At 44.0% G+C, this 130,415-nt stretch overlaps 2 protein-coding genes across 4 annotated transcripts; one reads left to right on the top strand and one right to left on the bottom strand.

The window, feature by feature from the left end:
- The first annotated feature begins 14,318 nt into the window (after positions 1-14,318).
- mov10 (Mov10 RISC complex RNA helicase) lies at positions 14,319-90,077 on the top strand. 3 transcript variants are annotated; one of them, XM_033042314.1, is made up of 22 exons: positions 14,319-14,657; positions 31,924-32,023; positions 41,545-41,690; positions 44,631-44,869; positions 47,737-47,977; positions 50,028-50,168; positions 52,840-52,993; positions 55,234-55,385; positions 57,227-57,403; positions 58,984-59,131; positions 63,558-63,719; positions 66,353-66,456; positions 70,364-70,461; positions 73,282-73,401; positions 76,540-76,651; positions 77,709-77,826; positions 80,358-80,549; positions 82,277-82,351; positions 82,826-82,951; positions 84,249-84,337; positions 87,128-87,246; positions 89,102-90,077. In XM_033042314.1, exons 2-22 carry the CDS (start codon positions 31,970-31,972, stop codon positions 89,164-89,166), a joined length of 2,832 nt encoding a protein of 943 aa, XP_032898205.1. In that variant the 5' UTR covers positions 14,319-14,657; positions 31,924-31,969; the 3' UTR covers positions 89,167-90,077. The 3 variants fall into 3 exon arrangements, with proteins under 3 accessions (XP_032898205.1, XP_032898203.1, XP_032898204.1); XM_033042312.1 differs by lacking the exon at positions 14,319-14,657 and adding an exon at positions 15,057-15,650 and having other exon boundaries at positions 89,105-90,077; XM_033042313.1 differs by lacking the exon at positions 14,319-14,657 and adding an exon at positions 15,059-15,650.
- A 14,627-nt stretch (positions 90,078-104,704) lies between these two features.
- LOC116986715 (rho-related GTP-binding protein RhoC) lies at positions 104,705-128,928 on the bottom strand. The gene is made up of 5 exons (XM_033042311.1): positions 128,718-128,928; positions 113,460-113,617; positions 111,406-111,526; positions 111,164-111,294; positions 104,705-105,925 (listed from the first exon to the last, which is right to left on the bottom strand). The coding sequence occupies exons 2-5, from the start codon at positions 113,613-113,615 to the stop codon at positions 105,755-105,757; spliced, it is 579 nt and encodes a 192-aa protein (XP_032898202.1). The 5' UTR covers positions 113,616-113,617; positions 128,718-128,928; the 3' UTR covers positions 104,705-105,754.
- Between the last annotated feature and the right edge of the window lie 1,487 nt (positions 128,929-130,415).

Here is a 130,415-nt window from a genome sequence, read left to right as displayed (position 1 = left end):
CCACAATAGTGGTACAGATGTAACATGATGCCCCAGTTCCTGTATTCAATATCCAGCCCAATGCAGTGCCTTCTTCATCCACTTGTGTCACCAATTATATGGGACAATGTACCTGTACGTCCAGGTCTCTGGTTTGTCAAATCCAAATGTAATACTTCTCCATATATCTAAATTAAACTCCATCTGCCATTCCTTTGCCCATTGACCAAGATCATGTTGTAATCTTAGGTAACCTCCTTTACCACCAATTTTAGTGTCATCTACAAACTTACTATCCATCATACCTGATTAATATACAAATGGTTAAGATAAATATTGAATTGTGGAACGACCTAATACTGTCCCTGTGGCACAGCACATGTTACATGCAGACTTCTATCCTTGGTTTCCTACCTTCAAGTCAAGCTTTGCATCCAGTTGGCTGGTTTATCCCGGATCCATGGGATCTAATCTTCCAGACCAGGCTACCATATGGTACTTTGTCCAAGGCCTTGCTAAAGGCCATGTGGCCAATGTCTTCTGCACTGTCATCAACCTTTTTGGACACCTTTGTGAGAAATGCTTCCCAAGCAGAAACTCATGCTGACTCCCCCCCCCCCCCCCTCCTCCCCCCCACCCCCCCCCCCCCCCCCCCCCACCCTCATCAGTCCTTGCCTTTCAAAGTGCATGTAGATCCTGTTCCTCAGACTCCCCTGCAAAAACTTACCCACTGCTGATGTTTGGTTTACCAGTCTGCAGTTCCCAACCTTTTCCTTGCAGATTTTCTCAAAGAGAGGCACCACATTCACCCTCCTGCAGTATTCCAGCACATCACATGGCGATCAGTGATCCAAATATCACTGCCAAGGGCTCCACAATTTCTTTCCCAGCTCCCACAATATCCTACAGTGCAGGATCAGGGCCCAATAATTTATCCTTTATGTGTTATAAGATCTCCAGCACCTCCTCTTCTGTAAAGTGGACTCTTCAAACATCACTATTGAATTATCTGGGTTCACTATTGCCCATGTCTTTCTCCATGAAAAAATAGATGCGAAATATTCATTTGACAATTCACCCACCTCCTATGGATCCACACATAGATAACCGTGTTGCTTTAGAGGCCCTATCCTCTCCCTTGGTCTTAATATACTTGGTTGGCTTGTAACCCATTGGTATGAACGTTGAATTCTCCAATCTCTGGTAATTAACCAACAAAATCCTTTCCCATTCCCCCCTCCCCTTTCACTTGTATCCCTTCCTCTGTCTTCACATTTTGAGCCTTGCCTCTCCTTATCTCACGGTATTTTGTCTTCTTCCAGTCTCTGGGTTTTGTCCACCCAACTGCTGATCAAAACCTTCCTCAATTGTATCAATCTATCATTCATCAGGCTCTGTCCTGCTCTCCACTCTCCTCCAGCGTTCTACCCCACCCTCCATCACTACGATCAGTCTGAATAAGGGCCCCGATTCAAAACGTCACGTATCCATGTCCTCCAGAGATGCTCCAGCACTTTGACTTTTTTTGTATAAAATATCCCAGGAGATTTTATAAGTACATTAAGGGGAAAAGGGTGACCGGTGAGAGAATAGGACCCCTCCGGTATCAAAGCAGTCAACTCTGTGGAGCCACAGGAGATGGGCAAGGTGCTCAATGAGTAGTTCTCCTCTGTTTTTATCGTGGAGAAAGACATGAGGATTGGAGTAGTCTTGGGGTAGTCACTGGATGTGCCTAGAGGACAGTCAGTATTACGGTCAAGGAGGTGCTGAAGGTACTGACGTGTATGAAGGTAGACAAATCTCCCGGACCTTATCAGATATATCTGAGGACACTGGGGAGCTAGAGAGCAAATTGTAGATGCCCTGACTGAGATAGGAGTGATCATCAAATACACGTGAGGTGCTGGAAGACTGGAGGGTGGCAAATGTCATGCCATGATTTAGGAAGGGCTGCACGGAAAAGCATAGGAACTATAGGTCAGTGAATCCGACAACTGTGGTTGGAAAGTTACTGGAAAGTATTCTGAGGGACATGCATTTACATGGATAACGGCTGATCAGGGATCATCAGCATGGTTTTTGGGGGGGGAGATTGTAACCTTCATGTGGAACCTGTTTCGACAAATGCAACCAACCCGGCGTGCACATTCAAATAAGATCAAATAGAACAAGTTGTCCTACAACTTTAGGCTGTGCACGCCATACCCAAGAAGAAGAAGCATGGTTTTGTACGTGGGAGATCGTGTCTCATAGATTAGTACGTTTTTTGCAGATAACACTAAAGTAGGTGGTATTGTAGAGAGCAAAGATGATTGTTAAAAATTGTAGCAGGATCTTTATTAGCTGGGCAAATGAGCTGAGGAATACATAGAAGCAACGGTGGCGCAGCGGTAGAGTTGCTGCCCTACAGCGAATGCAGCGCCGGAGGCCCGGGTGATAATTCAATACTTTTTCTATTATCTGCCCCCACTAAGAAACTGCATTTTCAGATTAAGTGTTTCAGTTAAATTAGAATGGGTGGGGAGAAAATTAAATAAGTAGTACCAGTAGTTTTTTCCAGCCTAAATCGTGAGTGGTGAATATTTTATTGTGGCTGGTGTTATTTAGCAAAGCACTAGTGCAAGTGGAAATATTTTATTATATATCACTATCAAATATCTACACATTTCAGATTTGTGTACCCCTGTGAAAATGAGCATACTGAGATACTTTAAAAGACAGCGTCTTCAGATCGATGAAGAAATAAATGATAATGAAAACACTCAGCCAGTAAAGAAAGCTAAATTACTTGAAAATGATAATGTAACTGATGCAGCTGTTTCGCCTGATGCTGCAAGTGAAGACATTTCAAAATATATTGAAAAATGTGATCTTCCAGACTGTTGGACACAAGAAATGTACTTAAACAAAAAGAAAGAATATCCCTGGCTAATTGTTAAAAACAGAAAACTAGGATGTAGTGTATGCAGCAAGTGTGGTCATCTTGGACTTGAACGAACACAAGGAATTAATTTGTCTCATGAGTGGTGCAGTGTTAATGTAGTAGGAGTGAGTGATGACAAAGCAAAACAGTTAACGAGTTTAAGAAAAAAGATTTTTAAGCACAAAAATCGTGAAGCTCATATCAGGTGCCAAAAAAATCAATGATACAGCTGAAAAAAAAAAGCAATCAAAAATGCAGTGTATATGTCACTGAAAAAGGACAAAGCAAAAACAGGTCGAGTTTTTAGAACTGTATATAATATTGTACAAAGGTAGGCCATACACAGATATGTCTTCTGATTTAGGGTACGTTCTACACTCGTAAGTCATGTGCAGATGTTACTCACCACATAAAGAACCAGATGCGAAAGACTGTGGTGAAAAATACAATTTCAAAACAATCTAAAATGTCTATTATGATTGATGAATCTACTACTATTAATTGCAAAACTGTTCTAGTAGTCTGCTTGAGAGCAGCAGTTGGTGAATCTTCCCAACCTATATCATTCTATTTTGACTTAGACATGTGAAACTTTGTGCAAATGCAAAATCTATATATGGGCTTCTAAGTTGCTTACAAAGAGGTGTTTTTTCAAAACAGTACCTAAAAGGAAATGTGATATCACTTGTAACTGATGGTGCATCAGTAATGCTAGGACAAAATGAAACTGTTTCTTGATGATTTCCCCAATGCAACTGTTTGGCATTGTGCCAGTCACAGGCTTGAACTCAGTGTAGGTGATGCTATAAATGAAGTTGCAGGTTTGAATCAATTTCGGATATTTTGTGATAAATTATATTCTTTATAGAAACATAGAAACATAGAAATTAGGTGCAGGAGTAGGCCATTCGGCCCTTCGAGCCTGCACCGCCATTCAATATGATCATGGCTGATCATCCAACTCAGTATCCCGTACCTGCCTTCTCTCCATACCCTCTGATCCCCTTAGCCACAAACTCCCTCTTAAATATAGCCAATGAACTGGCCTCGACTACCCTCTGTGGCAGAGAGTTCCGGAGATTCACCACTCTCTGTGTGAAAAAAGTTCTTCTCATCTCGGTTTTAAAGGATTTACCCCTTATCCTTAAGCTGTGACCCCTTGTCCTGGACTTCCCCAACATCGGGAGCAATCTTCCTGCATCTAGCCTGTCCAACCCCTTAAGAATTTTGTACGTTTCTATAAGATCCCCTCTCAATCTCCTAAATTCTAGAGAGTATAAACCAAGTCTATCCAGTCTTTCTTCATAAGACAGTCCTGACATCCCAGGAATCAGTCTGGTGAACCTTCTCTGCACTCCCTCTATGGCAATAATGTCCTTCCTCAGATGTGGAGACCAAAACTGTACGCAATACTCCAGGTGTGGTCTCACCAAGACCCTGTACAACTGCAGTAGAACCTCCCTGCTCCTATACTCAAATCCTTTTGCTATGAAAGCTAACATACCATTCGTTTTCTTCACTGCCTGCTGCACCTGCATGCCCACTTTCAATGACTGGTGTACCATGACACCCAGGTCTCGCTGCATCTCCCCTTTTCCTAGTCGGCCACCATTTAGATAATAGTCTGCTTTCCTGTTTTTGCCACCAAAATGGATAACCTCACATTTATCCACATTATACTGCATCTGCCAAACATTTGCCCACTCACCCAGCCTATCCAAGTCACCTTGCAGTCTCCTAGCATCCTCCTCACAGCTAACACTGCCCCCCAGCTTAGTGTCATCCGCAAACGTGGAGATATTGCCTTCAATTCCCTCATCCAGATCATTAATATATATTGTAAATAGCTGGGGTCCCAGCACTGAGCCTTGCGGTACCCCACTAGTCACTGCCTGCCATTGTGAAAAGGACCCGTTTACTCCTACTCTTTGCTTCCTGTTTGCCAGCCAGTTCTATATCCACATCAATACTGAACCCCCAATGCCGTGTGCTTTAAGTTTGTATACTAATCTCTTATGTGGGACCTTGTCGAAAGCCTTCTGGAAGTCCAGATACACCACATCCACTGGTTCTCCCCTATCCACGCTACTAGTTACATCCTCGAAGAATTCTATAAGATTCGTCAGACATGATTTACCTTTTGTAAATCCATGCTGACTTTGTCCAATGATTTCACCACTTTCCAAATGTGCTGCTATCCCATCTTTAATAACTGACTCTAGCAGTTTCCCCACTACCGATGTTAGACTAACTGGTCTGTAATTCCCCGTTTTCTCTCTCCCTCCCTTCTTAAAAAGTGGGGTTACGTTTGCTACCCGCCAATCCTCAGGAACTACTCCAGAATCTAAAGAGTTTTGAAAGATTATTACTAATGCATCCACTATTTCTGGAGCTACTTCCTTAAGTACTCTGGGATGCAGCCTATCTGGCCCTGGGGATTTATCGGCCTTTAATCCATTCAATTTACCCAACACCACTTCCTGGCTAACCTGGATTTCACTCAATTCCTCCAACTCCTTTGACCCGCGGTCCCCTGCTATTTCCGGCAGATTATTTATGTCTTCCTTAGTGAAGACGGAACCAAAGTAGTTATTCAATTGGTCCGCCATATCCTTGTTCCCCATGATCAACTCACCTGTTTCTGACTGCAAGGGACCTACATTTGTTTTAACTAATCTCTTTCTTTTCACATATCTATAAAACCTTTTGCAGTCAGTTTTTATGTTCCCTGCCAGTTTTCTTTCATAATCTATTTTTCCTTTCCTAATTAAGCCCTTTGTCCTCCTCTGCTGGTCTCTGAATTTCTCCCAGTCCTCCGGTATGCTGCTTTTTCTGGCTAATTTGTACGCATCATCCTTCGCTTTGATACTATCCCTGATTTCCCTTGTTATCCACGGATGCACTACCTTCCCTGATTTATTCTTTTGCCAAACTGGGAAGAACAATTTTTGTAGTTCATCCATGCAGTCTTTAAATGTCTTCCATTGCATATCCACCGTCAACCCTTTTAGAATTAATTGCCAGTCAATCTTGGCCAATTCACGTCTCATACCCTCAAAGTTACCTTTCTTTAAGTTCAGAACCATTGTTTCTGAATTAACAATGTCACTCTCCATCCTAATGAAGAACTCAACCATATTATGGTCACTCTTGCCCAACGGGGCACATACAACAAGACTGCTAACTAACCCTTCCTCATTACTCAATACCCAGTCTAAAATAGCCTGCTCTCTCGTTGGTTCCTCTACATGTTGATTTAGATAACTATCCCGCATACATTCCAAAAAATCCTCTTCCTCAGCACCCCTGCCAATTTGATTCACCCAATCTATATGTAGATTGAAGTCACCCATTATAACGGTTTTGCCTTTGTCGCACGCATTTCTAATTTCCTGTTTGATACCATCTCCAACTTCACTACTACTGTTAGGTGGCCTGTACACAACACCCACCAGCGTTTTCTGCCGCTTAGTGTTTCGCAGCTCTACCCATACCGATTCCACATCCTCCAAACTAATGTCCTTCCTTTCCATTGCGTTAATCTCCTCTCTAATCAGCAACGCTACCCCACCTCCTTTTCCTTTCTCTCTATCCCTCCTGAATATTGAATATCCCTGGATGTTCAGCTCCCAGCCTTGGTCACCCTGGAGCCATGTCTCCGTGATCCCAACTATATCATAGTCATTAATAGCTATCTGCACATTCAACTCATCCACCTTATTACGAATGCTCCTTGCATTGAGACACAAAGCCTTCAGGCTTGTTTTTACAACACTCTTACCCCTTATACAATTATGTTGAAAAGTGGCCCTTTTTGATTTTTGCCCTGGATTTTCCGGCCTGCCACTTTTACTTTTCACCTTGCTACCTATTGCTTCTACCCTCATTTTACACCCCTCTGTCTCTACGCTCACACATTTAAGAAACCCTTTCCCTTTAACTCCATCCCCAACTATCCCATTCGACACCCCACCCCCCTTATTCAGTTTAAAACCACCCGTGTAGCAGTGGCAAACCTGCCTGCCAGAATGCTGGTCCCACACCTGTTAAAATGCAATCCGTCCCTTTTGTACAGTTCCCCCTTACCCCAAAACAGATCCCAGTGATCTAAAAATTTAAATCCCTGCCCCGTGCACCAGTTCCTCAGCCACACGTTCAGGTCCCGTATCTCCCTGTTCCTGCTCTCGCCAGCACGAGGAACTGGAAGCAAACCGGAGATAACAACCCTGGAGGTCCTGCTTTTCAGCATTTTCCCGAGCTCTCTAAAGTCACGCTGCAGAATATTCATCCCCTTCTTTCCGACATCGTTTGTGCCGACATGCATTACCACTTCCGGATGTTCACCTTCGCCCTTGAGGATTTTCTGCACTCTGTCCGTGACATCCTGGATCCTGGCACCAGGAAGGCAGCACACCATCCTCGCATCCCGTCTGTTGCCGCAGAAACCCCTGTCCGTACCTCTCACAATGGAGTCTCCCACTACAATGGCGTTGCCTGCCTTAGGCCTTTTTGGTTTTGGCTCAACAGCCCTATTCGCATCACAAGCCAGTCCGCTGCCCAGTGTAAACACCTCTTCTGTCCCGACAGCTTCTAAGTGGGTGAACCTGTTCACAAGAGGTACAACACCCGGGGAAGTTGGCATTCCATGCTTCCCTCCCGTTCTCACTGTCTCCCACCTTCTCTCTTCCAGTACCTTAGGTGTAACAATCGTACTGTAGGACTTGTCGAGGAACGACTCCGTTTCTCGGACGAACCGGAGGTCATCCACTTGCTTCTCCAGTTCCCCAACACGGCCCTTCAGGAGCTCTACCTGGATGCACTTCTCGCATTTGTAGCAGCCAGAGGCACTATATCATAGGTCTCTTAAGAATCAGGATGAGTTAACTGCAAGCGCTGAGGCTCTTCACTGTCAACTGTTGAAAATTGGTCGTGTTTTCAGTGTGAGATGGGTTAGTTCGTCTCACCAAACTGTAAAGGCAATGTGGCCGTCTTATAAAGTTATTTGGGAGCATTTTGGAAAAACAAGCTGTGATGCTTCAAGATTTAGTGCAGAGAGAGCAAAGTACGAGGGGCTGAAAATGTATTAGAATCATCAGCCTTTCGTAAATAATTTGAGCTTGTTGATGGGCAGTTTGCTAGAGTTGTCTGAACTGTCACTTGAACTGCAGAACCAAAATTGTACACTTAGTAAAACACATGAGGAAATTAAACAAACTAGCAAGGTTCTTGAATGTCAAATAAAGCCAGGAAAATGTTATACTCAAGTGGAGAAATCAACAAGCCAGGTGATATTTAATGGAATACATTTGAGAGATGGTAAAGTACCTACTATACATAGACAACTGTTTTTTGAAGAGTTTGGTCAATAATATGAAATCCTGGCTGCTTGAATCTACAACAGCTTCCAATGATAAATGTAAAAAGTTAATTAACCAGTCAAAATATTTAGATATTAACAATATTCCAGAAGATTCATTTTTTACCTTTGGGGATAATGATGTAGAAGAAATGGCAGAACAATTTGGGTAAATGGTTGGCTTTGTATCAGAGCCTTCAGAGAATTCAAGGAATCTAAAGGGAGGTAGTTTCTGCAGATTTTCAGCAGCTGCTAACGGCTGTAAATACAATTCCGGTATCAACAGCAGATTGTGAAAGAAGTGGCATGAATTTCTGCATGTCACTGCAACATGCAGGACTTCAAACTGATCATCTCTTCTATTTGTTAAGTTGGTGGGACCTCCTCTGTCAAAATTCAACTGCGAAGAATATGAGGACATGTCTTCTTAGCGGCAGAAGGTGTGCTGAAGAAACGGCATGCAGAAAGAAAGAGGAAGTGACAGAAAAAAAAATGGAGATTATATACCATTATGGAACATTTTGTAATGTAAACTGGAGTGTAATTCACTTAATTGTTGCGTTTGTTCATTAATAAATAAGTAGAAATTTCAGAAATGTAGATTGTATTTACATTTATATATTGGCTGATCATCGAACGTATAATAATAATAATAATAATACATTTTATTTATGGGCGCCTTTCAAGAGTTTCAAGGACACCTTACAAAAATTTAGCAAGTAGAGGAAAAACATGTAAGCGGAATGAAATAAATAGTAGAGACATGACTAGTACACAAATTAAAGACAGAATTCAATTCAAAACACAATATGAGGCAATTCAAGCACAGATGAAAAGGGAGGGGGACGTGGGGCTAAGGATAGGCAGAGGTGAAGAGATGGGTCTTGAGGCGGGACTGGAAGATGGTGAGGGACACGGAATTGTGGATCAGTTGGGGGAGGGAGTTCCAGAGCCTGGGAGCTGCCCTGGAGAAGGCTCTGTCCCCAAAACTGCGGAGGTTGGATTTGTGGATGGAGAGGAGACCGGCTGATGTGGATCTGAGGGACCGTGAGAGTTGGTAGGGGGAGAGGAGGTCAGTGAGATATGGGGGGGCCAGATGGTATATGCCACCTATAGCTAGATTTGTGAAGTTGTAAACTGTACACTATTATTATTGGCTGATCATTGTATTTATATAGTACATATAGCAAGATATGCAAAGTTGTAAACTGTAGACTATTATTATTATCAATACATTTATGAATCTGATTTTTTTTTTAAGCAAAATATATATTTTTTATACCTATCTTTATTTGACTGAGTTACTGATACAATGTGTATGTAATCATCATACCCAGTGCATATAGGCTCAAAATGGCCCTGAAATTTACCATATTTACCATATACCCTAAAAATTCTCACGGGGAGGCTTATTGCGTCTACCCCCCCCCCCCCCCCCCTCCTTCCCTTCCCAATCTCACGGACCTTTGCGTACCCCTAGTTCCACGCACACTCAAACCCACTCTCACACACACCTACGCCCACTGACACTCACACCTACACCCACTGACACACACTACACCTACACCCACTGACACACACACAACCTACACCCACTGACACACACACACACACACACACCTACACCCACTGACACACACACAACCTACACCCACTGACACACACACACACACCTACACCCACTGACACACACACACACACCTACATCCACTGACACACACACACAACCTACACCCACTGACACATACACACACCTACACCCACTGACACACACACCTACACCCACTGACACACACACACAACCTACACCCACTGACACACACACACACACAACCTACACCCACTGACACACACCTACACCCACTGACACACACACACACACAACCTACACCCACTGACACACACACCTACACCCACTGACACACACACACACAACCTACACCCACTGACACACACACAACCTACACCCACTGACACACACACACACCTACACCCACTGACACACACACACAACCTACACCCACTGACACACACACACAACCTACACCCACTGACACACAACCTACACCCACTGACACACACACACACACACAACCTACACCCACTGACACACACACACACAACCTACACCCACTGACACACACACAACCTACACCCACTGACACACACACAACCTACACCCACTGACACACACACACCTACACCCACTGACACACACACACACAACCTACACCCACTGACACACCTACACCCACTGACACACACAACCTACACCCACTGACACACACACACAACCTAAACCCACTGACACACACACACACACAACCTACACCCACTGACACCCGGGCCACTGAAACCAAAGATCCTATAGGATCTTTGACTGAAACAGCCGCGGCTGCCGACCTTCACTGTCTTCAGAAAGCCACCGATGCTGCTGCCAGTATCTCTACTCCAGCTCCCCACGGGCCTCCATCACCAGCGACTCCGCCGACCCTCGCCTCTCCACCGGCCACCAGCGGGCCAGGGCCGTCACCTCACCAGAGATCCCGGCTCAACACCAGGCCCACAGCCTCCAGCATGCAGACAGCACGTGGTCTGGCTCTGCTGGGTCCTAGTGCCGACACCCCACCCCCACCCCCACTACAGGGAAGACCCATCAGTAGTGATGACTCTGCTGGGTCCTAGTGCCGACCCCCCCACCCCCACTACAGGGAAGACCCATCAGTAGTGATGACTCTGCTGGGCCCTAGTGCTGACCCCCCCACCCCCACCCCCACTACAGGGAAGACCCATCAGTAGTGATGACTCTGCTGGGTCCTAGTGCCGACCCCCCCACCCCCACTACAGGGAAGAACCATCTGTAATGATGGGTCTTCACCTTCCTCCTCTTTTAATCAGATCCTATAGGATCTTTGCTTGTAATCAGTTTACCCCGACCACACACCCGCCAGTTAAAATTCCCCGCTTTATTATGGATCACAATGTCTACGAATGACGATATATAAAACTATGTAGGCTCACACAAAATGTGAATGCTAGTCTTCACAAAATATATGCCAACATTTTCTGAGATTTCAAGAAATTCCCAGTCCTCCTCCTTCGGTTCCCGGGCCCCAATTTGAACTCCGGGCCCGGGTACGATGTACCCCCTGCACCCCCCACTCATAGGCCCTGTGTATAGGGGGGTTGCACGGAAGGTCACTGGGTCATAGGGCTCGACGCACGGAGCCGCTAAATCCATCTGGAAGACATCCGTCACTTCCGGTATAGGGTGATTTCACCAAAGGTCAAATGAGCGTAGATCCCCACTCACGTGACCGCAAAATTTAACTGGAGGACATATGTCACTTCCGGTACATGTTAGTGAATGGGAAAACACGCACTTTCACACCCGTTAAAAACATGGAAAACGGCCGATTATTGAGCTGAAACTTTCTGTGCCAGTCGGGGTGACCGTGAGGCACAGCGACCTGAATTTGCAGTCCAAAAAAAAAGATAGAAAGTAAGGTAAATTCAAGAGGGAGTTGAAGGTGCAAAAAGAGCGGAAGTGCTTAGCAGACATTTGCCGTGGAGATTTAAAGATCCAAAATATCGGGAATTATCGCGTTTGCTCGCTGCATTTCATCAAAAGTGGCATTATTGACTTTTTATCTTTATTCATTTGTTATATGAGAAGTTTTAAAAGTGAAAAATCTGTCATTAAAATTGCTAAATCGAGGAGAATTCCCTGCTATTGATTTGCACTAATTATGCTGATATCTCGGTTGGGTGGCGTGTCTGATTGAAAGTCCAGGAACCTGAGGGATGGTGAAGAATGTCAGTTGTCGCTCTGTATGTGAGGCTGCCGGGCGGGTGATACCAGAGCACTGGACAAAAACGCCCAGAGTGAGTTGGTTGTTGCAGCGAGGGCGGTGGAAGCGAGCCAAAGGGCTGGCGAGATCTTTCAGCGTGAGTTGAGTGAGAGCCGCGGCGGTGGCCGGACTCAGACTACAGGGCTGTATGTACTCTGCAGTGGGACTGTCTGTCTGGCATCTTCCCCCCGTCCCCAATGCCAATGTAAACAACCCCTCACTGACACAGTCTAGGGTTTATTCCACACACGCAGAATTCCCAGCGGGGGAGTCGGGCGAGCAAGGCTGGTCACACACACATTAGAGGTGTAGAGATGAGAGGGAGATGACACCGCCCCAGGGCTCGGTAACAGGCGGCCAGGCAACTCCAAACTCAGGTTCCTTGACTTTCAATCAGACACGCCACCCAACCGAGATATCAGCATAATTAGTGCAAATCAATAGCAGGGAATTCTCCTCGATTTTGCAATTTTAATGACAGATTTTTCACTTTTACAACTTTTCATATAACAAATGAATAAAGATAAAAAGTCAATAATGCCTTACTTTTGATGAAATGCAGCGAGCAAACGCGATAATTCCCGATATTTTGGATCTTTAAATCTCCACGGCAAATGTCTGCTAAGCACTTCCGCTCTTTTTGCACCTTCAACTCCCTCTTGAATTTACCTTACTTTCTATCTTTTATTTGGACTGAAAATTTAGGTCGCTGTGCTTCACGGTCACCCCGACTGGCACAGAAAGTTTCAGCTCAATAATCGGCCGTTTTCCATGTTTTTAACGGGTGTGAAAGTGCGTGTTTTCCCATTCACTAACATGTACCGGCAATTACATATGTCCTCCAGTTAAATTTTGCGGTCACGTGAGTGGGGGATCTACGCTCCAGTGACCTTTCGTGAAATCACCCTATATGTTATTAATGCTAGAAACGCCTACTTTCCTACCTGTTAAAAACCGCCAAAATGTTGAATTTTTGCGCTGACAAAAATTGTGGGAGTCGGGGTAAGTGTGAGAGACATGTACCCAAGTTCAGAATTCCAAACGTGAAGAGAAATGAAGGTATAGAGAAGCGAGAACTGAAGGGACAACAGCAGCTAAAGTGCTTGGTAAACATTGAAAATATTGGGAATTATCGCGTTTGCTCACTGCATTTCATCAAGTAAGGCATTATTTGTGTTTTTTCTTGATTCTTTTGGTATCTAAAAATTCTCAGAAGTGATAAATCTGGCTGTAAATTTTTCTTCAGATGCGTTTTCATTTTGTATGTAAAAACCCACTTGAGAACCATGAGCGATTTAAAAAAATTACAGCCAGATTTATCACTTCTGAAACTTTTTAGATGCCAAAGGAATCAAGAAAAAACACAAATAATGCCTTACCGTTGATGAAATGCAGTGAGCAAACGGCCAATGTTCGCCAAGCACTCTGTCTGTTGTTGTCCCTTCAGTTCTCGTTTTTATCTACCGTAATTTCTCCTCACTTTTGGAATTCTGAAGTAGGTTAAATGTCTCACACGCTTATCCCGATTTCCATAATTATTTACAGCGCAAAAATTGACAATTTCAGCGGGTTTTAACGGGCCCGCTACGCTGGAAACAATGGTAAGTGCCTACCTGCAGCTCATCGCGTGTACTCCATTTGGAGTAGCGTAGCAACAGTACGGATCATGGGTCGTGACCCGACTGCCGTGAAACCTCCCTATATGTACACGCAGACACGAGCAAAATACTGTGTGTGGTATGTATCTATGTGTGGTTCCTAAAAATGGGCTCAACAAGTTGATGTTATTTACGACCCCTTCATGACCCCCGGAAAAAAACCCAAACGACCCCCGGTTAAGAACCACTGCTTTAAATGATTAAAAAATATTCTTTATATCCCTTCTAAATATTGTACAATAATAGGATGGCAGAGCAGACTCAATGGGCTGAATGGCCTAATTCTGGCCTATGCCTTTTGATCAACACTCCCCAGAGCCTGGCCATTCATGGTGTATGTCCTATCCTTATTTGATATCCCAAACTATATTACCTTGCGTTTACCAGGATCTATATAGCAGCAGCCATTACCCTATTCATAATACCACCATCTGCAAAACTCACACCTGACCAACACTATCCACATTGTTAATCTGTGTAACAACCAGTAGAGGTCCTGGCGTACACATCCTGGTCACAAACTTCCAATCGCAAAGGCACCCTGCATCATCGCCCTCTCTCTAATTTTAATTTAAAGCATTTAATTAAGTATTTAATTACTTGTAATCAGCCGATAGAAGCTAAATTAGACTTTAAAAGATGCTAATTCCATGTGTACAATTATTATAACACTAACCCGGGAGGAATTGCAGTCGCACCCCTTACAATTGCGGCGCCGCAGTTGTGTACTGATCATCGTTGACACGAACCCAGGTAGTCCAAGAGCAATTGGACCAGTCTCACCTCCCTGAATAACAAACTTGGGTAGAGGTATCTACCGACTCATTTCCGATTGAATAAGTTGGACGTGGATGAGCTGAATCTCCTGGTGTTTTTCTGATCTTTCTCCGGTAGTATTGTTTGCACTACTATGGGTGGTTAAATGTATTCCTGGCTGTGTAGTGTCCGTTGTCCCATCGCGATAGTTTTGATGTCCTGTGTTTAGGGCGGGGATATTAAGAAGAGGAGGGTGATTTAGCTGCTCTTTTCCGTGTTTGGGCAAAATTCACTTCAATACATTTAACAAAGGGCAGTGGCGAAGACACATGGATTGGGTTGTTTTCTAAAACAACAGAACCACCAAATAAATGAACATAGGCCATTTTTTTTGGCCGTGTTTAAAAGCGAACTAATGAGAGATAAGACTGAAGCAGGGCCCAGACCCGAAAAGTCACCTATCCATGTCCTCCAGAGAGGCTGCCTGATCCGCTGAGTTACTCCAGCACTTTGTCTTTTGTTAAATAAACTAGTTTCCCCAAACACTCATTGTGTACAGACAGCCCTATCGAGTTACGTACACCAGCTAGTCACAAACGCACCCCACGTTGTATGCCCGCTTTCTTTGCATCACCGTGGATAACGGGGTTGGGTCCACCCCTGATTTGCCTCTTATTTTATCTTTAGTTTGTACCACTGTGTTTATTTTTTACTCTTCATAAAGACACATATCGTGGCGGCAATTTGCCAGAACAGCTGCTCCCCGACCGAGTTTCACTTTCGTTTCCCGAATGTAGTTTAAAATAATCATGATTCGAAAAACAAAAGGCAAGTTGCTGTGACTCGCGTCTACTCGGCTGCGGTTTCGGTGACGCCTTGTACCTCTCTCTCGCTCTCACCCCCCCCACCCTCCCCTTATTTCATTTTACCTTCGCCTTGAGAGCGACACTCTAGGCTCGAGTTGAATTTGAGACAGTACCAGCAGTCAAAATGTCCAAAAAACTAAGCATGAAGCAGAGACGTGAAGTCGGGCTGCAGTTTATAAGTTTTCTCCAGGAAATAGGCCAGCAAGATGTGACCGACAAAGCGCAACTTAAATTCATTTACAATTCTCAGTTCAAGTGCAGGTAACCTTTCATTCATTTCATTCCCGATCTGTTGATTTGTAGTAGTTGCGGCAACAAATTGCTGGTCCGTATGTTTTTTTTTGTATTGTGTTTAGAATTTGTATTTACTTTACATGTTAAAAGACTCCAATGTCGTGCGTTAAGTTTGTTGGCAACTGATGACATTTAGGAAATGGACCCATTCGTTGTTGCTTCCTATAAATGACTTCGTATAACTGTTATCATCTGTTTATGCTTCTTGACTCCCCGCTCTGGGGTGTACAGAAATAAGGAGCCTGAATTGTAAAAGGCAGTAAAAGTAACAATGAAAATTGCTCCCTTTTAATGCAAGGAACATTCAACAGTAAAACATGATCTGTCGGCACTTCCTCCTTTCCCCTAACGTAGCTCCTTTAAATGTTGGCACACAGCCTGTGTTTTTGGTCACTGCCCACTGTAATGTTTTTTTTTGCATTTTATCTCTAGCTAAACACGGCGTCTTACACCCAGAATCAAAGGCATGTTTTTTTTTGCACAGAGAATATATTAGTTCCGATACTGTCGATACGGAGTTTGTATGTTCTACTTGTGACCGCGTGGGTATTCTTTGGGTGCTCAGGTTTCCTCCCACATTCTAAAGACATGAGGGTTTGTAGGTTAGTTGGCTTCTATAAATTGTTCCTATTGTGTAGGATAGAACTAGTGTATGGCGATTGTGGGCTGAAGGGCCTGTGATCATGCTACATCACTAAACTAAACAAGCTTATCTGAATTAAGATAGACATAGAAAGCTAACTCAGCACTGTGTGTAAGAAGGAACTGCAGATGCGGGAAAATCGAAGGTATACATAAAATGCTGGAGAAACTCAGCGGGTGCAGCAGCATCTATGGAGCGAAGGAAATGGGCAACGTTTCGGTCCGAAACCCTTCTTCAGACTTCAGCGTAACTCAGCGTGTCAGACAGCATCTCTGGAGAGAAGAACAGAGTTTTGGGTCGAGACCCTTCTTCAGATTACCATCTCGTTATAATTCTTGATAACTATCTTCACTGTGAATCATACCACCCTATTTAGTGTCATCTGCGAATTTACTAATTATGCGTTGTACTTTCTCTTTTAAATCGTTGGTATAGATAATCAACAGCAATGGGCCCAGCACCAATCTCTACAACAGAGATCTGGAAGAGTCTCAGGGCGATAAGAAACACCACAAGTCAGCAGGCCAGCAGACTAAAAATAATCTGCTACCACCTTCTGTTAGCTACCATGAAGCCAATTCGGTATTCAGTTAGCTAGCTCTCCCTGGATCCCATGAAATCTAATCTCCTAGAGCTGTTTACAAGGAACCTTCTCAAAGGCCTTACTGAAATCCATATAACCTATCTCTATGGCCCTGCTCTCATCAACCTGCTTGGATTTGTGAGTTACAATAATGCTATAACATGGCAATGGGCCCAAACATGCAGTGTTGTGATGTCCATCATCCACGTAAGCAGTAGTCCAAATTCCATGTGTACACCCTGTATCCATAATCTCTCTCAACTATTAATCATTGCAATTGCTTTAGTCACAAGCATGACGCTTGTTTCTGCAGCATATTATAACTTCCTAGAGATGCTAAAGTTAGAAATACTGGATGACATCATTGTAAGGTTAAAGGGGGAACGTTTAAAGGAGATGTGCGGGGCAAGTTTTACTTTACACAGTGGTGGATGAGTCGGTGGGTGATACGCAGATACAATTGAAGCATTTAAGAGGCTCTTAGATGGGTAATGAATAAGGAGGGATATGATCACATGCCGGCAGAGGGGGTTAGTTTGATTTGGCATGTTCGGCACAGACATTACATGCAGAAGAGCCTTATTTTGTGCTATACTGTTATATGTAAGGTTTTTATAAAAGATTTTTGGAATCTGAGGTTTTTTGGTAATGCCACCATTTATTGAGTCATTGAGCTGTATAGTACAGCCCACCATGTTCATACTGACCATTGTACTTATCAGCTTGTGGACCAGTAGTTATTGCTCATCCTAAAATGCATTTGAGGCAGCGGTGGTGAACTACTGTCAGTCTAAAGAAGGGTCTCGACCGGAAACGTCACCCATTCCTTCTCTCTAGAGATGCCGCATGTCCCGCTGAGTTACTCCAGCATTTTGTGTCTACCTTCCAACAGTTGTGTCCTTTTGTAAGGACTATAATGTTGATACGCTGGGAATTCTAAGTTCATACTTGGTGTTGAAGATATGGCTGTTATGTTTCCAAGTCCAGTGGAGTACAACTTGGCGGGGCGACCTGTGGTCATGGTCTTCCCAGGCTCCTGCCACTGTAGTCACAGTTGATGTGCAGTAAACAAAGTGACTTGCCCTTGAAAACAAGGCCAACAGGCAGCAAAGTAATCTGTTTCATTAAAGTATGGAAGTGCATTCCATTCCTTGTATTCTAAAAAAATGCATGTTGGAGACTTAGAATAACACTAGTGTCATGCCTTCTGCATCTCAGTAGCAAAGGTACACTCAGCATGTGAAACATGAAACTGTATGTAGTTGTGTTGTTGGATTTGTACCTTTATTGTCACCAGAATCCAGCATCTGCATTCTCGTCTCTTCTATTCTTTTTTCCTTCTGCTTCTTATTTGCTAAATTACCCTTCCTAAGTATGAGGAAAAGCTTGATAGACTGAGACAGCTGGGGCAGAATGGGTTAGGAGAAATTCATTCATGATTTAAAGAATGAGAGTTTTGAGGGAAGAAAAAAAGGTGAGGTCTAATGAGAATCTGCCCACCGATAATCTTATAGAAGTGTCTAAACTCATGAGAGTAGATGGGGTGAATGCACAGTCTCTTACCCAGAGTAAAGGAAGCAATAACCAGAGGACATTGGGTTCAAAGTGAGGGGCAAGATTTAATGGAGACCTGAGGGGCAACCTTTCTGCTCAGTGTGGTAGGTATATGGAGCTGCCAGAGGAGATAGTTGAAGCAGGTATTATAACAGCATTTAAAAGATACTGGGATATGTGCATGGGTAGGAAAATGTTAGAGGGATATGGGCCAAACTTGGGCAAATGCGATTAGCTTAGATGGAGCATCTTGGTTGGCATAGACAAGTTGGGCCGAAGTGCCTGTTTCCATACTGTATTACTCTAGCTTCAAATGTTGAACAAAGGGGACTATGAAGGCATGAGGGAGGAGCTGGCCAAGGTAGGCTGGAAAGGGGTCCTAGCAGGAATGACGGTGGAACAGCAATGGCAGGAATTTCTGGGCATAATCCGGAAGACGCAGGATCATTTCATTCCAAAAAGGAAGAAAGATTCTAAGGGGAGTAGGAGGCAACTCTGGCTGACGAGAAGTTAGGGATAGAATAAAACTAAAAGAAAAGATGTATAACACAGCCGGAGCCAGAGGATTGGGAAACTTTCATAGGACAACAGAAGGAAACAAAACGGGCAATACAGACTGAAAAGATGAAGTATAAGGGGAAGCTGGCCAGGAATATGAAGAAGGACAATAAAAGCATCTTTAGATATGTTAAGGGAAAAAGAATAGCAAAGTCAAATGTGGGTCCCTTGAAGGCAGACACGGGTGAAATTATTATGGGGAACAAGGAAATGGTAGAAGAGTTGAACAGGTACTTCGGATCTGTCTTCACTAAGGAAGACACAAACAATCTCCCAGAAATACTGGAGGACAGAGGATCTAAGGGGGTAGAGGAACTGAAAGACATTTTCATTAGGTGAGAAATAGTATTGGGTAGGCTAATGGGACTGAAGGGTGATAAATCCCCTGGGCCTGATGGTCTGCATCCCAGAGTCCTCAGGGAAGTGGCTCTAGAAATAGTGGACGCATTGGTGATCTTTTTCCAATGTTCAATAGATTCAGGATCAGTTCATGTGGACTGGAGGATAGCTAATGTTATCCCACTTTTCAAGAAAGGAGTGAGAGAGAAAACGGGGAATTACAGACGAGTTAGCCTGACTTCGGTGGTGGGAAAGATGCTGGAGTCAATTATTAAAGAGCTAATAATGGGACATTTGGATAGCAGTAAAAGGATTAGTCCAAGTCAACATGGATTTATGAAAGGAAAATCATGCTCGACTAATCTTCTGGAATTTTTTGAGGATATGACAAGTAAAATGGATGAAGGGGCGCCAGTGGATGTAGTGTATCTAGACTTTCAGAAAGTCTTTGATAAGGTCCTGCATGGGAGACTGGTGACTAAAATTAGAGCACATGGTATTGGGGGTAGGGTTTTGACGTGGATAGAAAATTGGTTGGCAGACAGGAAGCAAAGAGTAGGAGTGAACGGGTCCTTTTCAGAATGGCAGGCAGTGGCGAGTGGAGTGGCGAGTGGAGTGCCGCAAGGCTCGGTGTTGGGGCCGCAACTGTTTACCATATATATTAATGATTTGGTCGAGGGAATTAGGAGCAACACTAGCAAGTTTGCGGATGACACAAAGCTGGGTGGCAGTGTGAACTGTGAAGAGGATGTTAGAAGGTTGCAGGGTGACCTGGACAGGTTGAGCGAGTGGGTAGATGCGTGGCAGATGCAGTATAATATAGATAAATGTGAGGTTATCCACTTTGGCGGCAAAAACAAGGGGGCAGATTATTATCTCAATGGGTTACGTTGGGTATGGGGGAGGTACAGCGAGACCTGGGTGTCCTTGTACACCAGTCACTGAAAGTTGGTGTGCAGGTACAGCAGGCAGTGAAGAAAGCTAATGGAATGTTGCCTTCATAACAAGAGGATTTCAGTATAGGAGTAAAGAGGTTCTTCTACAGTTGTATAGGGCTCTGGTAAGACCACATCTGGAGTATTGTGTACAGTTTTGGTCTCGTAATTTGAGGAAGGACATCCTTGTGATTGAGACAGTGCAGCGTAGGTTCACGAGATTGATCCCTGGGATGGCGGGACCGTCATATGAGGAAAGATTGAAAAGGCTGGGCTTGTATTCACTGTAGTTTAGATGGATGAGGGGGAATCTTATAGAAACGTATAAAATTATAAAAGGACTGGACAAGCTAGATGCAGGAAAAATGTTCCCAATGTTGGGCGAGTCCAGAACCAGGGGCTACAGTCTTAAGGGCCTGTCCCGCCAGCATGCGATTGCATGCGTCTCGCGCGACCAAACGTGGTCATTTGAGGCGTATGGCCGCGTGGGGCCGGTCCCACTTCGAACCGCGGAGGCGTATGGAGTTGTGCGGGGCCAGTCCCGACACGCGCGGGTCTCCGAAAATCCCGCTCTGTCCGAAAATTCAGCGCGCCAACGGCCTGTCGGCCCGCAGGCGCATTGACGTCTGTACACAACGTCTTGACGGCATATGCCTAGCGCGTGGGGTTGCGCGATGACGTCACCACCCGGCGTGCTGTTGCGTGATGACGTCACCGCCCGACGGTATTAATGAACCAATTAAAAGGGGCAAAATACTAGCTCAGTTGAAATCATACAACACGGACATTACTTTTCTACAAGAAACACATCTTAAACATCAAGATCAGATGAGATTGAGGGCGAATTGGATAGGCCAAACATTTCACCTCACATACTTCGAAATCCAGAGGCACCGCAATTATTATTCGCAAAGGAATACCATTCAAATCAAAAAACATTATATCAGATAAGGAAGGGAGATATCTTATAGTTACAGGAGAGATCCATGCTACGCCAATCACTTTGGTAAATATATATGCACCCAATTTTGATAATCCTCAATTTTTCAATAAAATCCTGAATACAATCGCAGAATTTAACTACCAAAATGTTATAATTGGAGGAGACTTCAACTGTGTTTTAGATCCGTACTTTGATAAATCGATGCAAAAACAACGAGGTAATATGAAATCTAAAACTAGTGAACTCTTAAATACATATATAAAAAATACAAATATAGCAGACGTTTGGAGGATCGTGAATCCGACTGGAAGGGAATACTCGTTTTATTCAATGGTACACAAAACATACTCACGTATAGACTATTTCCTAGTGGATACAAAACTAATCCCTTATACTATGAACCCTAAATATCACACCAATACGATTTCAGATCACTCCCCGCTAACTTTCGTTTTAAAATTAGAAGGAATGTCTACGAACAAATCGTTCTGGAGGTTTATCTCGCAAATTCTGAAAGACCCACAAGGGAGTATGTATCTAAAAAAACAGATGGACCTATTTTTTGAGACAAACGATACACCAGATATATCGCCCACTTTACTATGGGAATCCTTCAAAGCATTTATTAGAGGAGTTATTATCTCGTATCAAGCTTTTCAAAACAAAAAGAATAAGCATGAACAAAGACAATTAGAAGAACAAATCAGACAACTAGATATAGATAATGCTAAAGATCCAACTATGGATAAACATAATAAAATTTTAATACTGAAATTTAAGCTAAATAAATTATTGTCAGAGAAAGTTATAAGACTATTCCAAATTACAAAACAAGAACATTTCGAATTTGGGGATAAACCCCATAAACTTTTGGCACGCCAACTGAAAATCCGGGAAAAAGATCATGCAATTTTAAAGATTAAATCAGATAGAGAGGAATTACTAACACTACCTAATGATATCAATAAAAGGTTTGCTCAATTTTACAAGAATTTATACACATCGAAAATGCTAATAGACAATAATAAAGTTTCAGAATTTCTGGACAATTGTAACCTTCCAAAACTAGAACTGAAGGAACAAGAGGAACTGGGAGCACAAATTACATCTAAGGAAATAGAAGACACAATAAACACACTTAAGAATGGAAAAACACCAGGACCAGATGGATTCAGTAATGAATTTTATAAATGTTTTTACGACATAGATACACCACGTCTACAGAAAATGTATACATACGCTTTTAAAGAACAAATCTTACCTGAAACACTAGCAGAATCAACGATCACATTAATACTTAAAAAAGATATAGAAGAACCAGGCTCATATAGAGCTATTGCTTTGTTAAATACGGATCAAAAAATATTAGCGAAAACACTAGCTAGAAAACTAAGTAAATATGTTAGTAAATTAATAAATGAGGATCAAACGGGATTTATACCTAAGAGACATTCATTTAATAACCTGAGACGTCTGCTTAACATAATGCACTCTCACAAACCTCAAGAACAAGAGTTATCTATCATTTCATTGGACGCAGAAAAAGCGTTTGATCAAGTAGAATGGGATTATATGATTAAAGTATTACAAAAAATTCAAATGGGAGAGAACTTCATCGCATGGATAAAATTATTATATAACAAACCCACGGCTAGAATATTAACTAATAATATACTATCTACGAAATTCTAATTATCAAGGATGTTCATTATCACCGCTGTTATTTGCTCTGGTAATTGAACCGTTAGCTGAAAAAATCAGAACACACCCGGATATTTACGGTTATAATACAAAATATTCAAATAACATAATATCTTTATATGCAGACGATGTACTACTGTATATCACAAAACCCCAAATCAGTATACCAAACATATTAAATCTAATTGAGGACTTTGGATCTTTCTCAGGATACAGAATAAACTGGAACAAAAGTGAAATTATGTCGATAAAACCGAAAGACTCAACACATCTCTTGAAATTCCCCTTTAAAATAGCCACAGAAAAATTCAAATATTTGGGAATTGAAATTACTAGAAACTATCACGCTATGTTTAATGCCAATTATAGTCCCTTACTTAAGAAACTAAATAATCTAATCAAATTCTGGAAAACGCTCCCGATGTCTTTAATAGGTCGAATAAATGCTATAAAAATGATCTTTTTACCACAAATCCCATATTTATTTCAATCAATACCTATATATCTTCCAAAAAAGTTTTTCAAGAAACTAGACTCAGACATTACAAATTTTATATGGGATTATAAATCCCACAGAATACAAAGAGCACACCTTAGTAAACCAAAAGAGATGGGTGGTCTAGCGCTCCCTAATTTTATGTACTATAATTGGGCAGTAAATATTAAAAATATGATTCACCTGCTGGACAACTCTGCCCAGCAGGTGGACTGGATTGTAATGGAGAGAGAGGACTGCTCTCCGTGTAATACAGGAGCGACTCTCCTCTCACCAATGAATCTGAATAACAAAAATTACAATAAAAATCCAATAATACATAGCACAATTAGAACTTGGAAACAAATAAAACAGAATCTAAAATTAAGAAATCTATCTCTTTTAATGCCAATAGAATAGAATAGAATAGAATAGTTTCTTTATTGTCATTGTAACATGAACCATGTACAATCCGTCGTTTAAACCTTCAATTATAGATAAATCATTTACACAATGGGAAAGAATGGGAATCAAAACGCTCGGAGACTTGTATTAATTGGGAAAATTATTATCATTTCAACAATTACAACTGAAATATAATTTGAAAAATAATCAATATTTTAAATATCTTCAAATCCGTGACTATCTGAAAAAATACACAAAAGACTATCATAACATGCCCCCAGACTTATTGGATGAAGCCATGACGACAAAGGCTGAATCAGCAAATCTAATATCATACTTATACAACATTATTTTAAATATAGAAATACCTACAACCGATGGTATTAGAAGAGACTGGGAACAAGAACTAGCTATAAAAATTTCAAAAGAGAGCTGGGATAAACACTTACTATATGTGCATAAATGCTCGATCAACGTACGACATACTCTAATTCAATATAAAACATTACATAGACTATATTATTCAAAAGCTAAAATAAATAAACTTTTCCCCAATGTCTCACCCACTTGTGATAAATGTCAGTCACAAGAAGCTACCATAGCGCACTCTTTTGTTTTTTGTATAAAAATTCTGGAACGAAATATTTGAAATCCTCACAAATTTAATTAAAATAAAACTTGTACCAAAAGCAGAATGGATCATTTTTGGAATATCGGAAGGTAAACCCGAACTAAACGTGTTTCAAAAGAACTTACTTAATTACGGGCTAATAATGGGAAAAAAGCTTATACTCAAATTCTGGAAAAACGCTCCAATACCAACAATAAAAATGTGGATTTCAAACATGTTCGAAACATTACACCTGGAAGAGATGAGACTCCTAGCAGGCAAAGCAGACCACATCCAAACGACGTGGTCTGCATTTATGGAACTATTACAAGCATAAGGTGCAATAGTAATTTAAAAAATAAATGGTACCAGGATCTGTTAACGGGGGGTAAAAAAAAATAGGGTTGGTATATCCTTTTTTGCGGAGTTTTGTGTTATAATAGAGCGATTGTTTCTCTTTTTTTTTCTTTCCTTCTAGGGTCTATTTCCTTTCTTTACTTCCTTCTCTAACTTCTTCCCTAAGGGGCTTTCTTTTCCCAACACTTTCCTGCACCTTCACGACTCTTGCTCACTTTCCTTACTTCTTTTATTTCTACCTTTTTTATATAAAAAAAAACAACAAAAAAAAACATTTTCACCCAGTTGTGAATTTATGGAATTCCCTGCCACAGAGGGCAGTGGAGGCCAAGTCACTGGATTGATTTAAGAGAGAGTTAGATAGAGATCCAGGGGCTGGTGGAATCAAGGGATATGGGGAGAAGGCAGGCACGGGTTATTGATTGGGAATGATCAGCCATGATCACAATGAATGGCGGTGCTGGCTCGAAGGGCCGAATGGCTGCCTCCTGCATCTATTTTCTATGTTAGATTATATTTGAGTTTATACCGACAGCAACAAACACAATAATTAATGGTCAATCAGAAACTACCATCAATAGTTAATTATTTAAAGACATGACTTGGTTACATTAATGTCTTTATAGTGCAAGATTTTCTCATTTTAACATGTTTTGTAAGTTTGCTACAAAGCCTTTCCAACTATTCACATCCTACTAGTACTTACAACCTATCCCCTACTAGTACTTACAACCAAAGATCTTATAGCGGAGCTATAAGATCTTTGCTTACAACCTATCCACCTATTATCTCTTCCTTGTTGAATACAAATTTGCATTATGTTAACTGGCATGTTTAATTATATGGGCTGTTGAGATTTTTTTTTGTTCAAGTAACGGTTAGTCATTAAGTTGAGTTAATTTGAAAACTGCCTAATTTAAAATTTAAATTCTTAGTTGGTGTTTAAATGCAAATCATAATGATAACATACAAGTTTAGAGGCTAGTGTTTTATGTTGCTACTACCTCCTTCCAATGAACTATATCTGCAAACTACGCCTAACATAAAAACTTTGGACGTAGTACTTTTCACTCGGTCATAAATCGGAACTGGTCACTGCACAAGGAAGCAAGCCATAACATTCATTTCTGATAGTTATTGCTGGAGTTAACTGAGAATCTCACTTGATTTCCAGATTTATGGTGATGAAAAGGTGTGAATAATACCAGTTGTGGATAAATGTGAGGTTATACACTTTGTTATCAAAAACAGGAAGGCATATGACTATCTAAATGGCGTCAAGTTGGGAAAAGGGGAAGTACAACGGGATCTGGGGGTCCTTGTTCATCTATTCATCTATGAAAGTAAGCATGCAGGTACAGCAGGCAGTGAAGAAAGCAAATGGCATGTTGGCCTTTATAACAAGAGGAGTCAAGTATAGGAGCAGAGAGGTCCTTCTGCAGTTGCACAGGGCCCTAGTGAGACCACACCTGGAGTATAGTGTGCAGTTTTGGTCCCCTAATTTGAGGAAGGACGTTCTTGCTATTGAGGGAGTGCAGCGTATGTTTACAAGGTTAATTCCCAGGATGGCGGGACTGTCAAATGCTGAGAGAATGGAGCGGCTGGGCTTGTACACTCTGGAGTTTAGAAGGATGAGAGGTCTTATTGAAACATATAAGATTGTTAAGGGTTTGGACACGCTAGAGGCAGGAAACGTGTTCCCGATGTTGGGGGAGTCCAGAACCAGGGGCCACAGTTTAAGAATAAGGGGTAAGCCATTTAGAACGGAGATGAGGAAACACTTTTTCTCACAGAGAGTTGTGAGTCTGTGGAATTCTCTGCCTCAGAGGGCGGTGGAGGCTGGTTCTCTGGATACTTTCAAAAGAGAGCTAGATAGGGCTCTTAAAGTTGGCGGAGTCAGGGGATATGGGGAGAAGGCAGGAACAGGGTACTGATTGGAGATGATCAGCCATGATCACATTGAATGGCGGTGCTGGCTCGAAGGGCCGAATGGCCTACTCATGCACCTATTGTCTATTGTCTATCCAATGTGTGGAACAAATGGTCTGCTCTGGAAGTGTCTCAATGGAAATGTCATGATAGAAACATAGAAAAATAGGTGCGGGCCATTTGGCCCTTCGAGCCAGCATCGCCATTCAATATGATCATGGCTGATCATCTAAAATCAGTACCCCGTTCTGGCCTTTTCCCCATATCCTATGATTCCTTTAGCCCTAAGAGCTATATTTAACTCTCTTGAAAACATCAAGTGAATTGGCCTACACTGCCTTCTGTGGAAGAGAATTCCACAGATTCACAACACTCTGGGTGAAAAAGTTTTTCCTCATCTCAGTCCTAAATGGTCTACCCCTTATTCTTAAACTGACACCTGGTTCTGGACTCCCCCAAAATCGGGATTTTTTTTTCTTTTTTCTATTCTGTCCAATTTTAAAATGTTTCTATATGATTCCCTCTCATCCTTTTAAATTCCAGTGAATACAAGCCGAGTCGATTCATTCTGTCACCATATGTCAGTCCCGCCATCCTGGGAATTAATCTGGTTAACCTACACTACACTGTGTTTTTGATTTTCTGTTTTTGGAATGAATTCTGTTTTTAATTTGTGTCTCTGTGATGTCTTTATTACTTATTTTATTCTGATTATATGTTTTACTATGTAAGGTGTCCTTGAGATTTTGTATGAAAGGCGCCCATTAAATATAAAATTTATTATTATTATTACACTCCCTCAATAGCAATGATGTTCTTCCTCAAATTAGTAGAACAAAATTGCACATAATACTCCAGGTGCAGTTTCACCAGGGCTATTTTCTTGTACAAGTAGGACCTCCTTGCTTCTAAACTCAAATCCTCTTGCAATGAAGGCCAACATGCCCTTAGCTTTTGTCACTGCCTGCTGTACCTGCATGCCTATTTTCAGTGACTGATGTACAAGCACACCCAGGTCTCGTTGCACCTCCCCTTTTCCTAATCTGACACTATTCAGATAATAATCTGCCTTCCTGTTCTTGCCACCAAAGTGGATAACCTCACATTTATCCACATTATACTGCATCTGCCATGCACCTGCCCACTCACCCAACTTATCCAAGTCACCCTGCAGCCTCATAGCACCCTCCTCGCAGTTCACACTGCCACCCAGCTTTGTGTCATCTGCAAACTTGGAGATGATCAACTGTGCTTAATCCTCTGCTCTACACTTTCTATTCCCTTGACTGTGCAGCTGGACACTGCTCCAATGCCACCTTTACATTTGCAGAGGATGCCACTGCAGTTGGATAAGAATGGGTGATGATGAGTTGCAGGAGGGGGGGGGGGGGGGGGGGGGGGAATAGTCTGATGCTGGAACAGCAATCCTGCTCTCAATGTTAGCAAGACTAAGGAGCTGATTGACTTGGGGAGCGGAATGCAGGATATCCATGAATTTGTCTCCCATCAATGCCTTTGGTGGAGAGAGTCAACAGCTTCATATCTCTGAAGATCTGGCCTGGGCCCAGCACATTGATGGAATCAGAACGAAAGCTCTTCAATGCTTCCACTTTCTTAGAGAATTGAGGAGAGTTCGTATGTTGCCGAATCCTCTAAGCCTCTACACTAGGAAGGCTACTGACTGGTTGCATCACAGCATGGTTTGGTAACTCGAATGCCCAGGAATGTGGGAAGCTGCAGAAAGTAGACTCTCTGCTCCATCGTGTGTGCTGACCTTCCCACCACTGAAGAGATCCACAGGAGGTGCTGCTGGAAAATGGTAGCAAACATCAAAAACCCACACCATCTCTGCACGTTCTCATCTCACTTCTAGCATTGGAAAGAAGGTACACCAGCCTGAAAGGTGTGGTTCAAGAATAGCTTCTTCCCAGCAAACATCAGGTTCTTGAACATTGCACAATATTAACCACAAATGTTACATCATGGACTTTGCGTTAGTTGCAGTACAAACTTCTGTTTTGTATGTTATGTCCAGTTACCTGGTATTACTGATGATTAATTTGTACTATATTGTGTTCCTGCGATAATGTGCCTGTAAAGCAGCAGCAAGTAAGAATTTCATTGCTCTGTTGTCTATACATGACAATGAAACACTCGTGACTTTCTTGACCCTTGATCCTGATCATATGGCGGGAATTTTAAGGCAAGCTGGTTGGTGATTGGATGCAACCCCCTTAGAGACAGCGTTTGATTGGCCGCCAAATAAATTTGTCAAATCTGTAACAAAAATCGCTGGTCGGTGCGAACTCAGTGTACTATCTGGTTGTATCTCCAAACTAATCTGGTTGTATCTCCAAACTAATCTGGTTGTATCTCCAAACTAATCTGGTTGTATCTACAAACTAATCTGGTTGTATCTCCAAACTGATCTGGTTGTATCAACCAGACTATCTGGTGGTATCTCCAAACTAAACAGTATTACATGCAGGTACATTCATTTAAAATTAAATTCAGTGATTATTTCACATGATTTCTCACTGTGTAAAGCTCAATATCTGACCAATTTCTGTTTAACACGTTTGGTCTGCCGTGAGCATTTTTCGTTGCATCTCCCCTTTTCCTAATCGGCCACAATTCAGATAATAGTCTACTTTCCTGTTTTTGCCACCAAAGTGGATAACCTCACATTTATCCACATTATACTGCATCTCCCATGCATTTGCCCACTCACCCAGCCTATCCAAGTCACCTTGCAGCCTCCTAGTTTAGAGGGGTTTAAACGGTTTAGATGGCTTCAGGTGTGTTTACAATTGTTTAGAGGGAAATAGGGGGGCTAGAGGGGGTTTAGACGTGTTCAGAGGGTCCCAGAGGGGTTTAGAGACATTATAAGCCCCCCCGTGAGAAATTGTAATTCTCTGAAATTGAAGATAGACATAAAGCTGGAGTAACTCAGCAGGACAGGCAGCGCAGCGACTCTGGAGAGAAGACCCTTCTTCAGACCGAACTGAACTCGCGTCGATGAGAGTACTTGTGATTGTCTGAAGAAGGGTCTCGACCAGAAACACAACCCTCTCCCCAGAGCCGCTGCCCGTCCCGCTGAGCCACCTTCAATTTCAGAGCCAAACAAAAAACACAGAGTGCTGGAGGAACTCAGCGGGCCAGGCGGCTGCCTCACCCGCTGGGTTTCTCCAGCATTTTTGTCTACTGCAAAACGTCAATGATTCCGGGAATGCTGAGGGGACAGGGTGATAGAGAGGGAGTGGGAGAGCTAGAGAGAGACAATATGGGGAGCGGGAGAGAGAGCGCGAGAGAAAGACGGAGGGAGTGAGCAAAGACAGAGAGACACAACCAAGATCCGCTATAAGATCTTTGGACACAACGTGGGTCGGTAGGTGAATGACAAACCTGCACACCAGGAAGAAGCCCCTTCTCGCGGTCCGGGGCCCTCACTCATGATGGTGAGTTAAATGAAATTCTCAACGTGTCATCGATCTACATTCCTCAGTAATGTAATTGTGTTTTAAACAAGTATTAATGACGCCTCGTGAATTTTATTCAAAGGAACACGGCGTCATTAATACTTGTTCAAAACACTATAACATTTACTGAGGAATGCGGATAGATGCAGATTTATGACATCGCATAACAAGGTGTTAAGTACTTACCGTTAAGAAGTGCTAACAGCACTATCTGGTGTTATTGATAACGAAGCATAGTTTTAACTGGTTCCATGCCAACAATATTGACAGTATCATAACTGTCATATGAGCAAAGAGAAACTTCCAGTGTACTGCTGTTGGATTGGAGGGAGATTAGTACACAATGTTTTCCAACCTGCCTGATTGAAAACAGTGGTTACCTGTGTGAGGTTGGAATTCATCATCAGAAATGTTTTGCCAATAAAAATGCCATGCTCTGGTTAATGATTCCCTGAAGCAGTAGATAAAGGGATCATACCTCAATCCCTCTACTTCCTGATGCACCTTCCCAGAGATGCAGGATTTCAGTGACAATCTAGGGACAAGGAGCAAGTGGAAACGTGGTGCTGGTTTACACAGAAGGACGCAAAGTGCTGGAATGGCTCAACTGGTCAGGCAGTACCTCCGGAGAACAACGAAAGGTGACGTTTAGGGTCGATATCCTTCCTCAGACTTCCAGGAAGTTCTCGTTTGTAAAGATAAAGGGAATTCTGTTATTTACAATGGATAGGGTCTGACAGCTAAAGAGAGACAGCAGTGTTTAAGAAGTAACTGCAGATGCTGGAAAATCGAAGGTACACAAAAATGCTGGAGAAACTCAGCGGGTGCAGCAGCATGTATGGAGCGAAGGAGATAGGCAACGTTTCGGGCCGAAACCCTTCTTCAGACAAACAGACAGCAGTTTGTTTTCAACAGGAAGCACAAAACAATACCGTTATTGACTGGCATATTCTTTTTTTTTTTTTAAATGTATCAAAAAGTTAGTTAGTTTCTCAGGAACAGATCTCTGTTCTGTCTTGCAAGTTGCAGCAGTGAATTGAACGACAATACTACCTTTCAGCAATGTTGCCTGGCTGCAACACAGCCACAATTATTGAAGTGCGTAGTGCCATTTAGATGGGAGCTTAAGGATGAGTAGACAGTAGATGTCAGGTGAGGCATTTCATCCAGATGCTGTCTGCCCATGCAGGAAAAAGGTTTAAAAAAAAAATGCCACTTGATTCTTTCAGAGTATTTGTGGGACAAGCATGGAGCTGGCATGATCTAGGTCTTGATTAGAGGGAGAGAAATAGCCGTTGCTCTGTCCCTAGTCATTGTGGCTGTTAGCGAGGATTCAATCATGCTGTACTTGGTTGCATAAGTGAACGGCATGCAGATTCTTGCTACTTTGGCTTGCACTTGAAACAGTAGTTACTGAGTTGGGATGACAAGTTTATTATCAGTCTTGTGGCAACTGAGTGGAATGGGTGGAAATTCAATGGAGAGCAGGTTTGATTTGAAGATACACAAAGCTGGAGTAACTCGGCGGGACAAGCAGCATCTCTGGAGAGAAGGAATGGGTGACGCTTTGGGTCGAGGCCCTTCTGAGGTTGTTAATACTGTGTACACTGGATCTTCTGGATTCCCTGCCACCAGTGCCCTGCCTCGCTCTTACCCATGAGTTTAGATTTCAATCAAATGCTTCTCCAACTCAACAACTAATTTGATATTGTATTTGTCTTTTTTTCAGAGATGGTGTTTTGAGTGTGAATTTCTCCGGTGTGATTTATGCTCTGATGAAATCGAACAGAGCCCGAGTGAGCAGCGGTGAGATTTTCATTAACTCTCAGGTACCGTACTATTTTTATCACTTACTCCAATGCTTCCCCACCCACCTGTCAAAACCATAGTGCCAGCTCTCTGGAGATTGTCCTGGCAATAATTGCTCCCATTCCAATTGCCTGGAGGACAGAGGGACATTGACAATGGCTGATAGACACAAAGCTGGAGTAACTCAGCGGGTCAGACAGCATCTCTGGAGAAAATAAATAGAAGTTTCAGGTCGAGACACTTCTTCAAACTCTACCCAAAATATCACCTATTTATTATCTCCAGAGACCCTCTGAGTTACTCCAGCTTTTTGTATCTATCTTCGGTTTAAACCAACATCTGCAGTTCCTTCCTTAACAATGGATGTAATGGGTGACCACTACTGGGGTAGGTATAGGCATGGCTTGAAAGTGACTTGGTCTCCAGGAATATACCCAATGACACAATGTCGAAGGACTGTGGAACAAACAATTACCAGTAATGCCAGCTATCTTTCACCTTCCACGCTCTGTGTGCCCGGCTGTGCTTTCTCTTCCAACGGATTTGCTGCTTTGCATGGAAAATATTTTAGACTGATTGGATATCAAAGCCATGGCAGAAATACAATCTGACTGTTGATCACCTGTCTTGCCACACTGAAGTTTTTCCCGAGTCCTATCTTAATGGGCTTGCTCCTTTATTTGACAAGCACTTCTCAGAGTGAGGTCCTTGCTCACAAGACCAGAATCTAGAAGATTGTTTCCAACTGTCGAAGGCTGATGACGAACTGTCTTGAAATTGGCCAACTTTTTAATTCAATGGCCATATCCAGTCTGCCTTTATGATATAAACTTGTACCCTGACTGCCTTGAAGTGGATTCACAACCCGATAAGTGATGAGAGCAGAATTAGGCCATTCGCCCATCCAGTCTACTCTGCCATTCAATCATGGCTGATCTATCTCTCCCTCCTAACCCAATTCTCCTGCTGTCTCCCCATAACACATAACACCCGTACTAATCAAGAATCTATCTATCTCCATCTTAAAAATATCAATTGGCCTCCACAGCCTTCTGTTGCAAAGAATTCCACAGATGCACCACCCTCTGAATAAAGAAATTCCTCCTCATCTCCTTCCTAAAGGAATGTCCTTTAATTCTGAGGCTATGACCTCTAGTCCTAGACTCTCCCACGAGTGGAAACATAAACTCCATCCAAGCCTTTCACTATTCATTAAGTTTCAATGAGATCCCCCCCCCCCCCACCCCCCCCATCCTTCTAAACTCCAGCGAGTACAGGCCCTGTGCCGTTAAACACTTGTATGTTAACCCACTCATTCCTGGGATCATTCTTGTAAACTTCCTCTGGGCCCTCTCCAGAGCCAGAACATGGATGGAACTAAATAATTTGAAGGCATTTTTGGAGTCGACTGTAAAGGTGGACCTGTAAAGGCTATTGGCGAAGCTGGTGCACAGTGGGGAATGGTGTAGACTGAGCATGAGTGATAGGTGACTCGATAGTTTGAAGGATAGACATGAGCAAGAGGATTTGGCAGATGAACTTGGGATAGATACAAAATGCTGGAGTAATTCAGTGTGTCAGACAGCATCTCAGGAGAAAAGGAATTGGGTCGAGACCCTTCTTCAGACAGAGTTTGAGGAAGGGTCTCGACATTCTACAGCAGAGATACTGTCTGACCCATTGATTTGTTCCAGCTTTTTGTCTATATTCGATTTAAACCAGCATCTGCAGTTCCTTCCTGCAGATGAACATGGGGGCCATGGATAGGTACATGGGACTGGGGATATCATAACTATTGCACACACATGGCTGATGGAAGGATAGGGCTGGGGCTCAATGTTCCAGGATACAACTGCTGCAGGAGAGACGGAGGAATGAGAGTTGTTTTTTGAGAGAGAATATCTCAGTGGTACTTGGGATATTCCTGGGGATTCCTCCGAGCCCCATGTGTGGATCTGAGAAGCAAGGGTGACTGCTTTGGGGTTGTACTATCGGTATCAGTAGGATTCAGAAGTGAAATTATGAAGGGAAATCACAGCTGCAAGAATAATGCGGTTGTAACCATGGGGGATTTTAACTTTCCAAATATTGAATGGGACAGCAACAGTGCTAAGGGCTTGGATGGGGTGGGATTTGTGTGTGTTCAGGGAACATGTTCTCGATCATTATGTCGTTGGCCCTAGCAGCGAGTACACTACACACGACTATCTTTAGGGGGAATAAAGCAGAGCCGGTGGCAGAAGTGTTAGCGGGGGAGCTTTTTGGAGCCAGTGACCAGAATTCTTAGTTTTAAAATAGGTATGGAAAAGGATATCATTCTCTAGGCCCTCACCCCCTCATCTTCACCATGGATGTCCAGTCACTCTACACCTCCATCCCCCACCAGGATGGCCTCAAAGCCCTCCGGTTCTTCCTCGACCAGAGGAGTAACCTATACCCAGCCACTGACACTCTCCTCCACCTAGCGGAGCTGGTCCTCACCCTCTAACTTCACGTTTGACTCCTCCCATTTCCTTCAAGTACAAGGTGTAGCTATGGGCACACACATGGGCCCCAGCTACGCCTGCCTCTTTGTCGGTTACGTCGAACAATCCTTGTTCAATACATACCAGGACCCCATCCCCGACCTCTACCTCCGTTACATCGACGACTGCTTTGGGGCCACCTCCTGCACCCACACACAACTGACTGACTTCATCCACTTCACCACCAACTTCCATCCAGCACTCAAATACACCTGGACTTCCCTACCATTCCTTGACCTCACTATCTCCATCGCAGGTGATAGACTTCTGACCGACATCCACTATAAACCCACTGACTCCCATGGCTATCTGGACTACACGTCTTCCCACCCTGCTTCCTGTAAGGACTCCATCCCCTACTCCCAATTCCTACTCCGCATCTGCTCCCAGGATGAGGCGTTCCACACCAGGGCATCTGAAATGTCCTCATCCTTCAGGGAACGGGGGTTCCCCTCTTCCACCATAGTTGAGGCTCGCACCAGGGTCTCTTCCATACCCCGCAACACTGCTCTCTCTCCCCATCCCCGCACTCGCAACAAGGGCAGAGTCCCCCTAGTCCTCATCTTTCACCCCACCAGCCGTCACATACAACAAGTAATCCTCCGTCAGTTTCGCCACCTCCAACGTGACCCCACCACTCGCCACATCTTCCCATCTCCCCCCATGTCTGCCTTCCGCAAAGACCGCTCCCTCCGCAACTCCCTTGTCAATTCTTCCCTTCCCTCCCGTACCACCCCCTCCCCAGGCACATTCCATTGCAACCGCAAGAAATGCAACACCTGTCCCTTTACCTCCCCCCTCGACTCCATCCAAGGACCCAAGCAGTCGTTCCAGGTGCGACAGAGGTTCACCTGCATCTCCTCCAACCTTGTCTACTGCATCCGCTGCTCTAGATGTCAGCTGATCTACATCGGTGAGACCAAGCGGAGGTTTGGCGATCGTTTCGCCGAACACCTCCGCTCGGTCCGCAAGAACCTACCTGACCTCCCGGTGGCTCAGCACTTCAACTCCCCCTCCCACTCCGAATCCGACCTCTCTGTCCTGGGTCTCCTCCATGGCCAGAGCGAGCAACACTGGAAATTGGAGGAACAGCACCTTTTATTCCGCTTGGGGATTCTGCAGCCTGCGGGCTTGAACATCGAATTCTCCCAATTTTGTTAGCCCCTGCTGTCTCCTCCCCTTAGCCCTCGGGCTGTCTCCTCCCCTTAGCCCTCGGGCTGTCTCCTCCCATCCCCCAGCCCTGGGGCTCCTCCTCCTCCTTTTTCCTTCCTTCTCCCCGCCACTCCCTATCAGTCTGAAGAAGGGTTTCGGCCCGAAACGTTGCCTATTTCCTTCGCTCCATAGATGCTGCTGCACCCGCTGAGTTTCTCCAGCTTTTTTGTGTACCTATGGAAAAAGATAGGACTGGTCCAAAAGTTGAAGTCTGAATTTGGTGCAAGGCCAATTTTGATGGTATTTGAGTTACAGCAGGAAGTGGTAGAGATGGGCGTGATTGCAACATTTGAAGGACTCTTGGACAGGTGCATGGAAGGGAAGATTTAGAAGGATATGGGTCAGGTGGAAGGTAATGGGACTTGGTCAGCATGGATGAGTTGGGCTAAAAGCCCCTTTTCTGTGCTGTATCACTATGGCTTTATGGAGTTGGCTTAAGGAATGCTAGGATAGTTTTAAGAGTGTGGAATGTTTTTATTCCTTTGCCAGGGGAAGATAATGAACCAGTTGTCCTTTTGATATCGGGCTCCAAGGCCAGTTTTACTGATATGAGGTTCTGTTTAAAATTCTGAAGCTGTGTAGTCTAGGCTTTCTCACTGTTGATTGAGCTGGCTGGTCCTGATGGTGGGAGTCAATTTTAAATCAGGCCATTGAGTCTGACTTGAAGAACAAGGCCCCCCCCCCCCCGAAATCTGGTTTAATAAGATGTAATCTTCTTGAGAAATGAAAGGGACTGTAGATGCTATACTCACAAACAACAAACAAACTGCTGGAGAAATTCCAGCTGGCAAAAGTATATCATTGCTTTGGTATGCCTCAGATTGTCAAATGCACTAAAGTAAGACACGATATTGTAATCGAGGAATGGGCAACAGCCTGTTTGCCAATGCAATGTGTATCAGTGTTTCAGGCAGCAACTCCCACTGCTGCCTGGCAATAGACAATAGACGCAGCAGTAGGCCATTCGGCCCTTCAAGCCAGCATCGCCATTCAATGTGATCATGGCTGATCAGAATCCTGTTCCTATCTTCTCCCTGATGGCCTGCTGAGTTGCTCAAGCAGTTTGGTTTTTAATCTTCATTTGTGTGTGCCATCGCTTTTGGGATGAAGGCGTGACGGAGGATGTGTATTCGTGTTTGGAATATTTGCTGCTCATTGCTATGTCATTGTCTAGGTTTAGGAATCTAAGCAAATATTAATGATGAACAAAAAACAGTGCTCGAGGAACTCGGTTGGTCATGCAGCATCAGATGGAACTCGGATGAAAATGGGCAGGCAGTATTTTGGGTGAGACCCTTGAGACTTGCCCTCTGCAGATGCTGCCTGACCCACTGAGTTCTTCCAGGATTATTTTCTGTCAAGATTCCAGCTTCTGCAGGGTCTGTGTCTCCAAAAAATGACAGTGAGGTGTACTCTGAATCTGTCCTTGTGTACCAGGCAAATGTATCCTTGTTGCTGTACCCTGTATTCCTGCAAAGCGCTCCAACCATTGAGAACATCTTTAAAAGAAATGAACATACAGGTGCACAACCTTTTATCCGAAAGCCTTGGAACCAAACACTTCTCGGATTTCGGAATTTTTCGGATTTCCGAATGGAAGATTTTTAGCGTAGATTAGGTAGGTAGCGCGGGCGGCTTGAAAAGTCTGGAGCGGCTGCCTCCTCCCCGGAGACCGGGAAATCATTGCTTAAATGTTAGTCAGTTAGTTTGGAGGGATTTTATGTGGTGGGGGGGTGGGGGAGTGTGAAGGGGGAAACTTTAATTCTTAGTCCCCTACCTGGTCGGAGAGGCGGGGAGCGGGCAATGCCGTACCGGGTCGCCGTGCGGTAAGCTCCGGAGCACTGTGGCCGCCGACACACAACATCGCGGAGCTGGGGCTGCGGGCGTCCGGCCGCGGGCGGCGCTGGATTTGGAGCGCCGCGCAGCCAGGGGTAGATTTGCCGGGGTCGAAGCTACAACCAGCGCTGCCCGTGGCCGGACGCCCGGAGCCCCAGCTCCGCGATGTTGGGAGTCGGCGGCCACAGCGCTCCGGAGCTTACTGCACGGCGACCCGGTAAGGCATTGACCGCTCCCCGCCTCTCCGACCAGGTAGGGGACTAAGAATTAAAGTTTCCCACTTCACCCCCCCCCCCCCCCTTCACATAAAAGCCCTCCAAACTAACTGACTAACATTTAAGCAATGATTTACAGATGTTTAAGTGTCTCCCGGGTCTCCGGGGAGGAGGCAGCCGCTACAGTAGTACAGACCTGGGTTGACCGTGGGTCGTTTCGGGTCAAGTTTGGCGCGAAACGCGAGCTTTGGTGTGCAGACAACATCCTGGAAAAATGTCCGGTTTTCTGAGCTTTTCGGTTTCCGGAACTCCGGATAAAAGGTTGTGCACCTGTAATCTCTTTTGTCTCTGCTCTTTAAAAAGTTGGACTTCTACCATCAATATAAAATGATGCAAGGGCCAGGCCAGGTCTGCTTACCAACAACAAACTTGTCACTGAGGCATAGGAGATATTGGGCGTTAATGAGGGGCTTGGACCATTTTAAGTGTTTTGGAAGAGATGGAATGATTAAGGAGGGAATATGATTGCTTTGAGGTGAGATAGCAAGAGGAGGTCAGTCATTTGTGGGAGGTGTGGAGTTGGGAACACACAAGAAGATAGAATTGGGGAAATGAGGGAATAGATGAGGAACGGTGAATGATTGAACAGATTGAAAATGAGGATTTAAATAAAAATGGAGGCCCAGCTGGGTCAGAAGGCAATGTGGAGCTGTGAGCATTGAGTAACCTGGAGGCAGACGGGACGGACACTATGCTCACGTAGAATGCTTCCGCCCAAAAGGAACCTGCACGGTAAGGTATTCCCTTGCTACTGTTGATTTTATCCCAGAGGGAGGTTGGTGTTTAAGGAAGTTGTGTGGGAGTAGGTTGTTGAGTGCATCATGAGTGGTCGTGAACTGGTGGAGGGAGTTAATGTTGACATGGAAGATGGATAGCAGCCAAGCTCCTGGAAGATGCTGGATTTTGAGAATTCTTAAGTGATAGGAGCAGAATTAGGCCATTCGGCCCATCAAGTCTACTCCGCCATTCAATCATGGCTAATCTATCTTCCCCTCTCAACCTCGTTCTCCTGCCTTCTCCGCATAACCCGTGAAACTGGCACTAATCAAGAAGCTATGTATCACTGCCATAAAAATATCCGTTGACTTTGCCTCCACAATCTCCTGTGGCAAAGAATTTCACAGATTCACCACCCTCTGACTAAAGAAATTCCTCCATCTCCTTCCTAAAGGAAGTCCTTTAATTCGGACACTGGAGTTGTACTCGTCAGGCAAGTGGAATGTATGCTGTCATTCTTCTGACGTCAAAAAATGAAGGCAAAATGAGCCGCTATCTGCAGCGTACCAAGACATTTGTAGTTAAGACGTGTATCTGGCTAGCTTGTCTATTTGAACAATGGTTAACGTACCCCATCCCTCCGAATATGATGAACAGAGAATCTGCTGAGAGAGATATCTGCATCAGCTAAGTGTCCTCCAGAAATGATCAACAGGAACATGGCTCCTGAGTAGCCTAGACAGCTGGATGTTGTTCTTCATTGTATTGCCCTATTTGTTTCCATGTAACACAAATAACTCACTCCTACTTTACTTGTCTGTTTTCCATTTACCTTTTAGGGAGGCCAGTAACTTGTAGCACAAATTAGTTTAGAGATACAGTAATAGGCCCTTTGGCCCATCGAGTCCACGATCCCCGCACACCAGCGATCCCCGCACATTAACATAATCCTACACACTAGGGAGAATTTACATTTACACCAAGTCAATTAATCTTCAAACCTGTACTCCTTTGGAGTGTGGGAGGAAACCCAAGATCTCTGCGAAAACGCACGTGGTCAGGGGGCGAGCATTCAAACTCCGTACAGACAGCACCAATAGTTGATCGAACCCACGTCTCTGGTGCTGCAAACACTAAGGGAGCAACTCTACCGCTGGGCCATCATATCTTGATAGTTGCCCTTTCTTTGTAAAGATATCATACTGTGTTTGTGTTGACTAAATATTGTAAATTCTGATTCCATCTGGATTTTTTCAACTTTGGAATTCTACAATTTAATCTCTTTTTTTGAGGTCATTTAATCATTCGTCTGCCATGTCCTGTTGTCTCAATCATCCGCCTTTGCTTTTAGTCTTGTTACCCGAGTTCAGATCAACCAAGATCTGTGTTCAACTGATTTAATCAGCTAAACATTTATGGCATGCCAATCTCTGCAAATGTTGAATCAATGAAGCATTTTGAAAACTAGCATGAAGATTTAAAAATGAAGAATGTGTTGTGCAAAGGTGATGAGTAATCTGGAGGCAATGATGTCCAAATTGTATGGAGCATTTCAAAAGGCATCCTTGGAGGTAATGGGATTACAAGGCACCACATTTAATTATTCTTGTGATTCATCGTTGTTATCTCATACTTTGGGTGTGCCGATTCCGGTTGTTTTACCCCCCACCCCCCCCAGTCTAGGTCAGTAAAACACTGATTTGAATACTGTAGTCCAAACACATTCTTCAAAGCGGGGCCGATTTCTGATCCACTCACTCGAGCCCTCAGCAGCCTCATGTAGACAACCAAAAAGAAAGACATTCGCTAACGAATCGATCACCTATTTCCACAGATATACAGTGGTGGGAAACCAATGGCAGGAAAATACAGTGGGAGGCAACCCTTTAGCCCAATCATAACAGATACATAACAGTTGTCAGTACAGAGAAACAAAACAAACTTCTTCAGGGGTCCAGACTTAGTGGTGACACGTGATTTCCTGGAATTGGGCCTCCACCCTGTGATGTCACCAGCAGTGAAGCTAAGTCTCAACATAGAAAATAGGTGCAGGAGGAGGCCATTCGGCCCTTCGAGCCAGCACCACAACAGTTACCTTCCATTCCCAAAGCACCTCCATCTGTGCATATTCACACCTGGACTCGATCTCTTCAGTCTGCCACACCTTGCCCATGTACTTTCTCTGTAGGTATGTTGACACAGGTGCTTTAACAGATATTCAGTGACTTTGTGTACCTCCGAGCTTGGTGTTGCTGTTCAACTGTGGACTGTGGATTTCACTCTTGATCCTGTCCCGCCATTTTCCAGCAGGATGGCAATTGGGAATTCTAAGGCTGCCTCTTCCATTCCTCTTCCCTCTGTGCCTCTGATCCAACGGCTGTCGGGTTTGTTGAGATAGTCCACTTCTAACAAGCTTGCAGGAACTGGGAATGGAGCTTTGCCTGCTCACTGGGTTGTGCCTGATAAAGGAGAGAATACAGCAGGATTATATTATGTGGCGTGCTTGATCGGTGGCATGAACTCAGTTGGCCAAGGGCATGTTTCCTTGCTCAACTCTGATTAAGTATATAATGAAGTCCCAGGGATTTGAAACCTACAATGTCCTTCATGCCACTGTTAGGAAGGAAAGAGAAAATATTCATTAACAACTCCACTGCGACTTCCACTTCCCCAGCCTTTCTGCCTCTTGAGTTACTAAGCAAGGGAGGAATCCCATTTGTCAAAGTTGTAATGAATATTCCCATACTCCTGAAGTGGAGATTAGCACGTGGCAATACATGGGCCATGTATTATCTGGTGAGAATCTTGTCTAAGATAGACACAAAATACTAGAGGAACTCAGCGTCTGCAGTTCTTTCCTACACGGGACTTTTGTCTATTCAGGTCAGTCCAATGTCGCACCTGCAATGTCTATTTGTCATGCTTGCTGCTGCCCTCAACAGCACTGCTTAACATCAAATGTTCCTTCCTTCCTAGAGGAGAAAGGTGGTGTATGCCAACCAGTATTGGCATAATTCCAACTCCACCGGCAACCTGGGATCAGCACAGTCTCCGGCCGTTGTCCCTGAGCCTGGGAGGAGGGGCCGTGCCAAACACATCATCCGCCAGCTGAAACGCAACAGGTAAAGTTTGGCCCTTACCAAGCAGTGGAATCTCATCAATTGTTTTATTTGATGATATTGTTCCCCCTGGACATTCAAGGTGCTGTGACCCTTGGGTGCAGCCTAGATTACCCTGGCCCAAGGCAAACTGAATATCATGGGCAATCTAAAGCAAAAGTGAAAAATGCTGGGGAGCCTCAAACAAGTCAAGCTGCATCTGTGGGAAAAGAAACAAGTCAATGTTTTGGGTTGGAGATGCTTTGTCAGCAGTTCTTTAGCAATTGTACACCGATTTCCTGCACCTCTGAGCATAGTGTTGCTGATGAACCATGAAGTCTTGATCCTTGTCTCAACATTCTACAGCAGGACAGGGCTCTTGCTTAACTTTTTTTCCCTGTTGCCAGCCGGGCAACCGTGAGAGGGGGGTGGGTGGGGTGGGTGGGTGGGGGGCGGTCGGTGTCGGATGGGGGGGGAAGGTCGCGGGGGGGGGGGGGGGGGGGGGGTTAGATGGCAGTCGGTGCAGAATGGATGGATTGAGGAAGGTGAATTAGTACGTGTTGGTTGGAGTAGGTAAAATTGTGAGGGAAGAGCACGGGGATGTCAGTGGTGTTGAATGGGGGGTTCAGGACGGGATGGATGGGGGTAGACAAAAGTGCTGGAGAAACTCAGCGGGTGAGGCAGCATCTATGGAGCGAAGGAAATAGGCAACGTTTCGGGTCGAGACCCTTCTTCAGACTGTTCCCCCCATTCTTCTTGAATGGGAGGATCAGTACAGAATGGATGGGGCGGGGGAGATCAGCGCAGGAAGAATTTGGGGGGGGGGGGGGGTCAGTACAGGGTGGATCGGAGGGTCTGTGCAGGATGAATGGGAAATCACTACAGGATGAATGGGGGATGGTGCAGGGTAAATGGAGGGTGGGTAAGTACGGGATGAATGCATGGATTAGTACAGGATGGATGGGGGATCAGTACAGGATGGATGGAGGAGAAGTGCAGGATGGATGGAGGAGAAGTGCAGGATGGATGGGAAAGAGGTAAGTACAGGGTGAATTGGGGAACCAGTGTAGGATGGATTGGGGGGGGGGGGGGTATGGCGGCAGGATAATTAATTCGAGGTGGATAGGGTGATCAGCGCAGGATGAATAGATTGGGGGGGAAGATGGGAAGGGGAGCGCAGGGGATGTCAGTGAGGACTGAATAGAGGCGGGAATGGGGATCAGTGCGGGATGTAGAGGAGGGGTCCCAGGATAAAGGGGGGGTGGAGGGGACGTGAGAGAGAGAGAAAGAGAGAGAGAGAGAGAGAGAGAGAGAGAGAGAGAAGGGGGGCGAGGTGGGGAGGAAGGAAGGTCAGCGCTCCTCGGACAACATCGCCCCGCTGCCTTGGCCGTTGGGATTTCCACGCCACCGCCTCCCTCCTCCGCCAGCCAACAGCAAGGTGCAAGGCCGAGCGGTGCAGCTCAAAGATCCTATAGCTAAAGGGTCTATGGTGCAGCTGCTTCAGAAGTGTCGGAGCGAATGACGGGTCTCGCACAGCAGTGGCAGTGACAGCAATCCCGCTAACGCCGAAAATCGCTTTCAAACCAAACCCTCCCGCACGCCGAGGCCTCCCCCTCCCTCCCTCCCCCCCCCCGGCCTCGGCGTGCGGGAGGGTTTTTTTTAAAAGCGCCGTTAGCGGCAAAGATCCTATAGCGGAGCTCTGCTATAGGATCTTTGGAGAGCGGGTTTGCAAGCAGCGGCCCTTATCAGGGCGGGCCGGGGGCGTGAGGAGGAGGAGATGGAGCCGCTGTTCGGGGGCCGTCATTCGCTGCGACCCTTCGTCACCTCGCATCTAGTATCTTTCCCACGCAATACAGCCGTCACCGCCGACACAAAACGTCGCGTTCCTTTTCTCCAGAGATGCTGCCTGACCCGCGGAGTTACTCCAGTTTTTTGTGTCTATCTTCGGTATAAACCAGTATCTGGTTGCCAAGCCGGGCAAAATGACTCTGTGTTTAGGTTGCCCGGCGGCGCTTTGAGTGGTCAATGGCACCTGGGCAACCGTTAATTTCAAGCCCTGCAGGATGATGTTTGTAGAGGCTCGCAGGCTGACTCTTCCAAATATGTCCAGCTGTTTCTGTTTTTCTTCTAGATTTCAAGTACCTCCAGGCTTTTTTCACATGTCACGGGCAACCCCAAACCTAGCCTCTCCTCCACTCTCATCCACTTGCATCCATGTTGGAGGCACTTGGCCATCACGGGGGAGGGACGGGAGTAAGTGCCCAAATGAACAAAAACTCTGAGGCTTGAGGAGTTAAAATGATTTGGACCAGAGACGCAACCTGGGAGAACAATGGCAGTGGTGGGATGAATCCATGTGTAGCTTGTCATTTGCCACTCCAACCAGCTCCTGGTCATCTCATTGTAGAGTTGTGATTGATTGGACTAACTGTTCTCTCTCAGTTATTCTACAATTGATCAAGAGGTGAGGTGTAACGAGACTGATGGAGAGGTTTGGTGAACATGGGCCCAGTCACCTCTTCTTCATGCATCATGGTGCAGTTGGTATATCTGGTTTGAAACTAAATACACTTCCCAAATCACAAATGATTATCAGAAAGAAATCAATCTCGTTGATTAACTCTGCTTCCTTCATCTTGTGGAGCCTGTTCCATAGACTGAATAATCACTGGATGACAACATTTCCATACATAGTTTTGATTTCATTAACTTTTATTTGAATTATTACAATCTCAGTTAGGTGTAAGGAGCTTCTCCAGAGCTGTGGACTGAAGCGAATGATGCACAACATGCTGCATTCTGATGGAAGCCAGGAGCCCATCCTGCAGCAATGTGGAACTTGAACACTGCTGTTAAACAGGAGCTTTTGTGGGGGGGGGGGGTGCATTGAGGTCCTAGATGCCCGAGTTGCTAGCGTGGGTAATAATCAGTTGCGTGTATGTTAACTGTGGTTGTATCTTTTAGGGAAATCTTGATCAAAGACAAAGATGGCATAACGGTAAAGTCAGACTTTGACACCGATTGGGGGAAGATCCAAGTACCGGTCAGCTGCAATAAGAGGGAAACTGTCGAGATCAAGGTGACGAACGAGGGGACCAATGCGGTGAAGTTTGTACGATGTGAGATGCTTCGCCGCTTCCACGTCTTCACCTTGAACGATGAGAAGAAGGTGACTAATTCCCAACCCTTGCAGCTGCATGCAGGTGAGATGCACTTGTCCTTTCCCTCAGCCCATTTCCACACAGTTTTCTATTCATTCTTGGGATATTCTGCCTGGTTCTCATCAATTGATCCTTCCTTGAATAAGTGTTGTGGGCAGCTCTCGTGGGAAGAGTTTGCTGTCTAAACACCATGTATATAAGATGTTCCCATGTTATTCAAGTGGACCTTCTAGACTGAGGATGTGGTGAGAACAGGGAACACAATGTTTGGGATGAACTGAATCTAGATAAATAAATAGCGTGGAAAAGGGATAGATAGATAAAGGAGAATACATTTATTTTCATACCCTGCACTTCAGATAGAGGCTTCTGATCTTCAAATGCACAACATACCTTCCCCTAATTTGCATTACAGATTGTCCCCATGCTGTGTTTGTATTCCTGGGTAAAACCCACACCCCATTGGATATGTCGATGTAATTCTTACTTTAAATCATTAATGGCAAGGCCCTCAATATTACCAATCTTTACCTGCAGGCTAGGCATGTTCTAATAATTGTCACACAACAGGGTCTATGTAACTCTAATTCTAAAGCCCAATTATAAATGCATTGTGGCTGTCTTCAGCTGCTTTAATTTCCCTTCCTCTCCCCCCCCTCCCCCCCCCCCCATCCTTTTCTCGTTAGTCATTATTTACAGTAATTGCGCTGCCTAATTATTCCCCTCTTAACCACTCTTCCTGATCTTTCAACAATCCACCTTTCACAGTCATGCAGCAGCCCCATTAGTTTACATCCTGCCTTCCTATATATTCCAAAAAACCATTAATAGTAATTCTAATGACTCCCTCTTACCTGCTGGCATTCCATAATTTGGGAGCTAATTGTTTTATTTGGCTGGTGATGCAAATGGTCACAGTTCTTACCATGTGGATTTTAAGTGAATCGGCCATCCTTTCCATCTTTCCTCTTGGAATGGCCAGTTGGTTCTGGGCAAACATCCCGGCATCAATGATCCTATTACACGAATTCCATTGATAACATTGCTCTCCTTACTATACCTTCATTACTCGGCTTGCCTTGTTGATTAGAGGCAAGTTATGTATTGGTCTATACCCCTTCCCCTCTGGCACTTTCTGCCCTCGAGCTCTGCACAGAATAACTTCCCATCTTTAGTATTTCAGTTTTCGCTTTAATTGTGTTTTCCATTTGTGAGCATATTTGCACTCCTACCCTGCACAGATCGTGTCCATATAAACCCCAACCCACAAGCAAGTTTCATTTTGGCATTTCATGGGGACAAACAAGTTGAAGCTGGATGATTACATAGAAAATAGGTGCAGGAGGAGGCCATTTGGCCCTTTGAGCCAGCACCGCCATTCATTATGATCAGGGCTGATCGTCCCGAATCAATAACCCGTACCTGCCTTCTCCCCATATCCCTTGATTCCACTAGCCCCTAGAGCTCTATCTACAGGCAAGTCAAAGTGATCAATTTGCTGTATTGTACCACATACCACTTCAATCCTACTGCTTTGGGTCTGTGGAGAAACGTATGGAAGGGCATTCTCACCCGACTCGCTTTTAAAACCCCAACAATTTATCCTTTAAGCAGATTTGTGGATATTGAATCTTGGCCTCCCCTGAATTTGGCTTTCATCCTCATTAAATCTACTCTTGGAACGTGAACATGACTCATTGCTGCTCCTTTGAATCCAAAGGGCACAAACAAATGGATAATAGGGATAGCCTGTGAAGCCATTTGACTAGTTGGCCCATGTAGAGCACAGTCCTCTTCATTTAGTCCAGGCTTACCTTGGCATTTCAAAGGTAATTCGTTAAAGGTAAAGCATGACTATATTACAATCGCCCTTCTCAAATATCTCTTCCTCCCCCCCACCCCCCCACCCCCCATGTGTCCCACAAGAAATGTGTAATAGTTTGCACGCAGTGTAAGAAGCTACTTGACTGGGGGCTGCAGTAGAGCTGCTGCTTCATAGCATCTGAGATCTGCGATCAAACGTAACTGCTGTATATATGGAGTTTGTGCATTCTCCTGTGACCGTGTGCAATTTCGCTGTGTGTGTTCTGCTCTTCTCCCACATTCCAAAGATGTACAGGTTTGTAGGTTAATTGGCTTCTGTAAATTGTCCTCTGTGTACAGGATGTAAAAGTGGGGGAACGTGGAACTAGTGTGCGGGTGACCAATGGCGAGGTGGACGTGGTGGGAAACGGGCCTGTTTCCACGCTGTATATCTAAACTAAACTAATTATTTGTCATCCAAGTAGAGTATCTGAGTTGCCTTTCACCCCTCACTTCCCTTCGGCCCGTTTTTCATCAGCGGCAATTTAGCTGAGGGGAACTAAGACAATTTCCAAGTTTGCTGCTCAGAGTAGACACGGTGGGACAGTATGGGTCTGAATGAGCCATGAAAGGTGAGATTATGGTAGATGGAAAATAACATGAAAGATTGTGAAGTTATTTGTTTTAGAGCATGTAATAGAAGTGGAATAATTGGAACATGGTGAGAGGTTGACAAGTGGTGATGTGCAAAGGACCTTGGTGTACCTGAACATTGCTGATGAAGAACGTGCAGATGCAATAAGAAATGAAAAGGAAAAATATTATTTGCAGTTTGGTTCTCTTTTTGAAGAAGGCATGGAGGGAGTTTGATTAGACCAGTTCTAGGTTGAAGCAAGGACTGAAGACTGAATTTCACAAGGGTTTATAAGATAAGGTGTTCTCATGGAAACATAAATTCTCCAGGGGGCTAGTGGATTGGTTGCAGGAAGACGTTTCCTCTGGTTGAGGAGTCGTGTGTTGGGCTATTCGGTGCAGTTTGTGACATCCAGTTACTGTAAGTATTAAACAAGGCAATGGCTACAACAGTAACTTCTTTCCTCATGCAGGAGAAACCTATAAAATTGAAGTCATTTGCTCGATGATGACTCGTGGCTATTTCCCAGTAACACTGGTCTTTCAGTTCCAAGATGAGAACTTAAAAACTTTTTACATCATTCGCTTCTTCTCGGCAAGGACAACTAGCGAGCTGTTTGAAGAATTGAAGCCCACCGCTCCCTACAAGCCAACCCAGCATTGCACCCTGCGAGCGACAGAAGAGATTATTGAAGAAGGAGAGAAGCCGGACTGGTGGGGCCCACTTTTCTTCTGTGATGTTGCAGTCTTTACCCTCTAGCATTCTTCTATATCTAGCCTCTCATGGCCCCTGTCTTCTGCTAGTCACAATGGTTGCTCTGTGCTCCCCTCCTTTGAAGATGCCTCTTTAAGTGGTACAGCTTTGATTGCTTCAACCATCTATCCCGCTATCTTTTTTTCTGGTTTGTTAGGCTTGAGATTCTACATTAGAACTGTAATATCAATTGAACAATTTAAATCGATGAAATTATATTCTTGTATTCATTTCCCCAAAACATTTTGCAGCTGTGAAAGGCGGGATAGTGAAAGGAATTTGTGTATGGTACTATTCGTGCTCTTGAAACAGCATGGGAATTGTTGTAGTCATGCGATTTATTTTGTCATGAACAGCGTTATGCTTGAGGGGGGAGACCAGGTAAACGGATGTATGACAGTGTTAAATTGGTATGGAGAAGATGAAATGAGGGGTGGTGGATTTGGATGTTTGTTTCGATATCAAGACTTGGGGGAAGAAGTTCTTTTCATTCAAGAAAAACAAAATGAATGAGTCCATCAGTGGAGGCAAATCGCTTACAATATTTTATTCAGAGCTCGCCTCCAGTAATTCCAGGTCATTGCCCAAAGTGGTGCATACTTGGGCATGAAGCTTGCCAAGCCTCCTGGAATTGTGGACCAATTTCCTGGATGCTCCCACAAGAAGTCTGGACCATAACCAGCGGTCTTAATCTGGTGATACAAGGGACTGCAGATGCTGGTTTACCAAAACAATTACACACCGTTCTGGAGTAAGTCAACAGGCCAGCCAGCATCGCTGGAGAACATGGATATGTGACGTTTCAGATTGGGACCCTTCTTCAAGATTGCAGCAGGATCTGGATCGATTGGCCAGGTGGGCTTAGGAATGGTTGATGGAATTTAATACAGAAAAGTGTGAGGTGTTGTATTTTGGGACGTCAAACACGGGCAGGACCTACACAGTAAATGGTAGAACTCTGGGTAGTGTTGTAGAGTAGAGGGAACTAGGAGTGCAGGTGCATGGTTCCTTGAAGGTCGAGTCGCAGGTCGATAAGGTGGTCAAAAGGGCTTTTTGCACTTTGGCCTTCATCAGTAAGAATATTGAGTATAGAAGTTGGGAGGTCATGTTGTAGTTGTATAAGAAGTTGGTGAGATCACATTTGGAATATTGTGTTCAGTTCTGGGCACCATGTTATAGGAAAGATATTGTCAAGCTTGAAAGGGTTCAGAAAAGATTTACGTGGATGTTGCCAGAACTAGAGTGCGAGCTATAGGGAGAGGTTGAGTAGGTTGGGTCTCTATTCCATGGAGCGCAGGAGGATGAGGGGGCATCTTATAGAGGTATACAAAATCACGAGAGGAATAGATCGGGTAGATGCACAGGGTCTTTTGCCCAGAGTAGGGGAATTGAGGACAGTTCAAGATGAAGGGGAAAAGATTTAATAGGAATCCGAGGGGTAACTTTTTCACACAAAGGGTGGTGGGTGTATGGAACAAGCTGCCAGAAGAGGTAGTTGGGGCTGGGACTATCCCATTGTTTAAGAAACAATTGGACAGGTTTGGAGGGTTATGAACCAAGCAGAGGCAAGTGGGACTAGTGTAGCTGGGACATTGTTGGCCAGTGTGGGTGAGCTGGGCCGAAGGGCCTGTTTCCACACTGTATGACTCTATCCACCTATCACTTGTCAGGCTTTGTCCTGGCCCCAACTCTCTTCCAACTTTCTCTCTTCCCCCCCCCCCCCCCCCCCCCACATCTATCGGTCTGAAGATGGGTCCTAACCCAAAAAATCACCTGTCCATGTTCTCACAATGCTCTAGAGAGTTTTCTACAAGAATAAGGCCCCATAGAACAGTTTCAGGAGCCCAGGATTAGAGAAAGTGCAGCCCTCGTTATTTTTTTCAACTGTTCCCTCTTGCTGATCTATTCTGTCTGTCCTTTTACCAGGATGCCTTGTTCAAGATATTTTTGCAAGTTCTGATCGTCTTATTGTCCATCTATTGAGTTTGTTCCTACTTTAAATCTTTGCAGTTTTGTCAACAACCAGTTGGAAAAAGAAATCCCTCTTGGCATATACAAATACTCTAAAATCTTTCACAAAGCTGTGAAGAGCGGACTGGAGGATAACCCTAATCTCAATCCTGATGTGAAATCTGAGATTCAAAGGATTAAGTAAGTACCACTGTTGAATTCCAAATTGAACAAAGATCGCAGGATTGTGATTATATATTAAAAATATTTTGTATCCTTGTCTGGGAAATAATTATTAATGGCTAATTATATGTTAGAAATAGATGTTAAAAGTTGAGGGGGGAAAAAAACTTGACTTGCCAGGCAGCATCAGCACAAAGAATTAAGATTATGGATGCCAGGCGATTTGATAGAACTGGAAACAGTACACGCATTAAATATTTTAAGCAAGTAAAGATTTTGGTCCCTTAATTTGAGGAAGGACATCCTTGCTATTGAGGGAGTGCAGCGTAGGTTTACAAGGTTAATTCCCAAGATGGCGGGACTTTCATATGCTGAGAGAATGGAGCAGCTGGGCTTGTACACTCTGGAGTTTAGAAGGATGAGAGGGTATCTCATTGAAACATATAAGATTGTTAAGGGTTTGGACAAGCTAGAGGTGTGAAACGTGTTCCGGATGTTGGGGGAGTCCAGAACCAGGGGCCACAGTTTAAGAATAAGTAGTAAGCCATTTAGAACGGAGACGAGGAAACCCTTTTTCTCACAGAGTGGTGAGTCTGTGGAATTCTCTGCCTCAGAGGGCAGTGGAGGCAGGTTCTCTGGATGCTTTCAAGAGAGCTAGTTAGGGCTCTTAAAAAAAAAAAAAAAAAATAAAATAAAAATAATAATAATAATAATAATAATAATAATAATAGCAGAGTCGGGGGATATGGGGAGAAGGCAGGAACTGGGTACTGACTGGGGATGATCAGCCATGATCACATTGAATGGTGGTGCTGGCTTGAACAGCTTAATGGCCTACTCCTGGTCCTATTGTCTATTGTCTATTTTGGGGCTGATTGAGGCTGATGGGGAACGAGGTAGGATGAATTCAATTACAGGTCCACCACCGATTTATCCGGCACCCTTGGTTCCAGAGCCTTTCTTTTGCCAGACCAACGGAGGTGAAGGCCTCGGAAAGGAGTCCAATGGTACAGATGATTCGAGATATCAGCCCGCAAAGTCAGCTATGGGAACGGATCTGCCAGTTCCGGCTGGGCTGGAGTTCCAGAGCTCCGGCTGCAGGGGGCAAATTCGAACTGATGATCAACGCGGATGTCCCGATTGAGGTCGCGATGGGCTGCACGCCCACCCTAGGCACCGCATTGTGGGGGGGTTTCACGTGCGCTCCTGTAATTTAGTCTGGAGTAAAGGAGGTGCTGGACAACCTGTTGCTGGAAAATCGATGGTGGACCTGAACTTAATCAATAGCGGAACCAGGTACAGGGAGATGACGAAAGGAAAATATTTAAAAAACAAAAAACAAAGGTGGGTCAAGAGAAGTAGGAAGGACCCCAACTGCTGGTGTAACTCAGCAGGTCAGGCAGCAACTCTGGAGAACATGGATAGGTGATGTTTTAGGTTGGGACCCTTCTTCAGAATGTGAATAGGAAAGACATTACAAGCAGCTGCTGTCTGGTGAGAAAGGGAGCCTAGACGGTCACCTGAAGTTACTGAAGAAGCTCGAATCCAAGGTAATGTGGGACTGCATCAAAAGATAAGGCACTGTTACTTGGGGTTGTGAATTTTATTAGAATAGTCAAGGAGCCAGAGATGGTTGGGGCATTAAAATATCAAAGCTCAAGCAGTGCCTACACGGGAGCCTCCAATGCTGGGATTGAATGCGGTTGCTTATTTGAGGCAAGCTGCCAATGAGCCCAATCTCACACCTGTATTTAGGTGGTTCCCCACAATTTTTAATCAGATTAATGAGTGGATATCTTGGACATGTAACTCCTCGCATGCAGCGTAGAACATGTTCTCCATTCCTCCTCTCAAATCCTACTGTCAATCTAAAGACTCTTCCTAGCCTAAATTCTCCCCCTCATTCCAGAGAAGAGGCCCAATGATATCTTTTGGTCTTTCCTGAGAACTCTGGAATAAAGACACATTGCCTTTTTGTGGGGGGTGGGATTAAAACTCTTACTCCACACATGGTGAGGAAACCCTTTCAGGAATGACTGAGGATGCAGAGTGTGAGTATGTCCGGTTGTCATGCTGCTGACGACTGTTCCAGGAGGTGACCATAGACGACAGATGGCACAATGGGCTAAGTGTTCGGCTGGCAACCAGAAGGTAGCTGGTTCGAATCCCGCTTGGAGTGCATACTGTCGTTGTGTCTTTGGGCAAGACACTTCACCCACCTTTGCCTGTGTGTGTCGATGTAATTATGTGAAGCACTTTGGGGTCAATGCAAGTTGACTAAAAATGTGCTATATAAATAAAGACATTATTATTATTATTACCATTGTTAATATCAAGTCTAAAGGTGACGCAGGGGTAGAGTTCCTGCCTGACAGCATCGGAGACCCGAGTTTGATCCTAACAATGGATGCTGTCTGGACGGAGTTTGTATGTTCTCCTCGTGACCGCGTGGGGTCTCCCCGGGTGCTGCGTTTTCCTCCCACACTCCAAAGACATACAAGTTTGAAGGTTGAATTGGCTTTGGTAATTGTAAATTGTCCCTAGACTGTAGTACAGAGCTAATGTACGGGGATCGCTGGTTGGCATGGGCTTGGTGGGCCGAAGGGCCTGTTTCTGCGCTGTAAACTATAACCCTATATCTCGACTTTTAGCATACTCTGCTCACTAAAGCTCTTTTTTTGTTGTGCAGTTCTTTACTGGCATCTAATGTGGAATTTGAGAACTATGCAGAGAGATTCTCATTGTTGCTCCATCTGGAGGAGATTCAGATGGAAGTTGACATTACAAAATACAACATGGAGAACGCCACAATGACTCGGGATGGAAGGTTTCTTGTTCTCAAGGTTAGTGCAAGTGTTTCAGAGACTTAAATTGGATGGAGATTTGGGAAGAATTGGAACCCAATGTCGATCTTTGTTTCTCAAGGCTCCTCTGCCATCAGGTACTGAGTACGTGAGGCACAAAATTGATGGGTATTAGCTGTAATGCATCATGCAAGCCCAGCTGACTTTTTGCTTAACTCTCTCCTTTTTCCCCTACAGCAGTTTTTCAATCTCCCTCGTACGACTCGGTTATGCCGAATTTGTATTTTGACTTCATTGATCCACTTTTGTCCCATATCCACTGGATAACTAAATCCCATCTATTTTAGTCTTCGAAATTTCAATTGATTCCTAGCTTTGATCATTTTTGCTTTGCGTAAGAGTTCCACACGTCCACTGCTCTGACCAGTGGATTCTTGACATGATTTCAGACTAGCCTGGCGCTTAATTTGAAATTGTTCCAATCAAAAGATGGACTGTTTCCCCACAGATGCAGTGGAATAGGTGGAGGGGTTCTTAATGAGGTGGTAATCCTCCAAAGTATGATCAACAGCCGGGTCTATGTAGCTAATCCTAATTAAACCTAATTTGCCATTGTGTGGGATGGCATCCCGTCTACACATGTCCAGATGTTCAAAACCACTGGGAGCGGCATGGTGGCGCAGCGGTAAAGTTACTGCCTTGCAGCGCCAGAGACCCGGGTATCATCCTGACTACGGGTGCCGTCTGTTCTGAGTTTGTACGTTTTTTCCATGACCATGCGGGTTTTCTCCTGGTGCTCCGGTTTTCTCCCACAAAGACCTACAGGTTTGGAGGTTAATTGGGTTGGTAAAATTGTAAATTGTCCCTAGGGTGTGTGGGATAGGGTTAGTGTGCGGGGATCGCTGGTCGGTGCAGGCTCGGTGGGCCGAAGGGCCTGTTTTTGTGCTGTATCTCTAAACCAAAACTAATCTAAACACTAATCATGAAATGTAGAACAAGCAGTACAGCAAAGGGTCAGGCACTTTGGCCCAAGAAGTCTGTGCCAAACATGATGCCAAGTTAAACTCATCCCTTCGGCCCACACAAGATCCATAATCATCCTCCCCAATATATCTATCGCCTACTTAAAAGCCTCTTAAACACCACTAATTGCTTGTGCCAGGCACCTACCACCCTGTTTAAAAAAACAAAACAAAAAAACCCCCCCGATGAATATGCCACGCATCTCTTTTAAACTTTCTTCCTCTAACCTTAGTTGAGCCCTCTAGTATCTGACACTTCCACCTGGGGGGGGGGGGGGTACATATTCATGTACCTATGTATAGTCTCTTAAATGGCCCAATTGTTGTTGACATCCAACACCCACTCCTGGGCCGTTCCTTCCTACCTAGCACTGCATATTCTCAAGCCTGCAAGCCATGGCTGTAATACAATGACCAGAACTGCATGATATGGTCATAGTGGCCTAATCCAAGTCTTGGATGGTGAGGCAAGCTTCCCATTGTCATGCTGTGTCAATGCACCAAATCTTCATGCTGAATATCACTGACCTCAAAGCTTTTAAAGATTAACATTTCAATGAAGTCTCTTGCTAAGTAATGCCCCTGTCCCACCTAGGAAACCTGAACGGAAACCTCTAGAGAATTATGTGCCCCCCCCCAAGGTTTCCGTGCGGTTCCCGGAGGTTTTTGTCAGTCTCCCTACCTGCTTCCACTACCTGTAACCTCCGGCAACCACCTGCAACCCCCGGTAATCGCACGGAAACCTTGGGTGGGCGCAAAGTCTCCAGAGGTTTCCGTTCAGGTTTCCTAAGTGGGACGGGGGCATAAGTGGGACGGGGGCATAAGTGGGACGGGGGCATAAGTGGGACGGGGGCATAACGATGTGCAAAAGTGGACTACAGTCAACAGGTGAAATGTATTCACTGCTGTAAGTAAAAGCAAGAAAGCCAACTGCTGTACAGGGATCTTGCCCAAACGACTGTGATAGTGACCAGATTCTTTTAATACTGATGTTGATTAGATATTTAGGCAAAACTCTTCTACTCAAAAGTTATTTCCCTTTGGAAGTTTGGGCTGTTAGTTTAAGAACATGGTTTCAGCATGGTAGCTCCTAAAGTGCAGCACTTGCTTTGCACGAGATGGTGTCACCCTAGATATTCAACCAGGTTGTAGGAGCCAAAGTGAAACCCCCATCCTCTTGACTTGGAAGGCCACAGTTTGATGAGATAACACTTCTGGAAATTTTCCACTTCTGTTTCTCCCATCCCACCTTGGCAGGTCCCTGGTGTTGCTGAAAATAGACCCTCCGTGCTTCGAGGAGACCACCTGCTGGTGTCGAAGAGTGATGACCACAGGCAACCAAGAACTTGCTACAAGGGCTACGTACATCAAGTGGAGCTGGAAAGGGTCAAATTGGGATTTTCACAAAAGTAAGTATTGGAAGATTTCCACACTGGTATGGGTTTTGAGCTTTCTCGAGGGACATGGGCCATACGTACCATTCTGTTCAGGATGTCCATGCCGAACATGGTGCCAAGTTAGACTAATCTCTGTCTGCATGTGATCTGTAACCTTACATTCCCTGTATATCCATGTACCTATGTATATGTCTCTTAAATGGCCCAATTGTTTGTGCCTCCAACACTACTCCTGGCAGTTCTTCCATGCACCTATCACTGCAGTAAAAAAAAAAACGTACTTCACATCTTTAAACTTTGGCCCTCTCCCCTCAAAGCTTTGCCCTCTAGCCCATGATATTTCTACTCTGGGATTAAGGTTCTGACTGTCTATCCTATCTATGGTTTTCATCATTTTATATACCTTATTTACTCTCCCCTCAACCTCCAACCATCCATGGAAAACAATCCAGATTTATCCAACATCTCCTTATAGCTAATGCTCTCTAATCCAGGCAACATTCTTGTAAATCTCTTCTGCACCCTCTAAGGCCACCACATCCCTCCTGTAATGAGGTGGTTTGAACTGGTACGCAATACTCCATGTGTACTAACCAAAGTCCTGTAAAACTGCAGTGGGACTTCCTGACTCTTTATTCAATGCCCTTAACTGTACACTTCCTCTTGCATTCAAGCTTCCAAAGTGCAACATCTTGCACTTGCCCCAATTAAACTCTACTATTTCTCTGCCCATTTCTGCAGCTGGTCTATATAACCATAGTACACCTTGACAGCTTTCCTCTCTGTCCGCAATTCCACCTAGTTTACTGTCATCTACTAACCAACCCATCTATATTTGCATGCAAAGATACACAAGGTTCTGAAGTAACTCAGCGGGTCAGACAGCATCTCTGGAGAAAAAGAATAGGTGACGTTTCGTATCGAGACCCTTTTTCAGACTAACCTCCAATTCTTTATCCTTGGTAAACACAGATGCAAAGTATTAATATAGCGCCTCGCCGACATCCTTGGACTCCACATATAAATTCCCTCTATCTTCGAGTGCTTCTTCCTGGTCACCCTGTTGATTTTAATGCATATATAAAAAGCCTTGGTATTTTCCTTAATCTGACTCGCAAATGATATGTCATGACCCCATTTGACCCTTTAATTACCAGTTTGAGTTCTTTCCTACTTGGTTAATATTCCTTAAAGGCTTTGTCTGATTTATCGTAACCTTTTACAATATACTTTTTCTTTATGACCAAATTAGCTTCCTCTTGTGTCGCCCAGCCTTGCTGTCCTTATCCCTCCTGCTTACTGTAATACGCCGGTCCTGCACTCTGATCATCTAACCTTTAACCCACTCGCATATGTGGACTTCCCCCATTAGCAACTTCTGCCAGTTTCTTCCCCCCCCCCTCCCCCAGCTCCTGCCTAATAATGCTGTAATCTGTCTTGCCCCAATGTAGTAGCTTGCACCTGCACCCAGTAGCATGGCAACACTCGTATTCTTCGTTACTCCTGTCACTTAACTCCCGAGGGTGGTATATGGGGCCAAGCCAGTTGGTGAGCTCCATTGGAATTTGCACTAAATTATCCTTTTAAGGCCCTCTAGAAGTCATACAGTGCAGAAACAGGTCCTTTAGCCTAGCTTGCCCCTGCCGACCAAGATGCCCCATCACCCACTAGCTTTTCCCACCAGCCTGCATTTAGCCAATATCCCCATTGGCCTTTTCTATGCATGCACTGTGAAAGAAACTTCAGCGAACAGAACGTTGTCATTTAAAGCAGGTGGTGGCGGGGGGGGGGGGGGGGGGTTGTTGATGGGATAATGACTTCCACTGTATTAACTATTGCTTTCTATTTTTCAGGCTCGTGAATGATTTTATACAAAACATGAAGTTCAATGTCTCGTTCACGTTTAACCGATTCCCATTAAAAATGCAACATCGCGCCACACAGTTAGCAAAGGACACTGGTCTAATGAATGTGCTCTTTCCAACGTATTCCAACGACATGTGCATCCATCCTTTGGACAGAGAGTTGAAGTAAGTAAAGCCAGCGGAGACAATTGGGTGGAAATGGCTTAGACCATCGAGTGGGTTGCACGGTGCTGTATGTCCTAGCTAGCACTTTCCTTGGTTGTAAAATCCTTATAAATGTCATGTAACAACCCTAAGAGGGGCTTCACGAGGTTTTGATCGAAATTTGACACTAAATTTCAGAAGCTATTGGGACTGTTGATCAAAGGCTCCACTTTCTTCTATTCATTCTCGGAATCATGGCAATGCTAGTAAGATCGACAGCTGCTGTTCATCCCTGCAGAGAACATAGATAAGAACGACACAGGGACAGATCCTTGGACCCACAATGATTGTGCTGAACATGACACCCTTATTTTGATCTTGGAGTTGCATTTGTCCAGAAGCTGGAGGGTATTCCATCGTACTCCTGACTTTTGCTTTGTAGGTGTTGGCAAAGATGTCTACGGGAGTGTCATCGTGGCACAGCAGTAGATTTGCTGCCTTGCAGTACCAGGGGCCCTGATTCGATCCTGACTATGTGTGCTGTGTGTACAGAGTTCGTATGTTCTCCCTGTGACTGAGTAGTTTTTCTCCGGGTGTTCAGGTTTCCTTCCACATTCCAAAGACGTACAGGTTTGTAGGTTGATTGGCTTGGGTAAGAATTATAAATTGACCCGAGTGTGTAGGAAAGTACTAGTGTACGGGGATCGCTGGTCAGCGTGGACTCGGTGGGCCGTAGGGCTTGTTTCTGCACTGTCTCTGAACTAAACAAGATGTCTACCTTTGACACTCACTTGGAGGTACAGTACGTGCACAAAGTGACCTGCTGGAGGAACTCTGTGAGTCAGCAGCAACGTTTTAGTTTAAAAATACAGAGTGAAAACAGACCCTTTACTCCACCGAATCCATGCCGACCTGTTCACATTAGTTCTTTGTCTCACATTTGCATCCTACGCATTAGGGGCAATATGCAGAAGCATATTAATCTACTACCCTGCATGTCTTTGGAATGTGGGATGAAACCAGAAAACCCGGAGAAAACCCAGGGGGAGAATGCACGAACTCTGCCCGGACAGCACCTGTAGTCAGGATTGATCCTGGGTCTCTGGCACTGAGGCAGTCGTGCCACTGTGGAGGCAAAGGGATGGTTGACACCTTGGGTCGCGCCCCTGCACCAGAACCGAGTGTGAAGGGGAGGTGGCCATTCTACAGTGGTGATGGCCAGTATGCAGGGGAGAGGAATGAGCCTGGAGCTGGCAAGAGAGGGACCCACATGTGGATGGTTTGATGGGAAAATGGAGCCAGGTGGAGGAGTGAGAGGTGGAGATGGTGGCAGAGGCTGGGAAGGGGACAAAAGGCAGCAGATTATAAAATCTGTTAAGAAAAGGTGAGGTGTGGAACCATATAAGAAAAGGATGGTGGGAAACGGGGGAGGGGCAGGGGGAGCCATGTAGGCTGTGCTCTGTCTGCTTCGAAAAAGTGACGTCTGAACATTGAAGACGTGAGGGTGGGGAAAGCTGGTTGTTGAAAGTGGCGATAGAACCTGGTCGTCATTTAATTCCATGTGTTCATATCTTGATCCTTTTGTTTTTCTTTCTTTAAAGCTTTTATGATCGGTCTCTTGCGGAAAATCCTGAACAAGCCAGAGCAGTCAGTTGTATCGTTGCTGGGATCTCCAGACCTGCTCCATACTTGATATTTGGTCCACCAGGAACTGGGAAGACTGTCACTATTGTGGAAGCGATCAAACAGGTACCGAATACTGTTTGTTCTCGTGCACATGGATGGATTTTGATTTCCAAATTTCCTGTTTTTTAGTGATGCCAATTTTGAGTCTCAAGGGCCTGTTTCCACACTCTATCACTCTATGACTTGATGGACCCATTTTAGTTTGACCATTCACTAATCTCAACTCTAGTGAATCTTAATTCACTAATCTACACTCTGCAACCATGCCGCAACTTGCTGCTTTTCACCCCAGCACCATTTTAGTGAATCTGCTACAAGGCTAACACTGTTCAGAGGCTTAGGATCTTTCCTGTAGATTATGGTACAGTGCTGGGTGTAATACAACCCATAACAGCAAGTTTAACTTGTTCAGAATGTAAATCATTAGGATACGTTGCTTGTTTGAATTTGGTGATTATATCCGGTGTGATAAATGGCTCGTAGATTGAAAGACTGCCAAACATTTCTCAGAATCTGAGATTGGATTTGACTTCAGAAAGGAGTGGTAGGAAGAATGCACATTTTCCTGTTGTCATTCACCAACTTACGGGTACTTTTTAAACTGTAGTTGCTGCCATTGTAATGTAAGAAAGGCTGCAACTACACTACGCAGAAAGATGTGATGGTCATCTTGACGCCACTCTATGGGCCTGGGAACACTGTGTCTTTGTGCTCAGAATCTTTCATGTTCACTTGAAGGGTATTTAACTGCTCATCCAATCGATAACCATTGTGATTTCAATCAAGAGTCCTGGATTGTGGAAAGACATTGGCCATGTTACCTTGTTTGGCTGTATAAACGTCAATGAGATTTTCCTTTAGTCTTATACAGATATGCTTAGCTTAAAAACACTCTATTTATGTTCTGAGGTGTAACTACATCATAAGATGGCTTTGTTTAAAATTTTCCCTTTGGGAACAAAAGCTTGAGTAGATGTGGTGCCTCATCTAGGGCTGCATGAGCAGATCGTGACCCAGTTTTTCCCAGCCATGCATCTCTGTAGATGTCTGGGTTCAGCTTTCAGGTGAGCACATGCTGTTCACTCTGAGCTGCTTTGTCAGTGCTACTGAGCAAACTTGATCAAACGTACTCCCTACATCCACAATGGTCTCTGATCATCATTGCAATTTGTATTTACACATTTGGCAATTTTTTTTTTTTGATAGTAATTGACCCAAATGAAGCACGATGTTTGAAGAGACTTTGCTGTTATCATTTGCTCTCGGGCATGAAGGTGCTAAAATAGTACTGAAACTGGGAGATCACTGTAAACAGGAAAGACTGAACTGGAACTTTTTTAAATAGTAAGGTAATCTAATGGTTCTAAAAACGGTGAATGGATTTGATAGAGTAGTTAGGAGTCCGCAAGAAATTGCAGAGAAATGTGGACACAGCCCAGACCATCACACAAACTAATCTCCATTCCATTGACTTCATTTATACCTCGCGCTGCCTCGGCAAGGCCACCAACATAATCAAGGAGGGGACAAGCCTGGCCACTCCCTCTTGTCCCTCTCCCATCGGGCAAAAGGTACTGAAGTGTGAAAACGCACACCTCTAGATTCAGGGACAGGCTGTTATCGGGCAACTAATCAATCCTTCCACAACTATTGTAATCGTAGCTGTTACAATAGCTTCTTCTGGCAGCTCATTGAAGACATGGATTGCCCTCTCAGTGAGAAAGGTTTGCCTGAGCACTTCTTAAATCTCACCCTTTCATTTTTAAGATTCTGCCCTTTAGTTTGTATCCTCTACCCTGGAGAAAAAAACTGTTCACCGTACCTCCTTCTTATCCCACTTCGGTCGTGGCTGACCATGGGTGTCTCCAGGGTTGGAGGACGCAAGTGCGTGACTTTGTTTAACGTGGGGAGACAGGTGCACAGACAGTCACCACACGATCCTTGACGGATCTGGGTCGGGATCCAGTGGCATGGAGTCCAAGATGACCGGAGACCCTTTTCTGCTGCAGCCTTCCTCCGCCTTCCCAGCCGTTGTGACGCTCCACTAAGGTCAGCCATCGTCCTCCGCCTGTTCCACCGTTGAGGTCTTGGTTGGATTGCTCTTTGTCAGAGTCCTCCCCCTCGACCTTACCGCAATGGGTGGCCCTACCAGGAGCGTAGCTCCAGACGGCATCGCTCTCAGGATCTCAGGTCCACACAAGCTTCTCCACTACGACAAGGTGACAATCCATGGAGAACCTATACCCAAGGTGACAATTCACCATACCCCTCATAATCATGTATATTCTAAGGTCCCCCTGGGCCTCCTGCACTTCAAAGAAATATGTTCCATTTTAGCCAACCTCTCTCTCTAACTCAAGCCTGCAAGCCTATGTAACAACCTGGTGAATATCTTTTGCGCCCCATCCTTCTTAATGGCATTCTCCTTATAACTGAGTGACCAGAAATACAGAGTACTATGGTCTGTGGCCTTACATGGGTGATCTAAAAGAGGTGTATAAAATCATGAGAGGAATAGAGGGTGCAGGCTAGGGGAATCAAAAACTAAAGGGCACAGCTGTAAGGTGAGGGGGAATAGATTTAATAGGAACCTGAGGCTTGACTTTTCCAGAGGGTGGTGGGTATGTGGAATGGGCTACAGGCTGAAGTGGTTGAAGCAGGTACAATAACAACTTGTAGAAGACAGTTATATGGGTAGGATGGGCAAGGTGTGGGAGATGGGTCCATCTTGGATGGAGCACGAGTGTCTGCAAAGGAAATGGCTGAAGATCATTATGGTCCTTCCTGCATTTCCTTTATTTTATAACTTTTCAGGGTGGCACAGTAGTGTGGCTGGTAGAGCTGCTACCTCACAGCACAAGACCTGGGTTCGAACCTGACCTCGGGTGCCGTCTGTGTGGAGTTTGCATGTTCTCCCTGTGACCACATGGATTTCCTCTGGGTGATCCAGTTTCCTCTTGCATCCCAATGATGTGAGGGTTTGTAAGCAGTCTGACCTCTGCAAATTGCCTCTATTGTGTAGAGTGTGCGTGCAAAAGTGGGATAACATAGACCAAGTGTGAACGGGTGATTGATGGTCAGCGTGGGCTTGGTGAGCTGAGAAACCTGTTTGCATGCTGGAACTAAAACACCAGCCAGGAAGAAATCCAGTTCTCATTCAAATATGCCAGAGAGTTGATTGTAATGCCCCTCTTTTTATTGAAAAATAGGTTGTGGGATTCTCAACTTCAATTCAGGTGTGGAATATACCATGGAGGTGACAGCAGATTCAATGCAGAGGCTAGAGCTCAAATGGAACATGGTTCCTTATGGAAACACATTTGGAAAGGATAGTCAGGCTTTGGAGAGCGTGAAGAGGATATTTAAAAGAAGGAACATGGGTTGTTGAGCTAAGAGCAGTGAAGTTTATTCAAGGTCTTGAAAATTAGGTAGGATCAGGAACAGCAATGCAGATAATTAGTGAAAAAAGTTTTGGCTAACATTCAGCTTTAATTTGAGACATGTTGTCTGAAAGAGTGAAGTATATTCATTGGTACGTTTTAAAAATACACATGATAAATGTCTGAGAGAAATTTGATGGAGTGAAGAAAAATATTAAATTCTGTAATTATTGTTTCTAAGAAGCATCAATTGCACATCTCTTGGTGCTTTTTTATGTGTTTTTTATGTTTTTTAAAATGTCTTTATGTGGGGGAAGCGGGCACGGTGCGGGGGATACCGTCCTTCAGTCGCTTCCTGGAGAGGACGCGACTATTATTCGAGTCGCGGCCTCGCCCCCCCCAGCGGCCTACCTACTGGATTGGCGCGGCCTTTCCTGCCGGGATCGACCAGAGCTCCAGCAGCGGCGTGACAGCGTTGATACATCGCGGGGCTGGCGATGCCTTACCGGGGGTCGCCGTCTGGAGCCCGGAGTGCTGGACCTGCTGCACCGACATCATGGAGCTGCGGTTTGCGGGCTCCCAACGCGGGTGGCGCTGATCAACAACGCGGGGTCCTGCGACTCTGCCCGGCTCGGCCTGCAGACTCGGGAGCTGCGGACTCCGGCTGCGGGAGGCGGCTGATCTGGAGGTCCGGGCCGCTGAGGAGGATGTTCACCGTCGGGGATCGGCGTCGACGTTCCATCGACCGGCGTGAGGGCCTGGGCATCGGGCCACCTGGGCGGCGACTGCGGGTGCTCGGAAGGCCTCGACCACGAGTGAACAACTGGGAAGAACGGAGGGGAGGCTGGCTGGACTATGGTGCCTTCCTCACCTTGGTGCCACTGTGTTATGTTGTGTCGTGGACTTTCTGTGTTTGTGCTTTTTTTTAAATTCTATTTTATTTTTAATATGTTTTATTATTTATTATTATTTATTTATTTTTATGATACTGCCTGTAAGGGAAATTCATTTTGTTGTCTCTAACTGAGACAATGACAATAAATTGAATACAATACAACAATTAATGTAAATATGTAATTAATGTAAAAAATGTTGGATTTAACTTTCAGGTGCTGCGTTGTATACCGACTGCTCGCATCCTTGCTTGTGCACCATCCAACAGCGCCACTGACCTCCTGTGCCAGAAAATCAGTAGGTCTGTGGAAAAGAGATACATTTATCGCATCAACGCTGTCAGCCGGAGCTGGGACACTGTCCCCCCAGATGTGAAGGTCAGACATCTTTTGTAGCTCTTCATTGGCAAATACAATAATCAGCACTTGCTTTAGTCTAGGAGTTGTGGGGTTGTACTGCAGGGCGTTACGGCTTCTGGGTGCATACAAGCTACAAAAACAACAGAAGGAAGCATAGTTTATGCTGATGTCTTTACATGGATTGGCTGGGCTGAGAGATATTTGAACCCTTTCATAGACTCTGTTTTGTACCATTGTCTGCATATGGTAATCTCAACCCTGGCAATGCTCAGTTTAGCTCAAGGTATTCAATTAAGTTGGGTGTAACTAAATTAAATGCATCATCAAACAAGCAAGTTGCATCATGCTGTACGTGACAATAAACTAATCTAAATCTGAGGTTCCCCTTTACCCTCTCATTCCTGTGCGCCCATCCCTGTCCATCCACTTCCACTTATTTCCCCCCTCTCTGGCTACATTTCATTCCTCTTACTCCTTATCAGAAGCCTTTTGCCTCCTTTCCATTATCTTTAGTCCACTCATCTGACAATCAACCCCCGGCCCCTCCCCCTCCGGCTTTGTCCCACCCTGACTTATTTCCTGCTTTCTCCATCTACTATAATTAGTCTGAAGGGTCCCAATCGTTGCCTGTCCATGTCCTCCAGAGATATTTCCTGACCTGAGTTACACCATCACTTTGGGTTTAGCTGAAGATTCCCCTCTGTTTTACTGTCCTGTGGTCGCCCTGCCTGCCTATAAAATGAATGTTGGTTGTGAAATGTCACCAAGGCTGTAGGAGAGTTTTTCGAAGTGGTGACTGGAGCGGGCTCATAATGTAAACGGGTACTTTGCTCTTTAGCCAGTCTTGTCTATGCAGGGATTGTTTGTTGAAGCAGCATTGGGATCTTTACTCTTCAGCTCGCTGCAGCTGTATTTGCAGGACTGTGGGAACTTCTACTCTATCTAATCTGCACTGTTTCAAGGGAAGTGGTGTGTTAACTTTATTCTCTCGTATGTCATCACCTTCCTTCAGCTCTTGGCAACAACCTTCATGTTGTGTTTCTCCTGTACAACCGGGTTATCAGGAAAACAATTCTGGATCTCTGCAATACTTTCTCTACAGTCTGGCATTGCTTTACTGCTAATGGTCAAATCCAGTCATTTTATAGGAAAAATCGCAGCGATATTTGTACATAGAAATCTCTCGGCTGTAATATAATTACACCTGCGACTTTGATTTCATGAAGTTAGTTGCTAAATGTTGAAGGTCCACTGGGGGAATGACACTCCTTTTATGGTTGCTGTGGATTCTTGTTCCCACTTGGGGGAAGATAGTGTTTTGGCTTAACCTCCTCTGAATTCCCTCGGCTCATACTTGGGAGATTATGGATGCTTTGCACTCAATTCCTAACACGGAGGCTTGAGCACATAATCCACTCGGTGAATGAAGCATTTGCAAACTTCCCAACATTTCCAAATGTCCATCTCCACCCCTTTCCACTTTCCACAGAGACTGTTCCCTCCAACCCCCTGGTTAACTCATCCCTTCCCACCCAAACCACTCCATCCTCTGCAACCGCAGGAGATGCAACACCTGTCCCTACACCACCTCCCTCAACTCTGTCCAAGGACCTCGACAGTCCTTTCAGGGGAGGCAGAGATTCACTTGCACCTCCGCCAACCTCATCTACTGCTGATCCAGGTGTGGACTCCTATATATCAGTACGGGCTTGGCAATCGATTCGCTGAACACCTCTGCTCAGTCCACCTAGGCCAAGGTGATCTCCCGGTTGCTAAACACTAACTTCCCCCTTCCATTCGCACACTGACCTTTCTGTCCTGGGCCACCTGAGGCCCAATGCAAATTGGAGGAACAGCACCTCATATTTTGCTTGGGCAGCTTACGCCCAAGCAGTATGAACATTGGCTTCTCTAACATCAAGTAAGCCTTGCATCACCTCTGTCTCCATCCCTCCCCCATCCTAGGTCCCCGACTAGTTCTACTGTCCTCATTAAGTATTACTGACTGTAGGCCTTGTTGTCACCTTCCCCTCTGCTAACAATGAACCAGTCTACATTTCATTAGCATCTGCTTTGATCTGTCATTTTCACACCTTGCCCTTCTATATCTCCAGACTCTCTCTCCCCTGAATCTGAAGAAGGGTCTCCACCTGAAATGTCACCCATTCCTTCTCTCCTGAGATGCCTGCCCTGCTGAGTTAATCCAGCATTTTGTGCCTATCATCAGTGTAAACCAGCATCTACAGTTCCCTTCCTACATATTTCTAAATGCTTTGCAGCCATTGAAATGCTCATTGATGAAAGGCACAACATTGTTATGGCCTTGTCGGGTAGACGTGAAGCTGATATTTCGCTTGTTTGGGAGTCTAGTACCAGCAGTGACGGGTTAAAATAAGGAGTTAACCATATAAGACTGAATTGAGATGACAGGTTGTGTTGGGGGACCAGGCCTCCCGTGGGGGCTATGGGTGAGTGGTGGAATATTGTGTTGGGGGAACGGGTGAGTGGTGGATTATTGTGTTGGGGGTCGGCGACCCGATGGGTCCCACTTGGTCTAGTATTAAGTAAAATCAAGCATTCACTTTTAAGTGAAGATTAACTACTGAGTCCTGTCTGATGCCCAACTAATACCTATCTCTGCTTTCTGTTAGGATTGCTCAAACTGGAATGAAGAAAGTAGGAGTTTTGAGTTCCCATCCAAAGAGAAACTAATGCAATATCGAGTTATTACGAGCACTTTGATAACTGCTGGAAGGTAAGTATTGGAAATGGTGAGACTTGTGCCAAATGTCATTATCCCAGTTCAAAGTGCCTCAATTGTTAAAATAGCCAGTGCCCTGTGAATTTTATTCATTCAAGCATTTATCTAAATCTCATTTGGAAAGAGATCACAGAATTTGCTGTTTTGATCCTATTTGTGGGTACTTAAAATAAAATGCAGAACAACTCCCTTTTGTCCGCAAAGCGTTCCCCATTAACACAACCCCTCGTGATTTTGAACACTGCCTGTAACTTCCTCTGTCCTTATGAAATGTAATAGTTTAGTTTCTTGAACTGCTATCTCTCCCGCAACAAACAGAGCAGTGCTGTACTGTGGCAGGCTGTCACAATTGTTGTGTTCTGGGTTGCGAGTTATAGACTGCATGGTGAGGCCATCATTGACCTTAAAGAAGCACCTTAAACACTGCTGTTTTTCAGAACACAGCACGGATACAGGCCCTTCGGCCCACAATGTTTGTGCCGAACACAATGGCAAAACCAACTGTTATCTGCCGGTTACCTATCCATATCCCCTCATTCTCTGCATGTTCATGTGCCTGTGCAATTGTCTCTTAAAGCCCTCAATTGGATCTGCCTCCCATCATCCCTGGCAGTGCGTTCCAGATACTCGCCACCCTCTGTGTAACATAAACTTGCTCTGCCCTTTAGAATAGTGGAGATACAGTATGGAAACAGGCTCTTCAGCCCCCCCCCCTCCCCCCCCACCCGAGACCACACTGAACACCCTTTCACACTAGTTCTGTTATCCCAATTTCACATCAACTCCCTACACACCAGGGGCAATTCCCAGAGGCCGATTAACTTACAAACCCTTGCATCTATGGCATGTTGAAGGGAACCAGAGCACCCAGAGGAAATCCATGACGTCACAAGGAGAACATGCAAATATCACACAGATGGCACCTGAGGTCGGGATCTAACCCGGGTCTCCTGTGCTGTGAGGCAGAGGGTCCACCAGCTGCGACACTGCAATGTTTACCATTTCCATCCTGAGGAAAAAATCCTGACTGTCTACCTTGTCTATGCCTCTAATAATTGTATGTACTTCTATCAGATTATATCTAGCAAAAATGGCTATCAAAGGTGATAGCAGGATACTGATCAGTTGGGCAAGTGGGCAAAGAAATGATTAATGGAGTTGAATACAGACAAATGCGAGGTGTGGCATATTCCGGTCTAACCAGGGCAACACCTTCACAGTAATGGCAGGTCTCGGGAGTGTTAGACAATGGAAAATAGGTGCAGGAGTAGGCCATTTGGCTTATCCCTTGACTCTGCTATCTTTGAGAGCTCTATCTAACTCTCTCTTGAAAGCATCCAGAGAATTGGCCTCCACTGTCTTATGAGGCAGAGAATTCCACAGATTCACAAATCTCTGGGTGAAAAAGTTTTTCCTCATCTCCATTCAAAATGGTCTACCCCTTATTCTTAAACTGTGGCCCCTAGTTCTGGACTCCCCCAACATCGGGAACATGTTTCCTGCCTCTAGCGTGTCCAAACCCTTAACAATCTTGTATGTTTCAATAAGAATCCCTCTCATCCTTCTAAACTCCAGAGTATACAAGTCCATCCGCTCCATTCTCTCAGCATATGACGGTCCCACCAACCCAGGAATTAACCTTGTAAACCTATGCTAATAGCAAGAATGTCATTCCTCAAATTAGGGGACCAAAACTGCACGCAATACTCCAGGTGTGGTCTCAAGGGACCCACATTTGGCTTAATTAATTTTTGCCCCTTCACATACCTATAGAAGCTTTTACTATCCTCCTTTATATTCTTGGCTAGCTTACCTTCGTATTTCATCTTTTCTCCCCGTATTGCCTTTTTAGTTATCTTCTGTTTCTCTTTAAAAGTTTCCTGCTCATCTTTGCTATGTTCTACTTTAATTTTTATACCGTCCTTGACTTCCCTTGTCAGCCACAGTTGCCTCTTACTCCCCTTAGAATCTTTCTTCCTCTTTGAAATGAACTGATCCTGCACCTTCTGTATTATTCCCAGAAATACCTGCTCCACTGTCATCCCTGCTAGGGTCTCTTTCCACTCAACTTTGACCAGCTCCTCCTCCTTGACTACATAGTCCCCTTTGTTCAACTGCAATACTGACACATCTGATTTCCCCTTCTCCCTCTCAAATTGTAGATTAAAACTTATCTTATTATTGTCACTACCTCCTAATGGTTCCTTTACCTTGAGTTCCCTTATCAAATCTGGTTCATTACACAACACTAAATCCCGAATTGCCTTCTCCCTGGTAGGCTCCAGTACAAGCTGCTCTAGAGCTGTTGGAGAGCAGAGGGATCTAGGAGTGCAGGTCTATAATTCCTTGAAAGTAGCGTCGTGGGTAGATAAGTTGATCAAGAATTCTTTCAGCACATTAGCCTTCATCAGTCATGGTATTGAGTATAGGCATTTTGACCCTGCTGTCAGAAAGAAAGATGTTAAGTTACAAAGAGTGCAGAGAAGATTGATGAGAATGTTACCAGGACTTGAGGGCATCAGGAATGGGGAGAGATTGGGCAAGCTACGATTGTATTCCGTGGAGCATAGGAGGATGAGAGGTGATCTTATAGAGGTGGATAAGATCCTGAGGGGAATAGTTAGGGTTGATGCAGAGTCTTTTATCCAGTGTGAGGCAATCAAGGACCAGAGGATGTAGGTTTGTTAGAAGAGCAACATTTCCATAGAGGGAGTGGTGGGAATATGGAATGAACTTCCAGAGGAGGTTCAACACCATTTAAAATACATTTGGACAGGTAGGTGGAGAGGAAATGTTTTGAGGAATATTGGCCAGATGCAGGCAGGTGTTCATGTTCATTGGTCATAGGAGCCATTCGGCCCATCTAGTCTACCCAGTCATTCAAATCATGGGTGATCTAACTTTGAATCTCAACCACATTCTCCTGCCTTCTCCCCATAACTCTTGACATCCTTGCCAATCAAGAATCTGTCAATCTCTGCCTTAAAAATACCCATTGACTTGGCCTCCACAGCGGTCTGTGGCAATGAATTCCATAGATTCGCCCCTTGCTGACTAAAGAAATCCCTTCTCATCCCCTTCCTAAAGATACATCCTTTTGTTCTGAGGCTATGTCCTCTAGTTCTAGATGCTCCCATTGATGGAAACATCCTCTCCACATCCACTCTATCCAGGCTTTTCACTCTATGGTAAGTTTCAATGAGTTCCCATCTCATCCAGTGGCATCAAACGCTCATCATATGTTAACCCAATTATCCCTGGGATCGTTCTCGTAAACCTCTGTATCAGTCTGAAGGGTCCCAACCTGAAATGTCACCTGTCCATTCATTCCCCAGATGTTGCCTAACACACTGAATATCCAGCATTTTTTGATTGAGATTGTAACAATTGCAGTCTTCAGTCACCATTGTACATTGAAGCATAGTGGTGCACTATAATCTTGCACCATTCTGCTGTTTTTCATCAATATTGCTGTCATTACTGCAGGTATTCTGGTCCCCGGGAGCTCTATGTGAACAAGGAATTTCCTTGCACCCTGGTATTTATGACCAACTAATCTGAATCTACAAGCTTCATTATCACTTAAATATCATTTTGGTACTCGCCCTTTACAACTAATCTCCCACTTGTTTCACATAGCCTTTTAATTTAGTGCCTCTTCTGATTCCACTCTACACATGGGAGTGGAGACCAAGCAGTAGATCCACCAAGACCCATGAATGTATGGAGAGTAAACTACGCTGTGGCCATTGTCCAGTTGGTGCACAAGCAGTTCAGGAGGATTTGTCGGCTGTTAAGGGATTTCTTAGCCACGAATGCTACCTATGAGTGGGGGAGATGGGAGTTGGGCTGGGTGAAGGGTTGCAATGTATTTTATGTTTTATTATCTATTATTAAACAGGTTGGCCTCTGCAAATTTCCCACCTGGCCATTTCTCTCACGTGTTCATAGATGAGGCTGGACATGCTGTTGAACCTGAAAGTATCATCGCCATTGCAGGTAAAAATGTGTGGATCATGTATAAATCTTTCTTTCTCCTGTTGCCATCCCTCACAGAGAACGATCATTCCAGGAATAGATAGCACATTGATCTTGATAGCTTCCTGTTCAACACTACAAGACCACAAGACATAGGAGCACAATTAGGCCATTCAGCCTATTCATGGCTTTTTTTTCTCCCTCGACCCCATATTCCGGCCTTCTCCTCGGAACCTTTGATGCCCTTTCCGATGAAGAACCTACCACTGTCTGCCTTTATAATACTGAATGTTTAAACCTCCAGGGGGGGGAAGTGACGGACCATCCAATAGGCCACAATATCTTACCATCAAAGGACTTCTTGGCATGTTGTACTTGCACTGCCTCTTTGAAAGATGTCTAGAGCTGGAGATGGTGGAAGGCAAGTAGTTCAGAGACTCCTGAGAACATCCTGCTCTCTGACCAATTTTCATTTCTGAATATTGAGAGGAGAAAGCTGAGTCTCGCCCAAGAACATGAGATTCTGAGCAAAGTTGCAAAATGGAGAAAAAACAAATTGGAAATGGAAGGCCAGAAATTAATGGGAGACGTCGAAAAGCAGAGAAGATGCAGTCTGGGCATCCTAAAATGTGTATACCTAAGTATTCTATTGAACAAGGTGACTTGCTGAAAGATGAAGGGGAAATATGATAGTTTGGCTATTGCCAAAACATGGCTTGAAGAGGGTCAAAACTGGCAGCTTAATGCCACTGGTTAATGTTTTTCGACGATGCGTGGATATGATGAAGGAGGGCAGTGGTGAAAGAATGTTAGAGCTATGCAACATATGTGGGCCCTTTGACTCAACCTGTCCATGCCAACCAAGTTACTTAACCAAGCTAGTCTCACTTGCCTGCATCTGGCCTGTATCACTCCGAACCTTTCCTATCTATGAAACCTGTCCAGTGTTGGAGCTGAAATGACTAATCACACTGAGAAATAATCATAGCTGAGTGTATAGCTATGTGTATTTCAAAAATCTTCTGAGGTTGAACTGAAAAACAAACAATAAAACAAACTCAGTTGGGAGTGTAGTGGTGCTCCAACAATCTGAAGATGGATCAAATTCTCTCTTACACAAATCGGGGCGGTATTTGTGTGGAATTTAAATTACTATAATATTAACTGGAGCCAATGTACTAAGTGATGAAAATCACGAGGTTCGGATGTGAAAATAATTTGTACCGGGCCTATATCTACAATGTGCCAACACCTCCAATGTTATGAGGTTTGCCCGATTAGAGCCAAGGATGAGAGACTGGTTGTGTGGACAGACTGGGAACGCAGTGGCTGTTCTTGGAGCTTTAAAAAAAATTACAAAAAATTTCCCCTCCCACAAATATGTAATATGTGATTCTGTTCCATTCTGTTTTGTAGTTTTTTGCTTAATCCGCGAGCATTGCCACTTTTCATTTCACTGCACATCTCGTATGCATATGTGACAAATAAACTTGACTTGACTTGACTTGGAAGTTTAAAAGAGGTTTTGAATAAAAACATCCCCATTGGAGACTGAGAAATAATTAATAAAGAAACCCTTTAAGTCTCTTTGGAAATCACAATTCTAAATAGCAAAATATTCCTGGGCCAAGGATAGGTTGGAACGTTTTAATGAAGCGAGCTGTAATCTAGAATGCATTGCCGGATGGAGTTGAATCATCCGATAACTTCCAGAAGGCCATGATCTCCTTAATGATTTTACACAGAGGAAGGTCTTGGAGTGGAAATAGTGCAAGTTGTCACCTCATCTGGTACAGTTGTGAATCATGATGAACCTGCACAGTTGGGGGAGGCCAGTCAGCCGCGCACAATTGAAAATGATGTTGTCTCCTTGCGCGTGCCCAGTGGGCCAGGTATCCTCCCGTGCACAGTTGGGGTGGCAGTTGCACACGTGCAGTTGGGGAAGGCTTAAATTTCAGGAAATAACAACAAATTCCAGGAAATTTGACAGTCTATTTCAGGAAAAAATATTTTGGGGTGTGGAAACACTGGATAGAACTCTATCTTGGTTCCACTCCACTGCTCTTTCCCTGTTGGTCTGCTTTTCATGTGTTTATCTAATTTCCTTTTGGGAATAATAGCTCCACTTTCTCCCTATAGTCTTTCCTGAACATAACCTGCTGTGCAAATAACAGAATCATCATCTTGTTCTGCTGAGAGCTTGTCAACCTGAAGCATTAACTCTGTTCTCTCTACAGAATACCCGGCCAGCTAAGCATTTGCCATCTTGTTTATTCACAGATGTTTATTAGCTCTGAAGCCTGGTTACCAACTGATTTGCCACTAGAATCAGTGTTTTTCTTAAATTCTGAAATGTCAGTAGTTTAACCTGAAACCTCTAATCTAAAGGAAAACCATTAATCATGATTCACAACTGTACCAGATGAGGTGACAACTTGCACTATTTCCCCCTCCAAGACCTTCCTTTATGTAAAATCATTAAGGGGATCATTTTCAAGTCCATACGCTGAGAGGAGATTTGAGCTTTAATTGAAGCTGGACAGTGTAGAGCCGTTGACTCGTCAGCTCTCACGTGGACTCCATTTTGGACCAAATACAGGGCTCTGATGTAACACAAGTGTGTTTACTCCACATGTCCCAGCATTGCACAGCACTGCCCTTGTTTTCCTTCCTTGAACTGATAGTATTACCTGGCACACTAAATAAATATCACCTCGTGCGGTAGAGAGCTCGACAGAGTTTGGGGTAAGATGAATTGGCAGTGACGAAAGAGAGCTTGACTCTGTATCCATGCTGTACTGTCCCAGTTGCACAACTGATGTCCATTATTTACTCTTCAAGGGTTGCTTGATCCGATGGATGTGGAAAACAACAAAGATGGTGGCCAGTTGGTCCTGGTTGGCGATCCAAAGCAGCTGGGACCAGTGCTGAGATCCCCCATCGCCATCAACCATGGACTAGGTAAGTGTGGAGGGAACTGCAGATGCTGGTTTACACCGACGATAGACACAAAATGCTGGAGTAACTCAGCAAGACCGGCAGCCTCTCTGGATAGAAGGAATGGGTGACGTTTCGGGTCGAGACCCTTTAGTCTGAAGAAGGGTCTCGACCCGAAAAGTCAGCCATTCCTTTTATCCAGAGATGCTGCCTGTCCCGCTGAGTTACTCCAGCAATTTGTGTCTAAAGTGTGGATTGGACCTGCCTTTCTGCTCTCCTTCCTCCTCCGTATCCCTATTCCTCTCCAATATGTGCAAACCTGTAACTGGACTAACTACTCGTTTGGTGCTGGACTCCATTCTGATATCCCGTGCTGGTGCTGAAGTTTTACCCAGTTGTAAAAATCTGAGCAGTTCATTGTCTTGCCAAACTCTGACTTTTACATCCTATCAGCAACCTCTTGACCATCGATCATTCATTCCCATTTGTTTTTGTGGTGGACGAAATTGACAATTCTATTCAGTTTCTTCTATTCACCCAAGCTCAATAACATAAATTAAGTAGATCATCTCTGATTAGCATTGCAAAACGTTTTGATCTCAAGGGTAGGATTGGGATTTATCCGTGGAACCCTAATTGATAACCTTGGTATTCTAGTACCATAAACCCTAGTTATAATGACCATGGCGGGGTTGGGGGCGAGGAGGGGAATGATGTACGTTTTTGCCGATTGTTCACTGAAACGAGTAAGGGATTGCTGAGTAATAGAGTATCATTGTATAAGTAGTAGAGACCAAGAACTGCAGTTACTGGTTAATGCACCAAAGGACACGGTGTTGGATAAACTCAGCAGGTCAGGCAGCATTTCTGGAGAACGTGGATAGGTGACGTTTTGGATTGAGACCCTCCATCAGATACTTTGTCTGGTACTGGGCCTGGAATCCTGGTGAGTTGAGGTGAGGATTGGTGGAGTTGTTGCTTGCGGCCCGCGTGTAGGTGAGGAGTGGAGGTGGTGGTGCGGGCTGGTGTCGGCAGTCCAGCCTGGCTGTGATGGTTGGTAGGTCAGGCTTTGAAGCAGCTGGGGTGGTGATGTAGTCCCGGGGGGGGGGGGGGGGGGGTCATTTGCAGTATGGCCTGTAAGCAACCAGGGGTGTTGGCCAGGAATTGGCGAAGGTCCACTATAACTGAAATCTTCTACAAAGAGTTCAGTAGTAATAAGAGATTACTGTATTGGCTGAATGAGTGTCGAGCTCTTGCGGATCCATACAGCTGTGTTGTATTTATTTTTTTTAATGGTTAATATCTCGATGCTTCAAGGCAACATGATCAAACATTGGAGCAGTTGTTTAATAAGCTGCTACATTAACTGGGGTTGAAGGGATATCTGTATGAAGAGTGGCTGGGTGACGAGATGCAAGGATGAAATTCTGGAGCTGATCCAAACCGTCGAAGGCAAGGCCAGCAATGGCCGAGTCAAAGATTTGGAGGGGGTGTAAGTGGAGGAGCAGAGGTCATAGAGGGTTGTGGAGCTGGAGCAAGTTAGAGGGCAAGTACCAAGGAGAACTTTTAAAAACAATGAAAATCTTAAAACAGAATTGTGGAACTGGGTGCTAATGTAGATCTGAGTCCAACCACTGATGCTTAAAGGTGAGTGCTGCTTTGAATCCGCTTTGCCGTATCCCCTCTTGCGGCGATTGTAATTTATCGCAAGGTGCAGTTCCTGGGCGGATTGCCACACTGGTGTAGGATAAACACTTCTGTTCCCCATTTTACTTTAGAAGAAAGGTGGAGGTTCAAATAAATATTTAATAAAGACACTGGTGTATTGGGGATGGACGTGTGTGGAATGATGAAATGGGTGGACTCAAGACAACAAGGTGGCACGGTGGTGCAGCGGTAGAGTTGCTGCCTTGCAGCGCCAGAGACCCAGGTTCGATCCCGACTACGGGTGCTGTCTGTAAGGAGCTTGTATGTTCTCCCCGTGACCGTGTGGGTTTTCTCCGAGACCTTCGGTTTCCTCCCACACTCCAGAGACGTAAACGTTTGTAGGTTAATTGGCTTGGTATAAGTTTAAATTGTCCCTAATGCGTGTAAGATAATGTTAATGTGCAGGGATCGCTGGTCAGTGTGGACTAGGTGGGCCAAAGGGCCTGTTTCTGCACTGTATCTCTAATCTAAAGGCAATGGAGATCTTAGTTAACATGTTTCCATTAGTGGGCAGACCAGAACAAAGGGATGTAAACTTAATTCTCATCACTTTTTTACCTTCATAGGTTTGTTGGGCTGTTTGGACGGCTTCTGTACATTGTAACTGCCTAACATTAGTTGTTTGCACACATTATGAAACTGGCTTCTGATGCACAAAGTTCACACCTATCTGTTTCCGTGCCGATCAACATTTTGACTTTCTGAACATTCTGAAGAAGGGTAGCTGCCGGAAACGTCACCTATTCCTTTTCTCCGGGCAAGCAGTCTGACCCACTGAGTGACTCCAGCTTTTTACGTCTATCTTTGGTTTAAACCAGCATCTGCAGTTCCTTCCTATACATTTTGCCTTTAAATCCAGGCTGTTTTTAGTGTTTGGCAGAGAGGATATCAAGTGTCAATGTGCACTATCTGTGAGACTCCAGCAATGTTTTAGCCTAGGATTGTCTTTTGTGTTTTGACCTTCCCAGCTATCTTGGTTTGACCAGGAAGCATTCCTTTGTTCGCTGACACCTTGTGGTCAGACAGGTATTGCCTGGTACTTGTAGTGGGATAAACAGTGTAAAATACTCCAGGATTCTTTATTGTGGAATAATTGGGCATAAACAGATACACAATACACATTAGGACAAGTAACTAAAAGGTATGTTGAAAGGTAAGGATGGGAAATGAATGGGAAGATGGTGAGTTTGTGGTGACAATTCCAGAGTCTGAATCTGCAGGCCAGCCATGAGAGAAAAGGCATGGACTTTGCATTGAATTTTGAATTGTAGGCACATGGAACTGCAGAGGTGTTGGGGACTGAACTCTGGAGCAAATCAAACACATAAATGATTGTTTTGAATAAGTGTTGTATTCCCTGAGAGAAGTAAATCAAGATTAGATTCAGGCCTTGCTTTCCAGCTTAAGGAGTTGTCTGCTAAATTTCCCAAGTGAGTGACGCATTCTGTCTTTCAGACTTGTCCTTGCTGGAGCGGTTAATGAATGGAAGAAACGCACTTTACCGCAAGAATCCAGACGATGGATCCTACGATCAAAAATTTGTAACAAAACTTCTACGCAATTACAGGTGAGACCTGCATAGTTTTTTGTCTACAAAAAATATATGCCTGTGATGTCTATGAGCCATCCTCTGCCTTGCTTAGAGGTCTGAACTATTTCCGGTGAACTTTCCCCAGCCCTTGGAATATGGCTACAGTTGTTGGTGCAGCCTCGAAGGGCCGAAAGGCCTCCTCCTGCACCTATTGTCTATTGTCTTCTGGTGGCTCACCCAAGTTCTCACTATTAGATGAACAAGCCTTGCTGTGGGGTTTTCTTTATGCTAGATACTTAACCACTGCACTGCATAAGTCGTTTCCTTTTCTTCCTGTTGATTCCCTCACTTCGATACTTTTTTTTTAGCTTCCCTTCCTCCTCCATTTGGTTCTATCAAGAACTCTCTACCTTGCCCAACAGCCACACTTTATATGCCATCTTATATTGACATTGTCCGCAGTGCATAGTGGCTATCACATCTTGTCATATACTCGCAGAATCTCTTTAGCCGCCTATTCTGTTTCACAAAGCCCCACGCAAGCTCTAGGAACAGCAAGTCATCTTCTAAATTGGCAAGCTGCAATTCTTGTTACTCTAGTATATTCAGTAATTTCAGATAACCTGCCATTCCTGTTTTGTATCAATTCGGATTTAAGGAAATCCACCGATTTAATAAGTTTTCCTATCTCTTCAGATGCTTCCTGATGTTGAACTCTTCCAGGCCAATTTCTCTAGCAAGGAGTCCTTGACAATCTGCTCTCCTGTCTCCAACATTCCTCCTCCTCTTGGACTTCCTCTGCTGGACTTTCACCCTCTGGGCCTTTTTAATTTCTAGTAGCTGGTACGATATCAACCATCTCGACTTCTCCACTCTCCATTCCCATCACATCCCCTCTGAATATGCAGCCTTCTGCTCACTCAATAACAATCCCAATCATGTAATCAAACCCAAAAGCTAACCTCTACTGTGCTGAGGCCAGGCGCGAGTTCTCAAACGTCTGCTTATACTTATGCCTTGACCATGTCCCAATGAGAAAGTCTTGCAGCATTTTCGACTATTTACAGTCGTGTTTGTGGTTGCTGTTTATTAGATCCCATCCTCAGATCCTCAAGATTCCTAATGAATTGTTCTACGACATGGAGCTTGAAAATCACCAGGATCCATTAATCAGCAACTCTTACTGCCAGTGGGAACATTTGCCAAAGAAGGTACGTTTGTTAGATTGAAGAGTTTTTATTCCAATCTTAGTTATCAGTTAGTTGCACACCATCTTAGCCACGGTTGGGGGCTCTTCTGGATATTTTTGATGCTATTGATATTTGACCTTGCTCCCATATCCTGGGAAACTTGTAGAAGTGCCACTTGCTTTTGGCATCAGGGCACATGAGAGTAATCTCCCTGAACATCATTACCTTGCCCCTCAATGTGTGGGTGTGCTCTTTTGCACTCAACTGATCTTATTCATTTTCAAAAATGTTGAGATTGCTCTCAATACTCATTAATAGCTCCTTGAAACATGGTGGTGAGTAGCGACTGAATTGCTACAGTCCTTGTGGTGAGAACGTTCCAACAGTATTTTGTGGAGGTAGTTCTGGGATTTGACCTGTGGATAATTATTTCCAAGTCATTTTAAGAGGAACCTAGTGGAGTTCCACTGTGCCAGATACTGCTGTGCCATGCTCCTCTCTGAATTGTTCCTGCTTTACATTCACCATCCTGTGCAATGCCATCTTCACACATAGCAAGGGTGCAGAATTTTATGTCCATGATGATGTGTGCTAGCAGCTCAAGGGAACGATGTTGCTTGCTTTGTATCTTATTTTCCTTCTGCAATCAACATGTTTTCAAGATTTAAACCTCCGTCGTGTGTGCCCTGCTTTACTTGTCTAACGTGTGAGTGCAAGAACGGGCTTTGCTGCTGCTGCAAAGCACAGGAACAGGCGTTTTGACCTACAGTGTCTACACCGAACATTATGCCAACTTAAGCTAATAGCCTACTTGTATGTGGTCCACATGCACCCTCCAACCCCCATCCCTGCATATCCATGTCCCCTGACTGACTCTTAATTCTAATATCTGCTTCCACCTCTTCCTCAGGCAGCACATTTGTTAAAACAAATTTTTTAAACCCCTACCCTACACATTGTTCAACTTTTCCCCTCTGACCATAAGACCATGCCCTCTAATATGTGACATCTCCACAAAGGAAATCTCCACAAAGGGATGATTTGGAATACCTACCCTACCTACGCCTTGCTGTTACTGAGGTACTGTTAGCATACAGTACAAGTGAAGGGCGCCGACAATGTTACAGAAGTATTCAATATAGTGGGGTGGCGCAGCGGTAGAGTTGCTGCCTTACAGCGCCAGAGACCCGGGTTCGATCCTGACTATTGGTGCTGTCTGTATGGAGTTTGTACGTTCTCCCCGTGATCGCGTGGGTTATCTCCGAGATCTTCGGATTCCTCCCACACTCCAAAGACGTACAGGTTTGTAAGTTAATTGGCTAGGTGTATGTGTAAATTGTCCCTAGTGTGTGTAAGATAGTGTTAATATGCGGGGATCAATGGTCGGTGTGGACTCTGTGGGCCAAAGGGCCTGTTTCTGCACTATATCTCTAAATAAAACTAGTCTCTTCCCTCTTTCCCCACCACCTCCTCCCACGCTGGATCCCTCCTTGTTATCGGCGTCCTGTCCTCCACCGACAGCTGGGACCGGCACTGGCCCATCCACGGCTGCCCATCGGCACTCACTTGGATGAGGGCTCACGCTGCCGGCCCCTCGCTCGCAGACATGCCCCCTCGCTCTACCATGGGCCGACCCTGGTCCTGGTTATCTCCGTGGCGCAGCGCTCGCCGGGAGCTCCCTTCTGTGCTGGCCCAGCGCTCGGATTATCATGGCCTCTGGTCTCTCGCCTCAGCTTCCAGGAATATTTTTCCATTACATAATTGACCCACCTGGTCCAGTTCGTCAGTGCTAATGACTATGATGTATGTGAATTTCTTTATACATTTATTATAAATACATCATCATCATCAGGACTAACTAACCGGGCCAAGTGGGCCAATTCTGTAATGGAAAAATATTGTTCTTATGCTAATTTTCCTAAATTCATAAGATTGCTACACATGAATCAAATTAATGCTATGTTCCATATTTTCGTTCTCTATCCTTCATCTTCCACCTCCATGCCCTGTCAAACTCAACCCTGAAGTGAAAACATCCATCTACCGTCATAATATGAAAGGTGTCCCTGGGTTACTCTTCATCCATGGGAAATGTACTTTAGTGTGATCTCTTTCCTGTTGGATCATTTTGTTCTAATACTGAGACCACCTCTAGACAATATTAATCTTGCTCTGAGGTGCCCAGGTTTTCCAAATTATGAGACGATGGTCTATGCTGGGTCAGTTAGAGGACAGTTATGAGGCAGCTCGCATTGCTGTGGATTGGACCGGTGCATGAACTAGTTGTGGTGCATCTGATGGCTTGTTCTAGAATTGATTGCCTTGTGTTCATTTTCATCTTCATTCATATTCAGTTTCTGAAGACAATATAAACTATTCCATTTATCAAGGGTGAGATCAACTTGGTGTGTTTGAGCAAGACTGATCGATCACTTTGGGTGGGTGGGGGGGATTTAGTAACTGATCACTGGGCCAAATATTAAGTTGGATTTGTGTGCACTGAGCCTGTTTCAGTGATTGGGATCCTGATGCTGAATGTTTTGGAATTCTAGGATTTCCCGTTAATCTTCCATGGAGTTCTTGGACTAGATCAAAGAGAAGAAAAGAGCCCATCCTTCTTCAATATTGATGAGATTGATGAAGTGCTGCTCTACCTCAAACACCTGCTGCTCAACCAGGGGAAGAAGGGTATCGGCAAGATTTCGCCCAAAGAAATTGGTGTGATTGCTCCGTACAGGAAACAGGTTTGGGAACACCACTATCTTCTAGAGAATATGCAAGGAAAGTTGTGACTGAGCCTCGTTCCCACCATCTTTTTCATGGCATCAGCTTCACTTTAATAACATTAGTTCAACTTCTTGGTCCATCTGCCACCCCAGATTAGATAGCTTTAAATAAAAAAATCATTGTCCTTCCCCGATTATCTGCTTGCCCAGAATATCATGACCATGGAGATATTCTGCCTTTCTATCATCACAACAGCTTAGTGTACACTTGCCTCTGCCCTTTCCCCCAAACTCAACCAAAAACTACTTTTTTCAAGTATTTATCTAATTGGTGTTGTTGAATCTGCTTCCACCATTCTTTAAGACTGAGTGGACACTAGATCATATTTTTTTTTTCTCCCCTCTCCTGTTTATTTTCTCAATTACCTTTGTGAAAGGGCCTTTTCAACAAAAATGCTCACCATGCATCTGAGATGCACGCGCTGGTTTAAAGTCAAAACAAATGGGAGATGCTTTCTGCAGATTAAGGTTCTGGAGGCTTAACCTCAGGTAGAGCTTGGTGGAAGGATGTCCAGTGTATGGGGCCCATTAATCCAAAGTCACGACTGGCAATGATGTGTGATGTACAAGAGGCTGGGATAGAACAAGCAGTAGTTGAGAGATGCGAGTTAAAGTAGATGGTCACATCATTGGAAGTTGGTCAGTTGGAGGAAGCTTGCTTAAAGCTCTCCTTGCTGACTAGATCTCTCCCCATCACTATCTTAAGGGAAGCTGAAGCCAATTATGCAGCCCTTGCACAAGATCATCTGATAACTTAGTGCCATCTTTAAGTTATTTGTATTTATGAGACAAGGATACTAAGGGTGTACAGAATTAAGAAATGGACGATGCAGATTGACATGATCTGCACATCCCTCTGCCATTGGATCCTCAACTTTCTGTTCGAATTGGAGGAACCACTTTATCCTCAGTAACAATTAGTACGGGAGCACCTCAAGGCTGCGTGCTCAGCCCCATGCTTTACTCACTCTCTACCTATGACTGCGTAGCCGGTCATAGTGCGAACTCCATCATGTTCGCCGATGACACCACTGTAGTTGGGTGAATCACAGATGGGGAAGAGTCAGAGTATAGAAGTGAGATCGACCGACTGACCAAATGGTGCCAGCACAACAACCTGGCTCGCAACATCAGTAAGACCAAGGAACTGATTGTGGACTTAAGCAGGGGAAGGATGAGGACCCACAATCCTGTTTATATCAACGGGACGATGGTGGAGAGGGTCAAAAACATCAAATTCCTGGGTGTACATATATCAGAAGATCTTTCCTGGACCCAGCACACCGATGCAATTGTAAAGAAGGCAGATCAACGACTCTACTTCTTGAGAAGATTACGGAAATACGGCATGTCGAAGAGGATTCTCCTAAACTTCTACTATTAAATACAACAAACAAACTATGAGCGCTGAACTGCAAAGACTATTATTATTTGTTATTTGCACTATATTTATTATTTTTTGAATTTTTCCTTTTTTCCCCCCCAATTATATACAATGTTTACATTCACATATTCTGTTGTGCTGCAGCAAGTAAGAATTTCATTGTCCCGTCCGGGACATATGACAATAAAACACTCTTGACTGAATATCAGAATGTGATCAAGGAAATGAACGGTTGCTCTTGTGTTATTCACCACCAGAGGGAACTCTTTCAGCAGTTCTTGATTTAACTTAATTTCTGCAGGTGGAGAAAATCCGAAGAGCGATAAATGTACTGGACAAGGAGCTGAAGGGGATGAATAACATCAAGGAATTGAAGGTATATGTTCTTGAAGTGTCTGCAGATGTTGCATTCTTTCCCTGGTTTCTTTCTTCGCCTTTTCTGACTAACTGTTCACTTTGTGATGGCAAATAGTTATGTTGGTGACCTTGTTGCTGGAGTAAAGTACAATACCGCTCTCCCAGATAAAGTGCTGGATTTTAAAATTCTCATCCTTCATCACAAATCTCTCTGACTGCTTCCCTCCCTGTCTCTGAAACCCTTCAATCTTTATATCTCAAATTTATTGCCTCTTGAGCATATCCAGATTTAATACCTGTATTATTACGACTGGCCTATTCAGCTTTGGAATTGCTGGCCTAACATTTCCTACCTCCTCAAAACCTACCTGTTATTCCTGATACTCAAATCTCTAGCCCCAATAGCAATAATATCTAGCTAGTTTCAGTTGCTGCTTGGGTTAAGTAAGGACATTGCATTGTTCTGAAATTTAATGCACTTGAATTTCACTAGGTGGGGTCGGTGGAGGAGTTCCAGGGCCAGGAGCGGAGGGTAATCATCATTTCCACTGTCCGAAGCAGCATTGACTACCTACAGATGGATGAGGATTTCAACCTGGGATTCCTCAAAAACCCAAAGGTACTTTGACACAACTTTCTCCATTCAGCATCTCATTCTCCACCACACCTTTATATAGTCCTCTTCTGCAAACAGCCACTCCTATACTGTGGTCCACCTGGGCTAGTCTGTGAACTGCCTTACGACAACAAGATGAGAAAAATAACTGGTCTTTAGGAAGTCCTGAACATGTTGCAGTCAATTGAGTACTTTTGCTGTAGATTAGTTGTTCCTTGGAAACGTGTAAATCTTTTGCAAATTGCAATTTGATGTCCATATAATCTGGTTTTAGGTGTTGGTTGGGAGCTCAATATTCATCACTGGGACTCTTGCTTCAGTTTTAGCTGTGCTATGGAATCCCGAGAAGATGGTTTAATACTTCAACTGAAAGAAGGCAATTCTAATTTGACGGCATCCTTGTATGATTGAGCACAGATTGTGTACATTGGGGTTGTAAGGGAAAATACTCAACATTCTGACTTGGCATAACTAGTGTCTGCTGAGCTGAGTCTTGGTCCCTTCTATAGGATATTTATCATCTAGAGTTGAACAAAATGGGTCCTTCAGATCACCATATCCATGCCAACAGTCACAGAGTGAGAGAGTGGAAACAGGCCCTTCGGCCCAACTTGCCCACACCGGCCCACATGTCCCAGCTACACTAGTCCCACCTGCTTGCGTTTGGTCCATATCCCTTCAAAATTGGCCTATCCATGTACCTGTCTAACTGTTTCATAAATGTTGGGATAGTCAACCTTTTTGTCCATCTATATTAATCCCATTAGGGGAGGTTGGACAAACTTGGGATCGTTTCTGCTAAGAGTATCAGGCTGAGACAAGACCCGATAAAAGTATGTAAAATTGAGGCATAGATAGCTTAGATAGTCGGTCTCTTTCCCAGTGTGGCAATATCAAATACAAGAGGCCATAGATTGAAGTGAGAGGATGAAAGTTTTAAGGATATATATAAGACATGCTTTTGGACAGCTGTAGCTCCCCCGAATACGCTACTGGGGAAGGTGGTGGAAGCCACATTTAAGAGACATTTGGAAATGCACATGAACAAGCAAGGAATAGGGGATCATGTGCTGGCAGATGGGATTCATTTGGTTAGTATTGTGATTGGCGCTGACATGGTGGGCTGAAGCTCTTATTCCTCAGCTGTTCTGTATTCTGTTTGTTTTATTCTCTCCCTTTCCCCGTGATATTTTTTCCTTCCACTCTTCACACTGAACCATGGAATACCAAAGAGTGCTTGCTGTAAGCAATATGAAAATATGAATGAATCTTGATTAATCATCTTCCCTCTTTTCAACAGCGGTTTAATGTTGCAATGACCAGAGCCAAGGCCCTGCTGATAGTGGTTGGAAACCCTGTAATCCTCGCCAAGGATCGAAACTGGGACAAGTAGGTGAAGTCTCCCCCCCCCATTAAAAGTAGCTGTGGGTGGTAATGCCTTTTTGACAAGAGGTAACGGTTACTCACTGTCTTATGTACTTGTATCTGCTTTAAAAGATGGCCACAGATAGGGCTGTTGGTGTTGCTGGAGTCTCCAACATTCCAGATAATACTGGAATCTCAAACAATTTAAGATTAATTTCAAGAACACTGTTTGAAACAATTCAGTGGCAGCAATGGGATGGTGTGGTAGTGTATTGTCGCCCTGGTGTCAAAATCAGTGGTGGAGTTGCCCGAGACTTGGGTACGGTCCTGATTATGGATGCTGCCAGTACGGAGTTTGCATGTTCTACCTGTGACACCGTGGGTTTTCTCTGGGGGCTCCAGTTTCCTCCTGCATCCAAAGGCATGCAGCTCTCTAGGTTTATTGGCTTTGGTAAAATTGTCCCTCGTGTCCACACCAAGACCGAGGCGGGTGAGAGGCTGGAAGTCGGCATGGAAGGAGACGAAAGTTTAGGGGACAGAATAGGTACGAGCTAGGCAGGGAGCACGGAAAGACTGTTGGATTGAATTGCACTTATTTTAATATGAGAGATCGGACGGGTAAAGTGGATGTGTCGATAGGTACATGTGACTGAAACCTGGCTGAGACAGGACTGGCAGCTTAATGTTCCAGGGTACAGGCACTACAGAAGAGATAGAGGTGTGAGGTGTCGTTTTATTCCCCTCACACCAAGGGGAATTCTTTGGAGGCAGCTGGGAGCATCCTGGCTGTCCACATGTGACACTGATACACCATCCATTATAATATAATAATAATAATATATCTTTTATTGTCATTGCACGTCAGTGCAACGAGATTTAGTGTGCAGCTCCACTGATGTACAAGAAAGGTAAATAAATACAATACATAAATAAGCAAGCTGAATTGATTGACGTGACCATCTGAGGGAGACTGTCCAAAGGGAGTGGGTGGGGGGGCACTCATTAGGGCCGGTTCAGAGCCGCTATAGCTCTTGGGATAAAACTGTTCCTGAGTCTAGAGGTTCGGGCGTAGAAGGCCTTGTAACGTCTGCCGGAGGGAAGTAGTTGAAACAGATCGTGGCAGGGGTGTGATGAGTCCTTATGGATGCTGAGGGCCTTCCGCGTGTGGTAGATGCCCTCCAAGGCTGGTAGCTCTGTCCCGATGATCCGCTGCGCTCTGTTGACGACGCGCTGAAGACACGCTGAATACACAATTACGTATATTGTGCTACTGGTCAGGTTTAAAAAAATAAAAAATAATAAAAAAAGTGACACTTGGTTATACTCATGAGCTGTGCATATCCCAGAGTAGGCTGTTGTCTCTTGGAATGGGGAAAGGTGAGGTGCCTAAAAAATGTATAAAGTTGTGCAAATGTTATAGGGTAAACACAAGAGAAAATATTCCCACATGGGTGGATCCAAAATCAAAGAATCGTGTTTTAGGAGAAATGTCTTGCGAGAGTACAGTACAAACGTGGAACTATTGTGTAGTGGTGACAATTTCCAGTTATTTAACTTTTGTTTAAACATATCTAGGAAAAAAGACCAGGAAAATAAATAAAGTGGCTTGACTGAGTACTGAGGGAGAAGCTTTGTGGGGCTACTTGTCAAATAGCCTGAAGAATTCCAGTTGATTTTGTTCATTTGAAATTCCTCTCCAGTCTGAGTTTTTGAAGAGGATGGTCGTTAATCCCTGGGTCAATTGTCTGGTTCCAATCTATGGGAGTGAGAATGAGTTTCCTTTGGATCAATCCTTGCATGTTGCTTCTATGCTCACTGTTGACTGGTTCTATTTGGGGAAAAATCGGGATAGAAGGCAACACTGACCACAGCCATCAGTTGTCCCCCCCCCCCCCTCCTCTGACCCAAGCCAGAGGTTGCAACATTTTAATGCCTGTTCTGCCAGGCTTCAGCTAGATTAAAGGTAGTTCGATGCGCAAGAAGTCAGAGGGTCAATATGGGAATAGAGTTATGGGCCTGTCCCACTTAGGCGACTGCAGCAGACTATGCAGTTGCCACATGTTCGCGGGTGGTTGCCAGGGAGTCGCCTTCATGGTCGTGAGCAGTTCTCGCATTCTGGGATCTAGTTGCGGCCTCATTATGGTCGGCGCAAATTTTTCTACATGTTGAAAAATTAGTGGTGACCAGAATGAAGCCGCCATGGAGAGTAGCGAGAATTCTCGTGCCATAGGTGGGTTGCCAGGAGGTCGAAGGTTCTCGTAGGTTATAGCCGGTGCTGACCGGTAAATTTAATTGGCTCATTGGGGGAAAAAAAGTAAGCAGTAATTTTAAGAACCAAGGCTAACCGACCGGTAATGTTAAATGTCCGCCGAGCTTCACAGCCGTGTATCTCTGGCTTCTTAAAAGTTGTCTCCACTCCTTCTCCCTCCTCTTTTAAAGGACTTACCATACACTGTGCTTTAGCCATCTTAATTACAGCGCCAACCTTCCTGTTCATCGCGGTGTGTGTCTGTATCACCTTGGCTTTGCACCGCGGGAATTTCACTCGGACAGCGCTCCCCGCTTGCCGTGTACCCCGCCTGCATAACGGGCTGGTGAAGGAAGCAATGTGTGTATGTGTGCATATTCCACTCTGACAGTCGCGGTGGCAACTTGACAGTTGCCCGAAAAATCGCCTATGTGGGACAGGCCCATAAGGAGCAACAGGGTTGCAGTGTGAATGGAAGAAGATTTTGAAAAATGTAAGTCTGGATTATAAAAAGGGGGCTGGCTGTTCAGGTTACTCACCACTGATTCTGCTCTTTTCCTTGCCAGGTTTCTGAATCACTGTGTGATCAATGAAGGTTATATCGGCCACAAATTTGAAGATGATGATATTGAAAATAACCTCATTGATAACCTTGCTCTGCTCCACCTTGGCACTGAATTAACAGGTGATGACCCAAGCCATTTTGAAGTGGCGATATTTTAGATAAAATCTGTGCCATCAAACTAACCAATGGCATGAATATTGACTTTTCCTGTTCCAGGTAACCCATTCCCCGTGTTCCCTTCCCACTCTCACCAGGCCACTCGGGTTCTCTTTTCCAACCATACTCCTCCCCCTCTGTCATTATCCCTTCCAGATTTCAAACCCCTCCCCCCGATCACCCACCTGGGTTTCACCTCCCTTTGTTCCATCTACCCAGGAATGATGAGGTTAACCTATGATGAGCATTTGTCGGCACTGGGCCTGTTCTCGCTGGAGTTTAGAAGAATGAGGGGGGGACCTCATTCAAACATACAGAATAGTGAAAGGCTTGGATAGAATGGATGTGGAGAGGATGTTTCCACTAGTGGGAGAGTCAAGGACTAGAGGTCAAAGCCCCAGAATTAAAGGTTCTTTTAGGAAGGAGATGAGGAGAATTATTTTTTTTTAGTCAGAGGGTGGCGAGTCTGGAATTCTTTGCTACAGAAGGCAGTGGATGCCAAGATTGGATTTTTTTTTTTTTACGGCAGAGAAAGATTTTTGATTAGTACAGATGTCAGAAGTTATGGGGATAAGGCAGAATTTGGGGCAGAATGGGAATGAGGCAGAATAGGAGGGAGAGATCAGCCATGATTGAATGGTGGAGGAGACTTGATGGGCCAAATGGCCTAATTCTATTATTACTTACGACCCATTATCACTCCCGAAGGTAGGCAAAAATGCTGGAGAAACTCAGGGGGTGAGGCAGCATCTATAGAGCGAATGAATAGGTGACGTTTCGGGTCAAGATCCTTCCTCAGACGTCTCGACCTGAAACGTCAACGATTCCTTTGCTCCATAGATGCTGCCTCACCCGCTGAGTTTCTCCAGCATTTTTGTCTACCTTCGATTTTTCCAGCATCTGCAGTTCTTCCTTAAATATTATCACTCCCGTATCTGGTTCCACATCTAGCACTTACTTTCATCCATCCCTCTTGACTTTGTATACTGGCTTTCTTCTCTCCATACTTAGCCCTGATGCATGATCTCGATCTGTAATGTTGACCTGCCTTTCCCTCTGCAAATGCTGCTTAATCTGCTGATTTCTCCCAGCAGTTTGTTTTTGCATCAAATTCCCGCACCTGCAGTCTCATGCCCACAAACTACCTCGCCCTGCTGCACCAAGATTTTATGTTGGCCATTTAAATGGAACGTGGACCCCGAGAAATGCAATGTATTATTTTTATTGGGGTTGTAACCTCACTGGGGGCTCCCGCATGAAGAATGGCCTCTTGGGTTAGATACAATGCTGGCGGGTCTCTCCGAGAAGGATGTGTGGCAAGATTTAACACCAAAGGGATTATATAGCTTGGCGTTCAGGAATTTGTGTGCGAGAGATTTGAGTGTTAAGACTATCTTAGATTGGTGCTTGAGAGTATAATTAAGTTTCAGAGGCTAAATTAAATTAGTCAGCAACAGGTACATACAGCACAGATCTTGAGTGAGTTGAGAAATGAAATGTGAAGATTTTAAAAAGATTTTCCACTTAGTAGTATATGTGAAAGAAAAACCCTTTTCTTTAATTTGGTTTGAGGGTGAATATTGGAGTGTTAAAAATGCTGACATGTTTAGAGGATAGTAGTAGACAAAATAACCAGGCAATCTAGATCATGTAAGGGAAGAAGTAGACTTGCTTGGAAGATTAGCATCAATGGAGCTGGAAGTTTGTTCTGGCTGCATTTTCTCATATGAAGCACAATTTATGTCTACTGTTTTGAATAAACAACTCTGAACTAGTGGTATATTATACACGGAACTAATTATTTGTTTTGGTTTTTCAGAAGGTCCTGATAGCATCAGCATTATCCAACAACAGCTGGATCCACAATGGAGGAGTGAAGTTTGATTGAATCTGCACAAGAAAACATGTATAGAACCCTGAGTGATGGAAATGGAAGACAATGCTGTCTGTTAGGCAAATCTTTATACAAATATATTTAAACCAGTTGGAAACTAATTTCTCAATTGAATCTGGGCCAAAAATGTAATAAATTTCAGAATTGTGCAAATTTTAATAATTTTCTACTAATGTCTTTTTGTAGTTTTATGTCAATGCTGCAGTTCTAAATTAAGGTTTCTCAGAATATTTTTCTATGGCTGCATTTGTACTATTTTGGTAAATATTGAAGTAGTTTTTGAGTCGTATGCAATTCAAGTTCCATTATAAATTGCTTGGACACTTTGATACAGACTAGGAATATTCCACTTCTTGATTTTGACCAGTGAACTGGCTTAATTTGATTATACCCAGGTCACAGGGCTGGGCAATTAGAATGAGTATGCATCAACCAAAGATCCTTATTGCTCTTTGAAGTTCATGTGGGCAAGCACAGACTTTAGGAAAGTGCAGAATGCCCAATATCTTTCATATTTATCTGGCCCAGTTCTCTTGGTGACTGCACAACAATAAAACAGGTTGGTAAAATGTGAATGGGAAATACTTGTCAGATCTGCTACCTAATCATTTGCCTTTGATTAGTATTTGCTTCATTTAATCAACAGATAGCCTTTCTCCTAGGTAGTCATCCTCATATTGGGAAGCAAGTTAAGATGAAGAGAATTTAAAATAGTTGCACTATAGATGTGAATTTCTTTTTTCTTTCCTCCCAACACCCAAATCCACGTTTCCTCATTTTTAGTTTCATTAAAGATGAAATGCGACTAAATGTGGTGGCAGTGATTGTTGGCAGTGTGTATCTTGAATGTTTTGTCTGTGGAATCCAATGGAAAGTTCAAATAAAGTGTATTGTATAAAATGTTTGAATTTGAGTCTCAATAAATATGGTGGGTAAGTTATGTAAATAGAGCCCAAAAGTGTTTGAGGAAGAAAAGTATGGGGCCAAAATCACTTTCCCGCCAAGTAAATTTTGATTAAAGCCATCCTCAGAAGCAAGTTTATATGTAAAATAAACGACTTACCCCGTCTTTTGTCCCCTACTTGAGATCCGTCCCGTTGAGGGCGTTAGAAGTAGCTTTTTATTTTACTCCAGTGATTGAATTGTCCATTTTTTTGTGGTTTTTTTTTAACTTCCGAGAACAGAAGTCGGAACGATTTTTCTGCATCAGCTGGCAGCCCGAGGAAGTTCGCCTCCGACAGGCAGGAGAAAACGGCATTTTAATCCCGCCCCCCCCCCCCCCCTCAAAGGCGCCAAAGTTGCGCACACGGCCAGTGGCAGAACTGCAGCGCCGCTGAAGGTAAGTTTTGCAACATCGCTAATTAAGTGTTGCAAAAACTAGATGTAAGCAGCCTCTTACTTTTAAACTTTTACATATGTTATGCAGTCAATAAGACGAATGGAAGTGAGTAGTAACAGTAGGGGGAAAAGCCCCAGCTGTTGCACAATGAAGGAAACAAGATCAGATGACCCTGACTTTGCACCACTTCCCCATGTAGCCATAACATATAAGAGCAAGGTTCTTGACTTCAATTCTCACTGCATCCATCTGGGCCAACATTGAAAATATGACCGGGCGCCAATGTGTGCAAGAATGTGAGCTGCTATCTGAATTTAAAGCAGAAGGCAAAATGTCAGAAGTGGATGTCTGGGAAAGCAGTATTTTTCATAGGAACAGCGTGCAAGTTGTGTAAAGTGGCCATTGCACTGTGGATGGGGAAGGAAAGAACAATTAGAGTTCAAACCTCTATTGTTAACCACTTTAAAGCTGAAATGAAAAAGTGCTGGAAAAATTAGGAAACGGGATCGGATTACCTTAAAAATTAGCATGGCAGGCAGCAACTGTGGTGAGAAAGATTAACATTTCAGGTTCCCATTTCCTTAAACAGGGAATATGAGAGTTTTAAATTGCTGAGTTAGTGGTAGGACTTGCTCGGGTAATCTAGATGTTCCTAGAGCGCTCTGGTTGATTAACAGATCAGATTTACATTTTCACTGATATTTCTAAGAAAAATAGTGGAAATACCTAGGACTAGGCAGTGTATTTTGAGAGAGAAACCTGGTGAATATTACAGATGAACAAGAGAACAGAGCAGACCTGCTTTGTAGCAAACAGAAAAAAGGCAAGTTATTGAAAATATTAAAATAGACCTAAAACACTAGAGTAACTCAGTGGGACAGGCAGCTTATCTGGAGAGAAGGAATGGGTGACGTTTTGGATCGAGATCCTTCTTCAGACTAGTCAGGAGTAAGGGAAACGAGGGATATAGACAGTGATGTAAAGAGATAGAACAAATGAATGAAAGGTATGCAAAAAAGTAACTATGATAACGGAAACAGGCAATTGTTTGCTAGGTGAGAATGTGAGCCTTGGGTGGGGGAGGGGTGGAGAGAAAGAGGAAGTGCAGGGGTTACTTGAAGTTGGAGAAATCAATATACCACTGGACTAAATTGCCCAAACCAAATAGGAGATGCTGTTCCTCCAATTTGCGATTAGCCTCACTCTGATAATGGAGGAGGCCTACGACAGAAAGGTCAGTGTGGGAATTGGAAGAGGAAAATAAACTGGCATCTGGGAGATCAGGTAGATCGGAGGTGGTCAGCAAAATGGTTGCCCAGTTTACGTTTGGTTTAGCCGATGTATAGGAACATCTTGAACAACAGATACAGTAGATGAGGTTGGAGGAGGTGCAAGTGAACCTCTGCCTCGCCTGAAAGGACTGTGGGTCCCTGGCAGAGTCGAGGGAGGAGGTATAGGGACAGGTGTTGCATCTCCTGTAGTTGCAAGGGGAGGGGGTGGTTTGGATGGGATGAGTTAACAAGGGAGTTGCAGAGGGAATGGACTCTGCGGAAGGCGGAAAAGGGTGAGATGGGAAGATGTGATGTGGGATCCTGTTGTAGATGGCAAAAATGTCAGAGGATTGTGTTGTATGCGATGGCTGATGGGGTGAAAGGTACGGGCTAGGAGGATTATGTCCCTGTTGCAACGAGGGGGAGCAAGGGTGGAGCTGCGGTGTACCGAGGAAGCATGTGTGAGGGCCTCGTCTATGATGGAAGAAGAACCCTCGTTCCCTAAAGAATGACATCTACGGATGTCCTGGTATGGAACACCTCATCTTAGGCACAGATGCAGTGTAGATGGAGGAACACGGAGGTAGGGGATGGAGGGTCCTGAAGACTACTGTGCACAAAGATGAATCACACAGTGCCTCAAGCATGCATTGGGCATGGTTTGAAAAAAATACAAGCGGTCAGTCTGTCAGCGATAGTACCCAGCTCAGGCTTGCCCCCGCACATGAACAGAAGCATTTTGCACACAAGTTCAGAATTGCCTTCAATGTTGTTTTTACATTTAAATTTATAAACTAAAGCTGGAAAGTTTGGAATAAACCTGGTAATGTTTACCAAATCATGTTAAGTATAGTGCCCTCCATAATGTTTGGGACAAAGACCCATCATCTATATTATCTACATACTTAAAAGGCTGATCTTGGATGTGTATTTATTTGTGTGTTTATGTATAATCACATCTACTCGAAAATGTGCGCTAATGGTAAAATCATTACGTATTCTGGTAGAGACCCGAGGAGTCCAAAATCGCCTTACCTGAAAATGTCATGCTTTATTTCTCGAGTTATTACTGAATGTTCAAAAATCTGACAAAACTGAATTTAAAAACGACTGTCTTTCGCTGATGACGTCACAATGGGTCTGCGTGCCCTTCTTACATGCGCTGCGATTGACATCACACCTCCCCCCCCCCTCCCCCCGTTATTCTAGACTCTGCCCGCCCACCTGCTCCAAAAGACACAGAAAGAACGAGCATGTCCACGCCCCCCCCCCCCCCCCACCATGGTCGGGTCCTCTCTCTCTGCCCGCCTTCCCTCTCTTTGCCCTCCCTCACTCTGCCCCTCCCCTCTCTCTGCCCTCCCCATCTCTCTGCCCTCCCTCTCTCTCTGCCCTCCATCTCTCTCTCTCTCTGCCCTCCCTCCCCCTCTCTCTCTGCGCCCTCCCCTTCCCTCTCTCTGCCCCCTCCTCTCTAGCCACGCCTGCGAGTTGGGGATATGCGTGTGGATAGGGCGGGAATTTGGTAAAAGGAGCAAATTAATATTAATATATCAAGAGAGGTTGTCTGTGTGTGGGTGTGTGTGAGTGAGACGCCGCAGCCCTCCCCCTCCCCCCCCAACAACCGAGCGTTGAGGGGAATGGAACAACGGGTTCCACTCAGTCAAGTATATCTATGTTACTAAAAGTCTGATCTTGACCGCTTTTGGCCCACTTTGCTGCGATTTCCGAGAGAACGCCGCCACCAATGGCCGTCATTTTTGGCCACCTCGCTCAGAGCCCCCCTCCGCCTTCCGGGACCAGAGGATTTTTCCCCCCATCGATTAAAAATCTGAGATATTAATGTTTAAAAAAAAAAATCCCCATTCTCTCTGCTGCCCCCGCTGACGGCAGGGGGAAGAGACTATAAAACCCGGAAGTGTAGTGCCTCACTCAGTCTCAGGAAGCGAGAGGGTCACGGCTCTCTGAGCTGCGAATAACACTGAACGCACGTCTACTCCACAGTGAGTCCCCTCGATGCGGCTGTAAAGTGGCTGCAGCCCAATTGTTTGACTCGCCTTTTTAACAAGTTTGTGTTCACAAAATGAATTTTGGTTGTTGGATGGCTGCAGCCCAGTTGTTTTTCTTGGCTTGGCTTTTAAAATTGTTGCAACAGTTGGATGCCAGCCCAAGAATCCATTCAGCCCACAATGTCTATACTAGTTCTCTGGAAACCAGTACCTTCGGCCCACAACACCCCTACTAGCGCAACAGACAGCCATTGCGTTGGAATATTGCGTTGGTGACCAGCCCTCCCGTGTGTTGCTGGGACCCAACGGGTCTCACTTAGTCTAGTATTACTTGTTTGTTTGTATGTGGGTGTGTTACCGAAGCCCCGCCGAAACGGTACATGATAGTACTACAATTATTGGCCCACCTTGATGTCCTGTGATGTAAATGAAACGAGTTTTGTTCACATTGATGTTATATTTTTCATGTTTAACATTTAAAACTTAAAACAGTTAAAGGTTAAAACGGGACTAAAGAGGGAGAATGAGATGCGATCACATTGATCTTATTTTTGACGTTAATGCCATTTTAAACTTGAATAACGTCAGTCGCGCCTATGCAGTTGCGGGCTATGGGTGAGTGGTGGAATATTGTGTTGGGGGAACGGTCCCAATTGGTCTCGTTTATTTATATGCCTCTGTAACTTAAAACAGCACCCCCACTTGCCAGCCTCTCCTGCACAGTTGGGGAAGGCCCGTCAGCCACGGGCGTGCGCAGTGGGCTCGGTATCCGCGCTGCGGTTGGTCCGGGGACTGGTAGACGCTGCGCTGGGGGGGCGGCGGCGCTGCTGCTGCTCCGGGCCCGCGGGGAGGGAGTGGAGCGGGATTCGGAGGCAAGGACTAGGCTGCAGCCTCGGCCTCCCACGGCTGCACGCTGCTCAGCCCGAATATCCCGCCTCAAGTACAACTTCATCGCCGACGTGGAGAAAACGGGGCCGACGGTGGCTTACATCGAGATCCTGGGGAGGTGAAGAGGTAGTAGGGGGATTGATGGAGAGGAGGGGGTACGGAGGGAGAGGGAAAATATGGCAGTGCAGGAGGGTGGGGGGGGGGGCGGTGGAGGTAGGATGTGGGCGATAGAGGGAGAGGACGGCAGTTGGGGAGGTGACGAGGGAGAGTGGGGACGTGGGATATGGGGTAGGTGAGGAGGGGGATAGAGGGAGAGGAGAAGGTAGGGAGGGGGGTTATGGAGGGAGTGACTGAGGGTAGGGGAAAGGAGATGGAAGGAAGAGAGAGAAAATAAGAGGGACGGGAGTGAGGGCTGGGGGATGAGGGGGATTGGAGAAGGATAGGGGTAGGAAGAGGGATGTAATGGTTGAGTGGAGAGGGGAGAGGAGGGGGGGGGATGAAGCAGAAGAGGGTTGGTGGAGACTGGGGAGAAGGAGGATAATTGAAGAGGGGAACGGGGCTAAAGAGGGAGAATGAGATGCGATCACATTGATCTTATTTTTGACGTTATTGCCATTTTAAACTTGAAAAACGTCAGTCGCGCCTATGCAGTTGCGGGCTATGGGTGAGTGGTGGAATATTGTGTTGGGGGAACGGTCCCAATTGGTCTCGTTTATTTATATGCCTCTGTACTCCAAATTTGAGATTTGTAATAGAAAAAAAAATCACACGTGGTTAAAGTGCACATTGTCAGATTTTAATAAAGTCCATTTTTATACATTTTGGTTGCACCATGTAGAAATTACAGCTGTGATTAGGATATAGTCCCCCACTTTTCAGGGCACCATAATGTTTGGGACACAGCAGTGTCACTCACGTAAATGAAAGTAGTCATGTTTAGTATGTTGTTGCATATCCTTTGCATGCAATGACTGTTTGAAGTCTGCGATTCATGGACATCACCAGTTGCTGGGTGTCTTCTCTGGTGATGCTCTGCCAGGTCTGTATTGCAGCCATCTTTAGCTTATGCTTGTTTTCAGATTCAGATTCAACTTTATTGTCATTGTGCAGTGTACAGTACAGAGACAACGAAATACAGGTGTTTGTGGATTTTTTATTATAGAGATAATCATCAGCTGTGGATGTCTTCCTTGGCCTGCCAGTCCCTTTGCGATTAGTAAGCTCACCAGTGTTCTCTTTCTTCTTTTAATGATATTCCAAACAGTTGATTTTGGTAAGCATAAAGTTTGGCCATGTCTCTAACAGTTTTATTCTTGTTTCTCAGTCTCATAATGGCTTATTTGACTTTAATTGGCACAACTTTGGTCCTCATGTTGATAAACAGCAATAAAAGTTTCCAAAGGTGATGGAAAGACTAGGTGCTGAGAGCTCTTATACCTGCATTAAGGAGGTATTTAAACACACCTGAACAATTACAAACGCCTGTGAAGCCATGTGCCCCAAACATTATGGTGCCCTGAAATGGAGGGGACTACATATAAACACTGCTGTAATTTCTACATGGTGAAACCAAAATGTATAAAAATGGCCTTTATTAAAATCTGACAATGTGCACTTTAACCACATGTGATTGTTTCTATTACAAACCTCAAATTGTGGAGTACAGAGGCAAGTAAATAAATGATGGGTCTTTGTCCCAAACATTATGGCAGGCACAGTAGGTGATTTTACCTTCAATGAACTAAATAGCATGGAAGTTGGGCCTTTCAGCCCACTGTGACACAATCAGGCACCCACTTACACTAATTCAATCTTAGGCAATTTACTGTGACCAATTAACATACCAGGTTTAAGGTGTGGGAAGAAACCAAGCACCCAACTCCCAGAGGTTTTGGTAAGCCTAAGGTTTGCAGGGAGAACAAGCAAACTTCAGTCAGCAATTGGTCAGCATTGAATTCTGGTCACTGGAGTCAAACAGCTGCTACTAACTTTGCTAATGTATTGTAGGCTTTGAGGTGAGTCCAAAGTAGCTAGTTTATTATAAATGTGGCGCTTTCCCCAATGTACCCTCAAAAGACTCAACTGACTAAAAGATGAACCAGTCAAGTTGAAGCTGAAAAGAGCCTCCTTGGTCTTCCAACTGCAATATCCCAAGGCTGGATGGGATCTATGGCCAGTTATTGAGATGGGTGATTGCAGAGGCCTTGACAAAGATCTTTATCTTCTCCAACCACAGGTGAGATCCTGGAGAACTGTAAAGTGACCAATGCTGTTCCTTTTCACAAGGGAAATTGTGATAATCTAGGAAATTATATTCCTGCCTCATGTCAGAGGAAAGGGAACCTATTGGAGAGGATAGGATGGAAGAGAATGTGCTAATTATATACAGTCAGCATTGCTTTGTCATGTATTATCTCTTAATTGAGTTTTTAAGGGCCTGTCCCACTGTACGAGGTAATTCAAGAGTTCTCCTGAGTTTCCCCCGATTCGAACTCGGAGAATTACGGTAATAGCCGCTCGTAGGTACTCGGGGCTCTCGTGGACATTTTTCAACATGTTGAAAAAACTTCATGAGCTTACCGCGTTTCCCGAGTACCTGCCGTTAGCGTTATGAGCCGCTAAGAGACATCCATCCCGAGCTCCGACGTACCCGCTACGTACATTCTACGTACTTGCCACGAGATTTTTTTTTTTTTTTAACTCGGGAGAGCTCTTGGGTAAACTCGTATAGTGGGACAGGCCCTTTAAGGAGATGGTGAAAGTGATTGATATGGGCTGGACAGTGAATGTTGCCTAAATGGATTATATACTGGCATTTGATTGAATCCTTCATGGTAGGCTGATCCAGACGATTAAGATGCATGGGATCTATGGTGACTTGGTTGTTTGCATTAAGAACTACCTTACCTGTAGAAGACTGGGTATACTTTGAAGGGTAGAATTGTGAAGGGTATTCTTCTGGCTGGAGGTCTGACTAATGGAGTTCTACAGTGATCTGTGCTGGGACCTCTGATTTATATAAATGACTTGGACATAAAAGTAGATGGGGTGGCTAGTAGGTCAGATGCTACCAACGTTGATGGAAATGTAGTGAGGAAGACTGCCAAAGTATACAGCAGGGTATAGATCAGCTGGAGAAATGACAGCCGGAGTTTAATCTGAGCAGCCATATTGGGGAACTGTAACTGCAGCTGGAGGATCTCTAGATCATCTAGGAGAATGAGAGCTGAGTGGACAAGATTTTCAGTGAGGTGGGCATGCCTAAGGTCCAGCAAGAGAAGAGGGGGGCGACTACTAGGAAGGGGAGTAGACGAGAGTGCAGGAGACCCCTATGGCCATTCCCCTTCAAAACAGGTATACCCTTTTGAAAACTATTGGGGGGGTACGATTTGTTAGGGGTGAGCAAAGGGTAGCAGGCAGGGAAGGGTGCGACACTGAGCTGGGCTCAGAGACATAGCAGGGGAGGGTAATGTCAGGCAGGCGCATTGTAGGAAGCCATTGCTAATTTGGGGGTGGGAGGCAGAAAGGAAATTTGGTGACAGCAATCGAGATTCCGGGATGCCTTGTGGCCTCGCTGATGCGATATCACGGTCCAGGATGTGACGGCGTGGTTGTACGCCCCAGAAGGACAAACAGCCTGAAGTTGTTGTACATGTTGGCACAAGTGACAAGGGGTGAGGTCCTGCAAAATGATTATAGGGAGTTAGACAAAAAGCAAAAAATCAAGATCTCCAGGGTTGTGATCTCTGTATTACTACTGGTGCCACATGCTAGGTGGGGATAGAAAACGGAAGGTAGGACAGATGATTGTGTGGCAAGAGGAGTGGTGCAGGGATTCAGATTTTTGGACCTTTGGTATTGCTCCTGGGGCAGAGGTGACCAACGTAAGACGGATGGGTTGCACCTGAACTGGAAGGAAACCAGTATCCTGGCAGACACTTTTGCTAGTATTACACAGGTTGGGCTAATTAGATTGGCAGGGGTCCAGGATCAAATACAAGTCTGAGTCAGGAAGTCAGAATGGATAGTAGTGAAAGAAAGTTTAGTGGACAGAATGTACTGTCAGCACAGCAGGGGACAAGGAAGGAGTGTTGTTGGATTGAATTGGACTTATTTTAATGACAGCCCTCACGGGTAAGGTGGATGAACTCAGGGTTTGTATATATATGTGCGACTGGAGTGTGTAGCTATTATTGGAAACCAGGCTAAGAGAAGGTCAGAACTGGCAGCTTAATGTTCCACGGTACAGATTCTATAGGACATGGAGGTGGGGGTAAAAGAGGAGGGGTGTTCCTTTATTGATTAAGGAGGTGGTCATGGCAGTGGTTAGATGACATTACTGATGGTTCATCCAGTGAAGCTATAATGGGTGGAGATGAGACAAAAAGGGATGATCACTTTGTTGGGGATATACTACATGTCCCCAAATAGGCAATGGGAATTAGAAGAGCAATTATGCCAGGAGGGAGCTGCAAAACTAATAATATTGTAGATAGACACAAAATGCTGGAGTAACTCAGCGGGAAAGGCAGCATCTCTGGAGAGAAGGAATGGGTGACGTTTTGGGTCGAGACCCTTCTTCAGACAGAGGGGGGAAATAGAGATAAGGAGTAAGTGTAAGGTGTGCGAATGACCATCAAAGGGAGTGAGGATCAAGGAAAATGTACAATAGATCATTGTTAGGAGAAGATAACAACAAAGCAGATAAAATGTAATCAGAAATAGTTAGACTGGTCAGAGAACTGGGATGGAGAGAAAGGGAAACGAAGGGTTACTTGAAGTTAGAGAAGTCAATATTCATATCGCTGGGGTGCAAGTTGTCCAAGTGAAATATGAGGTGCTGTAACTATTGTCACAGTATGGGGATTTTAACTTTCGCAATATACACTGGGACTGACATAGTACCAAAGGCGTGAAATTTGTCAAACTTGTTCAGGCAAGTTTCCTTGGGCGATATATTGAGCGACAAAATCTGATCAAAGTTGGGATGGGGAAGTGACTAATAAGTTCACGGGTGAACCTTTGGGTCTAGTGACCACTGTGCTAATAGCTTTAAGGTGGTTTAGTTTGGCAATGCAGCACCTTAGCCTGAGTCCACACCGACCCATTGACACTGGTAATCCCACCACACTCCAGGGACAATTTACAAACCGGAGCACCCGAAAGGAACCCATGTGGTCAAAGGGGGATCGTGCAAACCCCTCACAGACAGCACTCAAGGTCAGGATTGAACCCGGGTCTCTGGTGCTGTGAGGCAGCAGCTCTACTGCTGCGCCAGTGTCTTGCTCAAGGGAGGGTGACCCGCGATTTAAACATCAGAATTGAGGCAGGGCCAACTTTGATGGCATTAGGCAGGAACTTGGCCAAGTTGATTTTAATAGGTTGTCTGCATGCAAAGGAAAGCTCAGAAAGTGGGATGCTTTTAAATGTGTGATGACAAGAGTTCAGGGTGTACATGTTACATTATAGTGATGAGCAAGGAAGGTGGGTGTAAGGAAACCTGGATTATGAGAGAAATTGAGGCGCTAGTCAGAAAAGAGGAATAGGCAGCTGGTATCATGTGTATCCCTGGAGGTGTTTCAAGAACTCCTTCAGGAGCATACTTAAGGAAGGAGGGCAAAAAGGGGGCTGGAGATAGCCCTGGCAGATAATATTAAGGGAAATTCCAAGAGATCTTACACGTATCTTAAGTATGTTAAGGGAAAGCAGGTAACTTAGTCATCTGTGTGTGGAATCGCAGGAGATGGGCAAAGTCCTCAATGATTAATTTTCTAGATTTTACTGTGGTGAAAGATTTGAAGACTCGGGAACTTGGGACAGTAAATGGAAGTCGCTTGAGGCCAGTCTGTACTATGGTCAAGAAGGAGCTCCAAGGAATAGAGTTCCAGCTCTGTCCAGGGACCCCAACAGTCCTTTCCGCTGAGGCCGTGGTTCAGTTCCACCTCCTCCAACCTCATCTACCGTATCCGTTGTTCATGATGTGGACTCCTATACATTGGCGAGACCAAACGCTGTCTGGGCGAATGGTTCGCAGAAAAGGCGGGGGGGGGGTCAGAGCAGACACGCCCCCCCCCCCCATGTTTTGAGAGGTGGGGGACATCCCCCCCCAAGTTTTTATGATCCCGATTTTAAAATCGGTTTTTAGCGCTGGATTGAGCCTCCAAAGCCTCGCGCGTGTGTGAGTGTGCGCATGCGCGCATGGCCGCCAAAAGATTGTGTCCCCCGTCCCCTCCATGGTTTGATAGTGAGTTCCGTTCTTGGTTCGCGGAACACCTTCGCTCAACCCACGTGAACCAACCTGATCTCCAGCTTGCTGGACACTAATTATCCTTTGCCATTCCTACACAGACCTTTCTATCCTCGATCTCCTCCATTGTCAGAGCTAAACAAAAATTGGAGGAACAGCATCTCATATTTCGCTTTGGCAGCTTACAGCCCAGTGATATGAATATTGATTTCGCTCAGTTCAGGTAGCCCCAGCATTCCCTCTCTTTCTATCCCTCCCCCACCCACGTTGCACTAGCTTCTCATTTTCACCCAACAAACAGCTTACAATGGTTTCCTTTATCATCGTTACTTTTTTTGCTTATCTTTCATTCATTGTTCTTTAACCACATCATCTATATCTCGTTTCCCTTATCCCTAGCCAGTATGAAGAAGGGTCTCAGCCCGAAACATCACCCATTACTTCTTTCCAGAGATGCTGCCTGTCCCGTTGAATTACTCCAGCTTTGTGTCAAACCAGCAACTGCAGTTCCTTCTTACACTAAACATGCCTTATTTGGACTCATTCAAATCACTGATGTCCCCAGCATCGAAACCTGAGGCACACTAGTCACAGGTCTCTAGTGGGGACAACCTCCCACCATTACCCTCACTTCCTTCCATGAAGCCAATTTACTATCCAGTCAGCTAGCTGTCCTTGCATCCCGTGCAATCTAACCTTTCAGAGCAGCCTACCATGCAGAACCTTGTCAAATGCCTTGCTGAAATCTATACACACACGCACAACATTTGCCACCCTTAAGCACAGGGTATTGCACTTTGGGAGGTCCAAATGGAAAGGGAAAGTATAGTTAACAGCATTCATGTACAGAGTGGTCTCTGGCAACACAAATAGAGCAAGAAAGGTGGTGTGGGGCATGGTATGGTAACTTTTAGGGCATTGTCAGGAAGTCATGATGTAGCTATTTGGAGAGGAGGCAGAAGTAGTTTACCAGATGGCTATCTAGATTAGAAGGTATTAGCTCGAAGGAAAGGTTGGACACATCTGTGTCTCTCTCTGGTGCCTGGGAGGCTCAGGGGGGGACCTGAAAGAAGTGTATAAAATTGAGAGGTACAGATAGGGTAGCCAGTCAGTATCTTTCCCTTCTCATCTCTTTCCCTCCCCCAAGGTGAAAATGTCAAAGTCTGGAGTTCTGATCAAAGTTTAAAGGAACTGTACAGAGCAACTTCTTCTCTCCCTGCCACTGGTCAGAGGACAGTAACAAAAGTATATTACTAACTAGCACCCATTAAAGAATTTTAGATGTAATGAGATACATTGCCTCAGTATAGTGGAGAGATTCAAGAGGATAAAGGGGTGGAAGAGCCTAGTGAAATTGTCAATAGCAGCCTGTGAAGGTACAATAAAAATATGGTCGAAGGTGAAGAATATTTGTGCCTGGGCATTTGTTTATCTCAGTGAATCAACAATATTCTGACGCCCCATTATCATAATCAGAATGCAAATTAAGAGCCAAACTTTTAGTTTGGTTGAAATGTTACACCGATCTCGACCCACAAAAACAAATATCACATTCACTTCTGCAACACAACAGCCAAATGAGACAGCTGTTTTGCAAATCATCGATTCCACAGGTTGTATCCAAATGTCAGATTGCATTTGATCAACTCTTCAAAATGGCCACCTCACCATTTCTCTATTTCCCTTTGCCAACTTAAGTCAGAATTGTAATGCAGGAACAGGCCCTTCAGCCCACCACATTTATTGCCTGTCTATACTAATCTCACTTGCGCCCATCAATTCTTATCCTGGTATGCTCTACTCATTTATATACCTGTCCATATACCTCTTAAGTGTTCCAGCCTCCATCTTTGACAGCACTTTACAGATATCGCCATTAGAAATTTACCCTTGGATCTATGAACCTTTATCTCACTTAAACCTGTACCTTCTAGTTTGGCTGTGGTCTAAAATAATCTCTTCCCTTGCTTCCCAGGATATACTTGGTCAAACCCTGGATATTAATTCACCTTTGTTTGTGACCTTCAATGCCTTGTAACATTTTAAATGCTCCAGTATTTCATTGCTCTCCCCTGAATTCACTCGGTTTAGAGTCTTTCTCCACAGTTGTAGGTAGTTCGGCTATAATGTGATAGTTGCACTTGTAGAAATCAAATAATTTAAAAAAAAATGGCAATGAAGGAAAGGCAGCAATGAGCTACTGTTTCAGACTTGCAATAAATGTATTTTTTCTGCAGGATTAAATATAAGATCTTAAGTATTTTGTCAGTGCAAGCAAAAAAAAATAGCAGGTCGGCTCTGGAGACAATGGGGTCCAATTACTGTGGGGAATTAAATCAAGGAAGCATATCCTTCAGTATTCCCCATTTAGATTCTCAATAACTGCATTTGGGCAGCATGGTGGCACAGCAGTAGTTGCTGCCTTACAGCTCGAGACTTGAGTTTGATCCTGACTACGGGTGGTTGTGTTTGTACGTTCTCCCCATGGCCGTGCGAATTTTCTCCCACGGTCCAAAGACGTACAGGTTTGTAGGTTAATCGACTTGATATAAATGTAAATTGTCTCTAATGTGTAGCGTGGTGTTAATGAGCAGGATCACTGGTCGGCACGGAGTCTGTGGGCCAAAGAGCCCGTTCTAAACAAAACTTGTTAGCTAATGTTCCCGCGTATTGCCATTTCACCCATGACTAACAGGAACCTTGCTGGTCCTGAATGCAATGAAAAGGCATGCAGTAGACAGATGTCCTCCACCTGTGAATTGAATTAGTAACCACTGGAAGCTTGCTCTAGGCTTGACTGCAATGAAAGCTTTTGTTTTAAATGCATCACATCCACTTGCATTTGGAACAAAGTCTAAATTCCTCATCTGATGTATTGAAGATATCTTGTGATTTGGCAAAAGACAGCTAGTTTTGGATTTGTCATTCCTGAATACCAGGTCACCCTTTCACTTTAAGTGCAAGGTTCAAAAACAACATAATAAGAGAATGTACTAACCATTGCCCTGTAGCAACAGCTAAATTATGCACGATCAATCTTGGATACAAATATTAACTTAGCCACCGCACTCCCCTAGTGGGGCCCTATTTTACAATACTGTAGACTGGATCTTGTCACAAGCTAAAACTGACTAGGGGGCAACTATGGGCACCTCCATTCAGGTCAGATGGAGAGGAGTTAAGCTAACTTGTTCTTTCATTTAAAAAATCCACTTCCCCTTCTGAAGGGGATGCAGTAATGCTACAAGGTTACCTGTTTTCAATGGGGCTCTCTCCATGGACACCCAAACTGATGAACATTTATGGCATTCTCACATTTTAATTTTAGATCCATCCTTAGTTGTCTTGCATGTCAGAATCTCGCAAAAGGCAACTCTGGCCTCACCCTATCCATCTCTTCCCCACCTTCCAATTTGTTTTCTCCCTTTCCCAGTACTGAAGGAGTCTTCATCAAACACATTAACTGTTCATTTCTACTGTTGCTCGCTGGTCTTTAAGTGCTTCCAACAATTTCCATTTAGAACTTCCTACTTATGGATAGTACAATTCTGAAGATTCCCAAGTCAGTAGGATGCTTCCAATCCCAATGGTCAACATTTCAGAGACAACTCCTAGAATATAGACTTTTCTAAAGAGGGTCAATTCAACCTTGTTTGCCTTAGGTTTTGCCAGTGGATCAGGTATGGGACAAAATAGCATGATGTGTTTGCTGCACAAAGCAATGTCCAAGTTTAGTTTCAGTTCTCCATTTCAATTAAACATTTTCACATGCACAAAATGTTGATCCAAATGATAAATCTTTATACTGCAAGTTCAATTACAGGCACAGTTAAAGTATTCCATTGAATTTATTTCTAGTTTTTTTTTTTTAAATGTTTGGTAAATGCCAACTGTCTGAATGTTATAACCCAGGATAAAAGCAAAACGATATTGCATTGAAGCCACATCATTGGTTATTGCATACAAGAGAAAGACATGCTAGCTGTGCAGGCTGCAGATAACCAGAGCCAATGTTTAGGAACATACTTTGGGTAAACTGCTTCAGCAACTTGTCCAGCAATTGATTAACAAGGCAATTACAAGTCTATTGTACAAAGGGAGCAGAGCCTGAGCAAATGTAATACAGAAATATAGCTCAGTCACAGAACTCAGAACATGGTTAACTGCAAACCCTTAGGAGAGGTGCTTACAATCAGGTATTGACAGTTAGCATTTTATATAAATCAGCTTCAATACAAATGAATCTCAATACAATAAATCTACAAGAAAATCTGATGCTTAACGGAATGCAATTATACAAAAGCCATTACACTACCATTCACAGGAGTTAATTACACTACTGCGAGATTGGCTTGCGATGCTTAGAATGGAGGGAAAAATGTAAAATGTAGAGGTTTTTTTAAACTTAGTAAATAGTGATTAAGGTTACAGAATAAAATGTTTACACAAACTAATTCATGCTTTGTATCAAATGTTCAAGTTAATGAAACTATGCAGAAAAGGTGTTTTGACACTAGTTACCTTGTTTTTATAATGAATTTATAACAAGGTAGATACCCAATTGGTACCAAATCCCAACCCCTGAACTTACAGTACATAAACCCACATTGTCATGAGGTGCTGGTGTTCATGGTCAAGTCAACACTAAACTCCTCCCATTGCCTATTTCAGATACTAAGCATTACACAACAAGTGAAAGGCTCAGACTAAAGTGTTTGAAAAGTAGCCATTCAGAAACAAGGGGAAGAGCAAGTCTCCATATACTGTGTAAAGAGTTTGATAAATGTTATTACGTCCAATACAGTACATGCGATAGTATGCATCAGATTCCTACAACAAAACACACTTGCGTCTTTTCTTATGTTTGACTTGTAATGCAGCCCGTGTAGCCATCTCAAAGACTTCCCGAACTCCTTCCTTTGTTTTGGCTGAGCACTCCATGTATCCAAAAGCACTGATCTTGTTGGTCATATCCCTCCCTTCCTCTGGCTTTACAGGCTCCTGATGGGACAAAATCATGAGTTAATACAACCAATGTTCAACCTTTGTGCACGATCAACTTAAACATTGTTATCTCAGAGTCAAATGCAAAGCAAGGTTCGCATAAAAAACGACTTCAGAAATAAGTGTTCCTCTACCACCAATGGATTAGTAACAAGGCCAAAATTAAATTGCTGAACCAGCATGAGGAAGCTTTGTCTGTTAGATTTGGGAACTTGGTCCATTTCTGTGCAAAACCAAAGGCATTCTGAAAACAGATCAATGATGAAATATGACTTGGCATGGATGGATTTAAATTTGGTATTTTGTTAGTGGCCTACTACAGGACTAGGGTTCATGTAGATCAACCAGCACGTATAATGGAGATAGCTGCAAGACAAGAGTTACATTTATGATGCAAGCTTCGGGCCCAAAGTTAAGGGACAATTATCTAGACAAGTGAATATTAACATTGACACAAGCGTCTAGAAAACATCTCTACCTTGATAAAAATAACGTCAAAATTAGAGTTATTTAAAATGAGTGTGGCTGCAATTCCATCAACCAATAACATTGAGCATAGCATGGTGACAATCAGGCAAACAATGATACCAGAAATATTCAACCTGAATTCAAACACAACATTCCATCTTTGACATTCTTTTAGGCAACAGTTTCAGACTATTCACAAAAACAAGCTAAATGGTTATGTCAATTAATGCAATATCAAGGACTGGTAAAAGTTGCTCTGGCAAGGTAAAAAGTCAGATAAAAACCAAGCTGCTTCAAAAGACGAGCAAATCTGACTTGAAGCAGAACTACCAGAGGGGGAGTTGGCAGCACCATATCAGATTACAAAAACCAGATATTTCCTTGAACACCGGAAACAAGCCAATTTTAGCTCAACTGAGAGAGCAAGTAAGTGCCTGTAGGCAAATAAATACTAAGAGGGGTGGAGTAAACATCCTGCTATAATATTGAACTCTTAAAATAGCTAATCCAGTTCTGCTGTAGGTCTTGAAAGCATACTTCATAATTTCCATTTGAACATGTAAAATTTCACTCAAGTTAGAAGCACTTGGTCTTAAATATTGTTTGCAGTTCCCTCTGACTGCGGCTGGAGGCTTTAAGAAAGAATTGCAAGCCTCCATCCACTTCCCCCCACCAACTCTAAATTAATCTGCATTCAGATGCTGTTTATTAGACGAAGGCATTGGAGAGTAAAAAAACAGCAACTGCTGTCACCCCTCGACAGATAGAAGAGTCAAGGTGGTAAAGTTAGACAGATCTAGTCAGATGTTACATGATGCACATCCACTAGCCACTCATTTCCTTGTTCTTCTCATTTAACTTTTAAAATGGCAAGCAAAAATGGAGAACTAAGTTCTGAGCTTGAAGCTCAAGATTCAGATTAGATTGATCTAGTGTTCAGCTGCCGACCACATGTTTTGTAATTCTTTAATATGTCCAAAGGCAATGCAAATCATTTGTTTAAAACATTAGCAGCTATACATCCAAAGTAGGAAGTACACAAAACCAAACCTGGATAAATGATTTGGTGTGAACATTTTGGGAAAGACAGCTGAATGCTACTTAAATTTAGGCAGCAGTGTCTCACAGCACCAGAGGTTCAGGTTCGATCCAGTTTATGGATGGTGTTCTGTGTGGAGTTTGTATGCTCTCCGTGACGATGCAGTCTTTCTCCGGGTGCTCTGGTTTCCGCCCATATTCCAAAGGCATACAGGTTTGTAGGTCAATTGTCTGCTGTAAATTGCCTCTAGTGTGTAGGATAAGTGGATAACAGATCTGGTGTAGAAGTGATCGATGGGTCAAAGAGCCCGTTTTCACACTATACCTCTATATTAAACTAAAAATAAATGGAGCTAAGGGCTCAATTAAAATTTTCTCGGTACTCAAAAAATGTTTTCTGTTTCTATACGAGAGCGTCATAAGTTTGCAGAAAACCAGAGCATCAAATGCAGATTCATTTGAATGCCAGGTATAGGGTAAATGGTTACAAAATACTACATATTTCTAATCAAATGGAAATCTGGAGAACCAAGGCAGCAAAAAATTCTACATCACATTTTCGGAAAAATTCCAACACCAATAACCACAACTACTGGAGATGCGATAGCGTAACAAAGCAATGTTACACCCAAATTTAATTCAGAACGACTAGAGCTATGGAGTTTGGGGAGTGGGGGATTGCAGCAGACAGCAATTGTTCTAGAGCAATGACCATGTCAAACAGCTGTCAAATTACTTGATTAAAAATCCATGGACTAGTTAATACCAACAATTTAGTTTAGAGAGTTTGGAGATGCAGCATGGAAACACTTGCAGATCAAGTTTTGATGGACTAATGGTTCTGAGAGAGTGTTATTTAATCTAGCTTGCTGCCAAGCATTTCTAATTATGTCTTAACATCGCAGAAAAGCTAGAAATTTAGAAATGTGTTGTGTTCATATTAAATAAGTTCATCCTTTTTCAGAAAAAGTGCATGTTATACGATAAGATAGAACTTTAAATATCCCAGAGGGAAATTGGTCTGCCAACAGTCATAAAACACAATATACATGAAACTTGGACTTTCAGAAAGCATTTGAGAAGGTCCCACATAGGAGATTGGTGGGCAAAATTAGGGCACATGGTTTTGGGAGTAGAGTGCTGACATGGATAGAAAATTGGTTGGCAGACACATACAAAAAGTAGGGATTAATGGGTCCCTTTCAGAATGGCAGGCAGTGACTAGGGGGGTTCCGCAAGGCTCGGTGCTGGGACCGCAGCTATTTACAATATACATCAATGATTTAGATGAAGGGATTCAAAGTAACATTAGCAAATTTGCAGATGACACAAAGCTGGATGGCAGTGTGAACTGTGAGGAGGATGCTGAGAATGCAGGGTGACTTGGACAGGTTGGGTGAGTGGGCAGATGCAGTTTAATGTGGATAAATGTGAGGTTATCCACTTTGGTAACAAAAACAGGAAGGTAGATTATTATCTAAATGGTGTCAAGTTGGGAAAAGGAGAAGTACAGTGGGATCTGGGGGGTCCTTGTTCATCAATCAATGAAAGGCATGCAGGTACAGCAAGCAGTGAAGAAAGCGAATGGCATGTCGGCCTTCATAACAAGAGGAGTTGAGTATATGAGCAAAGAGGTCCTTCTGCAGTTGTACGGGGCCCTATTGAGACCACACCTGGAGTATTGTACGCAATTTTGGTCTCCAAATTTAATGAAGGACAATCTTACTTTTGAGGGAGTGCAGCGTAGGTTCACAAGGTTAATTCCAGGGATGGCAGGACTAAGAGAATGGAGCGGCTAGGCTAGTACTCTGGAATTTAGGAGGATGAGAGGGCATCTTATTGAAACATATAAGATTATTAAGGGTTTGGACACACTAGAGGCAGAAAACATGTTCCCGATGTTGGGGGAGTCCAGAATCAGGGGCCACAGTTTAAGAATAAGGGGGTAAGCCATTTAGAACAGAGAGTAGGAAACACTTTTTCGCACAGAGTTGAGTCTGTGGAATTCTCTGCCTCGGAGGGTAGTGGAGGCCGGTTCTCTGGATACTTTCAAGAGAGAGCTAGATAGGGTTCTAAAAGATAGTGGAGTCAGGGGATATGGGAAGAAGGCAGGAACAGGGTACTGATTGTGGATGATCAGCCATGATCACATTGAATGGCGGTGCTGGCTCGAACGGCCGAATGGCCTATTCCTGCACCTATTGTCTATTAAAGTGACGAGTGGAAAGTCCAGGATTTGGGATGTGCAAAGATTTGTGTGGGGGGGGGGGGGGGGGGAAGGAGTCAGTTTACCCCACAAATCAAGGCTTTGGAAACTATACCAAATACCATCTGCCCAATCACTTGCTTTGGCAGATGTTGCAGCCACAGAAAATCTTAACCTTTGAGTATCAAGATCGGAGGTGCTCAAAATTACCAGGGCTACACGCAGAAAGAAAATTCCACTTGGAATTCCATCAAAGTCATGCTCTCAAAATTGACTTTATTGTGAAGACTTCGTTTTAGAAATGCAAGAGGCTTTTACAAGCAACGAAAACCTCTAAATATGGCTTCAGAGCCCAAGGAAAGGCTGAAGGGGTTGTGGCCTTTTCCAGAGCAGTGCTAATCAGGATTGTAATGCAAGGCTCTTTAGCTCATTCCCTTTAGCCCCAATATTAAAATATTTCTAATTAGTGCAGTACAAAATAAAGCAGGACCAAAGGTAATCTCAAATGGTACTCTAACCAAGTGTTTGATTTATACACGTACCGCTTGTGTAGCAAATTAATTAATCTCAAAAGGGCCAAGGTAAGCACCACGTGGCTAAGAAAGATTGCATGGGAAGTTCGAGAAAAATGAATTATGAACCCAGGTAGCCAGAGCAAGAACACCACCTTTGACAATGATTACTCAACTGTGTCCCTTAGCATATAGCAGAATGATCTATTTTTGCTCTAAAATATGATTACAAACCAAGCCATCCACAATGGACAAAGGAAAAAGGGTACAACATTTATTGCAAGATAATGTCTGATAAAGTCAGATTAAAGATAGTTCAAATATCTCCAATGAGGTCAATAATAAAGATTTAAAAGAGTGGAGCAATTGTAATGGATCATAGCAGATCCTCTTCTGGGAGCAGTACACAAAGAATCGCCTAGCTCCAGCACCATCTACCCTTATTACCCTTAATGTCAAAGGGACTGCAGAAGTTGAACAGCAACTAATAAGATCAGCCTTTTAAATTGTTACACTAATAATTGCTTTCATTTTATAACAAAATGGCAATATTGCTATTTCACTACCATTTCCTGATCACAATACTAATCATACTGTGGAGCAGCCCTCATTTGAAATGCCTTTTATCCTAGGCCTTTCCTGCTGAAGTTCCTTCCTTGGTTAACTTGTTTAAAACCTAAAGTTCAGTCTTGATTCAGTGGTTTCTTTCCGATTTTAGCATCAGCTGTATTTTACCTTTGCCAAATCACTTCTCAGCCAGACCAATTATTGTCTCAAGGATAGGATGAAAGTACTCATCTGATCTAGTTCAGCTTTCTATCTGCATTCTATACAAGATTGACACTCGTACAACATTAACCAAACAAAGTTCAATTGACCACTATAGGCAACAGGTTAAAATATTACAGCTTTGCACTGAATGGAAAGGCAAGTGTGAAGGAGCAAATCCAAATTTGATTCAGAATTAGAGTTATTCAGTAGTGTACAAAGCACTAAATTATATAAACTTGCCTGTTTCATCTTGGCAAGTTCTTTCCGTGTGTTCTCATCATTTCTCAAGTCTTTTTTATTTCCAACTAGAATTATAGGCACACTAGGACAAAAGTGCTTCACTTCAGGTGTCCACTTCTCAGGGATATTTTCTGCATGGTTATTTAAAAACAATTAAGGTCATTTATTGATACAGTTGTTATGTGATGTTTTGCACTTCAGTATTAGTTACAATTTAAGATTTTAAAAAGAGATGCACTTACCCAAGCTGTCTGGACTATCAATTGAGAAACACATTAAAATAACATCGGTGTCAGGATAGGAGAGAGGACGGAGTCTGTCATAGTCTTCTTGCCCAGCTGTATCCCAGAGTGCAAGTTCGACCTGCAACATAATGAAACTTTGATTATTGGAATTTAATAATGGAAATTTAGTTCAATTATGGTAAACCATGTTGTTAGAGAATTATACATTTAAATAATCAATTCCACAACTCTGATATCACTACAACTGACGACAATTGCATTCAGCCTGATCAATAACTAAATGTTAAGATTTACCGGATATTTTGTAGGTCAATTACATCTACAAGTCTTTTCTATAATTTATGCATAGAACAGTACAGCAAAGGAACAGACACTTTGGCTCATTAAGTCCCATGGCAAATAATGCCATGTTAAACTAATTTCCTGTCTGTATGCGATCCACATCCTTTCATTTTCTGCATGTCCATGTAGCTATCCAACATCCTCTTAATGCCACTATCATATCAGCCTCTATCACCACCCCTCGTCAGAACATTCTAAGCACACAACTAAAAGACCTTGCCCACATCTTTAAACGTTGCCCCCAAAACCAAGCCCTTTATTGTGACTATCTACCCGACTTATGCCTCTCAATTTTATGTACTTCTGTCAGGTCACCACTTACCCTGTGGATTCAGAGAAAATATTCCTTGTTTGTCCAAACTCTTATAGCCAATACTCTAATCAGGACGCTTTTCTTGTAAACCTCTTCAGCACACTTTCCAAAACATCAACATCCTTCCAAATGCAGTTGATCCAAAATCTTTCAGGGTGTTATGGACATGGACCCAAAGATCTCTGCATCAGGACTATTAAGGGTCTTGGCATTAACGATACTTTCCCACTACATTTGACCACCCAAAGTGCAATACCACACTTGCTAAACAAAGACCATTTCACCACTCATTTCTGTAACTCATCTATATCCCGTTTTATACATTGACAGCTTTCGTCACTATCCGCAACTTCAATTTCACTGTCATCAGCAAGCTTACTAAGCAACCCATCCACATTTATGTCCAAGGTAGACAAAAATGCTGAAGAAGGGTTTCGGCCCGAAACGTTGCCTATTTCCTTCGCTCCATAGATGCTGCCTCACCCGCTGAGTTTCTCCTGCATTTTTGTCTGGCCTTTAATCACCTCCCACGACCGATGTGGTCTTATGAACTAACTGTTCCAAATCTATTCTTCATAACCATAACTTCGGTGTTCTTCATAACCATTTTACAAGTTATGGAGTTGTGATCACCATTTTCAAAATACTTCCACAGAAACAGCAGTCAGTCTGAAGAAGGGTTTTGGCCCGAAACGTTACCTATCTCCTTCGCTCCATAGATGCTGCTGCACCCGCTGAGTTTCTCCAGCATTTTTGTGCACCTTCAGTCATCTGGCCAGGCTTGATTCCCAGTACAAGGTCCTCATTCCATTTTCTCATAAAGTTTCAGGAAACCTTCTTGGATACAGAAAAAAATCTGCCCCATTCAAGTCTTTTGTGCTGACTAAGTTCTAATCAATATTGTTGAAGTCACCACAATGCCACCCAGTTGCTTTGTCTTTCCTTAATCAGTCTACATACCTGTTCCTATCTCCCACTAGCTATTGTGAGGCCTAGTATAAAAATCACATTGGAACAATTACATAATTCTAATGGGATGAGAGATTGATTCCATCCATACTACCTCAGTGGGCAAAAAAACCCTCCAGTATCACTCAAGTGTCATAGTGACACACTCACAACTCCTCCACATCTTTTACCTCCCTCTGTCTGGTTCTTAGAATGTTTACATGCCAATTGTGTGAGCATCATGCAATCCATCATGATAAGGAGCCAGGCGTATAGTACTCTCAAATGCTGAGCGAGCGATTTTCAATATTGCCTTTGTTTGATGAAATACAAACTCATTTTATTTCAGGAGACGCTTAGAAAAACCAAACTTTGAATTAGCAATTTGCAAGCTTTGTTTTGCAACAATCACTGGCAATAAGCAATTCCAAATTCACAACCAACTCACCTGTTTGCCATCCACTTCAATGTCTGCAATATAGTTTTCAAAAACAGTTGGCACATACACTTCAGGAAATTGGTCTTTACTGAACACAATCAGAAGACAGGTCTTGCCACAAGCACCATCGCCAACAATCACCAACTTTTTCCGAATTGCAGCCATCTCTGGAGGGAAAAGAGATCAAGTTAGCAATGAGGACAATGATAAAAAAAGTTGAAATGTGGCATAAGCATTATTATAATGAAATTTATATTACGCTAGTTCAAATCCTGCCAATTTCCCATTCATTTCAATTGGAGACAAAACCAAAAACATTAATTGGTTGATTCTGGTGTCTTACTGGAAGTAAAGGACCTGTCCCATTTGGGCGTCATTTGCGCGGCACGCAGGTGGCGCGCGAGGATTTTTGAGCATCCCAAAATCCTGGGGCACCGCGCACTCACCGCGCGTCACTGCCTACGTCACAACGCGCGCGTCTTATGTCGTGATGAGCAAATGATGCCGCGTAAATGACGCACAAATAACGCCCAAGTGGGACAGGCCCTTCAAGGTGCGAATATTAGGTTGGTTTGTGCTTGTTATAGCTTGCTAATCCTATCCACAGTGCCTTTCACAACCCTCAATCATCCCAATGTTTAAGCAATTAAGTACTTAAGTGATTGCAGCGGGTCAATACTGGTCTCTGGAAGAACTTGTGTACTTGAGTCACAAGGCAAAATGATGCACTGACAAGTCAATGTTTATCCTGCCAAGGATTAACCAAAAGGCACAATGGTGAAAGATCGAGAAACATTGCCTACAAAGGAATCTGAATGTCCTTGCTCCCCAGTAACCGATTGCAAACATGCAAGCACAGAATAGTGAGAAGTATTCAAGGTGCATCACTAAATGCAGTCTGAAAACTACTTTCACCTTCTAATCTTAATGCCCTAACACCATCTTTGGGGAATTAGAGAAAAGCGTACATTATCGACCACAAAAGTTTTGAATAACCTACAAAGTCTATAAATCATTAAGTTTTCAAAATATCCTATCCCAATGAGCCAGTTGGACAGTGAAACAAGTAAAAAAATCATTGTATTCACAAAAGGTTTCTATTTGTTCAAATATTTGGCTTGCCCATGTCTCAATGGCAATTAGCCCATACGCATTCCAGAAAAATTAAATTCCAATACAATTGCCAATTCTATTAAATTTAGAAAACTTTAAATTGTGGGTTGTGGGAAAGAAACAAATGTGCCTCTTTGACAGAGCCTACAAGATTAATCTGTAAAACATACACAAGTCCAAGAGTACAAAAGTTCCCTTCTGATCAGACCCACCAAGCCAAATTTCAGACTTCAAGAGTTGGAATGAAGTGCCCATTTGTCAAGTTACAACTGTAAGTCAAACTCCATCAATTTGAGTATTGGTTTGGAACAAATGTTGTGTTTCCTGTCCAGAGGGTGAAGTCAGTCTGTGAAAGGGAGGATCACTCAAATGACCTAGCAACATGAATACAACCTTTACATATTGGTAGGCCAGACTAGCATCCAGGAATTAATTTAGCTGCAGCTTTGTTCAGTTTGGAAAAGGAACAGGGGGAAAAGGAAAAGGTTTTGTTCAGTGGCTCTATTGTTATTTGGAAACTGTTACACCCTTAAACCAGTTTTAATGGAACTATACACTGCATGGCCACCAATACAGGTCATTTAGACTTCACTCCAATCCAAGGTAAACAAGCGTTAAAAAGTCACCCAGTCAAGAGTTTGCCACGTGTTTGTCAACTGCTAATAGAATAAGCTGGGACTCTTTCAGGTCTAAAATAGTTCAGACCTACAAGAGGTGGGAGAATCAAGGCCCTGTCCCGCTTTCCCAAGTTACTCACAAATTCTCCCAAGTTTCCCCCTCGATTCAAATTTGGAAAATTACGGTAATAGCCAGCTGTAGGTACTCGGGGCTATTTTTTTATTTTTTTTTACTCGCGGACATTTTTCAACATGCTGAAAAAAACGTCCCGACTTACCTGATGCCCCGAGTACCTGCGGCTGGCATTCCAAGCCACTACTAAATATCTACAGACTCCTACAGACTTTCTCCGAGTTTGAATCAAGGGGAAAACTCGGGAGAATTTGTGAGTAACTCGGGAAAGTGGGACAGGGCCTTTAGTGTCAAATCTTACAAATAGAGCAAAGCTCAGGTCTACTGCATTCAAGTTACCTTAATTGCATCAAACAAGGAACAACAGTGTTCAATTGTTCCCAAACTTAAATAATAGTTCCAACTCAGAAAAGTAAAATAACCAAGCAAATCCATATTAAAGCAACTGCAATTTCATTGACCATTTAAAAATCGCAAAGAACAACCATCAAATAGCTTTGATGTAGTGGTTAATGTGAAAAGATTTAATTTAGGCTTACAATCCATGTGCATTTTCACACCATTACAACAAAACAGCTCAAGAGGTGGATAACATTTGCCTTGAACCTAGTGTTTAAACACATCTAGAGTGAACAATGCAGCCAAATGAATAGAAGTAATATTCGACAAAATTGCTGGAGGAACTCAGCTGGGCACGCAGCAAACATGGAGGGAATTGATAAACAATGTTCTGGGTCCAGATCCAGACCAATTGTACGGGGGCGGGATTAATTTGCAAATGGGTGGACAAATGCTAAAGATTAGCCAAGGGTAAAGGTAAGGAGGAATGAAATCTAAATCCAGAGGGAGGGCTATTGATGGAAGGGGAAGAGCAAGAGAGTGGGTGAAATAGATGCATTAAGGGGACAGGGAAGAGGGAGGAAGGGACATTACACAAAATTGAAATTCAATGTTCTTGCTGTTGTGTTGTAAGATACCCAAGGCGTTGCTCTTCCAGTTTGCATATAGTCTTGCTTTGGCAATGGAGGCAGCCCAGAACAGAAATGTCAGAATGGGAAGTTAAAATGGTTAGCAACTGGGTGATCCAGCAGGTCTTGGCAGACCAAGCACAAATATTTGTCAAATTTGTCGCCTAGTCTACGTTTAGTCTTGATATAAAGGAGCCGCATCAGGAACACAGAATGCAGTTTTAAGAGGTTTGAAGATGCGCATGCAAGTAAAGTCGCAGTTAGTTTCAATTAAAACAACTGGCAATTCTGCTTTGAGCTCTTCAAACAACTTGACAATAGAGAAATGACAAATGCAAAAGCAGAGCACTGGGATTGGAATATCAGGTGATTTCAGTCAGATTAGCCACCAAGAGAAGTTAGTAAACCAAGTCTAATTTTGACAATATCCTGGATGTGGCAGATTTCAATAGGTTAATATCAATGAAAAGTAATGGTCAAGTAATTCCTGCATAACCTACTGACAATACCAGATAATGAAGCTGACAGTAAGCCAGTCAATCGGCTCATTTCAATATAAGCATTAAAAAAAAATTAGTAGTAACTGCAAAATGTTCCAATCTTACAGAAAAGTGTGAAATTGAAAGATTAAAAGTTAGTTTTGGATCAGTCTCCCAACTATCCAACTCTGCACTATGAAGACTCACTCACTGCCAGCCACATCTTGTTATACAAATAGAATCCAAAGTTTTACTCAGTGTTGGGAGATTGATTGAGATTTACCTCTGTGCAATGTGCTGAACTTATAATTGTCACTCAACTCACAAATTTCCATTCCACAAGAGACTTTGACATGCACACATTGTCTGAAGAAACTAAAAGCTAAGTTCTGGCAGTGTGTTTGTTAGATTTTCCTTCTCCCTCAATTGCATTAATACACTGGTATTTATAGAGCACAGCTCAAGTGATCAAGAAAATATCAGAAAGGTCAACATTTTAAATCTACATTTAGAGGGAGTTTTTGGTGATGAAAGCTTTGGTGAAACTCGCAACTGAATTGGCAAGGTGAGCCACACTTTCAAGCATGTTCTATCATTCAACCTCAGTCTTCCTGCACTAACCGTATAACTTTATCACCATCCAGAAAGCATGTCAATGAAGCCAATGATTGAGCCTCCACTGTACAGAGCTGGAGAACTGAAGATTTGCCACAATAGAAATGTCTCCAAAATGGCCAAACTCTCGAGAATGATTGCTGGTTCTTGACAGCCGAAAGCAACGCCTTCTCTTCAACCTGTCAAGATCATGCACATTTGGTCTCCAGCAAAATGCCCTTCTAATTAGCAATGTCCTGTAGACATCAACTCTTGACCTGTAAGGTCAGTCTTAATTTCTGGGGCCAAGGAAAGAGCGTTCACGTCGCGGCCCTGTTTCAACCAATCTTTCCACCACCACGCACAAGAAGCACAAGAAGCGCAAGACAGACACCATTGTGCAGATGCCAAGAAGTGTGTTCAGCTCTGGCTGAACAACTTCTAATCTTGTGTGTGGACTCGATAAGAAGAAGAGTCTTAATTTCTGATATTGGCAAAATCTTGTCTATCACTACACTGATGGAATACTGCTTGGGGTTCAAGCTAATTTAGCCCAAATAATAATAATAATATATAATAATTTGTTTATAGGGACAGTGCATATTAATGAACATTTGCATGTAAATATGCGAGATTGTAGCCAATCAGTAGCTAATTTCCGTCTCTAGTCCCAGGCAAAGGTAGGTGAAGTGTCTTGCCCACATCAATTTATTATGTCTCAGTTGAAGTATTGACCAGAATTTTATTCAAAAAAGTTTGAAGACTTCAGAGGACGAGTTTCATGATGTCCTGTTCTTTCACCATGCTTTAGGATACTAAATCCTCAGTATTGCTGTGCTGGACAGTGAGGGGACCAGCTCAAAAGCAAAGATCATAGAGCGGAGCGGGTCAGCGGGCGTTGGATAGCAGGACAGCGGGCGGTGGAGCTTACTCCTGTGTCAGCCCGTGTAACCTCAATTGGTCCCTTGATCGCGCTGACACACGAGTAGGCTCCACCGCCCGCTGTCCTGTTATCCATCGCCTGCTGACCTGCTCTTGAGCTGGTCCCCTCACTACATTGAAAGACACGGACCAGGCAGTGAATGCCATGCAGTGTCACCCAGCACAGCAAGTGAGGTCAAGTCCTGCTCCTGGCAGCAGTCAGAATTTAAGGATTTGCGGAAAGCGGCTGATATGAGCGAAGCCGGCGAGCGGCAGGAGAGGTATTCAGACAGAGAGCACTGCCAGAGGTGAGCAGGCCGGCAGAAGGCAATGAGATCCCGGCGGCCGCTCGCAGCCACCTACTTCTCTCCCCGGCCACAACCCGATGGCTCCGCACCCGGAGCACCGCAGCAGCAGTGAGTGAGTTACTGGCATGAATCCCGGCCCGCTCCTTCTCAACGCTCCTGCCTGCGCTGACCCGGGCCAGACTCCCCACACGCTGTGAAAGGAACTCTCCCCAATTGGTCCCTTGAACTAGTATTGTCATTCGATAAGATTGCAACTGATTCAACTTGTCCCAGTGTGCTCCCGTTTTTCCCACCATCTCTCCACCTGCCGTCACCCTCCACCCCCCACCCATTCAGTCCTTCAGAATGGAGGAGATTTGGAAGCCTTGGGCAAATTGAACTGTTACTTTCTTTATTTTTATTTTTTATATTTGAGCGTGAGAAATTCTATGTCCCGCCAGCCTTTTTTCAAAATTTAGCAACTCAAAATGGGGGTGCGTCTTCAACGCCGGGAAATACGGTACTTTATTGAGAGATATGGCTTTTGAAGACAAATTACTTTATAAAAGTCGACTGACAGCGTACGGAGAGAACAATCTGCGCATGCGCGGTTTAAGATTATTTTTTTAAACCGACTGACTGCCTACCCTGAGTAATTACTCACGGCACGTGCCTGGTACATGGATAGGACCCGTTTGGGGGCATATGGACCAAATGCAGGCAAGTAGGACTAGTGTATGTGGACATTATTGGCCGGTGTGGGCAAGTTGTGCCGAAGTGTCTGTTTCTACACTGTATCACTCTATGACTAATTGCTGGTTTAAAAACGTCAACGTACTGGAGGTACTTGGAGGTTAGGCCTTGTCTGGATAGCGATGAACAACCTCTGGCATTTTTGAAAATGGTAAGTTGAGTGTATTGTAGAATGGTGCTTTCAGAACTACATCTAATGTGATTTTGGTATCCAGAGTAATAGGCAAGGAAATGATTGCGCATCAGTAACTGGGCAGAAGCCATATTTTGACTAAATTGAGAGCTTTCAAAGACGTTTGGCAAATGTTGCATTGATTAATGTTTTGTCAGCAAATGTAACTTTGGGCAGTTGCTCTGTTGACAATCTATTCCAGTTTGGTTCTGAATGGAAGATGTCTGAATTTTGTGCACATCAGCTATTAAGATGTAACAATTAGGATTTAGTCAAATATCAAATAAAGATGAAGGTCTGCTGTACATGGTATACGAATGGACAGAAGCAAACCCTCAGTGTCGCTCTCTACACTAAGCTCCTTCCTAGTCAGCTCTATCTTTTCCCTTGAATTCCATTCAGACAGCAGTTAATGCCCACAGTGTTGCTCTGAATCACACCAAACCTCATCTTTGCTCCATGCTTGGTAATATTGCTGTCTTTTGTTCTGCATGTTAATGGGTCTTTGCATGTGATTTCCTGGCTGAAAGAGAATCATTCTAGTCAAGATCCTTTTGCTTGGCTGCCATCACCTGCCATGAAGACACTGAATTAACGTGTTTAACGTTGAGCCAATTGTTTCAGAGTTGCATGTTCTGAACTGTGCTTTAAGGGCAGCGGATTGTTTGAAATTTCTTCAGACTGATTTTGAAATCAATATTTTAGTGCTGCTCGTTTAGTTTTATCTGAAAGAACAACACTTCAGTTTGCTCCCATTTCATTTTATAATTTGAAGTAGCATAGACATTAATTGCTCTGTTTTTTTGTGGTTCAGAATAAAATGATGGAAAGGTGTAAATAGGACAAGTTATGGGCTAATGGTTCACAATTGGGTTAATTTTCATGAGCCATAATTGCTTGCCCATCACAAATATAACCTGTATTGTTCTGTGTCGTAATAACACCTGTCCGACAGATCAGAAACAGTCTTCAGGAGTCAGGTGTGGATTTGTCAATGACCATTGTCCGCAGAAGACTTTGTGAACAGAAATACAGAGGCCACACTGCAAGTTGCAAACCATTGGTTAGCCACAAAAATAAGATGGCCACGATTACAGTTTGCCAAGAAGTATTAAAAGAGCAACCACAGTTCTGGAAAAAGATCTTGTGAGCAGATGAGGCGAAGATTAACTTGTATCATAGTGATGGCAAGGGCAATTTATGGAGGCGAGAAGGATCTGCCAAGATTGAAAGCATACCACCTCACCTGTGAAACACGGTGGTGGGGGTGTTATGACCTGGGCATGTATGGCTGCTGAAGGTACTGGCTCACTTATCTTCATTGATGATACAACTGCTGATGGTAGTAGCATAATGAATTATGAAGTGTATAGACACATCCTAACTGCTCAAGTTCAAACAAATGCCTCAAACTCATTGGCTGGCAGTTCATTCGACAGCAACGATCCCAAACATACTGCTAAAGCAACAAAGGAGTTTTTCAAAAGGTAAAACATGGTCATTTCTTGAGTTGCCAAGTTAATCACCCGATCTGAACCCAATTGAGCATGCCTTTTATATGCTGAAGAGAAAACGTAACAGAACTAGCCCCCAAAACAAGCATAAGCTAAAGATGGCTGCAATACAGGCCTGGCAGAGCATCACCAGAGAAGACACCCAGCAATTGGTGATGTCCATGAATCGCGGACATCAAGCAGTCACTGCATGCAAAGGATATGCAACAAAATACTAAACATGTTTACTCTCATTTACATGACATTGCTGTGTCCCAAACATTATGGTGCCCTGAAATGGGGGGGGGCAATGTATAAACACTGCTGTAATTTCTACAAATTTGGTAAAACCAAAATGTATAAAAATGGCCTTCATTAAAATCTGACAATGTGCACTTTAACCACATGTGATTTTTTAAATTACAAATCTCAAATTGTGGCGTACATAGGCAAATAAATAAATAACGGGTCTTTGTCCCAAACATTATGGAGGGCACTGTATGTGCTTGAGGTGGAAAAAGGATAAATCAGCAAAAGTATTCTAAAAATAGGTCATGGTGAGGCTCTAAGGATTTCCAAGCAAGTTCATTCTGGAGCTGTAGGCATTCACATGTACTGATGAGTAAACTGATAAATGAGTGGAGTATGATATACAGGATGCCTTTGGGGTTCTAATCGGGCTCTTTATGGGTGAGAAATAAAAGCTAGAGGATGACCTGTGTGGATGAGAGTTATGAAATGAGCAATATAGATGAGGTTATGGAGAGGGAATTACTAGTTTAAGTTTCAAACTGATCAGACCGTTACACATGCAGGCAGCCAGGGACATAGTTCAGTGTTTCAAGTAAAGTCACGTTAAATTAATTTTATTTCTATAGCACATTTTAAAACAACTCTCGCTGACCAAAGTGCTTTACATTAGTGCAGGTACTAACGTGCTACATACAGTGGTACATAGATCTAACAACATATACATAAATACAGCGCTCCCTAAGAGGACCTCAAGAAACGCTTGTGAGTAGAAATAAGTTTTAAGTCTAGACTTAAAGGAGTCGATGGAATGGGCAGTTCTGATGAGAAGAGGGATGCTGTTCCAGTCTTGGTGCGGCAACTGCAAAAGCGCGGTCGCCCCTGAGCTTATACCTGGACCGCGGATTGTCAGTAGCCCCAAGCTATGGACACTGTTTAATGTGTGGCATGTTTTATGAAATGGAATTATAAATTAAGCACATTCATGGTTGCTGTTTCCTCGTTGGCCTATACCAATCCAAAGCAGAACATGAGATAGGGGTCCCATCTTTGGGGGCTTTGTTCCAGCATGCATCCTGCACTTTATCTCAAATGCTGCTGTTGATTTGCTTTCCTGGTGGCATCTAAAGATTCATTGGTCAATTGCAGCTGTGACTATTGGACTATATAATTAGAACACGAGTTACTTTCAATTGTTTTTCCCACTGGAGGGGACTTGAATGAAAGGTGTCTTAACTTAAGATGCTGTGAAACCTTGGTTATATGGACCGTAAACAGATGTGTTGCAGTAATTGAATGCTTCTGAAATGGCTATTCAATTACTTGAACTTGTGTTGTTGCTTTGAAGACAATATTTTTGTTGCTTGCTCTGTTTGTATTGAAGATACTACATGTAGGTGTTGTAACATTGTTCTGAAGGACCTGCTAAGTTTCTCCATTCATTTGTTTTGCACAAGATTGCTCAATTAGTTTATATCTCTTTCATGATGTCTCTAACATGCTAAAAGGAATTGTTTGGAAAAAATAGGCATTTTTGTAGTATTTAAGATTTATCAGCCCCTAAAATGTCACAAGGGAACGATGAAAGTGACTGTTTTAGCACTTGTCTCTGGAGCAGAATTGGTTTTGGTCAATCCCAGAAGTGGGAAAACTATGCAGAACCGGCACGGGCAGCAGTGGCGCAGCGGTAGAGTTGCTGCCTTACAGAGAATGCAACGCCGGAGACCCGGGTTCGATCCCGGGTCTGCACAGAGTTTTACGTGCTCCTCGCGACCCGAGTGGGTTTTCTCCGAGATCTTCGGTTTCCTTTCACACTCCAAAGATCTACAGGTATGTAGGTTCATTCGCTTGGTAAATGTAAAAATTGTCCCTAGTGGGTTTAGGATAGTGTTAATGTGCGGGGGTCGCTGGTCGGCATGGAACCAAAGGGCCTGTTTCCGCGCAGTATCTCCAAACTAAACATTGTTATTGGGTTTCTTGTAACATTGTACTGGCTAATTAATTAAGATTGTAGTGCCAATCTGGGGTCCCTAGTTACTGTTCAGCTTGCGCATTTCCAAAGTGGATACCTGTGAACAATAAAAGTTTTACCTTCCGTGTGACAGTGCAAGTATTCATTGTACTGACAGTACTTTGGACTACGGTCATGTGATAGGAGTAGAATTAGGCTATTTGGCGCACCATCTACTCCACCATTCAATCGTGGCTGATCTATCTCTCCCTCCTAACCCCATTCTCCTGCCTTCTGCCCATAACCTCCGACACCTGTACTAATCAAAAAACTAATCAAGTAAGCCCTTTGTTTAAATGGCATTGATTTAACTGATTTTTGTTCTAATTTGATACCCTTTTCCATGTGTAGTCATTGAATTTGTCAATTTTAACACTCCAAGATTTCCAGTGTTTACTTAAGATATTGGAGCAAGAGGGCAGTGGTGAAAGATGATAATTGTTGAATGAGGCAAGTTCAGAGAAAATTGCACATAATTCATCTTGACAGTCCATTGAATAACACCCGAGCTAGACTTGTAGGTCATTGAAATGTTTGGGATAAACACTTGGGTTTGATGTAAATCCAGAATATAATTGGAATAAGAATAATCACAATTATTTTGCCAGCATTCCTGAAGTGCAACTCTGCAGGTGTCTTTTGTAGAATTGAGATTTGGCAAGCTCAGTAGAAAGGGATGGACGTATGTTGAGTAAGTTGCAGGATCCCATAATTGCATTTGAGATCTCTGCTCAAGATCCGAGCACAAGTATCTGCATCTCTGCTCTAGTTGTCAATATTTGTACCCTTTCTGCTTTGTTACTAGGAAGTGTCAAGCTTGATCTTATTCAGCTCTCATGAAAACAGGCTGCTCAATGTTTATGGGGCAAACAGATTTTGTGGTTCACATTTTCATTAAAGCAAAAATAAAAGTGCCATGTAGTCTTTGAGAACCCTTGGACTCTTCATGAGGAAGGTATTCTGCTTCACATCCAATCACCCTACCCTAGTTCGACATCTTGCAATTAAGTTTAAAGTTCTCAAAATCTAAGTGGATAGGTACAGAAGGCTGCCAAAAACCTGTGCATGAGGAGCTGTCTCTATTTCAGAACACAAGCAGCACTGAAAACAAGGGCACAAAGAGGATAAAACATAGGGAGGACTAAAAAGCAAAAGAGTTACATTTTAACACAGGAGTGTCATAGGCACTAAAAGGTATGAATGCCAAATTATCTACTAGTTATGACAAAGAATTGTGAAAAACATATTGTATGTTGCTAAAATACGTTTAGAGCTCAAGTTAACAATGAATAGTTAAATGCATTAAATTGGTGACCTCATTTTTATCTTACTTCAACTGTAAACTGTCATCTCCATTCTATGACCCAAATGTGTAAGTCTCAGCATTAAGCACATATGCATTCAATGATGCTGATGGCCTACATTCAGTTACTTTGATAAAATTAGCAAATTGGAGTCAATGTCATACAGCACAGAAACAGACCCTTCGGCCCAACTTACCCATGCCCCATCCTCACTAGTCGCATCTGCCCATGTTTAGCCCATATCTCTAAGCCTTTCCTATCCATGTACCTGTCCAAATGCTGCTATTGTACCTGCCGCAACTATGTCCTTTGGCAGCTTGCTTCAGATATCCAACATGAAAAAAGTTGCCACTCAGGATCCTGTTAAATCTCTCCCCTCTTACCTTAAATTTTGTTCTTTGATTCCCCTACTCTGGATAATAGACTGAGCATTCACTACTCCCTTTATTGAAAAAAATGATATATAGATATAGTGATAACATTTACAAATTCAATGCTAACCCATTATCAAGGCCATCACCTGCAATGCAAAGCAGAATGCAAAAAATAAATTGCAAATGCCATCACAGACAAAAGAATTGCATCCCAAAGATTCAGTAGATTGTTCAAAGATTGCACAAAGACAAATCTAAAGTTTCTACTGCACAAACTTAAAATCCCCAATGATAAAATTGTCCATGGATACAAAACCTTCTCCCAACTGTCCCATGCACACCTTCAGCTTTACTGGCAGTTTATGCCAGTTAACAGATTACATCTAGCATCTTTTTTTTTTTTTTTTTTAAGTATTATCCACCTGTCAAATATTTGACAACCATTAGAATATGGGGACAGGTTAAATGTGCAACATAAATAGAAATCTAGGGCATGCCAACTGGTAATCTGCAACTCGAGCTGCAAGCATGTGGGTAGATGACCCTATGCAGAGTTTGGGGGCAAATGAGGCAGAGAAAACAAACAGTATTGTTGTACAATGGTCTAAATAATATCACTGCCTCAAAATCCTTCTCCAGCCGCTGCCATCAAAACATCACCCCAACCCCACTGAGTGTTAACACTACATTTGTGTCACAGAAAATGAATTTTCTGCCCTGCACCTTTCTCCTCATTCAACTCTGGATAGCAGCAAACATCAACCCCATTATCTAAAGGATCAATTGCAGTGAGCAAGCCCAGACTAGGTATCACAAATATTTCTAGCAGTTCCTCACACATCCTTCCTAATATTATGCAAGGACTGACTTAAACTGAAAAACTGTCATAGTCTGCAAAATAATTCAGCAAGGAGATTGTGCAAGAGATTTTATAGACTAAAATTGTAGAATTAAAACATTTTGCTACAGGTCAGCCAGAAAAAATACTTAACATAAACAGCTTATATTTATACTGGACTGGAGCAGAAAAACCCAAAAGCACTTTAGAGGCATTACCAGTAGTGTTCTTAGCCAAAGATATTAGAAATGGCTAAAACCCAGACAAAGGTTAGTTTTAAAGGAGGTTCTACATAGAGGAGCAGGGAAGAAATGAACACATAGGAAGTCAGAGGGAACAGGGCAGGATTTTTCAGAAAGTAAAGGACATTCCAAGGCACTGCGCAGCCAATGAACTTCTTTTGAACTAGTCACTGGTGTAATGACATACGAAGCAGCAATGATTCACATCCAAGCCTACATCACAAAGTGCATGTCTGCCAAAAACACTGCCCTCAGCAGACATTTGCACGTTCCAACTTTTGGATCACAACTCTTATTCAAATGTTCTTTGAACATAGGAGTGCTAAACTTCACTGTTTGACATTTTAACTTCTGCTCCTTCTCCAGCTCCCTAGCCTTTTTTCCTTTTTAAACATCTGCTAATCTCCTCACTACTATCCACACCTCATCTATCCTAATCAAAAAGCCCACTCAGTAATTACTACTCACTGCCCTTACCCACCCTTTTTCTTCATTATCCTTCATAGAAACTGCATTCTTTGTCTAACCCATATTCCAATCACCCTGTTCCTACCTACTTCAACGAACATCCATCCATATTCCATTTACTAATCTTCACTTACTACAATCAACGTGCACTCTCTATCCCTCCCACTCACTAACAGCTCTCACCCCTGATCTACAAGGATCCGTCTGACAGCCAAATTTAGCACTAGACCACTGACCTCATATTCTGTACCCTACCTCCTCCCACTAAACTATCGCACCACGAGTCCACCTAATGTTTACTCATGGAGCCGCAAACATCAATTTACTTCCTCACAGCCACCCACTGCACCTTTCCTCACAGAAAAGGAACACAAATCTAAACATAGAAAATAGGAGTAGGCCATTCGGCCCTTCGAGCCTGCACCACCATTCAATATGATCATGGCTGATCATCCAACTCAGTATCCCATACCTGCCTTCTCTCCATACCCCCTGATCCCTTTAGCCACAAGGGCCACATCTAACTCCCTCTTAAATATAGCCAATGAACTGGCCTCAACTACCTTCTGTGGCAGAGAATTCCACAGATTCACCACTCTCTGTGTAAACACACAACTCTTTTGAAATTTCGATATCACGGTCTGAGGGTAGTCATTAAAAATAATCGACAGAGCTTATCTGATACAAAAGTGTCAATGTGTACAGTAGGGGAGTGGCTTCAAAACTGGACTATCCATGATTGTAGAACGACTGTACAAGCTCAAGGGTCCAATCTGCAATGTTCCACCTGAAAGCACATCTGCATTTTACTCTTTTGGCTCCATCTACGTCAATCATTAATAACCCACCGCCCCACACTATTAAGGGCATGGGCTGGAGACCACTTCTCCAACCTTCAATTTTTCACCCTCTTCCACCACTCCCCCCCCCCCCCCCCCACCAACAGTCCATATGATTCTACCCATCAATCACCTCCCCATAAGTCCCTACCCACACTCACCATCCCTTCACCGTGTCTGCCTCCCCCCACCACCCTCACCTCTGCCTGCATCGTGTCCCCGCCCACCCTGACCATATCTCCCCCTGCACTTCCATCCACACCCTGACCCCTTCCCCCTCACCTCCCTCAGTCTGTCCCCATGTCTCGTCCTCACCATGCTACTCCACCCTTTCACCCTCAGTGTCTCCCTCCCCATCACATCTCTCTCCTCCCACCGATTGTCTATCCCCTCACCATGCCCCCCCCCCACCCCCCCACCCTTCACCCCTCACCAAGCCCCCCCCCCCACCCTTCACCCCTCACCAAGCCTCCCCCCCCCCCCCCCACCCTTCACCCCTCACCAAGCCTCCCACCCTTCAACCCTCACCATGCCCTTCCTTGTACGTTGTGGTCATCACTTCCGGGACTATACTGGAAGTCGGACTTTAAAAAATATATATACTGGACAATTCGTACATCTATCATCAAGCCAATACAAACCTGTACGTCTTTGGAGCGTGGGAGGAAACCGACGATCTCGGGGAAAACCCACGCAGGTCACGGGGAAAACGTACAAACACGGTACAGACAGCACCCGTAGTCGGGATCGAACCCGGGTTTCCGGCGCTACATTCGCCCACCGTGACTGTCTACCCCTGCTCCCTTATACCCTCATCACCTACTCTTCCCCACCCACCTTTACCCGACGACCCCCTTCCACCCACACCACCCCCGCATCCTCTCCTCGAACCCCCCCCCCCCCCCCCAGCACCCACACCATCCCCTCGCCACCTTCTCCGTCCCCTCACCCAACACCGCCCCCGCACCCTCTTCTCGCCACCCACTCACCCCCCAGCACCCTCACCGTCCCCATATCCGCGTCCACCCACCCCTCCCCCCCCCCCCCGTCCGACAAGCAACCACTCCCTTGCCGCCTCTTTCCAACCAGCTCGACCCCATGGTTCCTACAGCCGGCTGCGCTACTAACTGGCCGCTCCCCCACACCAGATATTGGGGCTGGGGCGGGGGGGGGGGGAAGCGGCCCTGTCCGGCGCTCTCTCTCTCTCTCTTTCCGCGGCCTTACCCCTGTTGCGAGCAGCGCTGTGGCCCACACACACCCAGCTCTGGGCGTGGCGGCCAAGCAGCAGATAAAGCCGCCGGCCTCGGCAAGTGTGTGTGTGTGTGTGTGTGTGTGGGGGGGGAGGGGGGGAGGGGGGTTGGGGTGGAAAACTTCCTCAGACGGTTGTAACCCGCGGCCGCCCGCCACCTCACCTGCTCCGAGCGCTCGACTCGATCCGACCTGGGACACGGTAACCGCGCGGCCTCCTTCCGACCCACTCGGCTCCACTCGGCAGCGGACGGGCGGGAGCAGGGAGGGGGGGAGGGGGCGGTTAACGAGTAATTGCCCACACCCCTCGTCCACGTGACACGTCGGCGGGCGGGAGGGGGCGCGGCTAATGGAGCAATTGCCTACACCCCTCCCCCACGTGACATCGTCCCCACGTGACCCTCCCCACTTGGAATCACGGGACAGTCCATTCGAATTGAGCATCTCCCGCCGCGCCGCTTGACAGCAACCAACCAACCGCCTGCAGTGGCGCCGGCCTCCAGTCAACACATGTATGGCCCAGATAGAACAATGACATTCTTACTTGCAGCAGCACAACGGAACATGTAAACATAGTTCAACATTGCCATCGTGAAAAACAAAATAATATACTGTATGTGCTGTGAACACAAGGGAAGGAACTCTCCCTCTCTGGACATTTGATAAGGAGCTCCACAAAAGGCCAGAATCTGATTAGTTTAGGAAGGAAGGTACACAAAATTGCTGGAGGAACTCAGCGGGTGCAGCAGCATCTATGGAGCGAAGGAAATAGGCGACGTTTCGGGCCAAAACCCTTCTTCAGACTCTTAGGAAGGAACTGGTTTACCTGAAGATAGACACAAAATGCTGGAGTAACACAGCGGGACAGGCAGCATTTCCGGAGAAAATGAATAGGTGACATATCGGGTCGAGACCCTTCTTCAGATTAGCTTAGTTTAGAAATACAACACGGAAAGGCCTGCTCATCGAGTCCGCACCGACCAGCGATCACCCCATACACTAGCACAATCCTACACACTGGGGACAATTTACAATCTTTACTGAAGCCAATTAGCCTACAAACCTGCACGTCATAACAAGAGGATTTCAGTATAGGAGTAGAGAGGTTCTTCTGCAGGTGTATAGGGCTCTGGTAAGACCACATCTGGAGTATTGCGTACAGTTTTGGTCTCCTAATTTGTGGAAGGACATCCTTGAGATTGAGGCAGTGCAGCGTAGGTTCACAAGATTGATCCCTGGGATGGCGGGACTGTCATGTGAGGAAAGATTGAAAAGACTGGGCTTGTATTCAATGGAACCTCTTACACCTATTTTCTATGTCTTTGGAGTGAAGGAGGAAACGAGCAGCCGGAGAAAACCCATGCAGGTCACAGGGAGAACGTACAAACTTCATACAGACAGCACCCATAGTCAGGATTGAACCTGGGTCTCTGACGAGAAAAGGCAGCAACTTTACCACTGTGCCGCTCTTTATTGAAATACAGTAGATGCCAGGATGCAGCAAAATTCCTTGTTCATATGAAGCCTTCGTATTAGACAGTATATATACCATAATGATAAATACACCAATAAATACATGGTGCCAAAAACGTGGCAACTCACTGTGTATGGATTCAGTGTAGTCTACTATATTACAATCTTATACTTAATATTGTGCCTAATATATAGCAAGATGGTCACTGAATTGTGCAAAAAAGAATTTCACTGTACTTGGGTAAACGTGACAATAAAGTGACAAATGTTAAACAACAGAATTCGTCAAGATTTTAGTGAAATCTAAAGTAGTGCAAAAAATAATGGAATAACCGAATGAAATACCATTAAATGTGAGAGTATGTGGCATCACCTCTGGGAAGGGGGGA

This window comes from Amblyraja radiata, chromosome 24 (genome assembly GCF_010909765.2).
Source record: "Amblyraja radiata isolate CabotCenter1 chromosome 24, sAmbRad1.1.pri, whole genome shotgun sequence".
NCBI lineage: Eukaryota > Metazoa > Chordata > Chondrichthyes > Rajiformes > Rajidae > Amblyraja > Amblyraja radiata.
Note: the sequence above shows the minus strand (reverse complement) of the source record. Positions and strands in the feature narration are given on the sequence as shown.

Excerpts from the sequence above, each read along its gene's own strand:
- mov10 (XM_033042313.1), top strand. The coding sequence starts at position 15,514 with ATGTCCAAAAAACTAAGCATGAAGCAGAGACGTGAAGTCGGGCTGCAG. Across the intron at positions 55,386-57,226 it reads AAATTGGGATTTTCACAAAA|GCTCGTGAATGATTTTATAC; the intron begins GTAAGTATTGGA and ends TCTATTTTTCAG. Across the intron at positions 80,550-82,276 it reads TTGCTCCGTACAGGAAACAG|GTGGAGAAAATCCGAAGAGC; the intron begins GTTTGGGAACAC and ends TAATTTCTGCAG.
- LOC116986715 (XM_033042311.1), bottom strand. The coding sequence starts at position 113,615 with ATGGCTGCAATTCGGAAAAAGTTGGTGATTGTTGGCGATGGTGCTTGT. Across the intron at positions 111,295-111,405 it reads TGATAGTCCAGACAGCTTGG|AAAATATCCCTGAGAAGTGG; the intron begins GTAAGTGCATCT and ends ATAACCATGCAG. Across the intron at positions 105,926-111,163 it reads AACTTGCCAAGATGAAACAG|GAGCCTGTAAAGCCAGAGGA; the intron begins GCAAGTTTATAT and ends TTGTCCCATCAG.